Raw genomic sequence first — 142186 nt, 5'->3', positions numbered from 1 at the left:
TATTTTTACTATCTTTGCATTAGACAATTAGTTATCTTTTGGAGCAATTAAAACAAGAAACAATCCAGATTTTATCTTAATTTATTCTGCTAAAGATGCTCTTCTTTTTCTTCTTCTTTTTTTTAGTGTAGATGCACCTTCCTCATCTCTATAGGTTATTCAGTTCAAACATTAAATATTTCTTACATATTAATAAACTGGTAAGGAAAAGAAAACCTCTCTTCTTTTTAAATTTGAGAATGTATCCCTCCTTCATTTAACTAGTTTCCCTCTTGGGGAACATCTGTCTTTTGCACAGACTCCCACCATGTGATGCTTTCTACCACAAGTTTCTCCACGGAGCTGAAAAGATGCTGGTGCTATATTCTTGGGCCTACAGAACTGTTAGATAAACAAATCTCCTTTTCTTTTTACAAATAGCCCAACCTCAGGCATTTTGTTATAGCAACTTAAATGTTTTAAGAAACCCTTCAAAACTAGAAGGTTTTATCCCTGTTCCTCTCTACCAGTTTCAGTGGGTTTACACAAGTGCCCAGAGGCTAAATTTTTGTTGATCTTCCCTGTCATGTTAAGCTTTCAGCTTTGGGGAAGATGAATGTATATAGGGTGGATTTTAAATAATATTTTGTATCTAGTTATGAAACTGGTAACAATATATTCCTAATTTTTTCCCTCCAATCAGCAACAGGAGAAAAGTTGGTCAGAATGTTCCTAGCTGAGTTCCTGAAGTAAAGAACTGCAAAAGAACACTTATATTTGCTCTCCCCAAAGTTTCTAATACTCATTCATTAGCATACATTCAAACTCTAACAATTTGTTTAAAGGTTCTAAGTGAATCTTATTGTGGGTTTATGTGACATCCTTCAGACTCTTTCCAAAGTTAGCAAATCTTAAGTTGTGTTTTATCTTGCAGTCACTTTTCTTTCCCAACTTCACATTAAGCATTTGCCCTTAACATTACTTCTCTTATGAGTTGAGAAAAGTCATCAATTTGCAGTTTGTCCAGTTTGTTTCTTATGTAATGATGCAAGTGCTGCTTGTTCTAACACTCAGCCACTCAATCAGAAAACCACTTCCGTATTTTTAAAGTGCAAGTTTGACCACTAAATTTTACTAGTTAAATTTTCCTGTTTCATTTGTTAGAAGTAACATATAGAATTTTTAACAAACCAAACTTAGTTTCAGCTGTTCAAACTCATGAATCCCTAAACACTCTTCTTATGTTATCATGCACATTTTGGCTCCTGTGCCTTTGTGATTCCCATATTCATTCCCTCTCTTGATCAGAACAATGTGGGGGAACATGGTTATTTTATTGAGCACTGAGAAAGGTCGATTTGTAAGAGGAAAGAGTCTGAGGTCATCCCTCTTTATAATCTTGATTAAATCTTATATATTCATGCAATCTCTACATTATATCTCACAATTTGTGACCTTATTCCAGTATTTTTTCCAGATATGATGGATCCTACATCCTCCTACTTTTTTGGATACTGTATGTGCTTGATTCTCTTGCATATGATGACATTAACTTCAGGTAAGAACATCTACTTCTTCCACATCAGTCTCAGCTGTAGAAAAAAAATCTAGTGTCCTATTAACTTTTGGGGGGAGCTTAAAGTTAACACTTCATTGTAATATCAAGAGAAAGACTGATAAACAAATGAAAATCAGCAACTCTTCTTAGATCCATGAAAAGTGAGATGACAGGGCAAACCACTGATCTCCAAATCGGAGGGAGAGACAGGTGCAGGAATCCACTAGAGCAGAAATCCGTAAGCAGAAACCTCTGGGGAAATCAGTACCAGGATAGGAAAATCTGAACTGTAATTCTTCAGTTGCTAGAGGTTAGGTGTGGGCCTGTCTGAGCCAGAGTCTAGAGAAGCCCAGGGCAGGCAGGACACTTGTGCCCTTTACCTCCAGGGTTTCCACTAGGTTCTTACAGTAAATGATTGGAGAAAATTTATTTGTGCTTCTAGTAGGAAGAAGAGAAAAGTAATCATTCTGGTACATACTTGTCTTAAATAAGCACTGTCCTTAAGAGAAACTATTTTGCCAGAGCCCAACCTTTTGGAGTTCCATAACCTAAATAACTTGGGGGAAAGGAAATATCTAACTCCAGGCTCCTCTATCCATCTTGTCCCACTTAAGAGGGGGCAGCATGCAGAGAAGCACTCAGGAAGCCCACTGCCCAAGAGCACAGGCTGACCCAAACTGAAATCTAACCAGAGAACCACAGAATGCCTCTCCTCCCCCCAGACTCTGTCACCTCATCACTAAAAGCCTTCACCAGAATTTCTCTTACTCATACACTATATTTGGCTTTCCACAAAAGAATTGCAAGATATACTAAAAGGCAAATTCATAATTTGAAGAGAGAGAGAGAGCAAACCAGATTCAGATATGATGGGGATGTGGGAATTATCAGACCACGACTTTAGAACAACTCTAATTAATATGCTATGGGGCCTAATGAAAAAAGAGTAGATAAAATTTAAGAACAGTTGAATAATGTAAGTAGAGTGATATGAATTCTAAGAAAGAATAAAAAAGAAATCTTAAAAATTTATATATAAATTTATATATTTATATATATTTATACATATAAATTTATATTAAAAATTATATATATATATAAATTACCCCCAAGAAACTCTGTTAGGTCAGTTTTGGAGTTGTGTTATTAACTCTATTGAATATATACTTCTCTTTCTATTTAAACTTTTTCATACTATTACAAATTTAGAAAAAATAACCAATTTTTGTAACAAAATCTTGAGGTCAAAGTAACAAAGATAGCCCAATAAAATAACTTTCTAAAATGATGTGTTTTATGGTTGGAGATTCAAAAATGATTTGTAAATATTGAAAAATCATTAGGCTTTATATCAAGAATGTACCAATGGCTTAGAGCTATCAAATGACCTAGTTGTGACCTCAAGTTGAGAGAGGAACACTGTCATGGGCTTCAGTGAAAGAACTATCTCCATGGTAGCAGATGCAAAATTACACTAAACAGAGTTATTTGTGGTCAAAATTGCCTAAAGGAATTTACTTGGAAAAGATGGGAGGAGATTATAATGAAAATAGAGAGGGAGAAAAAAAGAGTTTGACTTCTGTGAGATGGTTAATGGAGCATATGCGCCCAAGGATGTGTCTGGTTGTCACTGACTCCTTGCTCTCACACTACCTCTTAGATCCATACCCACAGGGCATCTCTGCACTGAAGGCACCACACACTGAAAGCAGTTCTGAGAGTTTTCTGGGCTCTGTGTGGATTTGCATAGGGCAATGAAAGTCTAGTCAGGCGGTTATTCAGGTTGTTGTTTCTCCTTGGACAAATGAGGTTCTGCTGGAATCCGGTTCTACTAGATTTGCTCATTGAAAAGTTATACTAAAATCTCATTTTTTTAAGTTTTATAAAGCAATTCTTGTATTTTTGAGGGTGTTATACATTTAACTATAATTTTGGTGAAATCTTATTCATTCATTGACGGACACATGGGTTTCTCCATTTAAGTGTGAATGATGTCACTATGAACATGGATGTACAAATATCTCTGAGACCCTGCCATTAATTCAATTTGGTGTGACATTTCTTTTTTAATTAATTTTTAAAATTTGTATATGACAGAGGAATGCATTACAATTCTTATTAAACATATAGAGCACACTTTTTCATATGTCTGGTTGTATTCAAAGTGTATTCACACCAATTTGTGACTTCATACCCTGTACTTTGGATAATAATGTCTATCACATTCCACCATCAATTCGGTGTAACATTTCAATGCATGCATATAGCATGCACTGACCAAATCTGTCCTCCCTTTTTCTGCTCCCTATCCTTCCCAACCTCTTCTGATCACTATTCTGCATTCAAACAACCTTTTTTTTTTTAACCTTTTAGATATAAGAGAGAACATATGGTATTTTTCTGTGTCTGGTTCATTGTACTCAACAGTATGTCCAGTTTCATCTATTTGGCTGAAAATGATGAAATTTTATTTATGTTTATAACTGAACAATATTCTATTTAAATAACTTCCATACTGTTCACAATAATGGCTCTACTAATTTAAATTCATAGCAGCAATGTGTGAGAGTTCCTTTTTCTCTACATCCTCACTAGCACTTATTTTTTATTTTAGAAAACAGTTATTTTAATTGGACTGAGATGATGTCTCATTGTAGTTTTGATTTATATTTTACTCATGGATAATGATATTGAGCATTTTTAAAATTACCTGTGGGCCACTTTTGTTTCTTCTTTTTGAAATATTCCTGAAACAATCATGGCTGAAAACTTCCTAAATTTGATGAAAGACATTATCTGAGATGCTCCTCCCTTTTCACTCTCTGTTCTCTTTCTGGAAATCCTACAATACATCATGTGTTGGTCTGATAAATGATGTCCCACATGTCCCTTGAGCTTTGTTAACTTTTCTTCAACACTTTTATCTTTCCTCAAGGAATTGCATGTTTTTGAATCATATTTGTTTAATGCTTTGGGCTTTTTGCTTCTTATAAATTATTTTTGTGATAAGGTTCACCCTAAAGTATAGGCTTAAGTTTTCCTTGGGTCTTTTATGAGTCTGTGCCTTTCTTTAGGCATGTGCCTACACTTTATAATTCTTCCCAATTGCTTTTGAATGTCCCAGTCTTGACTGTCTGGTACCAACGCCCCCTGTCCCCCCCACCCCCCACCCCCCCAGAAAAAGAGAAAAATGAAGAGAAAAGAGGCTTTTAAATACCCCGGATGTCACCTTGGTTGGAAAAGGAGGGGGCTTGCAACCAGAGGGGAAGTCATGATGACCTACTACTACTTCATTGTCTGCACTTCTGTGATCAGAAGCAGTAATTAGATTAGAGCACAGTCACCCCAATGCTTGGAAGATAAAGGTTTTTTTTTTTTTTTTTTTTTTTGCCCACCTTACTCCCACAAGCTATGTTCAGACTGCTTTATAAACACATGAACAACTGACTACCAAGGGACTGAGGATAGGAGCAGATAGCTGGACTAAAAGTTGAATTTAACTGAAATCAACCACAATTTACCACCCAAGTCTTTTACTGGAAGTTGTGAGACGTAAATAGGCTTCAGAGTTTCCAAATAGTTACACAAGATAGATGCTGCCCATATAATTATTGGGATGGGGAGTCAGTTTGCTGTTGCTTCCTATTCCACCATGTCCCAGGATCTTCCAAAAGAATATACTTTTGAAAGTCTAATGAAGTATCATTGTGTTTTCCAAACAATAAAATATTGGTTTAAGTTGAAGAGAATGATCAGAGATGGACATTTAGATGAGCTTAGGTCTGCTGGGAAGAATCTTGTAGTATCTAGCAACAGGGTTATTACTGGTTTATGACTTATTTTGGTTTTCTTTCTTCTGCACAGAGAAACTGATGGTGACTGTTCCCAAGGGGCACTTTGTGGCTAGAGTAGGAGGACAGGCTGCTCTCAGCTGCCAGTTGTCCCCACCACAAAGTGCAGAGCACATGGAGGTGTGCTGGTTCAAGGGTGACAATTCCCAGCTTGTTTACCTATACAGAAGTGGTCATGAAGTAAATGGAGAAGCTGCCCCTGAATATATAAATCGCACAGAGTTTGTGAAAGAGGCCATGGGGGAGGGTAAAGTGACCCTCAAAATTCATAATGTCAGCATTTCTGATAATGGACCATACAGGTGTTCATTTAAAGGCACTGACTTCAGTGATGCAGCCGGCATGAACTTACATGTGGCAGGTAAGTGTGCTTGTGGAACATTGTTTAACAAAGCTGTTTTGACATAATAAGTTGAAATATGAGGAAAATTATCTCAATGCTTCTTATTTTTTTCATATTCTAAAAAAATAGTTATTATAAGTACTCATATCTACTGCAAAAATAAACTCTTCAGTAAATAGACATTACAGAGTGACCAATTGGTCTAATTTATAAATTAAATATGGATTTCATTCATGAATTTTAAATTGCAGATCACATGATTGATATTTTTTCCTTTCCACTTGCCAATCCAACCTCAATACAATCACTATCGTGATGGCTCTTTCTCATTTCCATCAGCACTTGGCTTGGAGACACAGATTCATGTCCAGGTTCCTGTTAGTGATGGACTCGTGGTGGAGTGTAACTCAGGAGGGTGGTTTCCACAGCCCCAAATGGAGTGGAGAAACAGCAGGGGAGAGGTCGTTCCATATTCATCAAAATCATACTCCCAGGATGGAGCCAGATTGTTCCACATGAAGATGACTCTTCTCCTCAGAAACCGGTCAGAGAGCATTATGTGCTATGTTTCCAGCACTGTAACAGGTGAAGAGAAGCGCACAAGTATCATCCTAGCAAGTGAGTGCTCCATCTTTAGGGTTTGGTTGTCAGCGAAACATAAAGATAAAACTAATGGGATAGTTAATGTTAAGTAGCTTACTACATTCCCAAACACCCTTTGAATGTGACCCTTTATCATTGTTTTGGGTTTTGATGATACAGATATTGTCAGATGCTAAGAAGAAGGATTTAGAAAAAAAAATATTACAAGAACAATGACAATTCACAATTGAAACATACACTGCAGCTTTAAAGGCTTTTAATGTTTATTATTTCATTAGACCTTCACAATATTGATGTGTAAGTTTAACAGAATTCTAGCTCAGTAACTTAAAGGATGTCATTGATCTTTCTGATCTACAGTGTTTTTACATCTTAGAAATGAATATAATCATACTTCAAGGTTTTTGTGAATCTTAAATGATTAGCAGCAGCAAAAACCTTTGTCATGCAATATTCAGCATGAGTACTACTATTTAAAAATTCCTGAAAATTCAACAAAGGGGAATTATTTTGGCTATTGATAATTAGATGTTGACGGACATCAGTAGAACCAGGAGTAAGTAAAATGTGGATCTAAAGCACAGGTTTCCTGGTTATTTGTTCATTTCTCACTCCTTGGAGTCATTGTAGAAGGATGTGTCCTGTGTGCAACAAAGGCACCCTTAGGTGAGATTTCTCTGTGGAGAAATCAGGGTTGATTATAGGAGCACAGTGGTAAGTGAGGCAAATGAGCTTTTAGATGTCACTTCATATGTCACTTCTGTCCTCTCTTTCAGGTGCCCTCTTTAATAAGGACTACCTTAGAGTGAATGTTTTATTTTCAGTTCCATGTATAATATTACTTTTGAAGTCAATGTACATGTGCCTTTCCTATTACTCCAAAAAAGGTAACTGATGCAATAAGGGGGGGAATTGTTAAGGGCTTTAACTTGATGGCTAAATCATATGTAGGCAAAGGTGAATGACGTTTGTCTTCCAATGCCATGTGTCACATGGAAAGATTCATGGCTTATTTCCCAATTTAGAAATGTTGAACTTGACACCTCTGAACTATGGTCTTCCCAAGACAAGGATGCTTTGGGGGATGATGACGTTAGTATAGATGTCTCCTGAACTTTTCAGACCCATAGTTATTTCTGTAACCCATGAGGGTGATAAAGAAGTAAAAAAAATAAACATTGAAAATTGAAGGAGTCCTTCCCCCTTTTAAGAAACAGTCCATAGTTTTTTCCAAAAAAGAAGTAAGAGTTCTATTATTCTAAGCATTCACAATATTTACGAGAGTTGTTTTACTAGAGTGGGAAATTAGGAGGACAAAATCAACATAAAAAGAGCAAACAACAAAAAAGCATGAAAGGAATCATGTATGTGCAGCTTGAATGTGTCCGGCTGTCTCTCCATCCTATGTGCTGTGGGTCTCCCAGTTCTGCACATCCACAGCACAGTCTTCCCTACACAGTGATATTAGGTGGCTTAAATTCATCAGGTAACTTCTGCAATGTGGAAAAAAGAGCTGTGCCTGAGTGTTAACAGGACAGATATTAGCAGACCATTTCATGGGCTGAAAATAAATCACAGAAAGAAACAAAATAATATTGCTTCTTTTCTCCACAGAAGTCACATGAAAGTCTTGTGATTCCAGAATTTTCAGAGTAGAAATGAAGTGATGTGAAATGTCAAAGATGCCATTATTTTCTAATGAAAGTACATCAATTTTTGGTAAAGACCTCATTATTTTGTAAAAGAATATTAGAAAATACTCTAATTCCACCAACCTATGAACCACATACTCTCACATCTGCCAGTCACAGTGGGAGCTGTGAGGGCACAGGGTGGCTCTGGCCCTGCACCCTAGAGGAGAGCCCCTGATGATCCACTCACACCAGACACCAATCCCCCATCCTTGTGTGAGAGGCTTTGTCCTCCAGGAAGAACCCCAAGCTTTTATTTGTACTTAAAAGCTAAGTGCAAAGGTCACCCCATGAACACTTTGCACGGGAGTCACCATCTCTGGAACCAAGTCTATCATGGATGGATTTGTTCAACAGTGACTTCCATCTTCAATTAAGGAGTTTAAGGCCATCTAGGTTTGTGTTTTCCATGCCAAGGTGGAGTCCAGCCACAGGACTTCTTACCCACCCAGAGATGCTTTATAAGCATTGGTGAGAGGCACTATCTCCTTTTGACACTAAAAGTTGATGTTTTAAGTTAAGGAAAGCTTCCCAGCCACCAGGTCTGGACCTCTCTTTTCCCTCACAGCTAGTATTGGTGCATCCACACTCAGGGCCTGAGGATGTCTCACCGTCTTCCCTCTTGATCTAGCTCCAGCTGCTCCTCCTGGAACCCTTTCAAACAGGGATCACACATCTCTCAGTGGGATGTGCCATATTTTAGGTGCCACCACTGGTTCTTGGTGTTCTCTGATCAGCTGTCTATACAATTGTATTTCCTTTCCCCACTCATGGCTGTGGAGAAGCTGTGAGCTATTCCAAGAGTCTCAGAAGCAAGTGCCTTGTGCTGAAGCACTGGAAGCCTCTGGGTCACTTTCTGATTTGCAAAGGAAAGTTTCTTTGACCTTCAGAACTAAGTCTCACACTGAGGCTGACTTCCCTATTACAAAACAACAAAATTGAGTAGAAAGAAAACAAGGGGAAGAGAAGTGATTTCTGTGTAGAGATTTGAAAGGTTTAAAAAGGTAGAATCATGAAATTTAATCAAATTAAAAAGTAAAGGAGGGGGGAGGGGGGAGGATGGGAAAGGCAGCGGAGCACAACAGACACTAGTATGGCAATATGTAAATCAATGGATGTGTAACTGATGTGATTCTGCAATCTGTGTATGGGGTGAAGGTGGGAGTTCATAACCCACTTGAATCAAAGTGTGGAATATGATATGTCAAGAAATTTGTAATGTTTTGAACAACCCACAATAAAAAATTAAAAAAAAAATAAATAAAAAAAAGTAAAGGAAATAGTCCAATCAAAATGAAATGGATTCAACTTCTACATTAAACTCTTCAGTGATGAATGAATCTTGTGTGTCTTGCTCTAAGATTTTTTTTTTCTTTTTCTTTTTATACTGGGGATTTAACTCATGGGCACTCAACCACCAAGACACATCCCCAGCCCTAGTTTGTATTTTATTTGGAGACAGGGTCTCACTGAGTTGCTTAGTGCCTCACTTTTGCTGAGGCTGACTTTGAACTTGCAATCCTCCTGCCTCAGCCTTCCAAGCCCCTGGGATTACAGGTGTGTGCCACTGCCCGTGGCTGTTGTTGTACATCTTAATATTTGGGGAGGTCATTGAGTCATGAGACAGTCTAGTTCATAGTGATTGTGTGAAGTTTATTCCCTTTGAATATCAAAATCACTTCCACGACAATATGTGTAATTATAATTCTGAAACCAGCCTTCTTGGTTTTTCCCATGAAAGTCTTTTAGAGACTTGAGTTCTCTGAAACTACTTGTGAACTCTTCAGATAATTAAACTTTACAAAACTATTTTGGAGGCATTCTTTTCTGGAAGGTGATATAAATCAAAGATTAAATGTTTCAGAGATAAATAATTCAGAGGCAATGAGTACTTAGACAGGGCATTTAAGCTAAGAGGTATGAAGTGTGTTTCTTTTATCATTTAAGAAGCCAGACCTTTCCTGCTCCCTGAGTCTGTGGATCCCAGGCAATTCTTTCTTTTTAGTCAGCTCAGTTTTGGCACAGCTACCCTCTCTAAGCCTGAATCTTCAGAATCTCTAGGAATCTGATGAGGATTCCTAGGTCTGCTTTCTAATTTCCCCAGCCAAGTTAATTTTCAGCTGAAGTCGGTGGTACAAATTAGGAAAGAAGATGCCTCCTATCTCTGTGAGATCTGCACACCTAGTCTTACTAGGACTTGCCGGCATCCACAAACTAAACTCACAGACTAATTAAGCCCTACGTTGAGTTGGCATGGGACAATAACTCCTGCTTTTTCAGACAGTTGTCCTCAGGGTGGAGATACCCCAGATTCCCACATTCCTCTTTTTTAATCTAACTCTTTTTTGAAAAAAAAATTGTTTAACTAGTTATACATGATATTAAAATGTATTTATGCATTTTGATATATCATACATAGATGGAGTATAATTTCTCATTTTTCTGATTGTACCAGTTGTAGAATCACATTGGTCATGCAGATATATATATATATATATATATATATATATATATATATATATATATATATATATGATATAGTTATATTGTCTGTTTCATTTTATTATTCTTCCTATCCCCATATCCCCTCCAATTTCATCCCTTCACTCCCGTCTACCTAATATAAGTTAACCCTATTCCTCCCGAGTGTCTCAACCCTATTGTGAATTAGCATCTACATATTATAGAAAATATTGGGTCTTTGGTTTTTTTGGGATTGGCTTATTTCGCTTAGCATGATATTCTCCACCTCCATCCATTTACTGACAAATGACATAAATTTCATTCTTCTTTAAAGCTGAGTAATATTCTCTTGAGAATATATATATATATGTATATATATATATATATATATTTTTTTTTTTTTTCTTTATCCATTTTATTTATCCATTCATCTATTGAAGGACACCTAGATTGGTTCCATAGTTTAGCTATTGTGAACTGAACTGCTACAAACATTGACGTGGTTGCATCAGTGTAGTATGCTGATTTTAAGTCATTTGGGTATAAACCAAGGAGTGGAATAGCTGGGTCAAAAGGTGATTCTGTTCCAAGTTTTCTGAAGAATCTCCATACTTCTTTCTTATAATGATTGAATTAATTTGCAGTCCCATCAGCAATGTATGAGTGTACCTTTTTCCCCACATCCTCACCAACATTCACTATTGTCTGTATTCTTGATAATTGCCATTCTGACTAGAATGAGATGAAATCTTAGTATGGTTTTTATTTTTATTTCTCTAAGTGGGAGAATATCTTTACCCCATGCACCTCAGATAAAGCATTAATCTCTGGGATATATAAAGAACTCAAAACACTTAACAGAAAAAAAAAAAAACAACACAACAACTCACAAATAACCCAATCAACAAATGGGCTAAGGAACTGAACACTTTACAGAAGAATACAATCCATCAACAAATATATAAAAAAAATGTTTAACTCTCTCTCTTCTAGAGCATATACATAGACGTCCACCTCCATTTACTCTTCAATGTCTTCATGGGTTGAACTCAATGCCTGCTCAATTCTTGTTTTGCATAATCTGTTCTGCGACACTTCTTATTGTGTATGTGCCATTCCGAACCAGAGGTAAATGGGGTTAGTAGTGATGAACTCTCTCTTGGTTGCTCTTATTTTCCTAGAAATCTGTTGGGGTTGTTCAGCCAAGTTCTTGTGACGCTTTCATCAGCACCAGGAGGATCTGCTGTTTAGGTGGCATCTCAGAGGATCAAATTGCAACACTGAAATTGTTTTGGGTGTCAAGCACAAAAGCTGCTCTCACTGTTGCCAGTGTTTCCAACAGTACAGGTGGCAAATCACCATCTGCTACATATTGGCTTCAGAAAATATGGCTGAATCTAGTCACTCTTTAGGTATATTCTGGATCCACTTACTTGTTGGTGTACATACATGACTCTATGTCAAAATTTCTTATCTATTTGGGCCTTAGAATCTACAGTAAAATACAATGTCAAATATAAATATTCTCCTTTCAGTTCCAATACTAACATATACCCCAAATCTGAATGCAATTTCTGGAAGTTTATGAAACTTTGAAATCCTTCTGTGGACCAATTATTTATGAAATATGGTCATTATTTATAGTAAAGTTAATAAAGTAACATAATTATATTTAAAAAATGTGATTTTGACACAATTTTTCATCATTTAGAGGCTAAGGGAAATGTATAGGCAGGATACTTGAAGCATTGCTTCCAAATCATAAAGGAGAATTTTAGAGTTAGCCTGGTCACCAGCAGGGGGTCCTCTGTTGCCGCATTTTTCATCGTCTTCTTAGGTAGGCCTTTGGACCACAACACGCATAGACCTGTATTTTGAAATTATAAAGTCTTCCCTCAGAACTTTTGAAACCAATGAATAAAAGGCCCTATACCTTAGTGTCAAATAAAAATAAATAAATTTATAGAAAATAAATAGATTTATATTAAAAATACAAGCACCCATATACAATGTGGGGGAAAATATGGAGCAGCTAAACCATATTTTAAGTTCCCTGGACATCTTTATTTTAATTGTGAATTCGTACTCCTGAAATTTCTGTAGGAGGAAATGTGAGGAGCTGAGAGACCAGGGCCCAGAATGCCTTCACCATTCTATTTTTTTCTTCCCAATTTGGATGCATTTTATTTCTTTTAATGCCTTATTGCATTTACGAGGACTAGTATAAATAAAAGTCATGAAAGTACTATAGAATTACTATCTTTCAGTAAAATGCTAAATAGAAGTGTCAAGAATGGCATCTTTGCCTAATTTCAGTTCTTAAACAAAAAGCTTTCAATTTCTCACCATTGAGTACCTTGTTACTTGTAGGTTTTTTTTCTATGTGTGGTATTATCTTCATTTCCTTTTTAGTTACTTAGTATATGGAAATGTAACTGATTTTTGTATTGTTGTTTTTATGTTAAGAATTTTCTGAATTGTGTGTGTGTGTGTGTGTGTGTGTGTGTGTTGGAAGGGGTGTGTGAGTGTGTGTAGTCTACATATTGTTGGATCATGCCATCTGCAAACAGAAAGAGTTTTACTTCTTTCAGCACATTTATTTTGAAATGAGTTCCTTCTATGTCTAATTTGTTGACAAGTTTAGTTGCGAAAGGATGTTGAATTTTGTCAAATCCTTTTTGTGCACATAATAGGATGTTGTGGTGATGATTATTAATTTTATTAATGCTCTATATCATACTTATTGATTTATGTATGTTGACCCATTCTTGATACCCAGGTTAAATCCTACTTGGTCAAAGTGTTTTAGTGTACTGTTGAATTTACTTTGCCAATTTTTTATTGAGGACTTTTGCAAATGTGTTCATCAGTAACATTGGCCTGTAACTTTTTTATGTGTGTGTGGTATTTTTTTCTGCCTTTAATATCTGGTGGTGCTGGCTTCAATAAAAAACCTTGGTAGTGCTCCCTTTTCTTCCATCTTTTGGGAGAATTTAAGAAGAATGGGTTGCACCCCACCTATTTATGATATGTTAAAATACACCCTACTGTCATGTGTATCTAAAAACAATAAATAAAAAAGAGAAGGATTAGTATTAATTCTTTAACTATGTGGCATAATTCACTTGTGAACCAATTGGACTTGAAATTCTCTTTTTGGGACATTTCTGATTACTGATTTAATCTGCTTACTTATTCATGATCTGTTTGGCTAGAGTCAGTCTTGGTAGGTTATGTGTTCCCTCTAATTTATTTATTTCTTCTAGGTTTTCCAATTTGTTGTTATATAGTTATAGTATGTGCCTCAAATCCATTCTACTCATCCCAATATTCCCCAGATTTTCATCCACTTACAAACTCAAAGTTGATGATAAAAAGGATAGTAACAAATGAATATTTAAAATTCATTTTATGTAGCTATTTCAAGGATCAATTGAATCCATCTCTTTTAAGTGGTAAAACAATGAATCTAAAGGACAAATTCTAAGTACAAGTAAAGTAATATTAAATGTTATTCCTGTACATTCCTTCCCTCTAGTACATTCTCACAAATTTCCTAATTTTTGCATCTTTCTCAGTCTTTATTTCAGATCCTTTCTTTTCCTTGTACAATAGCTGGATGAAGGACGTAATATTTGTGATAGTTGTTTTGGCGGTATTTTTCACTATCCTAATTGGATGCCTAATATGGAATCTAAAAAGTAAGTTAACAGGAGGACTCATGACTCTGAGACTTTCTTCTCGTACAAATTTATTTTACATTGCCTTCTAAGGCCCCACTTTATATCTTGTTTTTAGCCAAGGTTTAACTATTTCCCAAGAGAATGAAAGGTTAAGTCTCAAAATGTATTTATTGAAGTTATTCGTTAATATTCTTTGGATAAATTGTAGTCTGCCCCTCTCTGAGTGAGCTTATTTCTATCCTGTCTATAATAAAAGAGTGACTCAGCTTCTTTTGCCCAGTCCTTCAGCTAATAAGACACAGAATCCTAATTCTGCTTCTCAATTTTTTCATTCTCCTCCTATCATGTAGACAGAGTTGACATCTCTTATCTCTGGCACCCTCCCCAAAAGAATAAAATTCGGTTTTCTCCAAGCACGTTTTGTGACCCTGTTTCCCAAATAGATCAACTTAACCTCCTTTTACTTATTTAATTCATTGAAAAATTGCTAAGATTTAATCCTACTTGACTGTCCTTTACCTCCTTTACTCCAACCTTCTTGAAGGATGCTCATTATTCTATACTTTTGTTCAGAGAATCCCAGGAGATAGGTATTAAGGTGGAAATGACTCCTTTTATTTCCAAAATATTGTTTCTGATATAAATGAGAGTTAACATGTCCATATATATAAGATTCCCCCAGCACCTCTTATAATAAAACTGCGATTCATAAGGCCATAAGCAATTTCCATTGTTTTCTTGATAAATTTTCCCTAAGGTCCAAGTCTTAAATCAACATTGACCATATTATGTGTATCACTAGATGTTAGAAGAAAAAAATAAGTATATAGAATAATGAGAGGAAAAATATCTTGAGCTCACAGTTTTACCTATTTCAAATAATTTCTCATAAATAAAAGCAACAAATAGTTAAGGATTTATAAAATGCACTATGACTGTTAAGTCTATAAAAATTGAGAAAAATTCTTCCCAAATGGAAAAATAAGAATATTAAAAATATATTAATAGTATATAAGAAATAAGTAAAAGAATTCAGTTAGAACTCAAATGTTAATTTAAAATAAAGGTCATGTTACAGTTACATAGTAAAGCTACTTGAAGAAAATAATTTGAAAATATAGCTAGCCATCTGTAACTACAGGTACACAGATTAAACCAAATGCAGATCAAAAGCATATTTTTAAAATTGTTCCTGTGTTGAACATGTAGAGACATTTTTGTCATTAGTCCATAAATGATATAGTATAATAACTATCTTCTTAGTATTTATATTACTAAATGATTTTATATAAGGGATTTCCTCAGATTTTGGTATTTATAGGGTGGAGCGGGAGCTAACTGGAAATAACTCATCATGGGAACCAAGTGATTACCATGTATTCATAATCTAGTCACTGAATATTAATGACTTTTAATATTACAGAAAGAGTGATAAGAGATTATAGTTTTATAGATGTAAAAAAAAAACATTACCTGTTGGGGCTGGGTTGTGGCTCAGTGGTAGAGCACTTGCCTACCATGTATAAGGTTCTGGGTTCAAACCTCAGCACTACATAAAATAAATGAATAAAAATAAACTGGGTCTAGAGTTGTGGCTCAGTGGTAGAGCACTTGCCTAGCATGTGTGAGGCACTGGGTTCAATTCTCACCACCACATATAAATAAATAATAAAATAAAGGTCCATCAACAACCAAAAAATATTAACAAAAAACATGCATATCAGCTGCTATGGTTTGGATCTTAATTCTCTTCCACCCCCACCAAAGGTTCTTTGTGGTAAAGCCTGGCATTATTGGGAGGTAGTGGAAGGTATTAGTGGGAGGTAGTGTTTGGGTTATGAGAAATTTAACCTAATCAGTGCTTTAATCCACTGATAACTATTAACTGTGTAGTGATTGTTTTAGTCAGCTTTTTCACTGCTGTCACTAAAAGACCTGACTAGAACAATTTTAGGAAAGGAAAAGTTTATTTGAGGGCTCACAGTTTCACAGGTCTCAGTTGATAGACAGCCAGCTCCATTCCTCGGGGCTCCAAGTGAGGCTGAACATCATGGTGGAAGAGTGTGGCATAGGGAAGCAGCTAACATGGCAATAAGAAAGCAGAGAGAGACTCCACTTGCCAGATATACACCCCAAAGGCATGCCCCCAATAACCCACCTCCTCAGCCACACCCTGCCCACCCTCATCTACCATTCAGTTAATCCTCTCATGGGATTACTTCACTGATTGGGTTAAGGCTCTTATAACCCAATTGTTTCCCCTCTAAACCTTTTTGCACCATCTCACACATTAACTTTTGGGGGATACCTCACATTCAAACCATAATAGTAACTATAGGCATGTGTTCTATAGCTGGAGAAGGTGGGTCATTGGGAGCAGATCAAAAGCATATTGTAAAAATCGTGCCTGTGTTGAACATGTAGAGACAAGGCTTTGGGTTTTGTATTTTGTCATGGTGAGAAGAGCTCTCTCTCGCTGCTTTTTGGTGCAGAGTCACTTTCCTCCACCACACTCTTATATCATAACATTTTGTCTTGCCTTAGGCCCAGAGGAAGGGAATTGGCTGTATATAGAATCAGACCTCTGAAACCATGAGCCCCCAAATAAACATTTCCTTCTCTAAAACTGTTCTTGTTGGGTATTTTGATTGCAGCAACTAAAAAGTTGATGGAAATAAGCAAGCTAGAAAAATGAAGGACTGATATCAAAGCAGAATTTAACAGATAATCCTGGTGGCAGTTCGGAAAGGCAGAATGCTTCTAGGGATGAAGGCAGCAAGGACTATGCTGATGAAGTTTCAGATGGAATTACATTGGAAACTGGATTAGAGGCTGTGCATATCACACTGTGGCAAGTTTGGATACATTTTGCCCATGCCTTGAGGCTTGGAGGGAGGCTGAGTTTAAAGGTGATGGACTTGTTTATCTGGAGGGAGGAAATTTCAAAGCTGCCCATGTCCCACCACAGTTTATCCTCAATGACAAACCTGGAGCTGTAGGATTTAATGTTTCCCTTATTGAGTTTCAATCTTGCTTTGGTCTCCTTCCTTTTTTCCTGTTCTTCCTTTTTGGAATGGGAATGTTTATTCTGTTCCTCCATTGTATATTAGAAGTATATAACTTTCATTTTTACTTTTACAGGGCTCTGAAATGAGTTTGCCTTGAGTCTCAGAGAAGATTTTGGACTTAGATTTTTGACCAATTCTGCAATAGTTCAGACTCTGGAATTCTTGGGAATGGACTGAATCTATCCTACCTTGTGAGATGGGCATGTGCCTTTGGGGCTTGGGAAAAAAATATTATAGTTTGGGTCTTAAATGTTCACCATAGGTCCATGTAGTAAGGCTTGGTCCCATGTGTGTTGCTATTGAGAAGCTTTAGGAGGTGAGGCCTAGTGGAAGTCTTTGGATCATAGAGAGTATATCCTCAAAATGGTTAGTAGGACCTCTTTCTCCATTGTTTCTGGGCCATGAGATATAAATCTTTTCTCCACCACACTCTCCAGCCATAATGTACTTCCTCCCCACCTGAAGCCTAAAAGCAATAGGTTCTTCTGATCACACATAGGAACTTCCAAATATGTGAGCCAAAATATAATTTTTCTCTTTATAAATTGATTAACTCATATTCATGTTATAATAATGGAAAGGTGACGAATATATCAGCCAGTCAAAATCTGTTTATATATTTGGATTTTTAAAAAATAATAAACTATTATATAGTTTTGACAATTTTAGACAATTATAAATATACATATTATCTGTACCTTTGATCATATTAATGAAAAATGAGATATTAATTTTGTTATAATTATGATATGATAGCTATATTGGAGAAAAGCTTGTTCTCTATTGAGATATACTGATAAATTTATAAATGAAATTACAACATTTGGGAATTGCTTTAATATAATATGGAAATCAGTGAAGTGGGTGCAGGTATAGTTAAAACTGAAAATAAGTTAATATTTATTTAAAGTATGTGATGGGAACATGAATTATACATGTTACATTTATGCATTTATATGTTTAAAATTTTGGGTAATAAAAGAAAAAATACAGAGTGCTGTGATAATTCTTGGGAGATGGGGAAATAAGGATTAAAAAACACTTAAGAGGGTGTTTAGGAGAATTTTATAATCACATAAGTTAAATACAAAGTCAGTTGATAAACATCACATCAGGAAGAGTTTCAGAAGGATATAGTAAATTGTGAAAATATAAGGAAAATACAATAGCAAAAATGAGCTATTATTAGAGCCCTTGCTTAACATGTGAAGCCCTGAGTTCAATCCCCAGTACTAAAAAAATAAGAAATAAAAATAATTTTAAAATAAGATATATTCAACAGGGGTGAAGATACACACATAACAGTATGAGAAATACAACACATTCTAATTTAATTTACAAAAAATAACTAATAATCATACACAAAGTGGCAACACCTTTTTTCTGATTTTATTTGTTATTTGTTCTTATTAGTTATACATGACAGTAGAATGTAGTTTTACATATTATACACATACGGATTACAGCGGCCATTCTTCTGGTTGTACATGGTATGGAATTACATTGGTCTTGTATTTATATACGCACAGAGGAAAGCAATGTCCAGTTCATTCTATTACCTTTCCTATTCCCGTTAAGCCACTAATGACATTCCTTTTATTCCCCTTTGACAAAATGGCAACACTTAAAGATTTCATAGCATTTTTTTTCAGAATTGAAAGATTTGTGAAGCTCATCTTAAAAATATAAAAGCAAACAAACAAGGGTGCTCCAGGTGATTTATACTGATTAGATAAAAGTGCATAACCACTTTGGGCAGACTTCAGGGAAACTGCAGAATGAAATATGCAAAGGCAATATGATACATAAGTAGAACATAATGTCATTAAATAAATGGAAAAAAAACAAACATCAGAAGTCAGAACAAAAAGGAAGAATAACTTCATGCTGTGTAGGGAGAAATTATTATGAACCTATGCTGCAGTCTGGCTGGGCAAAGTAACCAGGAGGTGACAAGCAACTTGAAGGTTGAAACGGGAACTGCTTTATTACGGAACAATAACGGTATATATACCTAACTGATTACACACAGCTTGACTCAATTAGCATCATCCAGATACAGCAATCAGCCGATAAGGAATCTCCACCATCTTAATGGCTCTGTGGCGCTGCCTCAAAAACCACTCCTCCTGGCAAACTACCAGGCGCCATCTTGACTTGATTCGCGTCCCTCAACATCTCCCCGCTTTTATTTTATTAAACAACAAGTATGTGATTTAGGGACCATGCCTGTTTTAGGTCCTTACCCATCATTGGATGGTCTGACTTCAAATCGTCAGTCTCCTGGCTTAGGTTGGTACCATTGTAATTGGATCTTACCCATCTTTGACTACCGGCCCAAAACACTTAGCCATACTTGTGGATAACGACCATAGTGGTTTTTACACAAACACCATAAACAACCTGCCACAAGCAGAAATGAGGAGGATACAAAATGCCACGATACCAAGCCATTGACTGCTCCAAGTGAGAAACCCCTGGAAAAACTATACCACAGATGACACAGTCAGCAAAGATACCTTGGTACTATTACAATTTGTTGTCATAATGCATATAAGTGATACACAGTCCAAGTAAGTTCTATAAGCAGCTCAAAGCAGAGGAATCCATTAATATGTCTTGAAGTAAATGTTCATGCAACAGTTTGTACAGTTTGTTGTGATAGTTATCAAAGAAGCTGCAGCAGAAACAGCAAGAGCTGTGATGATGGTAGCTGTAATTCCTTCTTCCTGTAACTTGCATATGGGTTTGAAGGCATTCCCACAAGTGAGCCTCAAGGTTTTTTACATTTGAAATAGGCCTTAATGGTGCTCATTATTCATTAGCCTCCAGGTATGGGAGAACCATTGTCACAGATGTAAGAATAGCCAAGCTGGAGCTCTGGATATCAGCTGTTATAGATTTGAGCCAAATCATCTTCTTTTTGGTCTGTAGAAATCGCTTTAGTTAGTCTCTCTGGAATCCAAATCGGCTGCTGCTCTCCCTGTGGAAACACACAGACAGACCCCCGACTCCAGACAATCACTGGGTCAGGAACTTTAATGATAATAACTGTAATCTGATGCAGTTGTGGTAAAAACTGTAAAATACCAAAGCATCTGAAGGTAAATGCTATCACCATAATTGAAAACTGGAGTTCTGGATATCCTGTGGCAGCACCTGCAGCAAATAGGGAAAAACTGACAACTCATTAGTTATTGGCATTGGAAATGGCCAAACTTCAGGGGTGCCGGGCGCATCCTCTGACGCCAGCCACAGCATCCTGCTCCCCGGGCAGCCCCATGGGGGGGTGCGGGGAAGGGCCGGTGGCCGCCACCGCTGGCTGGAAAGTCCTTGCTGCACAGCGACCGCCGCACCGCGCCGTGCCGCTTCACGCACCCTCTGGTGACGAAAAGTGTTTAGTAGTAGCCTTTTGTTGTAACTCCTTCCCTGATAGTCCTTTCTCCTCTGAACTTTCTTCCTCTTTCTGACTAGAGTTCCTGGGCTTTTACCAACGTATGCCCTAACTGTTCTTGGTTTTACTGGGGTGCCTCCTTCCTTTAGCAATTTACTTAACACCCTTTCGGTTTGGTTCTTACTAACTTCCGATCCCATATTTCCATAACAAAGACAATACAACACACCAAGACAAAACAAGACAAAAACACACTGTATCAATCTTCTCCATTTTCTTGAAATGGCCATTTGTCCTTTCGCCCTATCTACTTCCTCAGGGGAGAGCAGGTTTCCTCCCGTCCTATCTATTTCTAGGGATGGGCAGCTTACCTTGTCTCTTACCCCCGAGTGTCCCGGAGTTCCCCTGTACGGGCCACCATTTGCCACAGTCTGGCTGGGCAAAGTAACCAGGAGGTGAGAAGCAGCTTGAAGGTTGAAGCGGGAACTGCTTTATTATGGAACAACAACTGTATGTATACCTAACTGATTAAACACAGCTTGACTCAATTAGTATCATCCAGATACAGCAATCAGCCAATAAGGAATCTCCACCATCTTAATGGCTCTGTGGTGTTGCCTCACAAACCACTCCTCCTGGCAAACTGCCAGGCGCCATCTTGACTTGATTCACGGCCCTCAACAAACCTAGAATTATATAACTATAATTCAGTAAGAACTGAATCTACCTGCACTGATATTGCTTAATTAAAGAAGTTCTTGAATACTAATTTAAGCAAATAGCTCACCTCTCAGGACAGAAAATTCTTCACTTGAACAAACAGCTTTCTTACAAAAGAAAAAAAATTGCTCATTAAAATTCTTTTAAAAATCATCAATCTAAACTATTGTCATGAACTTTGCTCATATTCATTTTCCTGAGAAGAAAACTTACAAACCACTGCATTCACTCCCCTCAAACCTACAAACCTCTTATCTCTTCCTTCTGAGATGTTACTTAGATTCTGTTGACATGGGCTCTTTCTTATACCAGTATATTTGATAAACATTGTTTGAAGAGTGGATTGTTCTGTTGATTTTTGTGGAAAGTTGGCATTTAACATAACTGACTGGTATTCTGTCCAAGAAACAACATATTTATTTCTCTGATTTTACTTTTCTGCTATTGTCTTAGGTAACACTAAGTTATGGTAGCAAAAGCATAATTATACCTGGGATAACTGCTCTATAGGATGGGGAGTTGGATTTTATGGTTGTAGGAATTGACAGTGAAAATATAGGATAGTTTTAACTCCTTTGGCTCTTTTCAAAAATTTGTTCTAATTAGTTATACATGAAAGTAGAGTGCATTTTGACACATCATACGTAAATGGAGTATAACTTCTCATTTGCTGGTTATACATGATGTAGAGTTACACAGGACATGTAATCATCTATGCACATGGGGTAGTAATGTCTGATTCATTCTATTATCATTCCTACCAACATGCTCCCTCCTCTCCCTTCACTCCCCTATGACTAGTCCAAAATACCTCTATTCTCCCCCCAACCTTATTGTGAATTAGCATTCAGATATCAGAGAAAACATTCTGCTTTTTGTTCTTTGGGATTGGTTTATTTCACTTAGCATAATATTCCCCAATTTCATTCATTTAAGGGCAAATGCTATAATTTCATTCTTCTTTAAGGATGACAAATATTCCATTGTGAATACATATCACAGTTTCTTTATCCATTCACCCATTGAAGGGCATCTATGTTGGTTCCATAGTTTAATTATTGTGAATTGAGCTAACATAGATGTGGCTGTGTCACTGTAGAATGCAGTTTTTAAGTCTGTTGGATATGAACCTAGGAGTAAGATGACTGGGTCAAATGGTGATTCCATTCCAAGTTTTCTTCTTTGGACTCTTTAAATGAAACACATGGGAAATCAGTGAAATTAATTTCTATTTAAAATTATTCAAACACTATATATTTTTTTGGTCTTAGTTTTCTGCTGCTATAAATGGATCCACATACTGGGTAACTTATAAAGAATTAGAGATTTACTAAGTTCACAATTATGGAGGCTGGGAGGTTCCAAGGCCTCTGCTGAGGGCCTTCTTGCCTTGTCATCACATGGTGGAGGGCATTACCTGGTGATGACAAAGAGAGTGTAACAGTTGGTCTTTCTTCTTCTTCTTCTTCTTCTTCTTCTTCTTCTTCTTCTTCTTCTTCTTCTTCTTCTTCTTCTTCTTCTTCTTCTTCTTCTTCTCCTCCTCCTCCTCCTCCTCCTCCTCCTCCTCCTCCTCCTTCTCCTCCTCCTCCTTCTTCTCCTTCTCCACCTTCTCCTTCTCCTTCTTCTCCTTCTCCTCCTCCTCCTCCTCCTCCTCCTCCTTCTCCTTTCTTCTTCTTCTTCTTCTTCTTCTTCTTCTTCTTCTTCTTCTTCTTCTTCCACTAATGAGATCGTGGGGGTCCCATCCTTACAACCCCATCAAATTCTAATTACTTCCCAAAGGTCTTATCTCCAAACACTGTTAACATATGGATTTGGGAAATAAGTTTCCAATGGATTGTAGATCCTCTATGTATAGAATCATGTCACCAGCAAACAGTGATTGTTTGAGTTCTTCTTTTCCTATTTGTATTCCTTTAATTTCTTTTGTCTGTTTAATTGCCCTGGCTAGTTTCAAGAACTATGTTAAATAGAAGTGGTGAAAGAGGGCATCCCTGTCTCACTCCAGTTTTTAGAAGGAATTCTTTCATTTTTCTCCATTTAGAATAATGTTGGCCTTGGGATTAGCCTAGCTAGCTTTTGCAATGTTGAGATATGTTCCTATTATGCCTAGTTTTTCTAGTGTTTTGAACATGGAGGATTGCTGTATTTTGTGTATGCTTTTTCTGCATCTATTGAGATGATCATATAATTCTTATTTTTAAGTTTATTGATGTGATGAATTAGATTTATTGATTTCTGTATGTTGAACCAACTTTACATCCCTAGGATAAACCCCACATGATCTTAGTGCACTATCTTTTTAATATGTTTTTTATACATTTGCCAGAGTTTTACTGAGAATTTTTGCATCTATGTTCATTAGAGATATTGGTTTGAAGCTTTCTTTCTCTGCAGTGTCTTTGTCTGGTTTTGGAATCAGGGTGATATTGGCCTCATAGAATGAGTTTGGAAGTGTTTCCTCTTTTTGTTTTCATGGAATAATTTGAGGAGTATTGGTATTAGTTCTTCTTTGAAGGCCTTGTGGAACTCAGCTGTGAATGCATCTGTAGCTCACTCACCCCCTCCCTTTCTACTTCCCAATCACGAACCTCTTTCTCTGGAGGTCTTTGGGACTGTGCTCTGGGGCTTGTGCACCTTTCACAGAGAGCTTTTTTGTATAGGGCTTTTCAGGACCAGTCTTTGTGAGCTCTGGACCAGCCATGTAATTGCAAGCACTGTGCCGGATTAGTGGCTGCAGAGGAGGGGGGAATTGGGGGACTATAAATACCTTGATATTGCTTCTAGGCCCCAGCCAGTATCCCAAGCTGGAAGTTGCCCCAACTAAAGATGGTGGTGGATAACCCAAGTCGGTGACAAATGTGTCCCAAGATCGAGGCAGATGCTTTCATAGATAGGGTGTTGGGTTGAGCCAGGTGGTGGCATTGTTTGGCGTGTTTGGAGATGCAGCTCTATTATGTGCAGTGCTGTGGCTGGTGGCTGTCTCCAGACCCTGTCCAATGTCCCCAGGTGCAGGTGACTATGGCAGTGTTTTCAGTATCCCAACATGGAGGTGACCAGAGGGAGCCCCATGCTGGTAGATGGAGGTCCACACAGGAGTGGCAGCCCAGTGGGTCCTGCACAGGAGCAGCTGTTGGGGTTGCTTTAATAACTAGTAGAGAAACATTATTTCCACTGCTTGAGTCCTAGGTCATGGAGTGACAGGAAATGCAGCCTCCCTCTAGCCCACCCTTTTGAATCCTCCCTACAATCACTTTAGAGCAAAGTCATATACAACTCAACCTTTTGAAAAGCCAAAAACTTGTCAATAATGTTATCCATAATTCCTCTAATCCAGGAATAAATTTGTAGTACAGTTCTGGAAAAACTTGAAAAATTAATTACTAAATGTAGTAAAATTGCCATAAGCAGTATGTAGTGCTGAAAGGGGGAAGAAGAAAAAAATGTGCAAAAGAAAGAGAAAAGGTAAGATAGAAAAGAATAATACACACCAAGGTAAAAAGAAAAAAAAAGATTGATGTGAGAGGGGGATACTTGAGACAGTAACAGGTAATAAGAGGAAAAAGAGAGGTTAAGAGGAGCAATTGAAAAACCTGAGTTAGGAAAACAAAGAATTATTCCAATTAATACTTTAAGACATTAGAAAAATACAATTCAAATTGATGTGGGAGCTATTTATAGTAAATCATGGAACAAAAATTCTTGTTGACTCTTGGTTTGGATTTCATCAGGATTTGGGACCTTTAGAAGATATTTGTCATTCTTTGGCTTCATATCTCCCCAGAGGTTCTGGGCTACAGAAACCACTCCCCTATCGAACATCTCATGAGATGGTTTTCATTTGTCAGCCCAGGGACATGAGCTTGGATGCTTGGAGGGTGTCGTGCTATGTCAGTTCACTGTTTCTATCGTATACAGGAGCTCAGAATGTAGGGTTTTGGACTATTGTTATGACCAAAATGGATCATTTCACACTGTCAGTCCTCTTCAAAGTGGCATAGAGCCCGAGACTGTCTTCAAGCACAGGACCTGTGGTCATGGGTTCTCTGTGTGCTGTCTGTGTTGCAGAAGCATCCCTCTTGACTAACATCGGTGTCTGTCCTAACATCCACTGCCCAAGGTTGTGAACCATAGGTGCTTCTTTCTTCCAGTGCCTGGGACAGAACAGCTGTCCTGCCTGTGTCCAAGCTTCAACTAGTTTTAGCCGTGAGTCACAGATGCTTTCTCCCTGCACTGCCAAGGACAAAGACTCCCTTCAAGCCTGGTTCTGAGCTCTCATTTCCCACAACAGTGAATCTCAGGTGATCACTCCGTCTCTGTCTAGGCTCCCATAGAGGCGATAAAGAGTGATGCATTAGGCTAGTACTTCCAAGGGCAGGTCTAGCCCACTCCTCTTGTTCTTGGTGAGGGTGGGGGTGGGGGTGGTGTTTCAGCAGCTTTCAACTAGCAACATTCCCTCTACAAGATCCTTCTAGATAGATTATTGAGGTATTTCACAGTAGGGGTACTCCCTCTGGTTATATTTGTGACTATCTGAAGGTGAAGAGATTCCTTTCATTTATTCTAGGCTGTCTGGCCACCTGTGGGCTCCACAAAACAGCTGCCATGCCGAGAATGACTTTTTGTTCTCAATGTGTTAAACTACTTGGTCTCCTTCAGTGACTTAGCTGTTCCTGTTGTCTTTTCATTCGACCTGCTTTTCTTTCCAGCTGTTATTAAGGGAATGAGTGTATATGCTTTTCCTCTCCCTCTTTCTTTCTCTGTTGCCCATCTCCCCACTTCCTAACCTAGTCTGGGTTCAAGGTTAAGAAGCTCTGTCCTTATTTTCTACTTTGATAACCAAACTTCAAGTCTCTGTAGGTCTCAGACTCTCCAATGTTGAGTCTTAAGAGCATTTATTCTGTAACTCAGACCTTTGGTCAGCTGTTCCTCCTTTTGGTGCTGTGGAGGAGTCAGGATTTCTGCCTCATTCCTCTCCACTTCAATCTTCTCTTAATTTTATCAAAATTTTTAACACCAGTCTATAAGATCTCCCTGGAGCCCATTTATCAGAGAGGATCTCCACTGTGATTGTCTTTCCTTTAGCAGGTAGCAACTTGCTATTGATTTTTACCTGATGCTTGCCACCACGATGAAGGTTTTCTGTGGTCCTATTTAGCTCCAGTCTTGTGTGTTTATCTCAGATGTGAGTACTTATCAATCATATTAGTTTTCTCCATTGGGAGTTGGTTCTAATGGTCAAGGCCCAGTACAGTTTTCTAATCCTCCATCAGGGTTAGAGAAACTGGGGGATTTTTTTTTTTTTTAATTAACAATGGGTCCTCATTTGTGTCCTGGGAATGATAGTTTCCTGCTCTCTGCCTGCATCTTAGTACTTTTGTCCTATAAGGGAGAAGGCTCTTACTATAAATTTTGCCTCTCCTGCAGAGCAGGCTCCTATCCTCTTCCTGGCTTGCATAAGAAGGAAAGTTTTCTCCAATTTTCCATCCTACCTTCAATCACTGTCATGAATACGAAGTGAGGTTCATAGGCGGTTTCTCACAGGTGGTTTCAAACTCTTTTTGTGTGTGTACACATTCGAGAAATTACTCTTTCATGTACACTCACATTTGGGCTTAATTTATACATTAAAATTTTATCTGATGTCTTCACACAACTTTGTATGGTGACTAATTTTCTGTGTTTTGCTCCTGGTGTGTCAGTGCTTTTATCCCATCTTCTTGGAAATCCCAGGCTGCATGTTTCCCTGAAATCTCTCCAAGGATCAAGTAAAGCTGTAATTTTGCTGATTATCTAATTTTTCCATATTCTTAAGTTTGTGGCACTTCAGATATTCTGGTGAAAGGCAGAATCCATAACATTATATTCGAATAAGTAGAAAATGTAAGTTTGAATAATGTTTCATTCATATTTTTTTCTTTTATAAATGCTGCCTTATATGAATTCTCTGGGGGGAAAAGAAAACTTTTGAAGTTGATGTAAACACTCCTACTTTGTTAGGTTTTCCCATCTTGACTAGGTAAACAGTGAAAGCATGTATTCTCATTGACTTATATGATAGGTGAAGATAACAACACATGAAATCACTTTTCATTTGCAAGATGAAGCATGCATTTTCATAACATTGCAGTCCCACACACATAATTACAGCATAACCATATTCAGAGAACATCAGAAAAATAGGATTTTAAGTTACTTTCTAAAGACCTAGTTGAAAAAACACCCTTACCCTCTCTCTCATACAAGGCCTGAAAAATCTTAAGGGCAAGTCAGAAGTATGCATTACTATAGAAAGATAGCTTTCAACTTCAGTAGTAAATGCAATCATCTGGGAGAATTTTTTAAAATACCAATGGTATTCCCCACAACAGAGTATTTCTCAAGTGTTTCATAGATGATTTTAAAGTGAGTTGACCAGGTATAAAATCTTATATGAAGGGATACCAAAAATGCATGGTAAACATGTGAGGTAGGAGATGGATACAAGGTGCAACCATTCATAGGAAACTAAATAAAAATTATGTTAAGACTTTTACATCAGAACTAACCCAAGAATTACTCTGGGGTTGATGCTGCTAGAAGAGTGGAGAAACTTCTGGATTGTTCCTCAAGTTATTTCATTGTTAATGTTTTAGTCACAGAATGGGTGACACTGGTGGCTATATCCACAATCTCTCTCCAGATTCTTCTGTGCTTATTTTGGCACCCATTGTTCTATGTGCTGGGAAAGAGCTTAGACAAACTCCAAGTCTCCCGGGAAAAACTAGGCAGGGCTTTGCCATAAATACCTGGAGATAAAAAGCACACTAGATTCAGGAACTCTGTTAGTCAGCTTTCTGTCACTGTGGCCAACATACCTGATGAGAACAATTTAAAAGAGGAAAAGTTTATTTTCCCTCATAGTTTCAGAGGTTCAGTCCATGACCAGCTGACTTCATTGCTCTGGACCTGGGGTGAGGCAGAACATCATGGTGGAAAGACATGGTGAAGGAAAGATATCAGCTCATGGCAGGCTCAGAAGTGAAGAGAGAGAAGAAGGAGCCAGGAGGAAAAGATATAATCGTCAAGGGTATATTTCCAGTGACCCACTTCTTCTACTCATGTCCCACCTGCCTATAGTTACCACCCAACATAGTAGTCCTTTCAAATTATTAATTGAATAAGTGGATTAATCCACTGATTAAATCACAACTCACATAATTAATCATTTTACCTCTGAACATTCCTGCATTAACACAGGAGATCTGACAGGATACCTCATCTCCAAGTCAAAACAAGACCTAAGATAAATGATAAGATGTATGGATTCTGACTCCACTGAAGCCTCATCCTATAGCCATGGTCATCAGATAACCTGACCTTTTATATATTACATAAACTTAAATGTACAATATGCACATAAAACTTAAGTATTTATCAGATGTATTTCTTAAATTTTCATTTTCATAATTATTTCCTCTCTCTTCAGCTCACTTCTCATTATTCCCTCCTATCCTCTCTCCCACTCTGGCTATACTTAATTACCTGAAGTGTTTTGAATTCATTACCTTCTCTTATGTCTACAAAGTCAAGGTGCTTCCTCAGCCTGGAAAACTTACTCTATTCCTTTGAAGTCTTAATTGGCTACTGTTTGCTTTGCTTCAAGACTCTTCTCAGTCATTATCAGCTCTCCAAAACCTTCCTTGAATGGCCAACCTGAATTTTGTGCCTTCAATTTGTGCCTCCACATCTCCATTTCTTTCCTATCTATGTGCAGATTCAGCATTCAGAATCAATTCACCACAGTCCTTTTATTCAGCAGGAATGGTATGAAATTTATAAATGAGATTTTTTTCTTCTTTCCAGAGTGAGGTAAGTCATGTTGGTACTTGAGCAATGCCAGGTGCAATCATTCAGCTGAACAGAGTGCCACCCACAGGTTTGTATAAACAATCATCCCTTGGAATTTCCCATGGAAAGGGACTTAAGTATCAGCCTAGCAGAATCATATGCCCAGAGTTTGACAGCAGGAGTGGGGATCCCCATCTGACTCTGGAATATCTCGCCTTGACTGCAGAAAAACTGCTGAAACACTGTTAGAAATTCAGGTAACTCAACTGGAACTCTTTCTGCAGGGTCAAGAGTGAACTGACTTAGGATTACAGGCTCAAGTTAATGAGGGGATTTACTAGGGTTTAGGTTCATGGTTTTCTATTAATGGATAGTCTACTTATTCTATACTTTCCTCTTCTTGCACCTTCTGAGAGGACTTCTGTCTCTAATTTCTATGGACTTGACTGACCTATATTTGAAGACTAGTGAGATCTGGGAGTGCAGAAGGATGTAATGCATTGGGCAGTCTTCATCATTGTAGAAGAAAAATATTTCTCAATCTTTCTTTATGGATCAGTTGAATGTAGTTTTGTGTCTCAGCAAATATTGGGCTCAATTTCTGGAGATGGCCTGAGAACAAGAAAAGAAAATAGTGTTTCTGTGCATGTTATTCCTCTATCACCTGTTTTTTCACAAAGGGAACTAATTCTTTGCAACCAGAGTACTTCTCCTTTAGTGTTGCTAGTTGTGAATAATAAAAATAGAATGAGAAAGAGAAAAATCTCATAATGAAATGTTTATGATGAGCTTTTTAAAAAATATGATATCTGAATTCTTTCATTTTCTGAAATAAGCACTGAAAAACAAATACTGCATGTTCTCAATCATATATGGATGTTTAGAAAGTTGATTGTATACAAGTAGAGAGTAGATTAGTTGTCAGTAGATTCTAGGTAAGGAAGGGGAAGCAGGAAGAGAGGAAAGTCAGATAGTAGGTACAAAAATACACTTAGGAGGAGTAAGTTCTAGTGTTCCACAGTACCATAGGTTCACTATATTTTACAACAATTCGTTATGTATCTTTCTAAAAAAAACCTAGAAAAGAGGAGTTTAAAGGTTCCCAGCACAAAGAAATGCTAAACGTTTAATGAGAAGGAAATGTTATCCACGATGATTTGAATATTACACATTGAATTATCACATTGTACTCCATAAATATGTACTATTATTAGATGTAAATTTAAAATTTTTTCAAGAAAACTGAACTATTTTTTACTTTCAAAATATTACATGAAAGACTTAGTAAAAATATTTTAAATCATCTACTCTCAATAGTAAAGAATGACATATCAGAAACACTTTGATTCTGCTTAAAATAAATGCATAACAAAAAAGGGATGGGTTGGGCATTGTTTCTGGGTCTTACTGAGTTAAAGACATTCATCTCTTCTTTTATGATCTGATTAACTTTTCTGGCCGGTTGAAGGTGATTTGTAACTTTTATAGTATTTAACTGACATATTTGCTTTCTGTTTGAACATTTGAAAATTTCTTTGATAAAATATGTATACACATGCTGTATGATTTTAAAAATGTTAAGTGTACTTCTCTGTAGCGTTAAGTGTAGTCATGTTGTTGTTATGCAACAATCATCACCATCCCTCCCTAGAAATCTTTCACCTTCCCAAATTAAAACTCTCTATTAAACACTACCTCCCATTGTTCAAATATTTTTTAGAACTCATCCATCTAGTAAGAAACATGTACCTAATTAGGATTATTATTTGAGTGAGATTGGAATTTTGGGGTTCATTATAGCAATATTCCAAAGGACAATGTTTTCTATATTATGATCAATGCTTGGGGCTGGGGTTGTGGCTCAGTGGTAGAGCACTTGCCTAGCATGTGTGAGGTACTGGGTTTGATTCTCAGCACCACATAGAAATAAATAAAATAAAGGTCCAATATATATTTGGCTTTCTTTTTAAATTGTTTTTTTTTTAATTATCTTTGGAGAACTGCAGAGTAGCTGTAGATAGACAAAGTAAGATGAGCATCTCAGTAACCTTTACCTCTTAGCAAGAGTTTTGTCCTCAGTCTAGTCTTGCCCTTCAACTGTGGAATAAGTTTGTATAATTATCATGGGGAAACTTCAATCCTATAAGGTGCCATATCCTGTAATTATTATTAATAGATAATATTAATTTGGTCACACTTCCTGCCTGAAACATAGTCTGTCATCAGCAGTGTCACTCATGTAAAGTAACTTGGAAGAAAAACAGGCAAAAATTTATGATGAAAAAATACAGAATATAGTTGTTATTATTTTTTGTGGTGCTGGGAAAATGTAGTTATTACTAACTCAACTGGTTGCAAAAATATAAACATGGAAGTTGTAGTACCTTCCTCCATTGCTTGCTCTGTATAATACTTGCCTTCAGTCAGCACCTTAGCTAGATGAGGTCCTTCAGAGCTCTATCCACTGTGGATCTGAGCCCTTGAATCCCTACTCTCATTGGGTAACTTCAGGTCTCTATGGACCAGGAATATTGGTCAAGTCACCTCTGTGACCCCTGGATCAGTCTCTCCAGTCGTGCAGTGATGTACTTTTCTGATTCTTGGTTAAATGGTGTGAGAAGCTCCAGGTGGTTAGGGGAAAGTCTCAGCTTCTAATTCATCTCATTCATAATTGTGTCATATAGTGAAAACCTTCCTCTGTGAGATTATGGGACCTCCAAACACACTGCATTGAAGACTATAAGAAGGGAAGTAAACATTTTTTAAGTAGGTTATAAGGTCACATAATGAGAGGATCACCTTCCATATCTACTCCTTGGTTTCCAGGACCTTGCATTCTGCTATAGAATGAAGTCACAATCAGTTATCCACTAGTTTAAACAAATCCCACATGTTCTAGGGCTAGTGTTACACCTCAGCCTTCCTCAGGTTCTATCAAATCAGTTATATCTAGGTCATGGGCACATGGTAAGCCTGGTGAATCCCATGCCCCTGAGCACATTGATGCACTTCCTTTGCTATAAAATGAATTTCCTGGTCAGAGACAATGTTGCATGTGATTTACCAAAAAAAACAAAGGGAATGAAAAGACATTTTTATGTGTATGAATATCTGTGCATGATGAAGTGCGACCAGCTGGGATCTCACATCCAATGGGGAAACTTCAATCCTATAAGGTAGAGTCAGTATCCATCCCTTGAGTATTAATTAATGTTTCCTCTTTGATGGATGCCACCAGCTAGCCACGAGTCTCCTGAAATAATAAGCTGAACATTCAGGGGTGATAGCTAAATAATCCTAAAAGCAAGGACATCCATATTGTTAATCCTATGCATGGCCCTGTCCCTCTGTTCCCAAATCCCCTTGCCCCATGTCTCAGCATTTTAGGCTGCCTTAGAGTGTCTTTAAATTAGCTTAAGAATCTTTATAAATGTAGCATTTAATTATTGCTCCAATTCTGAAACCCTTAAAATTAGACCTTGGATTCAATTCTCATTTCCATCTCTTATAATTAGGGAAAAAATGAGCTTTTCCAGAGTTAGGATGGAGACCTCCTGGTTCTCAACTGTGGATTCATTGCTTTTAATTTTTCCTTTTCATCAGGTCAGTCTTCTAGGACAGTCATAAGAAGGTAGAGAACTTTGTAGTCTTTATAGTTACTTTTTGATCATACCAACCACACTATTTCCTTTCCTTCCTTGTGCCTTCTTCACCACCTGCACTTGATCCTATACCACCAATATTCATAATTTGAATAAATCTGGTGCTGTGGCATGCTATAGATTTCTTTTTCCATTCCTTTTAGTAGGGTCAACTGTGCCTTCCCCCAGTGCATGAGAAACCCAATTTCAGAAACACATGTTGGGAATCTTTTTCTGAGAACTACATTCAACACAAATTCCTGTTACCAGCCAGGATTTCAGCAAGAAATGAAAGACATGCTCAAGTTCAAGGAATATTAATTAAAAAGCTTATTTATAAATGTGCAAATAAGATGTAGAGCAGTTTGGAGGAGCAAAGAAGGACCCTGGAGCTAAGATAAAGAGATTGTGATCACCCATACACCTGAGGAAGTAAAGGCAGGAAGCAGTAACCAAAACTTATAGGCAAAGAGGGCTACAGGGTATGTTTTTTGTTTGTTCAATGTTTGGTTTTGTTTGTTTGCTTGCTTAATGATTGGACAAACAGCTCACACAGCAACCCAGCTGAAAAGTCTGAGAGAGCAAATATTCCAAAGTCATCCTCTTTCATTCCTGTAATCTGCTTATTATTTCACCAGAAGCCACTGAAAAGAGAGCCAATTGCTATTCAATTCTCACAAAATGAAACTAAGGATGTTTCATTTTGTGAGAAACAGAGAAAGGTGGAGAAAATGGAGATTGTATCTGGGGAAGCAAATAGGAGACAGCCAGCACATCTAATATATGCTGGACACACTACAGGATTCTGCAACATATTTTGAAGAGAAGTTATAATTCCTATATTAAAAATCCTGAAAATCTATAGCAAAGTCATGTACCTTAACAATTGTAGCAGAGAATAATATGTGTTCATAATTTACTAGGGTAAATATTAAATTTACCCTAAATAGGTAAATTAAAAATAATTGCATAGAAATCTAAAAGTTGACCTGTTCAAAATTTAATTGCTTTTCTTCCCAAGGGTCTTATCATGACTAGTGACATAATTTAGCCACCCAGTTACACATCCAAGAAGCTCAGAAGTCATGTGAAAATACATCTCTGCTATTCCCTCAATTCAGAGACTAATTTAATCCAGGAGTTGTACAGTTATTCTCTCTTTTATGTGGTGATATTTCGTTCCTTCCCCAGCAATACCTGTTTGGGTTGAAACACTCATCTGTTTGCCATGTGATGTTATTGCCTCCATTCCTTCCTCAGCCTTCAGAATCACACTTCAAATATGTAAATCTCTATATACTGTGCCATGACTATAAATTCTTTATCAATAGCTAAAAATCATATTTTTAAGCAGTTTTTGCTCCAAAACTTTATAAAAACTTAAACACTTATATTTAATTAATTTAGGTATGTGAAATATATACTCTTATGTATTTTTCTGGATAGTAAACAGAGGTACAGAAATTACACAAATAACTCGAGGTAACTGTTAAGTAGTAAAGCCAGGGTGTGAGTCTGATTCCAAGGCTCTCACTTTTCATCTCTCTTAAATATTTCAACAATATTAAAAGTGGTAAGAAAATTAATACTTACAGTCCTTGAGTTCGTTACAGTACTTACACTTTATAGTATAGTAGTGTCAGGTATTATTCTGGTTACTTTAGATATTATACTCCATTAATTCCAACAATAAATACAATGAGAAAGAAATTAATTTTCATCCCCTGTATTTAGCTGAAAAATGGAAACACAAAATTTTAGTAATTTTTCTAAACTCATACAGTTAAATGACAAGGGCAGACTTGGTTGGTCCTTTTCTAAGACCCTGCTTTTAACCCCTATGCACGTGACTGCTTAGACTGTTACAATTCCCTTGCATAGAGGATAAAACTTACATTCATTAACCTGGCATGTGGAGCCTTCGTAATTTGCTCTCTGCCTCACTCATCATTCTTACTAGGTTTTGCTCAAGTCCTCTTGCTCAGCAAGGATTCCTCATATTGAATCTGATGTAGGTCCTTGTTGCCTCATGCTTCATGAGAAAGCCCCTCTCTCTTCACAAGTTTGCACCTCCTCACTAGTAAAGCCTCTGTGGACCTTCTCCCTGTTATTATATTTATGTACTGGAGAGGGAAGTGCTCTCCCAGGTTGCTAGAACTGCCCGTGTACACAGGGTGGTATTTGCACATCATTGTTGCCATCAGCTATTTTTTTCCTCTTGTCTGTAACACTAGCACCTAGGAAGCTGGGTTGTTGTTTTTTTTTTTTTTTTTTTTTTTTGAGGTACCCATTGATAACTATCACATTTATCTGCTGAGTCAAAAATCAAACTATCATATGAATGAACAGCCAATATTCCTTTCTGAAATGGCCACTCGGTTCTCCCCTAATAATAAGCCTAAATCTCTGTCTGTAAAGTTTTCTGTTTAAGTAAATGTAATTATATGTGACAGATGTTTGCAGTACAGAGACTTAGGAGATAAGGTTCTGTTCTCTAGGTCTGTCACTTTGAAAAAGCCGGTCATTCAATGAAGTCTACAAAACCAGAAGACAAATGACATCTAGCTTGGGAAGAACTCGCCCTTGAGTGGGAAAGACAGGTCAGTCTGGGCCTACTCATTATATTGCATATTCTTAAGGGTTGGGTTGCCAGAGTTAGCAAATCAAAATTTGAGGACACTAAATACTACAAAGGAAATGCTTATACTAAAACTTGCTTATTGTTTATCTGAAATTAAAATCTAACTGGATGTCCTACATTTTACCTGGCAAGTTTACTTGAGAGTTAATTACTATGAAAAGATGTGGAGGTGTTTGAATTCTGCAACTTCTTACTCCTGTTATCACTGTTTATGAACTTTCCTCATTCCTTATCACAGGTGCAATGAAAACTACAAGGGTACTTTTCTGCAGACTCTTTGTTGTCCTGTACCTCCTTCAGATGGTTACTCCAAGTTCAGGTATGATCTCTCACTTGTCCTTACAAACATAAGAAAAATGAAGTTTGCCAGGAAAAGCAAGGGTGAACTCAAAAAATAAGTTTTTAATTTACTTTTTGACAATTGCTTCTAAGGTTTAATATGTAGTAATGATATGAAGATGAGCACCATAGGATACAGCTTATATTTAGGAAGAATTAATCATTCCTAATGAGCAAGTTTTCTTTACTCAGATTTGTACTAGGTTCCAGGAAGGAAAAACAAATAAAGATAAATTAAAACTTGCCCTTGAGAACCTTTCATGTTGAGGAGACATGATTTATGTATTACTTTTGCAGAGAGGAAGTGGTGCAAGGAGTGGATCCATCTTGGAATCCCTGTGTGTTTTCAGAACAGTGTAGAATAAGATAAGGAAAGATGAAACAGACTAGAGGGATCTTGATAGAGGATGGGAATCTGCATTTGTCAAGGAATCTAAACAAGGTATTTGTTTAATACAGGTATTTAGAGATCCATAAAATTCTAAGACAACAAATGACATAAAAGTATAGATATTTCTAGTAAAAGCTGCACGTTAGATGAAAAACATCTTACTGATACAACATTAGGTGGGATTCAGTCTTTTGTTAATTAAAATAAAAAATTCCACAAATATCATTGTACCTGTTTTAAGCATAACTGTGAGTGTGAACATACAAAGTATTTCCAGTAGAACTGCTGACCATAGTTTATGCACTATTTTACTGTTATATTGAAAATGTTATTCTGAAGTAGTTGTCAATAACTTCTGCCAAATAGCATATGTGAGTTTGTCAGGTAGATGTTACAGGTATCAAAGTTTTTTTTTTTTTATCTTTTCCAAACTTATTGCTGAAAAATAGGATTTTACACTGATTACTTTCTAGTTTCTTATTAATGAGTATGGTTGAGTATCTTTCCAAAAATTTTGTATTTTCTTATTCTCTGAACTTCCTGTTTATTTTCTAACTTCTTATTTCCTCTTCATTGTTAGGCATTCATAAAAAGCAACAAAGAAAATACTAACCTTTGATTTGATTTTTAATCTGTTTAATCTGTTCCCTATGTTTATGACAAGTTTATAATTTATTAGATTTTTAAATCATATTTTGGATATATAAAATTTATTTTATTTTGAATTTTAATTTTATTTCATTGATTGCAAAATTGCCTGCCAAAGTTGTTATTTATTTTGTCCTCCATTTTTTCCTAATTGACTTTTTATTTTTAACTCACTTAATTTTTATTTTTAATTTTTAGCTATTTTTTTCTAAATCAGTTTCAGGTTCATGAAAAAATTATGCAGGAAGTGTATGGAGTTCCCATATAATCCCACTCCCTTATTGCCATCTGCCTCCCTTCCACAAACACACAGTTTCACTTATTATTAACATTTTCTCTTTTTATGCAAGGCTTGAGAGAGATCCAACATTATTTTTGTCCAAAAATAATTAATCAGTTGTCCTTTCCACTGATTAACTCAACTTTCTCCACTGATTCCAGAAGTCATCTTTGTCATAAACCAAATTTCCAGTGTGTCTGAATTTCTAAACTCTGTTCCATTGAGATATCTTCATGAACTAATTTCAGATTTCAAAAAGATGATTATATTTATGCAATAAACTTTAATATTTTGTAGATATATTCCATACCCAGTAGTTATTTAAAAATAGTGCTCTTATTTAAAAAATTTCCAGAGATTGAAAGATCAAGATGGTGGATCAAAAGCAGGCTATACAAATGCCCGCTCCTCCATTCTGGAGTAAAAGCATTGAGAGATCAGCTACTCGGCAAAGTTAAATATTAATTTTACTTTCTTCAATATCCAACTTTACAACCTAGTATAGTATTATTCCCATTTTCACTTTTGGATGAGTGGAACTACAAAGATCATTTTCTATAAGTTTTTATGGATTATTAGCATATGGTTTACTCTCAAATGGTCACTTACTCAAGATTATTATGTCTTCTCAAAGAAGGGTTAGGAATTGATCACAGTAGTTGAATATGTTGAGAAGTTGCTTTTATGCTGAGATTTACCCACAGTCTAGGGCACATGGTAAACACAAAGTAATTCACTAAAAAATTCTCTGACATAAGAGTAGAAGATATATCTAGCCCAGCGGATATTCAAATATCAAAACAGAAATATGGAAACATGTCTCCAAAATTTTATAACTTTCCAATAGTTTAACCCATAGACAATGAAGTAGAAGAAATGTCAGGAAAAATTTCAAAAAGTTGATTGTCAAAATGATCAAAGTTCTGGGCTGAGGTTGCAACTCAGTGGCAGAATGCTTGCTTAGCATGTGTGAGGCACCGGCATCAAGTTACAGCACCACCTATAAATAAATAAAATACAGATCCAGTGACAACTAAACAATATTGAAAAACAATGATCAAAGTTCCAAGGAATGATCTAAGGGAGAAGATACACACAGAACAGGAAAATAAAAATAACCAAGAGATCAGGGAAAAGAATAAATTCATTAGAAAAAATAGATAAGCAAATGAGAATTAGTCATGATTCAAATATGAAAAATGAAACAAAATGACAGATGGTAGTACATACCCCTATAAGAACAAGTTCAAATGGTCTTAATTTTTTATGAGTTCAAATGGTCTTAATTCTCCAATTAAAAGATATAGAATAGAATACTTGATTGAAAAGCAAGACCCAACAGTATGTTGTACCAAGAAACACATCTCATAGGCAAAGATGTTCAGAGACTGAAAAGTGAAAGGATGCAAAATGATATCCCATGCAAATGGACTCCAAAACTAAGCAGGATTAGCTAATCCCATATACAGACAAAGCAGACTTCATGCCAAAAAATAGAACAGACAAACAATGTCAAAACATTTGATAAAGGAAACAATTGGTAAAGGAAACAATCTAACAAAAATATAATTATTTATTCCCCAAATGTCACTGCACTTAATTTCATAGAGCAAACATTGATACAAAGGGACTGACAGGTCCCAATACAATAATAGTGGAGTACTTCACTACCCCATTCTCACTAACAAGTCATTCTGGCACAAAATCAAGAAAGACACATCAGATTTAAACTCTAATATAGCCCAAATAAATTTAACAAGAATCTACAAAATATTTCATCCAAAAAAAGCTTAATACACATTCTTTTCAGAAACTCATGGAACTTTCTCCAAAAGTGATCATGTATTAAGCCAAAAAGCAAACCTTATCTATTTTAAATGATCTCTTGCATCTTTTCAGATCAGAATGAAATGAAATTAAAAATCAACAATGAAAAAACACAGAAATTATACAAATGTAAGAAAGAGTTTCTTTTGAATGATAAGTGGATCACTGAAGAAACTGTGGAGATGGGTTTAAAAATTCTTGGAATCCGAAATATTAATAAAACATATCAGAATTTATGGGATACAGCAAAGGCAGTTCTAAGAGGGAGGTTTATATATATTAGTGCCTACCTTTAAAAAAATCAGAGAGATCTCAAAAAAAACAAACTAATGATACATTTCAATGACTTATAAAAACAAGAACAACACAATACCAAAACTAGAAATATGAAATAAATCATAAACATCAGAGCTAAACTTAATGAAATAAAAAGTAAAATAAAAATACAAATGATTGGGGCTGGGGATGTGGCTCAAGTGGTAGCGCGCTTGCCTGGCATGCGTGTGGCCCAGGTTCGATCCTCAGCACCACATACAAACAAAGATGTAGTGTCTGCCGAAATCAAAAAATAAATATCAAAAAATTCTCTCTCTCTCTCTCTCTCTCTCTCTCTCTCTCTCTCTCTCTCTCTGTTTAAAAAAAGATTTAAAAAACACAAATGATCAATGAAATAAATAGTTGGGTCTTTTGGGGGGGGAAAATAAACAAATTGGTAAAAACTTAGCCAAACTAACTGAAAGAAAGAAATACTTGCAAACCAAATTCAACCATTATTAAAAAACACATATTACATGATCAAATTGGTTTTATTCCAGAAGTGCAAGGATGGTTCAATGTATACAAATCAATAAATGTAGTATAGAACATACATAGAATCAAGGAAAGAAAACATAATCATTTCAATAGATGCAGAAAAAGCATTTGATGAAATTGAACATTCCTTCATGATAAAGTCCATGAAGAAAGTAGGTATAGAAGGAAAATCCTTCAACATAATAAAGGCTATATATGACAAAACCAAACTCAGCATCATACTGAATGGAGAAAAACAGCATTTTTTTTTCAAATTCAGGATTGAGATAAGGATAGCTGCTGTTTTTGAAGACATCAAGGCTCTTCTTCACTATAGTCCTTGAAATTTGAGCCATAGCAATTAGGCAAGGGAAAGAAATAAAGGGATATAATAGGAAAGGAAGAAGTCAAATTACCCCTATTGGCAGCAGCAATCATATACTTAGAAGACCCTAAACATTGGTTCAAATGACACTTAACTCTGATAAATAAATTCAGAAAAGAAGCAGAATACTGAATTGATGTATAACAACAAATAGTTTTTCTATATACCAATAATGAATCTTTTAAGAAAGAAATTAAAAAATAATTACATCTATAATAGATTAAAAAATACCTAAGACTAAACCTACCAAAGGAGGTGAAAAACCTCTATAAAGAAAATTTTGAAATGCAGAAATTGAAGCAGATATCAGAATATGAGAAACCTCCCATATATTCATGGATAGGGAGAATAATTATTGTTAAAATGGACATATTACCAAGAGTTGATCTATAGAGCAATACCCATAAAAATACCAATGATATTCTTCATAGAACTAGGAAAAGCAATTACAAAATTTTTAAAAGACAAAACACCCAGAATAGCCAAAGCAATCCTGATCAAAAAGAGTAGAGCTGAAGGCATCACAATACAAATAACCAAATCAATAAGTGGGCAAATTAACTGAACTGAAACGTCTCAAAAGAAGTACAAATGGTCAATAATTACATGGAAAATGTTCAACATCTTTGGCCATCAGGAAAATGCAAATCAAAACACTGAGATTCACTCTAGTTAGAATGCCAACCATCAAGAATGCAAATAATAATAAAGACCAATAAGGATGCAGGGGAAAAGGAAATCTTGTCCATTTTTGGTGGGAATATAAATTAGTATAGCCACTATGGAAATCAGTATGGTGGTTTCTCAAAAAATATGATATATCAAGAACTATGTAATGTTTTGAACAACCAACAATAAAAAATTTAAAAAAAATTACCATATGATTCAGCTATACCACCATTGGTATTTATCCAATGAATGAAAGTTTGCATACTTAAGGACACATGAATACCCATGTTTATCACAGCACAATTCACGAAAGTCAAACAATCAGACTTGATGTCTTTCAACAGAATAATGGATAAAGAAAATGTGATACACACTTACACGTACACACATATGCGTACACATACATACATACACACAAAGTTTTATCAACCATAAAGAAGAACTAAGTGAAATCATTTGCTGGAAAATGTATGGAACTGGAGAACATCATGTTAAGCAAAATAAGCCAAACTGAAAATGGAGTACCAGGTGTTATCTCTCATATGTGGAAGTTAGTGAGAACAAAAAGGGGGAGGAAAAAATATTAAAGTAGAAGGAAGACTGATAGAGTATAGGAAGGAAATAAGGGTGATGGAAGAGGGGAAATTAAGAGGAGTTATTGGGGAGTGAACTTGATCAAATTATGTTACATGCATGTACCATATGCCACAATGAAACTCATCAATCTGTGTAATTAACATGCACCAATTTAAAAATAGATAAAAAGAAGTTTATATACATGTTTTCTTTTTGAAATAGTTCAAAGAATTTTATTTTGGCAGCCTCAAATTCTTACACTGAGTTATCCTTTCTGCATTGTTGATTTTAATAGGAAAAGCTCTAATATTTTCTATTTTGAATTTGAGTATTTTCTTCCTTTCTCTGTTGCCTGTGAGATTGTTATAACCTGAAAAATTATAAAATTAAGTATTATACAACTTTAAGAATATATATGTATATATACACTTATATAAGAATATACTCATATATTTTTTTATTCTTATTCTAACACATACACATGCATGTGCACACATATATGTATGTATCTGGTCACAGTGGCACACACTTGTAATCCCAGCAATTTAAGAGGCTGAAGCAAGAAGATAGCAAGTTCAAGCCCAGCTTGAGAAATTTAGTGAGATCCTGTCTCAAAATAAAAAAATTAAAAGGACTAGGGATGTAGTTTGGTGGCAGAAAGCACCCAGGTTCAATCCCCAGTCTTAAAAAAAAAGAACTTATATGTCAAAATACACTCTACTATCATGTGTATCTAAAAAGCAAAAATAAAAATAAATATGTGGATGTTAACCTACAATAAGGGAAGGTAGGGAGGGAAAGAATAGAAGTTCATTGGATTAATCAAAGTGGAATGAAAGGAAGGGAGGGTGAAGGGAATAGAAAAGACAGGAGAATGAATTGAACATAACTGTCCTTTTCTCATCAATGTATACACAACTAGTGTAAGTCCATATTGTGTATGATCACAAGAATGGAATCCTAATTGGAATGTGTTGTGCTCCATGTATGTATAATATATCAAAATACGCCTTACTGTCATGTATATCTAAAAGCAACAAATAAAAAAAATAAAGATGAAAATGTAACAAATTATTTGTCTAGTTATATATAAAAACTAGTAGAGAATAACAATGAAATGATTTAACCCCTCATCATTATTATTTTGAAGTAGATGTGAAGGTAAACATGGCAGCCAATGTATAATCACTCTTTGCAATTATTTTGTCTGTAACACGTGCATTTAAAACACACACAAAATAATCTGTATTTTAGAGATCCAAATAAGAGTTTAATTGTTTAAGGAAAGAAGATTAACTTCACTAGCAATGCTCAAATATATGAAACTATCCCCAAAGATTTGTTATATAGGCATACAATAATTTAGAGATCGAACTATCATCACCTAATGTAGCATTCCTTCACATTTACAAAATAATTTTTAATATAAATGTATTAAATATAAATTGATCAATCACACACTGATACTTGAGACTGTGAAGCCTCCAAGGGTGAAAAAAACCTAAATTGATTTGGCCATTTTGATTAAGTGGTGATATAACAGAAGATATTGAGAGAGGTAAGGTGGCCATCATGTGGGAAGTTGGAGAGTACTGTGAGAACAACTGCTTTTCATTCTCCCTTCAATGAGTGGTGCAAGAGACGAAAATGAGAGAGTCTAAAATGCCCCATATTCTCACATCTTATTCCAGTCAGGGACTAATATCAGCCTTGAGAGTTTCTGAGTCTCTTGCCTGAAAGAACATGTACTATAGCCAAGTTGCACCAAAAAGGGAAAACAAAAAATGAATCTTGGAGGAGAAGGTGGTGGTACTTTAGGATATCTTCCTGGTAATTCCTAGAACAGCCAAGACAGTTACATTATAAAAGAATATAGAGAATAAGAGAAATAAAATTAAACATGCAATGAGTAGAAATTTCTAGAATTGAAAAAAAATAAGAATCTTCCAATTCAAGAAGCCCTATGAAAATTATCTAGAAAAAAGGATACATTCATTATAGTTAAAGTGCAGCAAATATTAAAAGCAGTCTGAGACAGAGGTTTACAAAGGATGAACAAATAGAATGGAATAAGAAGCAACTATTAAACTTTTTCCTAACAAAGACAAACCATTTAGCAGCAATGAAGCCATATTTTCATATTTTTTAAGGTAAATAATTTCATGAACTCTACTCCAGTCAAGGGTTAAGTTAAAATGTCTTCAGGGTGAAAAAAATAATTGACTCTCAATAAAGGATATGTGTGTGTGTGTGTGTGTGTGTGTGTGTGAGAGAGAGAGAGAGAGAGAGAGAGAGAGAGAGAGAGAGAGAGAGAAAGAGAGAGATGATAATGATTTTGAGTAGAAGGTGTGTCCTAACTCATGCTCTCACCTTTTGGTTATTGTTTCCCTTCCCAGAACAATTCATGGTGAAAGGCATAAAGGGGCCAATCCTGGCTCCATTTGGTGGAGAAGTTGAGCTCAGCTGCCAGTTGTCTCCACCGCAGAGTGCACAACACATGGAGATCCGCTGGTTCCGTAACCGCTACACACAACCTATTTACCTGTACAAGGGGGGTAAAGACCTGTATGGAGAAACTACCTCTGGGTATGTGGAGCGGACAGAACTCCTCAAAGATGCCATTGGAGAAGGTAAAGTGACCCTCAGGATCTTTAATGTCAGTGTTGATGACGATGGGCAGTACCACTGCTTCTTCAGAGATGGTGATTTCTCTGAAGAGGACATCACAGAAGTGAAGGTCACAGGTAAGGTGGATCCCTCTGAAGTTTCTCTGCATCTGTGATTCTCAACCCATCTGTGGCTCAGCATCAGAAAAACTCTCAAGTGTTTCAGACTATTTCCTTTTTACATAATTTGGTTAGCAAGTTCAAATTTATGCATTTAGTTTTTTAATTGGAAAGAGTAGATGATCAAGGGTGAAAACTGTGAAGACAACAACTCTATCACCAAATACCTTCTTTTTATGTCCACATACATTGTAGATTTCTAAAAGACCAATAGTTCCATTTTTAAGATTTGTTTATGTTTTCAGTTATTTCTGGTAGCACTTTAGTAAAATGTAATTTTACAAGCTACCTGAAGCTTTACAAAAGTCTCCTTAATGGTAATTTTATTGTCACTTCTCCTAGACTCAATTCACTGACTATTTAGTGCTAAGTTAATTTTCTTAAACCTATTTGAAAAAAAATCTTTATCTACAATCTTCAATGTCCTCAGATATATATGCTATATCTATATGGGATGCAAATTCATAGTATTTAAGTCAAGCTCCTCATCCTTTAAATTATTCCAAATGACAGAGAAATGCAAGAGATATGGAGTAAACTGAAGAATTTCATATATGGGAGCATCCAAATGTAGGACTCTGGCCCACTCATGTTTAACATACTTATTGGGCATTATATACCACCTGACTCTGCAGTCTAGATTTGAGCTATCCAATATGAGGTGATCATCTAAATTTATATTTAAATTTATCAAAATTAAAGAAATAAAAATTACATGTCCAGTTCTAAAATCTCACTGACTCCATCCATTCCAGGTAATATTCTCATGTAGCACATAGCTACTCTATCATAAGCAGAGGTATAGACTATTTCTCTTATTGCAGAAAGTCTTATTGGACAGATCTGCTTTGGGGTTACACTTTAAATCTCTACTAATTCTTCCTTTGTCCACACATTAGTCAAGTCTTATGTCTCAGGCAATACCTTGAAATTCTTCAAAAGTTTTTTTTTTCTCTAAATGAATATGTATTTTGATGTCATCAGTATATTACCTGTTTATGCAAGACATATTATATATAAATACCTGTTATATATAATGAACACATAAAGTTTCAGTTTAAGTTGCAAACTTGGATTCATACTGTAATCAATTATTTATAATTGATTATGGTGGCTCAAAAGTGACTCATGATGAAGATAGAATAAAAGATATTAAGCCATATACCTATGAGGTCTGTAATCTTATAATAGTTATATAATCATAATGTAATCATTTTAGGAATCCAAGGACCCATTTAAGCCTCTAAGATTTAGTAAATAACCAATAAACATTTTTGAATGAATGAATGAATAAATAAATAAAACAAAGAGTCATTTTCTCCCCTAACTTATTTAGAACAAGATGTTCTTTGTATGGTGTAACCCTTTTGCCTGGCTTGTTTGGTTTTCCTTTGGAATTTTGTTTTTCTGCTATGTTCCTCTTCCCTTTACCTATAAATATTGTTTTCCCCCTTCATATCCAACCAGCTACAAGCTCAGACATACAGATTTTTGTGCATCCTCCTAATACCAAAGGTCTTATTATGGAATGTCATTCAGGAGGTTGGTTCCCACAGCCTCAAATGGAATGGAGAGACAGCAGAGGAGACATACTCCTACCTACATCAAAATCTCACTCACAGGATAGAGACAAATTGTTCAACATGAAGATGACCCTTCTTCTCAGGGATGCCCACTCTGGAAATGTTGCTTGCTACCTTAGAAACCCTCTAACTGGCCAAGAGGAAAGAACAAGCATTGTCTTAGCAGGTGAGATCTGTGTATTTGTTCTTCAAATGATAGCCAATGTCACATGACGAATAAACAAAACAGAAAAATTCATTTGCTTTCTTCACTTGGTTTCCAAGGCATTGGTTTCTCTTGGATTTATTCATCATTTTGCTTGTTGTCTTTCTTCTTCTCTTTCCTACATTCACTAGTTTTTACTGTGTTCTTGATATTGGATTTCCCAGGTTTTCAGCCTTTACTCTCTAATGAGTTCATCCTGCCTCCTGGCTCTAAATACCATTGATCTAATTATGGCTTCTTAAATTTTATCTTCAGGCCGGACCTCTTTCCACTCTGTTCTCATCTCCATCTCAGCATCTCAACATAGTCCAGTGGGTACCTCATGCCAAGTAAAAACTATACTCTTGTTTTAGTTTACTACCTTCCCAATCACACTTCATATTTTCAATTTTTCAGAACAAAATCTTTAAACTTATCCTTGACTCCAATTCTTTTCTCATATTCTACATAGTATCTGTCAAGAAATAACACCATGTCTAGCTCTAAAATAAATACCTGGTGTCTCATCACTTCTCACCACCTCACCACTGCCCTCCAAATCAGACCCCATCCCCCACTGAGCGATGCAGTGCCGTAGCATCTGAAAGAGTCCCACCTCTGTTCTTACTCACATGGCTTAGCTCAACATGCAGACAGCAGGACCCATCTCAAACATGAGACATAAAACACTACCCTCTTTCAATACCCTACAATTGTTCCCCATTTTATTCAGAGTAAAATGCCCCACAACGTCATGCGTGACTGTCTGTGTTCCCATTACCTATCTGACCTCAGCTCCTGGTGTCCTCCTTTGTCCACTCTAGAGTCACACAGACTCGTTGCTGCCCCCATCTGTGCAGATGAACTCCTGCTGTGGGGTCTTTGCTCTAGTTGTTCCCCCTTCCTACAATGCAATAAATCTCACTAACCTTCCTTGTCTCCTTAAAGTCTATGCTAAACTCTAATCTTCTTAATAAGAACTTGTTCCACAAACTGACCTGAAAAAAAATGTAACCTGCTTCCTATCACCTGGGGTCTCCTATCTCCTCATACTTCTTTAATTTTTTATTTTTAGTATCATTACTTTTTAACCCACAGCATAGCGTAATTATTTTATTTTCTCTTATCTATTTTCCTCTTCGAAACATAAAGGTAGGAATTTTTGTTGGTTTTATTAACTGAGACACTCCCCCAACTGCTTCAGATATTGTATGGCATATAGTATTTAGACAATCAATAACTTATACTTAAATGATTGAAATAAAACCAAAAAAGTATCTTGTAAACTACTAGTTATATATGTATGTATTAGTGTTTGTATGAGTTCATAAAATTAGTGTTGGAACCAGAAGCTGAGAAGCATATTGTAACTCATGTATATTATAATAAGAATATTAATTCTTCTAACAGTTTTAGCAATTTGCTTTATTCAAACACTTTTACATTTATTTTCTCATTTGGTATTCAAAAACTAAGCTTCATATTATATTGTGTTAGAAACAGAAGGACAAACTGTTATATAAAAATAAAGAAAGATTGATCTATCTACTCTCTGTCCCTATAGTTCATGGCAGATATAGAAGGGAAAATATTTCATTTAATTGCAACTTCCGAAAATAATGAGACATATTTTTTGAGTTAGCACTTGCTTAAAGTAGACAAGTACTTTTCTACAAACTTATATTTTTAAAAAGAATTATAATTAACACAAACTTTGGGAAATAATTTTCAGTTTCAGGAAATATAGACATCTCAGGGAGATCTGATGTTCCATTCATGAATATCAGAACATATGGAAAGAGTCAAAACTTATGTTAAAGAAAATATCATAAGTTTAATCTTACTTGGGACTCTGTCCCTGACTGACTTGTGAGCAGACAAAGGTCTGTTTTGACCTCACTGGGTTGCGGTAGGAGGACAGGATGGCTATCTGGATATAGGATTAGTTACAACACCATGGGTATCTTGATCCGCTCAATATGCACAAGCCAGTAGGCCAAAGTATGTTGTCCATATGACTAGAAGAGAAAATTTTACATAGACTATGTCTTTGGATATATTTGAGAAGAATAATGCCAGACCCAAAAAGTACATTGGCTAATTCAGAACTGCACATATTCTGATAGTTTAGACAAGAGGACTGAAGGAAGGCTTGAGTTGGGAGTGACCTTGTTATAGTCCTGGAAAAACTGCATCTGAGTCTTGGGTGGGAGTTTAAGGGGGAAGAACTTAGCACTACCTCTTTTACCCAAGGAGCTCATGAAACAGAATGCATGGGAAGAAATACAGAGAGTGGGTTTCACTCACATGTGTCAGCCTGACTCAGCCTCATTCTAGACCCAATCCTACTTTTCACCTACCCAATAATAAATGCCTCTCCAAACTGGCTTAGGTTTAATATTCCAGGGAGAAGGGATCTTGAATTGGATTATGCTTTGGATGAATCATCATTTTTAATTGGGTGGGTCCTTCACCCCAAGTTTCCTAGGAGGTAAGATTTGTAACTCTCCATTTCAGATGAACTATTTTCACAGAAGAAAATTTGGATAATAATTATAATTACACTTGTGACAGTGCTGATATCCTCTATTGCATTTCCCAGTGTTGTATTCTATTGCCAACAGGAACAAGGTAAGTAGGTTTGAAGAATGAGAGATGCAAAGTGGAAGAGGGGAAAGAGCTAAAGCTGCTCTTTCTTCCCAAGTCTGTCTACCTGAGACATTCTAAACTCTTGGGTGTTAGATATATATCCTACACCAATTCCTCGGTCCTAGATGTTTTTGTCTTGTTGCTGAGCTGCTTACAGTGTTACTTATCTGGAAACCTGAGCTTCTTGCACCTTATACAAGCCGAAACCTCTTTTTTATGGTAATAGATAGGCAAACAAGCTTGGAAAGATTTTAACAACATCTAACACCATTAATACATATTTCTCTCTTGGAAATGACCTTCTCGGGGACAGAAAATAGAGTATCAAACTGCATATTTCCATGAAAAGGCTTCAGAGAGATCACTCACCACTGAAAAAGTTTTCATTCATTCTAAATTATGCTATAGGGGGAAGTGGAATTGAAGGATTCACAATAAAACTCAGTATACACAATAAATAGCCATTCGGGATTGGAAAGCACCAACTCAATAAAGGTTTACAACATACCAAAACATTCAAAATGGCATAGCAGAATTCTAGAGTGGCTCAAGAGCAGTCTCCTGGATTCATTTCCTCATACAGCATTGCAGGACAGGATGTCATTTCTACGTGGGCTAGGAGTCTTTCCTCTGGGAAGAAAGACATCAGATTTCCAAACAAAATGACAAGGTCATGCCCAATATGCACAAGCCAGTAGGCCAAAGTAGATGATATGCTCGTTCATATGACTAGAAGAGAAATTTTTACATAAACTATGTCTTTGGATGTATTTGAGAAGAATAATTCCAGACTCAATTTAAAAAGCCTCAAGCTCACATACCTACTCTGGTACCCTGTCTTTAACAATCAGATAAGATCCCCTAGGATCTCCTCCCAAACCAAATAGTCAGCTGAGGATATGGGTCTCAGTTCTTCTGCACTTATCCCAACTTGATGGATCTCTCCTTTTCATTTCTACCTGCTCTTCTGGCCTGAACTCTGTTATTTGATTCAAATGGCTGCCATTTTCCATTACTATGTCCATGGGGCTAGGGAAGAACCCACATACCAGAAAGCCACAAATCCACAACTTTAGCTCCTGCCAGTTGCTGTTTCAATAAAGTAAATTTTTATTTTGTAGCTTATCTGCTTATTGACAGCATCCAAGTTTCAAGGATTTTTTTAAAATTTTCCTCTCCTTCATTACACCTTTTAATGCACTTCCTTTTTTTATTGCATACTTCCTTCTAGTATTTTGTGCTTTATTGAGATTTCTAAGGCAACATGTGTGGTTCTAGATAACTCTTTAGAGATTATAGTAAAAGATCTTTCTACATTGATCTTTACAAATCAGACTGCCTCCAGTTATTCAACTATTCCCTTCTGGCATAATTTTAACTCCTAACATTTATTCATCGTTATCTAGAAGGTGTTCTTGAATCATTTGAAATGAATCATTTTCAAGGTGGCAGAGTTCATTCTGTGGTAGGAATTATAACCATGAGAGGCTAACACTTTATTGAGTTTTTACTATTAACAAGCCATATTCCAGTAACTTTATAATTATTAAGGAATTTGACCTCTATAATGCACTTTGAACTAGATGTTATTACTATCCCCATTTTAGCATATGATGAAAATTATGTATTTCAAAGTGGTGTTGCACCTAAAATCACAAAGGTGATAATGGTAGGAAATAAGTTTGAATATAAACTATATGGACACTCATATCCTATATTTTAATCACTAAGTTGAACTGATCATTTAACCCTCTAGCAGAAGAATGGGCAAACCCATAGTAGTAAGCCTTCATAGTATGAAATAACTCCATGAAGAGACAGCCAAATGATACTACCATGATTTGAGTAAAGAATATTTTAAATAATGTGTTATCTGAAGGTCATTTCACTTGTGATATTCTTGTATTTAAAGACCTTAAAACCCCATATCCTGCTCTCTAATGAGGCCCATTGAATGATGGGCTAGGTAGAGTAAGATTTGTTTCTTTCCTCCAGGCCTGTTTAGCCTCAGCCCAACACATGTCCCATCCCTTTTACCTGTCAACAACAGCTTTCTGATATTTAAGTCCTAATCCTTAGTCCTGTTCTTAATCAATACTGGAGATGGCATCAAAATATAGCTGTTGTTTTCTTTTGTGCTTTCCCCCAAATCCAAAGTGCCTCCCACCAGTAACCAGTGATTATTAACATTTCGTTTTCTTCAGATAGATGCTGCAGCTGGAATTCTCCTCTGTTAGTGGGTTCAGTAATAATTATTTCTTCAGTGGTTGTAGATGTCATACTCAGTGTCTGTTTGTATCAGCGTCAAAGAGGTATGTACGATCAAGAGGATGAAAATTTCTTTTCCCCAAATGCCCAGTAGCTCTTAAGACACTTAGCCAAAGAAAGAGGAGGGATACTTGTGTGAACTATAGGAACAATAGACCCTTGGGCCACATGTCATAGAGTTTGAATTCCAGCCTCCTGAATTTTATGGGATTAATGATACATTAAAAATTACTGATGTTTCTGCTTCTAGAGAAAATATTTCTTCAATTTAATAGTCTCATTTTTGCTCCTAAATCTAGCCATCAGCATTTTGCTTTATAAGTTACTCTAATTATTCCCATACTTTAACCTAGAGATAATGATTCACTGTATCTTAATGTTTGTAGGTCATAGATATCTTTCAGAGATTGATGCAAAGAAAGGGACCCTCTTTCAAAATTATCCATCAGTACATAAGAATTTTGCTTAATGTCATGGTGTGTGTGGACACCTGAAATTGATCCTTCTTTTTTGGCTCTCATTGAAGGTGAAATTAAAATAGTAATTACAAAAGTTTGGGATAGTTGAACTGAGCATTTAAAATGTGCCATCCACAGTATATTTGAGGTCCCTAAGAAAATTGTATGTACAAGGTAATGATCATTAAGATAAAGTAATTTTTTAATAATATGTCAGCGTCATAGACAAAACCACAATGCAGAAACCATAAAGTAGGACTGGACTCTTCAGATGATTTTTTTTTCATTAACTTTTTCTGATAAAATGAAGACACTAATGGTCTTAAACCAAAAGAGATGAAAGTAGAAATTCTGCAGCATCTTACAATATGTTCAGCTTAAAGCATGAATGAACTTTGAGGATATTATTCTAAATGAAATAAACTACCCACAAAAAAATACTATATGGTTTCACTTGTATAAGGCACTAGGAGTAATCAAAACCAAGCAGACAAAAAATAGAGTGGTGGCTGGCAGGGGCTGGATGTAGAAGATAGGGAATTGTTAGATGATTACAGAATTTCAATTTGGAATATAAAAAAATTTCTGGAGATGAATGGAGGTGATAGCTGCAAAACAATATGAACTTAACTTTCCTATGTACATATATGAACACACCACAGTGAATCTACATCACGTACAACCACAAGACAGGGATCCCAGTTAGAATAAGATGTACTCCATGTTTGTATAAATATGTCTGATTATACTCTACTGTCATGTATAACTAAAAAGAACAAAAAACGAATTAAAAAATAAAATGAAAGTGAAAAGTGGAAAATATATTAAAAATAGTATGAAAGCACATGATATAACTGAACTGTAGAGTTAAAAATTGTTAAAGATGGTAAAGTTCATGTTATGTACATTTTACTATGATTAAAAAATAAAATTTTCTACTTTTCAAGGGACACTGTTACAACAAAGAAAAGGCACTATAGAGTGGAATAAAAGATTTGTAAAATACACATACTGACAAATAATTGAATCTAGAATACATTATTTCATTTTACACAAGACAGCTACTACTAAGCATCCCTTTCTTTTATAGTATTTTCAGTTTTTCATTGAAGAAATGTACACTATAATTATTGAAACGGCTAGAGTCTAAGTGCATATTGTGCACTGGCACATTATTTTGCATAACACTGCTATGAACACAGGTCTACCTCTTCTAGACCCTGAATTTAATTATTTTAGATATAAATACAGAAATGGAACTTGGTCCAATTTTCTTTTTAATTTTTGAAGGCACTGTCATATTGTTTTCCACAGTGTCTTCACCATTTTTTTTTATCCTTACAGATAGTACACAAGAATTCCTATTACTTCCTGTGAACACCAACACTGTCTTTTTTTCCATATATGGTAACCAACTAGAAAAGTAACATGGTATCTCATTATAGTTTCAAATTATATTTTCCTAATTGTTTATGATGTTAAACATCTTCTTGTGTTCTTATTGACCATTAGTATGTCTTTTTTTTTGGAGAATTTTTATTGGTGCATCATAGTTATACATAATGATGGGATTCATCATGCTGTAATCATACATACATAGGACATAATTTGATCAATCTCATTCCCCAGTACTTTTCCTACCCCCCCAACCCCTCATCTTCTTGCTGTACTTTACTAGTTTCTCTATTACTATTATTGTTATTTTAATTATTGGAACACATATATATTAGTGCATGTATATTTGTGTGTATACACACATATGATTCATTGTGGTATTCATACATAGACATAGCATAACTAAGTGGATTTTACTCCCTAGTAATTCCCCATGCCCAACCCTCCTGCCTCCCTCTTGATCCACTCCCTCTATTCTGTTGGTCTCCCTTCTATTTTTGTGAGATGAAGATATGGTTGTTCAAGTCATTTTCCCAGTTTTGAATAATATTGTTTGTTTTTCATTTTGACTTTCAGGAGTTCTCTATATGCTCTGTATGTTGATCTTTATCAAATAAAAGATTTACAAATATTTTCTCTGATTCTTTAGGCTGATATTTTTATTCTATTAATGGTGCATTTAATTTTTTTTAGTTGTACATGGTCACAATACCTTTATTTAATTTATATATGTGGTGCTGAGGATTGAACCCGGTGCCTCACACATGCTAGGCATGTACTCTACCACTGAGCTACAACTCCAGCCTGTGATGATGCATTTTAATGCACAATTTTTAAAAAGTTTTATGCACTCAGTTCAGTTTGTGTATGATTTCTTTGATACAATATCCAAGAACCTATTGCTAAGTCCAATGTCAAGAAGCCCTTGGCCTGTTTTTCTCTAAGAGTTACACAATATCAGATTTTACATTTATGCTTTTTATACATAATGATATACCAATTTAGGGTTAATCTTTGGATACAGCATTAGATAAAGACCCAACCTCAGTCTTTTACATGTGAATAGTCAGTATTTCTCAGCACCATTTATTGAAGAGAGTCCTTTCCCCACTGAATGGTATTGGCACCTTGTTCAAGATCACTTTTTTTAATATGTAAGGACGTAGGATGCATTCTATTCCATTGGTCCACATGCATGTCTGTATGCCAGGTCCACACTGTTTTAAGTGCTGTAAGCTTTGTAGTAGGTTTTGAAAGCAGGTGAAGAGTCCTCCAGCTTTTTTCTTTTTAAAAAAAAAATTGAGGGGGGGTGATATCTGGGGCTCCTTGAGATTCTCTATGAGTTTTAGAATGGGCTTTTCTATTCCTGCAACAAATGCCACTGAATTTTTGTACGAGTTGCATTAAAGCTGTGGATAATGAAAGAAAAGAGAAAAACAAAGCAGTGGTGGGGGTAAGTCCCCTGGATGTTATCTCAATTGGAGAGAGAGATACATGCAATAAGAGGGGAAATTGTAACAATGATGGCCACCCATGCATCTGGTGATCAGAAGCAGCAAGTGATCACAGAATAGCCCCCTCATATTTCCTTATATTTGAAGGACAGAAATTAATTTTGCCCACTCTGGCTCCTACTGGAGATGTGCAGGATGCTCCAAGAACTCAACAACTGCCAACCACAGGGAAGGTAGATGCATAGCTGTTACCCAACACTATTTTTTCTATGAAAAGAAATGCAAATGATATAATAAGGTATAGATAGTCATAGGTGCCTTGTAAAAAATGAAAGATAAAATGTTCTAAACTCATATAATTAGTCAATATATATTTTACAAATATTTTCTCCCTGTCTGGCTCGCTTTTTCATTTTCATAACATTGTTCCTTGAAAAGCAGAAACAATAATTTTTTATTATGGTAAAGTGTACACAACATAATATTTACCATTTTAATCATTTTTAACTCCACCATTTAGTGATATTAAGTACATTCATATTGTTGTGCAACCATCACCACAATCCATCTCCAAAAAACTTATCTTCCCAAATTTAAATTCTATATTCATCAAACCATAACTCACTATCTTCACCTCCAGCCCCTGGCAACCATCACTCTATTTTCTCTCTTTATGTTTTTGTCTATTTTAAGTACCTCACATATGTGCAATCATATAGTATTTGTCATTTTTTGATGGGCATATTTCACTTAGCATAATGTCCCCAACGATTATTCATGTTGTAATATATTGCAAAATATTTTTCATTTTTAAGGTTAAGCAACATTCCTTTGTATTGATATAAGATGTTTATCCATGCATCCTCTGAGAGATGCTGGGTTGCTTTCTGTTTTAGCTCTTACACCAAATGCTACTGTAAATGTGGGTATACCAACATCTCTTCTAGTCCCTGCTTTCAATTCCTTTGGGTGTATACACAGACATGAAACTTTTGGATCACATTATTATTCTATTTTTCTTAGGAACTTTTATACTAATAAATGGGATACTAGCTATCTATAGTTTATATAGGAAAGTAATTTCTTTTTTTTGTTTTTTTGAGGAGTACCAGGGATTGAACTCAAGGGCACTCAACCACTGAGCCACATCCCCAGCCCTATTTTATATTTTATTTAGAGACAGGGTCTCACTGAGTTGCTTAGTGCCTCACCATTGCTGAGGCTGGCTTTGAACTTGCAACCCTCCTACCTCAGCTTCCTGAGCTGCTGGGATTATAGGCATGTGCCACTGTGCCTGGCAGAAAGTAATTTCTAATTGGCATTGTTACACAGTAATACAATTTCTAATTGGCATAATTTTAGCAATGGTGCTACCATCACAAGACACAGGAACCAATATCATGAGCTGTGGACTTTTGTTTTCACTATAGAATTACCAAGAAAAAAAACACTTTAAGGGAAATTTCTGCTCCAGATGACAGTATGACTATTAGGAATTGTAGTTTTTCAGAACCTTCAGCACTAGATAAAGCCAACAAAGGCATAACATATCCATATTTCCTTCAGACTCTGGCCAGCCAGAGCAAGCACCAAGGTATTGAATAGAAGAATGGATATCACCACCTCACAGCCCTCCTCCAACTTTAGCCCAAACTTGCTCATGTCCAGGATTGTCCATGTAACCCAACCTCCTTCTCTCCCATTCTCACAAATTCAGAAAGTATGGAATAATAGTAATCTGAAAAACAAATATATCATAAATCTTTAATACAGCACTCCTTTCTGAGTGGCAGCTCCTTAATTCCTTCATGTCTCCCAGTTCCTGATTCAGATCCACTATTTGCATTGGATGCCATCTGGGCAGAAGATATGATTGTGGCCCTCTGGGTGCTGATGGTCTTCATCACCATGCTCATTTCCCTTATTTACTTCAAAATGAGAGGTAAATGGAATGGGAAATTCAGAATGCATGGTTACTCTGACTGATGGCTGGATTCCAGAAGGGTAACTTTCTGCTCCTTCTGTCTTAATAATTGGAGGAAGGAATGAGGAACTGTGTCCTATGTAAGGATTTGTAGATTGTAGCTTTCTTGAGGTTCCTGGGATTTCTACTAGTGCCAATGTTAGTGGCTCAAAATCTACTAACAGTCACAACTGTGATTACACAGTTATAACAACTCTCCCTGGTACATGTGGAAGGGTGAGCTTTGTTTTATCTACAGTCTCTGAAACTTCTGTATATACAGCTCTTTAAAAAACACACATGATTTCTTCTCAAATGATCTCAAAGGCAGAATTGAACATTTAACATCATAGTTTTCTCTTTCAGAAACATGTGAGTGTCTAAGGGGCAGAACCAGGAACATTTCTGAACCTATATTGATAAAGGACATGTCTTTGAAATATTCCCTTACTCAAGTCAATTCTTGTAAAAATAGAAGGGAAGATAGAACTAGTGACCCAGGAAGGAATTTTTACATTTAATTTCTGTGTTCTACCAATAACCTACAATCTTAAAGCGTTCTACTTTTAAAAATGTACATGATTAACCAAATGTACATAGTGTTTATTCTCTTCAGCTTTTCCCCTCAAACAAAATGCAAATCCATGCACAATACAAAGAAATTATTTTTGCTTAAGTAAAAAAGGCTCAGAAACTGGAACACAGAACTCTCTACTGTTTTCATCTTTTGATTCTTGGCTTAATCTAGACCACCCACTGAGAGCAGACAGGTGTTGAGTTGTTCAACTAAGACAAGACAAAATGACAACCCAGTCAAGCCTTTATCCACTTATTGCAGGAGTATAAGAAAGAGGTCAGAGGAAGAGTAATACTGGCTCTCCACTTGTTATGGTTTGAATCTGGAATGTCACCAAAAGATCAGGTGTTGGGAGCATGGTCTCCAATACAAGAAGGTTCAGAAGTGGGGCTTTTCAGCAATTATTAGGGCTCAGACTTTATCAATAGATTAATCGATTTGACAGATTAATCATTTGAATGTTCTGCTAGGTGACAACTGTAGGCAGATGGGCATGGCTGAGGGAGGCAGGTTACTAAGTGTATATATTGAGGAATATATTTTGTCACTAGAGATTCTCTCTCTCTCTCTCTCTCTCTCTCTCTCTCTCTCTCTCTCTCTCTCTCTTTCCCAGCTACCATGAACTAAGAAGCTTTCTTCTGTCACAGATTCCCACCGTGATGCTCGGCCTAACGTTGGACCTGAAGCAATGGAGTTGGCTGACCATAGACTGAATTCCTGAAATCATGAACCTGAAATAAACTATTCCTCCTCTAAGTTGTTCTTATTAGGTATTTTGACTACAAGGATGAAAAGTTGACTAACACAGTGCCGTTCCTTTTCCCACCTGGAACAATACTTTAGCAAGGCTAAATTATACTACATGTCACCTGAGACATGTGGTGCATGTGAAGGAAAGCCTCACTACAGAGGGCTCCTGCCCTTTTGTGGATTAGGAGGAGTAATGAGGGTATACAGGGAAGGATTAGGAATGGAAATGTATTGAGTCAGAAGAGAGAAGAATTTTTATAGTCAAGATATTCTATAAAATAGACTCAGCAGAGATGATTGAAAATTGTCTTAGCTGAGGATCTCAATAAAGAGGCCTCTAAAAGAAAGTTCCTGGACCACATATGCCAAGAGCATGACTACCTGAGAGCTGGGGATTGATTCCTTGCCTGCAACTCCCTGCAGACACTTTAAGGCACTGGCTGTGTGCAGTATGTGGTGTAGGAAAACAGCTTTCTCCATGAGGCTTGCTAGGCAAAGTCTTTGTAATTTCCTATGGCGGGACATAAAGGATCACACACAGGATATTGGGCAGGAGACAAATTTCCCTCATTACATTCTTAATGTTCAGATACCGTCCACCACTGAAATGAAACAAATGCAGGGGATAAGTGTATTTGCAAAGTACAAATTTGTACTCCTTATACTAGTTTCTGCCAACAAGAAAATCAGCCCAGTCATTTGCATTTATAAGAATGGATTAATGATAAAGGGAAGTAGTATGGATCCTATAGTCAATACTCTTCAGCTTAAGTCACATTTACCTACTGACTCAATGAGACCAACTGCTGTGACCTGCACAGCCAAACCCTAGAAACTGGCAAGGGGCAACGGGGAATTAAGAAAGACACATAAATATTTAAAGAGAAAGCTGGGATCAGGTGATACATTGATCTGTGATGGAGAAGCAGTGACCCACAGTTAGCACAGCACATTTATTATATAGGGTTTCATAATCAGGAAGTTAATGTTCTTTGTGCACTAAAAAGTTACAGGACCAAAAATATTTTTGTAGCTATTCTACTGTTGCAATGTCAGGAGCATCCTGTTGTGCTCAGGAATCCCATTGTCCAGAGTTCCTAGTAAGAGGGCAGGGTTGGAGGTCAGATCACTGGTCAGACATTGTGGTTATCTTGTCAAGCTCAGAATTCTCTTTTCCTTGGAATTGGTGCCTGAGCTCAAAGTCAAGACTGATATAGCTCTGTGTTTTTGCCCAGAGCCTTATCAGGCAGGCTGTCCATAGCAACTGGGCAATCTTGACCTGCACCTTGCTTGCCCAAGAAGTTCCCAATGCAAGTGTACCACAACCACGAGGCAGAGACCATGATCCAAATCACTGCTCTCCATAACTAACAAGAAAGAGTGAAGGAGAAGTTTTACTTTCTGTAATGCAGAAGACCAAAGGAACTGAAATATACCCTCTTCAGCTACATGGAGCTCCAAGGCCATTGATTGATGGTGCTTCTCTGTGTCCTACTAAGAACAATGATAGAGGTGATTGAACCGCTCAAATATCTTGTCAATGTGTCTTTTGTTTTTTCCAAAAGTATCTGTGTAAAAGAGGTTAAAAACAATGTATCTGAGCTAGAGATTACACAATACAATGAACCGAGAAAGCCAAATCATTGCATTTCTCATCACTTAGGCCCTATTAATGTGTCTCAAATTGGTAATATTATAGAACTTCTTAGTAAGAACTTCATGATAGCACAGTCAAAATTTAAAATGATCAAAACTGACTGCATTTTTGAATGCCCTTTAAATAACTGCATTTCTTGAGTAAATAAACAGATAACTGCAATAATTAGATCAATTTTACTTTTGAACGATTTTTTTTTTCAGCTGCATCTCTGTACCATCTCACTGGATGAATTTAGCTCTTTTCATATGTTGAAAAGTTGATCATTTATATTCCATGTGTCTCATGTTTCACAATTTTCCAAGTTTCAAAAGTATGCATGAAGCTGGTACAGTGGCACACGCCTACCAGCAGTTTGGGAGGCTGAGGAAGGAGGATTGCAAGTTCAAAGCCAGCCTCAGCAATGGCAAGGCACTAAGCAACTCAGTGAGGCCCTGTCTCTAAATAAAATACAAAATAGTGCTGAAGATGTGGCTGGCTGACTGAGTGCTGCTGAGTTCAATTCCTGGTAATCCTCCCCAAAAATGTTATGGATGAAGATATTTAGAAAAAATGAAAAAAAGCATAACCCAAGATAAATTCTGATGTGTCTTGTTCAATAATTTTATTTTTTAAATGACTGATCCTGAGTGAAACACAACATATATTTATTTTATTTGAGTTACAAGGATATAAGGTGAGAGGAGATAAGCACACAAAGGCAGGCAGGAAGGTATCTTTTGATTACAATTTCAACAGTGTATATGTTTATTTCAGTTATGAAGAAATAATATGAAAATTAGGCCAGGCTCTTTTCTTAGGCACATTTATTATTTACAGGGCTTCTCCCAGGAGATATTTTAAGCTAAGGAATTCAAGTTAAGCCATGTCTAAATAAAAGTTGTTTCTTGTAGCTTTTCCAAGTATCTCTGGCATCTCAGAGGAAGTTAATATGTTCTCAAACATGTTCTCATCTCAACTGTTTGCCTTCAGTAAAATGTGAATTCACTACCTTCAGTAAATTTATTTCTTTGACAGATCACATGTAAAACTGAAGGGACTGAACAGAAATAAATTGTCTCGTCTGCAACTGTGAATAGAGAGACCACAGTGAAACAAGATGCTAACCCCTCAGAAGGAAGTAATTATGACTGTGTAAATGTCTACATGTGCCAATTACTATGTAGAGGTAAAGAAAGATACATTTGGGTACTCAGATTTGATTTATGTTGATTCAAAAAAGTGGTGAAAATACAATAAGATGAGCTAAAGGAAAACAACAATAAAACCATTATTCTACATGGCAAAATGTAAATAATTCCCTGAAAGTAGAAATAATTGTATTTCAGTATTAAAGAAAACTATTCTTAAGCCAGACACAAAAAGACAAATATTACATGTTTTTACTCATTTGTGGAAACTAGTAAGTTAATCTTGTAGAAGAACAGAATGTAATAGTAATCAATAGAGACTGGGAGGATATGGAAAGAAGTTCAATAAGGGGCACCAACGCAAGAAAGGGAGGAATGTTAGCACCTTAGGGTAACTATGGCTTAAAATAATCTATAGTATATTTCAAAACAGCTGGAAGAGTACACAATTCTCAACCTATAAAAATGATGATTATTTAGTGATTATTTAGAGAAGTAGAAATTAATACATTTATGATGTAAAATTAGCATAGACAACTTGAAGAGAACCTGTCAGTAAGAACAAATTGAAATTGAATTTTTATCATCTTCCTTTTTTTTTTTTGGTAGTAGTGGGTATTTAACCCAGGGGCACTCTATCACTGAGCTACATCCCTTGCCTGCCCTTATTTTTATTTTGAGACTGGGTCTCACTAAATTGCCTAGTCTGGCCTCAAATTTGCCATCCTCCTGCCTCAGTCTCGACAGTAGCTGGGAATACAAGCATGTATCACTATACCCAGTCTATCCCACTTTTTACTAGGTGTCTATTGCAGATCTGAATAAAATTTAAAAAGATAGGGAGGGTAAGAGAGGAAGGAGGAAGACAAAGAGAACTATTACTTTTAAAGAAGCAAATGAAATTCAATAAATACAATAAGTTTTCTTATATTGCCATAAATATAATTTAAACAGATAATGTTAGGTAAACACAAGTATGTGTTAAAAGGAAAAATTAAAGCTTAATAACAGTGATATAAATTTGAAATAATCAAAAGCGCACACACATACACACACACATTAAAAAAATTACAAAACCATCCACACCAAATTACAGGTGTCTGAGGGAGTAAATAAGGAGCAGAAATTGTTGTTTGATATTTCACTGAATTGAAAAATTTTTTTAATACTTTAAACAAAGATACGGGAAGAAAATTGTAATCTCTGCTTAATTTTTGTTAAATAGTTGAATGTTACAAACTGGAGAGTATTCAAAAACATTTACTTAATTTTGATAAGAACAGCAGGAGTCTATGGAATTTTGGCCAGAGGTATTCCCATCTCCTGTTCTGGCCTTAAATTTCATGACACAAAATTTTACCCTAGAAGAGATACATAGGCCTTAAAGATTGGTACCTCTGGTGGTTTGCCAGAAAAGAGCACATTATTTGGAGCAGAATATGGGAAAACACAGAGTGTTTTAGAATCAGTAGAGATCTCAGGAGAAAACAATTAGGGAAAGCTAACAATCTGAGCTATATTACTCTGAAGAAGCAGGAAAAAAAACATGGCAGACCAACCGAAAATTAGCAGAGATTCATGGAAAATGACATCCAACTTGCTAGGATGACTCTTACTCCTGGTAGTAAATATGACTGTATATTGGGACAGATCAGAATTTATGTTTTGCAAAATATTATGTTTAAAAATCCAGTTTCAACAACTACAGTGAGGCATGCAAAGCAATAGAGAGGTGTGAACTGTACATAGAAATAAATGCAGGCAATGAACAATGTCTTTGGGGTGGTCTAGATGTTGCAACTATCAAATAACAACTTTAAAGCATTTATTATAAGTGTGTTCAAAGAATTGGAAAATGTTTAAAATTTGTAAATAACTGTATTTCAACCTCAATTACAGACAATCAATAAAGAGAAATTATAGGGGCTAGGGTTGTGGCTCAGTCGTAGAGTGGTCACCTAGCATGCACGAGGCACTGGGTTCGATCCTCAGCACCACATAAATGTAAAATATATTGTGTCCACCTAAAACTTAAGAATAAACATTAAAAAAAATGTATGTCCCAATGTATCATCTCTTTACATGATAAATAAACCCAATAAAGATTTTTTAAAAAGAGAAATTATATTTATTATAATAATTGTACTATTATTAAATAATATAATAAGTTCTATTTATAATTTTAGAAGATGATTCTGATGGTGAAAAGAAAATAACTGAAAGGAAAATTTTACTGGAATAATTCAGTACATATTTGACACAAAAGGAAGAATCGGTAGACTTGAAGCTATCTCAATAGACATTATACTATCTGAAGCACAGAAATTTGATGGAAGACATTGATCTGTCTTCCATCTGTCTAGGATAAACACAAAATGACACACTCTCCATAGTTAAGCAGTTGAAAGATAAAGATTAAAACAGAAAGAAAATGAAAGACTCATCACATAAAATGAAACTACACTGTTACCATTGCTTAGTTATAGAAAATAATGGACAACAGAAGGTAATGAGAAGATGTATTCAAAATGCTAATAGAAATACAAAGAACATGTATATGCTCCTTTCATTCTCTTTTTAATATCTAGAGAGTGCATAGAACCATTTTATATTATTTTCTTTTCTTTTTATCCTTTGTACAAATTTATTGAGGTTTGATTGATGTGCAACATATTACATAAATTTAAGGTGAAAAATTTGATGCTGCTTGACATAGCCATATATCCTCTAAACTATAACTACAATAGACATACCTTAATTCCATTTTTTTTCTAAATACTCCTTGATAACTCATCCTCACCATTTTCCTACCACTATCCTCAGGCAAACATTTGATATGCTTTTTGATATTAGAGATTAATATATATTTTGTAGAATTTTATATGAATGAAATCACAAAGTACATATTTGTTTTTATTTGACTTCCTCCACCTAGAATAATTATTTTGGAGTTCATCTTTGCTGTTATATGTATACAGCAGAATAGTAGTCCAGTGTATTGATATGCCACACAATATGATGAATTTGTTGAATTATTCAACTGTTAATGTACTTTGGAGTAATTTCCAGTGTTTCCACTCTATTACAAATAGAGTGGTATGAACATTCATGTGCAAGTCTTTCTGTGGACTGTCCTCATTATCTTTCATTATGTAGACATGGAATATCAGCATCAACATATGATATATGTATGCTTAACTGTTTATGAAACTACTAAATTATACTACAACATGCTTGTGCCAGCAGTGTATGACAGTTTTCACTGTTTCATGTTCTGGTCAATATTTGTTATGTCAATCTTTGTACTTTTAGCTACTGTAGTGTGTGTAAACTAGTATCTCATTGGAGTTTTAATTTACATTTATTTAAGGATTAATGATACTAAAGATTTTTCATGTGCCTCAACTTAATCTATTTCTAGTTATAAAAGTAACACTATATTTAATGGTCAATTCCAGTAATCAGAGTCCTCAGAAAAAACCCTTTGAAACAATATTCCTCTTATTATTCCACACTTATATATGTTGGTCTTAACTTTCACATTCCAAAATCATTTGTCTGGTTATAATTCTTTGATTCAAACCATCGATGCTGCTGCCACCACACAGAGGTCCATTGATAGGGTGCCTTTAGATTTGTTTGCATGTGGCCACCTCCATCTTGGGACACTGGCCAGGGCCAGGAAGTCTAGGGACAGGTACCTGCAGGTTTAGCTGCCCCTGAGGTCTTCCTGCTAGGAGTGCTGTTGGCCACCATCTTGCTGCTTCTTCACAGGGTCTCTCCTTTCTGTGAGTTCATCCCTGGTGGTATCACTGAATGAATGTTAGAATGGCATTGAGATCTTGAGACTGCAACATGGCTGAGCCTGGGATATCTGAAGCCCAGATCTGCCAGATAGTAGCTGGGTTTACATGGGCCACTCTGTGCCTGGCAATTTTGTGAAAAATCAGAGACTGGGAGCATTTTATTGGCAGGAGCACAGGTCAGAAAGGTTAGAAAGAGCTGGGATCTCCCAAGCTCCTTGAGTCCTGAAATGCTTATAGACAGATGGGGCTGACTACATCTGGTCAGAAGGTTGAAAGAGGGTGTGAGGGCAGCTTACTCAGCCAATAAGTCTGGCATCCACCGGACTAAAGATAACATCAAACTGTAGACAACCCCACTTATCAACCCCACCCAAGAAGGGAAGCTGAGAAACTTTTGAATTCTAAAGGAAACAATTATTTAATTTTTCATTGTTCCCCCCCCCTCAAATCTGTGCCATATTTGAAACCAAGTATTTTTCATGCATCAGTTTATTATGGACTGGGATGTCTGAATAGTTGTTTTTTTTTTTTTTTTTTTTTTTTTTTTTACAATTCTGTTGTGTATCTTTTTTTTTTTTTTCACTTCGTATAGTTTTTTTTCTCACACTTATCTGTTTCCCTGGATTTTCTTTCTCTCTTTTCTTCTGCTAATATCCAACCTCACTCAATTCCTCTTTCACTCTTTCTATAAATTTTTACATCTATCTTCTCTCTGCATCCCTAATAAATATCACATCATACACCATTCTGTTATCTTTTTATCTACCATTTAAAATTGTAAACTCTTTTAACAAATTTACTGTTTATATTGTAGACAATAATTAAACACATCATTTCTGTTTATTGCAACAAATCAGTAGGCATCTTAATAGGAGCTATTAGGTTTAAGGCCATATGTTGTTTGCATTGGATGCTGTTAATATCAGTCTTCCTTTTAAAGGCAAGACACTGGAAACCTTCAGGGACATGATAAGTCTACAAGGTAGAAACTGTATTGCCTCCGATCCATACTGCTAGATGGAAAGAAAATAAAAAAACTGGAAAAAACAAGGGAACAAAGGGCCCCAAACAAACCAAGATGCTCCAATAATAGAATCCATTGACAACACTGGTGAAGAAATGTAAGAATAGGGCTTTAGGATGTACATAGTTAAACTTATCTGTGAAGTAAATGATGGTATAAGGAGTGAAATCAGACAGAAAATACAGGAAATGAAAGATCACTTTAATAAAGAAGCAGAGATTCTGGAAAAAAAAGCAGAAATCGTGGAAATGAAGGACTCAATAAATCAAATTAAAAAATTCAGTGGAAAGCATCACCAATAGACTAGACCATTTGGAAGACAGAACCACAGGCAATGCAAGCAACATATTTATATAAGGAATAGTCAATCAAAGTAGAAACTAAGTCAAGTTAAAAACCAGAAATATGTTGAGGGCCATGGACAAGTCAAGATGGTGCCTGGCACTGTGCCAGGAGGAGTGGTTTGAGAAGTAACACCAGCGAGCCATTAAGATGATGAGGATTCCTTAATGGCTGACTGCTGATCTAGATGATGTTAATTAAGTTAAGCTGTGTGTAATTATTAAGATGATGAGGATTCCTTAATGACTAATTTCTGTATCTAGATGATGTTAATTGAAACAAGCTATGTATAATGAGTTAGGTATAAATACCTCTGCTGTCCTAGAATAAAGGGGCTCCTGCTGTTTCAACCTTCACAAGTTGCTTGACACCCCCCGGTTATTTTGCCCAGCCAGACTGCGGCAGATGGTGGCCTGTACGGGGAGCCCCAGGATGCTCAGGGGTGAGTGACAAGGTAGGCTGCCTGTCCCTGGAGATAGATGGGACAGGAGCAAAGCTGCTTGTCCCTGGAAGCAGATAGGGCAAGAGGAAGGATGGCCATCTCAGGAAAATGGAGAGGATTGATACAGTATGTTTGTGTCTTGTTTTGTCTTGGTGTGTTGTATTGTCTTTGTTACGAAAATATGGAAGGGGTGTTAAGTAAATTGCTAAGGGAAGGAGGCACCCCAGTGGAACCAAGAACAGTTAGGGCATACGTTGATAAAAGCCCAGGAATTCTAGTCAGAAAGAGGAAGAAAGTTCAGAGGAGAAAGGAGTATCAGGGGAAAAGTTGCAACAAAAGGCTACTACTAAATACTTTTCATCACCAGAGGGTGCATGAAGCAGTGCCATGTGTGCAATGCAAGCCAGTCACCGGCGCAGGGGGGACTTTCCAGCAGGTGGCCCTCCCCACCCATAGGACTGCCCGAGGACACTGCAGCTGGTGGCAGAGGACGCGCCTGGCGCCCCTGAAGTTTGGTCATTTCCAATGTCAATAACTAAGATGGTTCTCCCACACCTGGAGGCTAATGAATAATGAGCACCATTAAGGCCTATTTCAAATGTAAAAAACCTTGAGATAATGTATTAAATTGTTTGGAAGGTTGTTTTCTTGGTGCCTGCTGGAATGCTACAGGATTTTCTTTAGCCATCATTGCCGGAGATTTGTGCAATAAAAATAATCATACAGTTTAAAACATTTTATACCCCCCAGATTCTCTTGCACCTATTTGAAGTCCATCCCCATGCTCAACCTTGATACCAATCCCACAGTGGGATTGATGGGTCATGTGGTAAATCTACTTATAATTTTTTGAGAGGCCTTCATATAGTGTTCCGTTATGGCTGCATTTAAATTTCCAATTACAGTGGACAAGGTCTCCCTTTGCTTCACAATCTCACCAGCACTCATTAACTTTTGTTGTAATCAGGGAAATGCAAATCAAGGTTATGTTGAGATTTCATCCCACTTCAACTAAAATCGCAATCGTCAAGGACACAAATAATAGTAAATTATGGCAAGTATATGGAGGAGCAGATACACTCATATTTGTTGATGGTACTACAAATTATCTGGAAAGCACTATGGTAATTCTGAAAAGATTAGAAATGAAATCAATATGTCCCAGCTATTCCACTCTTTGGTATCCAAAAGAAATAAAATCAGAATCCTATATGATACATTTATATCAATGTTTATATCAGCACAATTTATACTAATGAAGTTATGGAACCAGCCCAGGTATCTATCAATAGATGAAAGGATAAAGGAAATGTCCTATATATGATAATGGAGTTTTACTTAATCATAAAGATGAAATTATGTTATTTGCTGGTAAGTGGATGGAGCTGGAGAACATCATGCTATAAGATAAGACAGACTCAGAAATAAGACAGACTCAGAAATTCAATGGTCCAATGTTTTCTCTCATATGCAGAATCTAGAGAGAAATTATTTTTAAAAGGAAGGAGTTCCAAGAAGATAGAAGGGAGAACAGTAGATGAGATGAAGGAGATCAAAATGGAGAATGAATATATTATAATGAATTACACTTTTAAGTGTATCATTAAAGCACCAATTAAAAAATGATGAATAAGCCAAAGGAAGACCACTAGAATTAAGGAAACAGAGCAGGGATGGGAAGGAGGGGTGGGAAAGTGGAAGTACTACAGATTGAAATGGAGCAAATATTACATGCATGTATAAAAATGTCAAAATGAAGCCCATTATTATTTAAAACTATACTCCACTCACAAAACCTTTTTAAAAACCCAACGTACTGAGTGGTATATAGTAGATGCTCTACTAAAGCCACCCAGGGCCCCCTTCAGTTCTGAGGCATCCATCCCCTATATTGCAGGAGAATTGGTAGTTACAATTTCTCAGCTAAGTGTCTTTCTGGGAGTTGTCTTCAGCCAAGGCAAGCTGCCTCATCATAATTCATGCACCCTCATCATGTGCAAAGGCAGCTTATACCAATGAGTGATAACTGTGGTGGAAGAAAGGCCTGGCACACTTGCCTCAAGGCCCAACAATCCTGAATAACAATTTTAACTTCTTGCAGGATCAATCTTTGTTGTGACTCCATTACAATTCAAGTATACTTCCTTTTAAATCCTACTTCTTTCACTTGACCATTGGTGCTAATCTTGATGGTATGCCCCCAACAAACAAACCCTATACACATCTTAGAATCAGTTTCCCAGGGCCCTCAACTGAGACAAATGTTTATTATGTTATCTTCAGAAAGGGATATCCTTAATGTCTAACAAGAACTTATTATCCTTATAAGTAATCAGGTAAATTGAAATAAGTTAAATAAACTGATCAGCACTTATGTTTGTGGGCTGAAGTCTCAATATGTTGCTTTCCTTCAATAAAAACCCTAGCAGGTTTATTTAGCTGGAAACTCTTTAAGTAATTTGAAAGTTTACATGAATAAAAGCATAGCGACTTTGGATATCTGTGAAGCCAATTATCCTGATCCAAGAATAATTTAGTCCTACTCAATTCCAAGGGGGAGTGATAGAACTCTGTCAGCCTTAAATGGTTCCATCCTCGAACGTGGTTAGGGCCCTGAGGCATGGAGTAAGGAACTCTTTTTCTTGTCACAAATATGGAGACTTGGCCCAAATAATATTTCAGTCTTCCCCCAGGTAGTGACTAATAATGGAAAGAAAAATGTATAAATCCCTCAAGTGCCAGTTTCATAAGGAAAAAGTAGGTGTGGCTCTGTTTTCTAGGCTCTTTTCAGTTAGTTTAGCAGAGAGATGGCTCAGTAGGTCTGAGTTAGCTCAACAGAACAGGCTGTGACCAACAGTGGAGTTATCTTTGTTTTAGAGTCACCTAAGTGTTTCCTTCTTTTGATCCCCTAAATACACAGTGCATTATGGTAACAGGGGGCCCTCTCTACAGAACACTGACCACCGTGAACAGCCCAGGTGTATCTGTTACTAAGCTCAGTGTTCTATGAGATAAGGAGAGTTCAGGAATTTTCCGTGGTCCTTTCCATCTTGGCTTATACATTTTAACCTGCATTTTATAACTGTATTTTATGGTAGTTGGGGCCTATATCCATTCCTCTTACATTCCTTAAAACTTCCCTTCGGATAAGTAATTGCCAAAAAGAGGCCTCCCTAAGCCTTGACTAGATTCCTCTGGTTAAAAAAAAAATCCATTGTCTAGTTAATAAGAAAGCTTTAAAAATTGTTTTCCAAGTGCCTTCCCTGTGCCTTTCCCTAAATTGAATGTAGCTTAACTTTCAGGAAGAAAACAGAACTGATAAGGGAAGCTTAAAATAGATGATATCCAGTAGGGTTTGGAGTGAAAAAAGAGAATTTTGAATGTTATTTACATAGGTAATTTTCAGGGTATGACTATTAATAAGAACAAGAATTCCTCTAAATCTTCCCCAGCAGAAGCATGATGTCCGGGAAAGATACAAGTAGGAAATATATGAAGGAACACACCTTGGCTCAGATATCACTTCAGTTCCAGGCATATCATGTTGGAACAGGTTTACTGCAATCAGAACACAGAGACCTTTCAAGTAATGCCAATGTAACCTGCAATTGTACTTGAGCATAAAGCAGAAGCTTTGCTGTTTTCTCCATGAAAAGCGATTAATTTTTTGATTGGTAGGAAGAAAAGTTTAGTTGGCACATAATGTAAGCTCAGGTGAACAATGTGCTGGCTTGGACTTTCGTGGAGGTCTATACTATTGTAGCAGCATTGCTGAACTATCTGCAGACACCAAGGCAATTATTTGAAAGACCTAGAAAGAAATTTTCTCTGTATTCTGGAGCTCAAGTAAGTGATCAGAATGCTGATGGTGGTTGGAGGCAAGGATATTTCTTCCTCCCTAAGTCTAGCCTTTGGATTTCTTTTAGCTCTACCTCTGTAATATCTCAACAATCTTTTTTTATCATAGGATAATGATATCTGGGAACTTAGAAAGCTAACAGTCAATAAACTGCTTTAAAAAAGAGATCTGCTTTCAAATTCCTTATTCAGCTTGCTAATCATGTTTTCCCATTCCCTGAATTCTAGAAGTCGTGCCATTTACCTAGTTTCTTCTTTTAAGATCTCAGAGTAAAAAGAGTAGAATCAATGTTTTACACTTGGCAGTGACCATGGTGGATGTTCCAGTTACCAAGACTTCTCTCTTGAAGTACAGATGGTTCAGTTAATAAATTTAAATGTTCACTAAAAAGTTGCTACTAATATTTTAAATGGCATTTTAAAAAATAGACTTTAAAAACTGATTTATTATTGAGGCATAATTTACATAAAGTAAACTGCATTATATTTAAGAATAAGTTTTATTTATGTATATATCCACAAAATTATCCCTATAGTCAATATAATGAACACATTCATGATTGAATGAGTGTTTTCATGTACTTTTGTAAATGCTCCTTTCTTTTATTCCTCCTGTCCCCAGATAACTACTGACTTGTTTCCATAAAGATTATTTACATTTTCTAGAATTTTATATACATGAAATCATACCATGTACATCATACAATTTTTTGTCTGACTCCTTTAATTTAGTGATCCTGTTGAGATCCATGTGTGTTGTATATAAAAATAGTACAGTTCTTTTTATTGCTATACATATTATATTGTATGGATAACCACAGCTTTTTCATCCATCTGCCTGTTAAGGAAGTTCTGAGTTATTTCCAATTATTGTTTTTTTGTAAATAAGGCCACAATGAATGTAAATGTGCAAGCCTTCTTGTACTTTTATCACCCTTACAGTTTGTTTGCAAAGATAAATATCTTTCATAGATTCAAGATTTGAGTGAAAGATTTTGAATACATGCAGATGGCAATGGAGGGAGATATCAGAAAACCTATTATTTGAGATTATATCTCTTTAGAAAACTTAACCTGCTTTTCTATGATATGCAAACTTACCTACATCCATGTGAATCCTCTAATGGGGAAGTATTGCTGATATTTGTTGTATTTGTCAGGTATGTAAAGTAATAATATACAAAGCACCATTTTAAAAAATATTTTTATTTTGGCTGTATAAGTGCCAAATAGCCTATCATTTTTATTCAATAGTAGAGAGATTTTGTTAGTGTCCAGGATCATAGAAATTTCTTTCTTCAAATCTTGACTCATTTTTCTAGCACACATGGTTATGATTTAAATAAAGCCCTACATTTCCCTTTAAGATGTGTATTGTTTGAAACACTTTGGTGGTTGTGTGTGTTAGTGGGTTTATTTGACTTACAGACCCTGTGAACCAACTCACGTGTTTCTGACTTTAACACAGTTACTAGACAAAATATAGGATGCCCAGTTAAATTTGGATTTCAAATAAACAATGAGTAATTTATGAGATCCATTTTTTTTCAAAATGTTATGGATTATTCTTTTAGTGTTAATGTCTAAGAACTTTTTACCTTATAAGGTTATGATGATTTTCTTGTTTTCATCCTGAAATTTTATAGATATCTATAAAATATCTATATAATCTGTGATTCATTTTGAGATGTTTTTTGTTATAAGTTGCAAAACTTATATTATTATTTTTTTGCATATGAATGCTTAAATTTTTCCAGTATCAGATTTTCAAAAGATAGTCCTCTTCCCATTGAATTCCTGCTGCACTAAACAAAAATAAGTTATCTTGGTCCATGTGGATCCATTTCTCTGTTCTTATTCTGTTCCATTTAGGTATTTATCTATTCTTCTGCCAATTCCATATTATCTTGATTAATGTAAGTCTTGAAATTGGGTTTTAGATTTCCTCCAACTTCATTCTGCTTTGTCAGAATTTTTATGGCTATTCTAGTCTTGTATTCACATACAGATTTTTAAATAAACTTGATATTGACCAAAAACTGTTCTGTGATCTTCAACCATCCTGTGCTGCTGTAACAAATTAAACAGTCTAGGTAATTTGTTTATAAATTACCAAGACTGTTTGTTTGGGTAATTTATAAGCAAAATTTGTTACTGGAAGCTGTAAAGTCCAAGATCAATGTCTGTCAAGAGCTTGTGTGGTGTCATCCCATGGCAGAAGGCAAGAGAGAGAGGCCAAAAAACAGGCCAATTTTGTCCTTTTATAAGAAATTCACTCCCGTGATAATAAACCCACTCCAATAATAATGGCCTGAATTCATGACAGTAGAGCCCTCAAGGTCTAATCACATTTTTAAGGTCCCTCTTAACATTGTCACAATAGAAATTAAATTTCAAGAATTCGAGAGACCACATTCACATCATAGCAACTGGGAACATGGTTTAGCTCTCCAACTTAGGCTTTATTTTCTTTTCTAACAGTTTTGTAGTTTTCAGCATATAGAACTTGCATATATTTTGTTAAATTTTTATCTCATTGCTTCATTTTTGATACCATTATAAATAGCATTTAAAAAATTTCAAACTCCAGATGGTCATGGCTTATATAGAGAACCACAATTGGCTTTTGAATATTGACCTATAAATTTCAACCTTGGTAGCTAACTAATTAATTCTAAGAGATTTATTTTTTATTTTTATGTATGTACACCAGTGCTGCAGTCTGGCTGGGCACAAATCAGGAGCCACTCAAGCAGGAACAAACTTTATTTCTGAACTCCACCAGCACACTCCACACACGCTCCCCAGGAACTCTCCCGAACGCCACACGGCTCCTCCAGGAACCACCAACCAGAAATCCCTCCTCCAGCACTTCCCCAACCAATGTGAACTCTCCAGGAATCCCCGCGAGAACTCTAAAGTAGCGGGCCAGAGGTGGACAGTAAAGGTCTAATATACAATTGAATCAATCCAGCATCATCTTAATGGCTCGCCTCTCAACCAATAATATTGGCAAAATGGCCAGGGGCCATTCCGACTCAGCTGTGGCTCTCAGCACACTGGGATGTTCTACATTGACAACCATGTCATATGTGGACAGAGATGGCTCTCTTTCTCCCTTTCTGGTCTGTGTCATTTTGCACTGGCTAGTACTTTCAAGAAAATGTTGCTTTGGCGAAATGGGATAGGATGTTCTCTCTTCATCCATCAAGGGAACAAGTTTTCAATTACTCATGTTTAAAAATATGTTAGGAGTGTGTGTGTGAGTGTGTGTGTGTGTGTGTGTGTGTGTGTGTTTGCCTATTGCCTCTATGAGGTCAAAGAAATTTTCCTGTGTTTCTAGTTTGCTGAGATTTGATCATAAATAGATACTAAATTTGTTGAATGCCTTTACTGTTCGTATTGAGCTGATTATCTGTTATTATGTTATCATGAATTATATTTAATTTGATTTTCAACCAGCCTGAATTCACTTTTTCACAATATAGTATTATTTTGATATATTTCTAGAGTTATTTTGGCGATGTTTAGTTTTTACATCTATCTTCATTTGGGATATCACTCTGTTGCCTTATTTTTCTTTTAAATTATCATTGTGTGTTAATATCAGGGTAATTTAGATCTTTTATAAAGTGATCTGTGAAATCTTCCCTATATTTCATTTATCCTGCAAATATTCTGTAGAGTTAGTTTTATTTAATCTACAATTTTTTTTTCAGTCCATGTGTATAACTACTCTGGGCCTGGAGACTTTTTTTTCTCACATTATCAGCTACAAATTTCCTCAATACATGTAGGGCTGCTCAGGATGTCTGTGTCTTCTTGATGGAGATTTGGTAGTTTATTCATGAAAACAATTGGTTCAATTCATAAGTTGCCTATCTTATATTCATAGAGTTGTTTATCATTTCCCATTATTTTCTACTTAGTTTCTGTGGAATTAGTGATGATATCCTCTCTTTCATTTCTGAAATAGTTGATTTGTATCATATAATTTGCTTAGCATGGCTTGAGGCTAATCAATTTTAACTGCTCTTTAAGAGAGAATTTCATTTCATTTTTTATATTGCTTTCCTATTGTCAACTTTATTAATTCTTCTTAATTTTTTAAAATTATTTTGTTCTGTCTTTAGGACATATGCTGTGTAATTCCAAATATTGGGGGATTATCCAGATATCTTTCTACTGCTGATTTCTAGCTGAGCACCATATGGTTTCAGACCATACTTTTAATAATTTCAAATATTTGAAATGATTTAAGGATTGTTTTTTTTTTAATTTTTTATTGTTGGCTGTTCAAAACATTACATAATTCTTGATATATCATATTTCACACTTTGATTCAAGTGGGTTATGAACTCCCATTTTTACCCCATATACAGATTGCAGAATCACATCAGTTACACATCCATTGATTTACATATTGCCATACTAGTGTCTGTTGTGTTCTGCTGCCTTTCCTATCCTCTACTATCCCCCCTCCCCTCCCCTCCCCTCACCTCTTCTCTCTCTGCCCCCTCTACTGACATTCATTTGTCCCCCTTGTATTATTTTTCCCTTTCCCCTCACTTCCTCTTGTATGTACTTTTGTATAACTCTGAGGGTGGATTGTTTTGTTTTATAGTTTAGAATTAATCCACCTTGGTTTACATTTTATATATGCTTGTGAAGAATGTGGAATACATTATACGGGTTGGAGTGTATTCCACATCTTTCAATTTGGTTAATTTAATTGATATACATCACCTGCTTCCGTATTGATATTCTGCCTATTTGTTCTATCGGTTACCAAAATAGAGTGTTAAAGTCATCAGTACTGATTGTCAATATAACTAATTCCCCTTTTGGATCTATCATTACTTACTTTATATATTGTTGAAGCTCTCTGTCTTGCACATATGCATTTATGATTGTTCTTGGACTACTAGCCCCATTATCATTATGTGATGTGCCTGTCTCTAATCATCTTTCCTGATCCCAAAACGATTTCATCTGGAACTAATATAAGGACTCCAGTTTTCTTTTTCTTTAGAGTTTTCATGGCATATGTTCCTCAGTTTTTTTATTTTAATCCCTCTTTGCCTTTATATTTAATTAGTTTTCTGGTAGCTAGCATCAAATTGGTCTTGCTTTATTCAATTTGATAACCTGTACTTTTAACTTGTCTTTTTAGACCATTTCAATTTTAAATGTTTGTTGACAGAGTTGGATTGAAACCCATCCTGATCCCTGTTTATATTTGTGCATTTTTTATTTGTTTCTTTAGTTTGCATTTCACCCTTTATGGGATTTAATTGAGAAATTTTAATATTTCACTTTATTTTCTTTACTGATTTAGTTTTTACCTTTTAAAACAGGAGGATTGAGATTTCAAAGCCAGCCTTAGCAAAGCAAGGTGCTGTGCAACTCAGTGAGACCCTGTCTCTAAATATAAAAAAATAAAAATTGAGCTGGGGATGTGGCTCAGTGGTTGATGCCCCTAAATTCAATCTCCTGAGCCCCTCCCCCCAAAAAAGTATTTCAGTGGTTTTTGTCCTACAGTTTAGAATACACATTTTGAATTATCTGAATCCATCTTCACATAGTACTTTAATATTTTGTATCTAGTTATGAAACTGGTAATAATATATTCCTAATTTTTCTCTATCCCTTGTGCCTTTAATCCTCAATTAGATTGCTTTCACATAAGCTATATCTGTATTTTTACTATCTTTGCATTAGCCAATTAGTTATATTTTGGAGCAGTTAAAACAAGAAGCAATCCAGATTTTATCTTAATTTATTCTGCTAAAGATGCTCTTCATTTTCTTTTTCTTTTTCCTTTTTTTTTTTTTTTTTTTTGGTGTAGATGTACTTTCCTCATCTCTATAGGTTATTCTGTTCAAACATTAAATATTTCTTACATATTAATAAACTGGTAAGGAAAAGAAAACCTCTCTTCTTTTTAAATTTGAGAATGTGTCCTTCTTTCATTTAACTAGTTTCCTTCTTGGGGAAACATCTGTCTTTTGCACAGATTCCCACCATGTGATGCTTTCGACCATAAGTTTCTCCATGGAGCTGAAAAGATGCTGGTGCCATGTTCTTGGACCTACAGACCTGTTAGATAAACAGTTCTACTTTTTTTTTTTTTTTACAAATAGCCCAACATCAGGCATTTTGTTATAACAAATTAAATGTTTTAAAACATCATTCAAAACTAGAAGGTTTTATCCCTGTTCTGTACACCAGTTTCAGTGGTTTTACACAAGTGCCCAGAGGCTACATTTTTGCTGATCTTCCCTGCCATAGTAAGCTTTCCATTTTGTAGGGAAGCTGAATATATAGTGTGGATTTTAAATAGTGGTTCCTGTTGTTTTCCTCCAATCAGTAACAGGAGAAAGTTGGTCAGAATTTTCGTAGCTGAGTTCCTGAAGTAAGGAACTGCAAAAGAACACTTATATTTGCTCTCCCCAAAGTTTCTAATACTCATACATTAGCATATATTCAAACTCTAGCAATTTGTTTAAAGGTTCTAGGTAAATCTTATTGTGGGTTTATGTGACATCCTTCAGACTCTTTCCAAAGTTAGCAAATCTTAAGTTGTGTTTTATCTTGCAGTCACTTTTCTTTCCCAACTTCACATTAAGCATTTGCCCTTAACATTACTTCTCTTATGAGTTGAGAAAAGTCATCAATTTGCAGTTTGTCCAGTTTGTTTCTTATGTAATGATGCAAGTGCTGCTTGTTCTAACACTCAGCCACTCAATCAGAAAACCACTTCCGTATTTTTAAAGTGCAAGTTTGACCATTAAATTTTACTAGTTAAAACCTTTTAGCCACATTTCATTTGTTAGAAGTAACATATAGAACTTTTAACAAGGTGTTCTAGTTCAACCAAACTTGGTTTCAGCTGTTCAAGCTCATGAATCCCTAAACACTCTTCTTACGTTATCATGCACGTTTTGGCTCCTGTGCCTTTGTGATTCCCATATTCATTCCCTCTCTTGATCAGAACAGTGTGAGGGAACATGGTTATTTTACTGAACACTGAGAAAGGTCGATTTGTAAGAGGAAAGAGTCTGAGGTCATCCCTGTTTATAATCTTGATTAAATCTTTTGTATTCATGCAATCTCTACATTGTATCTCACAATTTGTGACTTTATTCCAGTCTTTTTTTCCAGATATGATGGAGCCTACATCCTCCTACCTTTCTGGATACTGTATGTGCTTGATTCTCTTGCATATGATGACATTAACTTCAGGTAAGAACATCTACTTCTTCCACATCAGTCTCAACTGTAGAAAAAATCTAGTGTCCTGTTAACTTTTGGGGGAGCTTAAAGTTAACACTTCATTGTAATATCAAGAGAAATATTGATAAACAAATGAAAATCAGCAAATTAGATCCATGAAAAGTGAGATGACAGGGCAAACCATTGATCCCCAAATCAGAGAGACAAACATGTGCAGAAATCTACTAGAGCAGAAATCCGTAAGCAGAAACCTCTGGGGAAATCAGTACCAGGATAGGAAAATCTGAACTGTAATTCTTCAATTGCTAGAGGTTAGGTGTGGGCCTGTTCGAGCCAAAGACTCCAGAGAAGCCCAGGGCAGGCAGGACACTTGTGCCTTTTACCTCCGGGGTTTCCACTAGGTTCTTACAGTAAATGATTGGAGAAAATTTATTTGTGCTTCTAGTAAGGAGAAGAGAAAAGTAATCATTCTGATACATACTTGTCTTAAATAAGTACTGTCTTTAAGAGAAACTATTTTGCCAGAGCCCAACCTTTTGGAGTTCCATAACCTAAATAACTTGGGGGAAAGGAAATATCTAACTCCAGGCTCCTCTATCCATCTTGTCCCACTTAAGAGGGGGCAGCATGCAGAGAAGCACTCAGGAAGCCCACTGCCCAAGAGCACAGGCTGACCCAAACTGAAATCTAACCAGAGAACCACAGAATGCCTCTCCTCCCCCCAGACTCTGTCACCTCATCACTAAAAGCTTTCACCAGAATTTCTCTTACTCATACACTATATTTGGCTTTCCACAAAAAAATTGCAAGATATACTAAAAGGCAAATCCATAGTTTGAAGAGAGGGAACAAACCAGATTCAGATATGATGGGGATGTGGGAATTATCAGACCACAACTTTAGAACAACTGTAATTAATATGCTATGGGGCCTAATGAAAAAAGAGTAGATAAAATTTACGAACAGTTGAATAATGTAAGTAGAGTGATATGAATTCTAAGAAAGAATAAAAAAGAAATGTTAAAAATTTATATATAAATTTATATATATTTATACACATAAATATATATAAATTTATATTAAAAATTATATATATATATATATATATATATATATATATATATTAAAAAATATGTGTGTGTGTGTGTGTATAAACTACCCCCAAGAAACTCTGTTAGGTCAGTTTTAGAGTTGTGTTATTAACTCTATTGAATATATACTTCTCTTTCTATTTAAACTTTTTCATACTATTACAAATTTCGAAAAAATAACCAATTTTTGTAACAAAATCTTGAGGTCAAAGTAACAAAGATAGCCCAATAAAATAACTTTCTAAAATGATGTGTTTTATGGTTGGAGATTCAAAAATGATTTGTAAATATTGAAAAATCATTAGGCTTTATATCAAGAATGTACCAATGGCTTAGACTTATCAAATGACCTAGTTGTGACCTCAAGTTGAGAGGGGAACACTGTCGTGAGCTTCAGTGAAAGAACTGTCTCCATGGTAGCAGATGCAAAAATATATAAACAGAGTTATATGTGGTCAAAATTGCCTAAAGGAATTTACTTGGAAAAGATGGGAGGAGATTGTAATGAAAATAGAGAGGGAAGAAAAAAGACAGAGTTTGACTTCTGTGAGATGGTTAATGGAGCATATGCGACCGAAGATTCGTCTGGTTGTCACTGACTCCTTGCTCTCACAGTACCTCTTAGATCCATACCCACAGGGCATCGCTGCACTGAAGGCACCACCCACTGAAAGCAGTTCTGAGAGTCTCTCTGGCGCTCTGTGTGGATTTGCACAGGGCAGTGAAAGTCTAGTTAGGCGGTTATTCAGGTTGTTCTCCTTGGACAAATAAGGTTCTGCTGGAATGCGGTTCTACTAGATTTTCTCATTGAAAAGTTATACTAAAATCTCCATTTTTTAGTTTTGTAAAGCAATTCTTGTATTTTTGAGGGTATTATACATTTATATTTATTCATTCATTGATGGACACATGGGTTTCTCCATTTAAGTGTGAATGATGTCACTATGAACATGGATGTACAAATATCTCTGAGACCCTGCTATTAATTCAATTTGGTGTGACATTTCTTTTTTTAATTAATTTTTAAAATTTGTATATGACAGAGGAATGCATTACAATTCTTATTTTAAACATATAGAGCACACTTTTTCATATCTCTGGTTGTATACAAAGTATATTCACACCAATTTGTGACTTCATACCCTGTACTTTGGATAATAATGTCTATCACATTCCACCATCAATTTGGTGTGACATTTCAATGCACGCTTATAGCATGCACTGACTAAATCTGTCCTCCCTTATTCTTCTACCTACCCTTCCCAACCTCTACTTATCACTATTCTGCGTTCAAACAAACATTTTTTTTAACCTTTTAGATATAAGAGAGAGCATATGGTATTTTTCTGTGTCTGGTTTATTGTACTCAACAGTATGTCCAGTTTCATCTATTTGGCTGAAAAATGATGAAATTTCATTTATGTTTATAACTGAACAATATTCTATTTAAGGAACTTCCATACTGTTCATAATAATGGCTCTACTAATTTAAATTCATAGCAGCAATGTGTGAGAGTTCCTTTTCCTCTCCATCCTCACTAGCTCTTATTTTTTATTTTACAAAACAGCTATTTTAATTGGACTGAGATGATGTCTCATTGTAGTTTTGATTTATATTTTACTCATGGATAATGATATAGAACATTTTTAAAATTACCTGTGGGCCACTTTTGTTTCTTCTTTTCGGAATATTCCTGAAACAATCATGGCTGAAAACTTCCTAAATTTGATGAAAGACATTATCTGAGATGCTCTTCCCTTTTCACTCTCTGTTCTCTTTCTGGAAATCCTACAATGCATCATGTGTTGGTCTGATAAATGATGTCCCACATGTCCCTTGAGCTTTGTTAACTTCAACACTTTTGTCTTTCCTCAAGGAATTGCATGTTTTTGAACCATATTTGTTTAATGCTTTGGGCTTTTTGCTTCTTATAAATTATTTTTGTGATAAGGTTCACCCTAAAGTATAAGCTTAAGGTTTCCTTGGGTCTTTTATGAGTCTGTGCCTTTCTTTAGGCATGTGCCTACACTGTATAATTCTTCCCAATTGCTTTTGAATGTCCCAGTCTTGACTGTCTGGTACCAACACCCCCATCCCCCCCACAAAAAGAGAAAAATGAAGAGAAAAGAGGCTTTTAAATACCCTGGATGTCACCTTGGTTGGAAAAGGAGGGGCCTTGCAACCAGACGGAAAATCATGATGACCAACTACTTCATTGTCTGCACTTCTGTGATCAGAGGCAGTAATCAGATTATAGCACAGACACCCCAATGCTTGGAAGATAAAGTTTTTTTTTTTTTTTTGCCCACTTGACTCCCACAAGTTATGTTCAGACTGCTTTAGAAACACATGAACAACTGACTACCAAGGGACTGAGGATAGGGGCAGATAGCTGGACTGTGATAAAAGTTGAATTTTACTGAAATCAATTATAATTTACCACCCAAGCCTTTTCCTGGAAGTTGTGAGACAAATAGGCTTCAGAGTTTCCAAATAGTTATACAAGATAGATGCTGCCCATACAATTATTGGGGTGGGGAGTCAGTTTGCTGTTGCTTCCTATTCCACCATGTCCCAGAATCTTCCAAAAGAATATACTTTTGAAAGTCTAATGAAGTATCATTGGGTTTACCAAACAATAAAATATTGGTTTAAGTTGAAGAGAATGTAATTAGAGATGGACATTTAGATCAGCTTAGGTCTGCTGGGAAGAATTTTGTAGTATCTAGCAACAGGGTTGTTACTGATTATGACTTATTTTGGTTTTCTTTCTTCTTGCACAGAGAAACTGATGGTGACTGTTCCCAAGGGGCACTTGGTGGCTAGAATAGGAGGACAGGCTGCTCTCAGCTGCCAGTTGTCCCCACAACAAAGCGCAGAGCACATGGAGGTGTGCTGGTTCAGGGGTGACAATTTCAGGCTTGTTCATTTATACAGAGGCGGTCATGAAGTAAATGGAGAAGTTGCCCCTGAATATGTAAATCACACAGAGTTTGTGAAAGAGGCCATGGGGGAGAGTAAAGTGACCCTCAAAATTCATAGTGTCAGCATTTCTGATAATGGACCATACAGGTGTTCATTTAAAGGCACTGACTTCAGTGATGCAGCCGGCATGAACCTACATGTGGCAGGTCAGTGTGCTTGTGGAACATTGTTTAACAAAGCTGTTTTGACATAATAAGTTGAAATATGAGGAAAATTATCTCAATGCTTCTTATTTTTTCATATTCTAAAAAAAATTTAGGAATTATAAGTACTCATAGCTACTGCAAAAATACACTCTGCAGTAAATAGTCATTACAGAGTTCAGCCATGTGACCAGCATGCTAGCTTCATAATAGAGGTTTGAAAGCATAAAAATTAACTAGTGAGTTTAAAATTAAAGAGACATGACTCTAGTTACCTTATTTGCCAAGCTCAGAGACAGCTCCTCCTAGCTCCTGCCTCCAGCCACCTAATGAGGTAGTGAGGTTAACAAGAGAGGCCAGCGAGAGAGAGAACATGCCAGGGAGTGAGCTTTTATTGGGGAACAAAAAATTCAGTGGAAAATTTCATCCAATGAAGGTCGAGGGGGGCAGCATTCCAAGGTCAGGATCAGTGATTGGTCTTCAGGTCAGTGGTCAGGCACACCACCACATAGACAAGCCCTCGCACCTGAGACAGGGTGGGGAAGGCTCTGACAAAGCTTGCCTGAGCGTCTCTCACCCAACCAGGGAGATAAATCACTTGCGAGAAAGTCTTCCCATACAGAGTTACCAATTGGTCTAACTTATAAATTAAATATGGATTTAATTCATGAATTTCAAATTTCAGATCACATGATTGAGATATTTTTCCTTTCCACTTGCCAATCCAACCCCAATACAATCACTGTCTTGATGGTTCTTTCTCATTTCCATCAGCACTTGGCTTGGAGACACAGATTCATGTCCAGGTTCCTGTTAGTGATGGACTCGTGGTGGAGTGTAACTCAGGAGGGTGGTTTCCACAGCCCCAAATGGAGTGGAGAAACAGCAGGGGAGAGGTCGTTCCATATTCATCAAAATCATACTCCCAGGATGGAGCCAGATTGTTCCACATGAAGATGACTCTTTTCCTCAGAAACCGGTCAGAGAGCATTATGTGCTGTTTCCAACCCTGTAACAGGGGAAGAGAAATTAACAAGTATCATCCTAGCAAGTGAGTGCTCCATCTTTAAGGTTTGGTGTCAGTGAAACATAAAGAGAATAGTTAATGTTAAGTATTAACTATTATCCAATAATGGGATAGTTAATGTTAAGTAGCTTACTACATTCCCAAACACCCTTTGAATGTGACCCTTTATCATTGTTTTGGGTTTTGATGATACAGATATTGTCAGATGCTAAGAAGAAGGATTTAGAAAAAAAAATATTACAAGAACAATGACAATTCACAATTGAAACATATACTGCAGCTTTAAAGGCTTTTAATGTTTATTATTTCATTAGACCTTCACAATATTGATGTGTAAGTTTAACAGAATTCTAGCTCAGTAACTTAAAGGATGTCATTGATCTTTCTGATCTACAGTGTCTTTACATCTTAGAAATGAATATAATCATACTTCAAGGTTTTTGTGAATCTTAAATGATTAGCAGCAGCAAAAACCTTTGCCTACTGTCATGAAATATTCAGCATGAGTACTACTATTTAAAAATTCCTGAAAATTCAACAAAGGGGAATTATTTTGGTTATTGATAATTAGATGTTGACGGACATCAGTAGAACCAGGAGTAAGTAAAATGTGGATCTAAAACACAGGTTTCCTGGTTATTTGTTCATTGCTCACTCCTTTGGAGTCATTGTAGAAGGATGTGTCCTGTGTGCAACAAAGGCACCCTTAGGTGAGATTTCTCTGTGGAGAAATCAGGGTTGATTATAGGAGCACAGTGGTAAGTGAGGCAAATGAGCTTTTAGATGTCACTTCATATGTCACTTCTGTCCTCTCTTTCAGGTGCCCTCTTTAATAAGGACTACCTTAGAGTGAATGTTTTATTTTCAGTTCCATGTGTAATATTACTTTTGAAGTCAATGTACATGTGCCTTTCCTATTACTCCCAAAAAGGTAACTGATGCAATAAGGGGGGGAATTGTTAAGGGCTTTAACTTGATGGCTAAGTCATATGTAGGCAAAGGTGAAAGACGTTTGTCTTCCAATGCCATATGTCACATGGGAAGATTCATGGCTTATTTCCCAATTTAGAAATGTTGAACTTGACACCTCTGAACTATGGTCTTCCCAAGACAAGGATGTTTTGGGAGATGATGACGTTAGTATAGATGTCTCCTGAAATTTTCAGACCCATGGTTACTTCTGTACATTGAAAATTGAAGGAGTCCTTCCTTCTTTTAAGAAACAGTCCATAGTCTTTCCAAAAGAAGAAGTAAGAGGTCTATTATTCTAAGCATTCACAATATTTAGGAGAGTTGCTTTACTAGAGTGGGAAATTAGGAGGACAAAATCAACATAAAAAAGCAAACAACAAAAAAGCATGAAAGGAATCATGTATGTGCAGTTTGAATGTGTCCGGCTGTCTCTCCATCCTATGTGCTGTGGGTCTCCCAGTTCTGCACATCCATAGCACAGTCTTCCCTACACAGTGATATTAGGAGGCTTAAATTCATCAGGTAACTGCTAAAATGTGGAAAAAGGAGCTGTGCCTGAGTGTCAACAGGACAGATATTAGCAGATCATTTCATGGACTGAAAACAAACCACAGAAAGAAACAAAATAATGTTGCTTCTTTCCCCCACAGAAGTCACATGAAAGTCTTGTGATTCTAGAATTTTCAGAGTAGAAATGAAGTGATGTGAAATGTCAAAGATGCCATTATTTTCTAATGAAAGTACATCGTTTTTGGTAAAGAACTCATTATTTTGTAAAAGAATATTAGAAAATACTCTAATTCCACCAACCTATGAACCACATACTCTCACATCTGCCAGTCACAGTGGAGCTGTGAGGGCACAGGGTGGCTCTGGCCCTGCACCCTAGAGGAGAGCCCCTGATGATCCACTCACACCAGATACAATGTCCCATCCTTGTGCGAGAGGCTTTGTCCTCCAGGAAGAACCCCAAGCTTTTATTCGTACTTAAAAGCTAAGTGCAAAGGTCACCCCATGAACACTTTGCACGGGAGTCACCATCTCTGGAACAGTCTATCATGGATGGATTTGTTCAACAGTGACTTCCATCTTTAAGTTAAGGAGTTTAAGGCCATCTAGGTTTGCGTTTTCCATGCCAAGGTGAAATCCAGCCACAGGACTTCTTACCCACCCAGAGATGCTTTATAAGCATTGGTGAGAGGCACTGTTTCCTTTTGACACTCAAAAATTGATGTTTTAAGTAAGGAAAGCTTCCCAGCCACTAGGTCTGGACCCCTCTTTTCCCTCACAGCTAGTATTGGTGCATCCACACTCAGGGCCTGAGGATGTCTCACCGTCTTCCCTCTTGATCTAGCTCCAGCTGCTCCTCCTGGAACCCTTTCAAACAGGGATCACACATCTCTCAGTGGGATGTGCCATATTTTAGGTGCCACCACTGGTTCTTGGTGTTCTCTGATCAGCTGTCTATACAATTGTATTTCCTTTCCCCACTCATGGCTGTGGAGAAGCTGTGAGCTATTCCAAGAGTCTCAGAAGCAAGTGCCTTCTGCTGAAGCACTGGAAGCCTCTGGGTCACTTTCTGATTTGCAAAGGAAAGTTTCTTTGACCTTCAGAACTAAGTCTCACACTGAGGCTGACTTCCCTATTACAAAACAACAAAATAGAGTAGAAAGAAAACAAGGGGAAGAGAAGTGATTTCTGTGTAGAGATTTGAAAGGTTTAAAAAGGTAGAATCATGAAATTTAATCAAATTAAAAAGTAAAGGAAATAGTCCAATCAAAATGAAATGGATTCAACTTCTACATTTAACTCTTCAGTGATGAATGAATCTTGTGTGTCTTGCTCTAAGATTTTTTTTCTTTTTTTTTTTTGTACTGGGGATTTAACTCAGGGGCACTCAACCACCAAGCCACATCCGCAGCCCTAGTTTGTATTTTATTTAGAGACAGGGTCTCATTGAGTTGCTTAGTGCCTCACTTTTACTGAGGCTGGCTTTGAACTCACAATCCTCCTGCCTCAGGAGGATTGCCTCCTCCTGCCTGAGGAGCTGAGAGACAAGGGCCCAGAATGCCTTCAACATTCTATTTTTTTTCTTCCCAATTTGGATGCATTTTATTTCTTTTAATGCCTTATTGCATTTACGAGGACTAATATAAATAAAAGTCATGAAATTACTATTGAATTACTATCTTTGAGTAAAATGCCAAATAGAAGTGTCAAGAATGGCCTAATTTCAGTTCTTAAACAAAAAGCTTTCAATTTCTCACCATTGAGTACGTTGTTACTTGTGGGTTTTTTCTATGTGTGGTATTATCTTCATTTCCTTTTGAGTTACTTAGTATATGGAAATGTAACTGATTTTTGTATTGTTATTTTTATGTTGAGAATTTTCTGAATTTATGTGTGTGTGTGTGTGTGTGTGTTGGAAGGGGTGTGTGAGTGTGTGTAGTCTACCTATTGTTGGATCATGCCATCTGCAAACAGAAAGAGTTTTACTTCTTTCAGCACATTTATTTTAAAATGAGTCCCTTCTATGCCTATTATTGACAGGTTTAGTTGTGAAAGGATGCTGAATTTTGTCAAATCCTTTTTGTGCACATAATAGGATGTTGTGGTGATGATTAATAATTTTATTAATGCTCTATATCATACTTATTGATTTATGTATGTTGACCCATTCTTGATACCCAGGTTAAATCCTACTTGGTCAAAGTGTTTTAGTGTACTGTTGAATTTACTTTGCCAATTTTTTATTGAGGACTTTTTCAAATGTGTTCATCAGTAACATTGGTCTGTACCATTTTTTTGTGTGTGTGGTATTTTTTTCTGCCTCTAATATATGGTGATGCTGGCTTCAATAAAAAACTTTGGTAGTGCTCCCTTTTCTTCCATCTTTTGTGAGAATTTAAGAAGAATGGGTTGCACTCCATCTATTTATGATATGTCAAAATACACCCTACTGTCATGAGTATCTAAAAACAATACATAAAAAGAGAAGGATTAGTATTAATTCTTTAACTATGTGGCATAATTCACTTGTGAACCAATTGGTCTTGAAATTCTCTTTTGGGGACTGTTTTATAACCATACGATTTATTTTTATTTTTTTTTTAGACATACATGACAGCAGAATGTATTTTGACATATAATATATACATGGAATGTACATACATCAATCATATTGTCTATTCTATTCTGTTGCCCTTCCTATCCTCCCTACTCCTCCCCTCCTTTCTCTCTATCCAATCTAATGTGACACACTTATTTTCTTTATCTCATCACAACATCATATATGTATTCTGTATAACAATGAGGTTCTCCTTCCATCTTCCGTGCAACTCCCCTTCTCCCTCTTTTTCCCTCCCACCTCTCTTCCCTATTTAGTGGTAGTCTTCTTCTCATGCTCTTCCTCCCTATCCCATTTTGAGTCACCCCCCGTTATATCAGAGAAGATATTCACCATTGTTTTTTAGGGATTGGCTAACTTCACTTAGCATAATCTGCTCTAATGCCATCCATTTGTCTGCAAATGCCATGATCTTGTTATTTTTTAATGCTGCGTAATATTCCATTGTGTATAAATGCCACATTTTTAAAATCCATTCATCTATTGAAGGGCATCTAGGTTGGGTCCACATTCTAGCTATTGTGAATTGTGCTTCTATAAACATTGATGTGGCTGTGTCCCTGTAGTATGCTCTTTTTAGGTCATTTGGGTATAGTCCGAGAAGGGGAATAGCTGGGTCAAAAGGTGGTTCCATTCCCAGCTTTCCAAGGAATCTCCATACTGCTTTCCAAATTGGCTGCACCAATTTGCAGTCCCACCAGCAATGTATGAGTGTACCTTTTTCCCCGCATCCTCGCCAGCACTTATTGTTGTTTGACTTCATAAAGGCTGCCATTCTTATTGGAGTGAGATGGTATCTTAGAGTAGTCTTAATTTGCATTTCTCTGATTGCTAGAGATGGTGAGCATTTTTTCATGTATTTGTTGATTGATTGTATATCCTCTTCTGAGAAGTTTCTGTTCAAGTCCTTGGCCCATTTGTTGATTGAGTTATTTGCTTTTTTGTTGTTTAACTTTTCGAGTTCTTTGTATACTCTAGAGATTAGAGCTCTATCTGATGTTTGAGGGGTAAAAATTTGTTCCCAGGATGTAGGCTCCCTATTCACCTCACATATTATTTCTCTTGCTGAGAAAAAACATTTTAGTTTGAATTCGTCCCATTCGTTGATTCTTGGTTTTAACTCTTGTGCTATAGGTGTCTTATTAAGAAATTTGAGGCCTGTCCCCAAATGATGATTAGGGCCAACTTTATCTTCTATTAGTCACAGAGTCTCTGGTCTGATTCCTAGCTCCTTGATTCATTTTGAGTTGACTTTTGTGCATAATGAGAGAAAGGGATTCAATTTCATTTTGTTGCATATGGATTTCCAGTTCTCCCAGCACCATTTGTTGAAGATGCTATCCTTTCTCCATTGCATGGTTTTAGCACCTTTGTCTAATATAAGGTAGTTGTAATTTTGTGGATTTTGTAAATTGACATGATTTTGTCTCTGTGTCCTCTATTCTGTACCATTGGTCTACCAGCCTGTTTTGGTGCCAGTACCATGCTGTTTTTCTTACTATAACTCTATAGTATAGTTTAAAATCTAGAATCGTGATACCACCAATTTCACGCTTCCTGCTTAGAATTACTTTACCTATTCTGGGTCTCTTATTTTTTCCAGATGAATTTCATGATTGCTTTTTCTATTTCTGCAAGGAATGTCATTGGGATTTTGATGGGAATGGCATTGGATCTGTAAAGTGCTTTTGGTAGTATGGCCATCTTAATAATATTAATTCTACCAATCCATGAGCAAGGTAAATCCTTCCATCTTCTAAGGTCTTCTTCTATTTCTTTCTTCAGGGTTCTGTAGTTTTTATTGTATAGATCTTTCACCTCTTTTTTAAAGTTGATTCCCAGGTATTTTATTTTTTTTTTGAGGATATTGTGAATGGAGTAGTTGTTCTCATTTCCATTTCAGAGAATTTGTCACTGATATACAGGAATGCCTTTGATTTATTGGAATTGATTTTATATCCTGCCACTTTGCTGAATTCATTTATTAGTTCTAGAAGTTTCTTGGTTGAACTTTTTGGGTCTGCTAGGTATAGGATCATGTCATCGGCAAAAGTGCTAATTTAAGTTCTTCTTTTCCTATATTTATGCCTTTAATTTCTTTCGTCTGTCTAATTGCTCTGGCTGGTGTTTCAAGAATTATGTTGAATAGAAGTGGTGAGAGAGGGCATCCCTGTCTTGTTCCATATTTTAAAGGGAATGCCTTCAATTTTTCTCCATTTAGAATGATGCTGGCCTGAGACTTAGCGTATATAGCTTTTACCATATTGAGGTAATTTCCTGTTATGCCTAATTTTTCTAGAGTTTTGAACATAAAGGGATGCTGTATTTTGTCAAATGCTTTTTCAGCATCTATCCATATGATCACATGGTTCTTATATTTAAGTCTATTGATGTGATGAATTACATTTATTGATTTCCGTATATTGAACCAGCCTTGCATCCCAGGGATGAATCCCACTTGGTCATAATGCACAATCTTTTAAATATGTTTTTGTATCCGATTTGCCAGAATTTTATTGAGGATTTTTGCGTCTATATTCATTAGGGATATTGGTCTGAAGTTTTCTTTCTTTGAAGTGTCTTTATCTGGTTTTGGAATCAGGGTGATGTTGGCCTCATAGAATGAATTTGGAAGTACTCCCTCTTTTTCTATCTCCTGAAATAGATTGAAGAGTATTGGTATTAGTTCTTCTTTAAAGTTCTTGTAAAACTCTGCTATATATCCATCCGGTCCTGGGCTTTTCTTGGTTGGTAGTCTTTTGATGGCTTCTTCTATTTCCTCAATTGATATTGGTCTGTTTATGTTGTTTATATTATCCTGACTCAATCTAGGTGGCTCATATGCCTTAAGGAATTTATTGATGCCTTCACTATCCTCTATTTTATTAGAGTATAGGGTTTCAAAATAATTTCTAATTATCTTCTGTATTTCTGAAGTGTCTGTTGTGATGTTGCCTTTTTCATCCCGTAAGCTAGTAATTTGGGTTCTCTCTCTTTGTTAGCATGGCTAGTGGTCTATCAATCTTATTTAGTTTTTCAAAGAACCAACTTTTAGTTTTGTCAATTTTTTCAATTGTTTCTTTTGTTTCGATTTCATCTCTGATTTTAATTATTTCTTACCTTCTACTCTATTTGCTGCTGATTTGTTCTTCTTTTTCTAAGGCTTTGAGGTGTAGTGTGAGGTCATATATTTGTTGGCTTTTCCTTCTTTTAAGGAATGAACTCCATGAAATGAATTTTCCTCTTAGTACTGCTTTCATAGTGTCCCAGAGATTTCGATATGTTGTGTCTGAGTTTTCATTTACCTCTAAGAATTTTTTAATTTCCTCTTTGATATCTTCTGTAACCCTTTGTTCATTCAGTAGCATATTGTTTATTCACCATGTGATGTAGGAATTTTTTCTTTCTTATTTTATTATTGATTTCCAGACATTTTTGATTACTGATTTAATCTGCTTACTTGTTCATGATCTGTTTGACTAGAGTCAGTCTTGGTAAGTTATGTGTTCCCTCTAATTTATTTATTTCTTCTAGGTTTCCAATTTGTTGTTATATAGTTATAGTATGTGCCCCAAATCCATTCTACTCATCCCAATATTCCCAAATTTTTCATCCACTTACAAACTCAAAGTTGATGATAAAGAGGATAGTAACAAAAGAATATTTAAAATTCATTTTATGTAGCTATTTCAAGGATTAATTTAATTAGTCCATTGTAAGTCGTAAAACAATGATTCTAAAGGACAAATTCTAAGTACAAGTAAAGTAATATTACATGTTATTCCTGTACATTCCTTCCCTCTAGTTCATTCTCACAAATTTCCTAATTTTTGCACCTTTCTCAGTCTTTATTTCAGATCCTTTCTTTTCCTTGTACAAAAGCTGGATGAAGGATGTAATATTTATGATAGTTGTTTTGGCAGCATTTTTCACCATCCTAAATGGATGCCTAATATGGAATCTAAAAAGTAAGTGAACAGGAGGAGTCATGACTCTGAGACTTTCTTCTCTTACAAATTTATTTTACATTGCCTTCTAAGGTCCCACTTTATATCTTGTTTTTAGCCAAGGTTCACCTATTTCCCAAGAGAATGAAAGGTTAAGTCTCAAAATGTATTTATTGAAGCTATTTGTTAATATTCTTTGTATAAATTGTACTCTGCCCCTCTCTGAGTGAGCTTATTTCTATCCTGTCTATAATAAAAGAGTGACTCAGCTTCTTTTGCCTAGTCCTTCAGCTAATAAGACAGAGAATCATAATTCTGCTTCCCAAGTTTTTAATTCTCCTCCTATTATGTAGACAGAGTTGACATCTCTTATCTCTGGCACCCTCCCCAAAAGAATGCAATTCGATTTTCTCCAAGCATGTTTTGTGACCCTGTTTCCCAGATAGATCAACTTAACCTCCTTTTACTTATTTAATTCACTGAAAAAAAATGCTAAATTTAATCCTACTTTGCTGTTCTTTACCTCCTTTACTGCAACCTTCTTGAAGGAAGTTCATTATTCTATACTTTTGTTCAGCCAGAGAATCCCAGGTGATAGGTATTAAGGTGGAAATGACTCCTTTTATTTCAAAAATATTGTTTCTGATATAAATGAGAGTTAACATGTCCATATTTATAAGGTTCCTCCAGCACCTCTTATAATAAAACTGCGATTCATAAGGCCATAAGCAGTTTTCATGATAAATTTTCCTTAAGGTCCAAGTTTTACATCAACATTGACCATATTATGTATATCACTAGATGTTAGAAGAAAAAAAATAAGTATATGGAATAATGAGAGGAAAAGTATCTTGAGCTCACAGTTTTACCTATTTCAAATAACTTCTCATAAATGAAAGCAACAAATAGTTAAGGATTTATAAAATGCACTATGGCTGTTAAGTCTGTAAAAATTGAGAAAAATTCTTCCCAAGTGGAAAAATAAGAAAATTAAAAATATATTAATACTATATAAGAAATAAGTAAAAGAATTCAGTTAGAACTCAAATGTAAATTTAAAGTAAAGGTCATATTACAGTTACATAGTAAAGCTACTTGAAGAAAAGAATTTGAAAATATAGCTAGCCATCTGTAACTACAGGTGCACAGATTAAACCAAATGCAGATCAAAAGCATATTTTTAAAATTGTGCCTGTGTTGAACATGTAGAGACATTTTTGTCATTAGTCCATAAATGATATAGTATAATAACTATCTTCTTAGTATTTATATTACTAAATGATTTTATATAAGGGATTTCCTCAGATTTTGGTATTTATAGGGTGGAGCGGGAGCTAACTGGAAATAACTCATCATGGGAACCAAGTGATTACCATGTATTCATAATCTAGTCACTGAATATTAATGACTTTTAATATTACAGAAAGAGTGATAAGAGATTATAGTTTTATAGATATAAAAAAAACCACTATCTGTTGGGGCTGGGTTGTGGCTCAGTAGTAGAGCACCTGCCTACCATGTATAAGGTTCTGGGTTCAAACCTCAGCACTACATAAAATAAATGAATAAAAATAAACTGGGTCTAGAGTTGTGGCTCAGTGGTAGAGCACTTGCCTAGCATGTGTGAGGCACTGGGTTCAATTCTCACCACCACATATAAATGAATAATAAAATAAAGGTCCATCAACAACCAAAAAATATTAACAAAAAACATGCATATCAGCTGCTATGGTTTGGATCTTAATTCTCTTCCACCCCCACCAAAGATTCTTTGTGGTAAAGCCTGGCATTATTGGGAGGTAGTGGGAGGTATTAGTGGGAGGTAGTGTTTGGGTTATGAGAACTTTAACCTAATCAGTGCTTTAATCCACTGATAACTATTAACTGTGTAGTAATTGTTTTAGTCAGCTTTTTCACTGCTGTCACTAAAAGACCTGACTAGAACAATTTTAGGAAAGGAAAAGTTTATTTGAGGGCTCACAGTTTCACAGGTCTCAGTTGATAGACAGCCAGCTCCATTCCTCGGGGCTCCAAGTGAGGCTGAACATCATGGTGGAAGAGTGTGGCATAGGGAATCAGCTAACATGGCAATCAGAAAGCAGAGAGAGACTCCACTTGCCAGATACAAAATATACACCCCAAAGGCATGCCCCCAATAACCCACCTCCTCAGCCACACCCTGTGCACCCTCATCTACCACTCAGTTAATCCTCTCATGGGATTACTTCACTGATTGGGTTAAGGCTCTTATAACCCAATTGTTTCCCCTCTAAACCTTCTTGCACCATCTCATACATTAACTTTTGGGGGATACCTCACATTCAAACCATAACAGTAACTATAGGCATATGGTCTATAGCTGGAGAAGGTGGGTCATTGGGAGCAGATCAAAAGCATATTTTAAAAATTGTGCCTGTGTTGAATATGTAGAAACAAAGCTTTGGGTTTTGTATTTTGTCATGGTGAGAAGATCTCTCTCTCTCTCTCTCTCTCTCTCTCTCTCTCTGCTTCTTGGTGCAGAGTCACTTTCCTCCACCACACTCTTATATCATAACATTTTGTCTTGCCTTGGGCCCAGAGCAAGGGAGTTGGCTGTATATAGAATCAGACCTCTGAAACCATGAGCCCCCAAATAAACATTTCCTTCTCTAAAACTGTTCTTATTGGGTATTTTGATTGCAGCAACTAAAAAGTTGATGGAAATAAGCAAGCTAGAAAAATGAAGGACTGATATCAAAGCAGAATTTAACAGATAATCCTGGTGGCAGTTCAGAAAGGCTGAATGCTTCTAGGGATGAAGGCAGCAAAGACTATGCTGATGAAGTTTCAGATGGAATTACATTGGAAACTGGATTAGAGGCTGTGCATATCACACTGTGGCAAGTTTGGATACATTTTGCCCATGCCTTAAGGCTTGGAGGGAGGCTGAGTTTAAAGGTGATGGACTTGTTTATCTGGAGGGAGGAAATATCAAAGCTGCCCATGTCCCACCACAGTTCATCCTCAATGACAAACCTGGAGCTGTAGGATTTAATGTTTCCCTTATTGAGTTTCAATCTTGCTTTGGTCTCCTTCCTTTTTTCCTGTTCTTCCTTTTTGGAATGGGAATGTTTATTCTGTTCCTCCATTGTATATTAGAAGTATATAACTTTCATTTTTACTTTTACAGGGCTCTGAAATGAGTTTGCCTTGAGTCTCAGAGAAGATTTTGGACTTAGATTTTTGACCAATTCTGCAATAGTTCAGACTCTGGAATTCTTGGGAATGGACTGAATCTATCCTACCTTGTGAGATGGGCATGTGCCTTTGGGGCTTGGGAAAAAATATTATAGTTTGGGTCTTAAATGTTCACCATAGGTCCATGTAGTAAGGCTTGGTCCCAAGTCTGTTGCTATTGAGAAGCTTTAGGAGGTGAGGCCTAGTGGAAGTCTTTGGATCATAGAGAGTATATCCTCAAAATGGGTAGTAGGACCTCTTTCTCCATTGTTTCTGGGCCATGAGATATAAATCTTTTCTCCACCACCCTCTCCAGCCATAATGTGCTTCCTCCCCAATGTTCAAGCCTTAAAGCAATAGGTTCTTCTGATCACACATAGTAACTTCCAAATATGTGAGCCAAAATATGATTTTTCTCTTTATAAATTGATTAACTCATATTAATGTTATAATAATGGAAAGGTGACTAATAGCCAGTCAAAATCTGTTTATATATTTGGAATTTTAAAAAATAATAAACCATTATAGTTTTGACAATTTTAGGCAATTATAAATATACATATTTTCTGTACCTTTGATCATATTAATGAAATATTAATTTTGTTATAATTATGATATGATAGCTATATTGGAAAAAAGCTTGTTCTCTATTGAGATATACTGATAAATTTATAAATGAAATTACAACATTTGGGAATTGCTTTAATATAATATGGAAATCAGTGAAGTGGGTGCAGGTATAGTTAAAACTGAAAATAAGTTAATATTTATTTAAAGTATGTGATGGGAACATGAATTATACATGTTACATTTATGCATTTATATGTTTAAAATTTTGGGTAATAAAAGATAAAATACAGAGTGCTGTGATAATTCTTGGGAGATGGGGAAATAAGGATTAAAAAACACTTAAGAGGGTGTTTAGGAGAATTTTATAATCACATAAGTTATATACAAAGTCAGTTGATAAACATCACATCAGGAAGAGTTTCAGAAGGATATAGTAAATTGTGAAAATATAAGGAAAATACAATAGCAAAAATGAGCTATTATTAGAGCCCTTGCCTAACATGTGAAGCCATGAGTTCAATCCCCAGTACTAAAAAAATAAGAAATAAAAATAATTTTAAAATAAGATATATTCAACAGGGGTGAAGATACACACATAACAGTATGAGAAATACAACACATTCTAATTTAATTTACAAAAAATAAGTAATAATGAAACACAAAGTGGCAACACCTTTTTTTCTGATTTTATCTGTTATTTGTTCTTATTAGTTATACATGACTGTAGAATGTAGTTTTACATATTATACATATACGGACTACAGTGGCCATTCTTCTGGTTGTACATGGTATGGAATTACATTGGTCTTGTATTTATATACGCACAGAGGAAAGCAATGTCCAGTTCATTCTATTATCTTTCCTATTCCTATTAAGCCACTAATGACATTCCTTTTATTCCCCTTTGACAAAATGGCAACACTTAAAGATATCATAGCATATTTTTTCAGAATTGAAAAATTTGTGAAGCTCATCTTAAAAATATAAAAGCAAACAAACAAGGGTGCTCCAGGTGATTTATACTGATTAGATAAAAGTGCATAACCACTTTGGGCAGACTTCAGGGAAACTGAAGAATGAAATATGGAAAGGCAATGTGATACATAAGTATAGAACATAATGTCATTAAATAAATGAAAAAAAAAACCAAACATCAGAAGTCAGAACAAAAAGGAAGAATAACTTCATGCTGTGTAGGGAGAAATTATTATGAACCTATGCCGCAGTCTGGCTGGGCAAAGTAACCGGGAGGTGACAGGCAACTTGAAGGTTGAAATGGGAACTGCTTTATTATGGAACAACAGCAGTATATAAACCTAACTGATTACACACAGCTTGACTCAATTAGCATCATCCAGATACAGCAATCAGCCAATAAGGAATCTCTACCATCTTAATGGCTCTGTGGCGTTGCCTCACAATCCACTCCTCCTGGCAAACTGCCAGGCACCATCTTGACTTGATTCATGGTCCCTTTTATTTTATTAAACAACAAGTTGTGGTTTAGGGACCGTGCCTGTTTTAGGTTGTCCAATACTACATATGGTCCTTACCCGTCATTGGATGGTCTGACCTCAAATCGTCAGCCTCCTGGCTTAGGTTGGTACCATTGTAATTGGATCTTACGCATCTTTGACTACTGGCCCAACACACTTAGCCATACTTGTGGATAACGACCATAGTGGTTTTTACACAAACACCATAAACAACCTGCCACAAGCAGAAAGGAGGAGGATATAAAATGCCATGATACCAAGCCATTGACTGCTCCAAGTGAGAAACCCCTGAAAAAAACTGTACCACAGATGACACCGTCAGCAAAAATACCTTGGTACTATTACAATTTGTTGTCATAATGCATATAAGTGATACACAGTCCAGGTAAGTTCTATAAGCAGCTTAAAGCAGAGGAATCCATTAATATGTCTTGAAGTAAATATTGATGCAACAGTTTGTACAGTTTGTTGTGATAGCTATCATAGAAGCTGCAGCAGCAGAAACTGCAACAGCTGTGATGATGGTAGCTGTAATTCCTTCTTCCTGTAACTTGCATATGGGTTTGAAGGCATTCCCACAAGTAAGCCTCAAGGTTTTTTACATTTGAAATAGGCCTTAATGGTGCTCATTATTCATTAGCCTCCGGGTGTGGGAGAACCATTGTCGCAGATGTAAGGATAGCTAAACTGGAGTTCTGGATATCAGCTATTATAGATTTGAGCCAAATCATCTTCTTTTTGGTCTGTAGAAATTGCTTTGGTTAGTCTCTCTGGAATCCAAATCTGCTGCTGTTCTCCCTGTGGAAACACACAAACAGACCTCCGACTCCAGACAATCACTGGGTCAGGACCTTTAATGTTAATAACTGTAATCTGATGCAGTTGTGGTAAAAGCTGTAAAATACCAAAGCATCTGAAGGTAAATGCTGTCACCATAATTGAAAACTGGAGTTCTGAATATCCTGTGGCAGCACCTGCAGCAAATAGGGAAAAACTGACGACTCATTAGTTATTGGCATTGGAAATGGCCAAACTTCAGGGGTGCCGGGTGCGTCCCCCACCACCACCTGCAGCATCCTGCTCCACAAGCAGCCTCATGGCGGGGGGCGGGGAAGGGCCGTCTGGAAAGTCCTTGCTGCGCAGTGACCAGCTTGCACACTCGGCAGCTGCCACGCCGTGCCGCTTCATGCACCCTCTGGTGACGAAAAGTGTTTAGTAGTAGCCTTTTGTTGTAACTCCTTCCCTGATAGTCCTTTCTCCTCTGAACTTTCTTTCCTCTTTCTGACTAGAGTTCCTGGGCTTTTATCAACGTATGCCCTAACTGTTCTTGGTTTTATTGGAGTGCCTACTTCCTTTAGCAATTTACTTAACACCCTTTCGGTTTTGTTCTTACTAACTTCTGATCCCATATATCCATAACAAAGACAATACCACACACCAAGACAAAACAAGACAAAAACACACTGTATCAATCTTCTCCATTTTCATGAAATGGCCATTTGTCCTCTCGCCCTATCTACTTCCTCAGAGGTGAGCAGGTTTCCTCCTCTCCTATCTATTTCTAGGGACAGGCAGTTTTCCTCCCATTCTATCTATTTCTAGGGATGGGCAGCTTACCTTGTCATTTACCCCCAAGCATCCCAGAGTTCCCCTGTACGAGCCACCATTTGCTGCAGTCTGGCTGGGCAAAGTAACCGGGAGGTGACAAGCAACTTGAAGGTTGAAACGGGAACTGCTTTATTACAGAACAACAGCGGTATATATACCTAACTGTTTACACACAGCTTGACTCAATTAGCATCATCCAGACACAGCAATCAACCAATAATCCCCACCATCTTAATGGCTCTGTGGCATTGCCTCACAAACCACTCCTCCTGGCAAACTGCCAGGCGCCATCTTGACTTGATTCACGGCCCTCAACAAACCTAGAATTATATAACTATAATTCAGTAAGAACTGAATCTACCTGCACTGATATTGCTTAATTAAAGAAGTTCTTGAATACTAATTTAACAAATAGCTCACCTCTCAGGACAGAAAATTCTTCACTTGAACAAACAGCTTTCTTACAAAAGAAAAAAAATTGCTTATTAAAATTCTTTTAAAAATCATCAATCTAAACTATTGTCATGAACTTTGCTCATATTCATTTTCCTGACTGAGAAGAACACTTACAAACCACTGCATTCACTCCCCTCAAACCCTACAAACCTCTTATCTCTTCCTTCTCAGATGGTACTTAGATTCGGTTGAGATGGGCTCTTTCTTATACCAGTATATTTGATAAACATTGTTTGAAGTGTGAATTGTTCTGTTGGTTTTTGTGGACAGTTGGCATTTAACATAACTAACTGGTATTCTGTCCAAGAAATAACATTTATTTTTCTGATTTTACTTTTCTGCTATTGTCTTAGGTAACACTAAGTTATGGTAGCAAAAGCATAATTGTACCTGGGATAACTGCTCTATAGGATGGGGAGTTGGATTTTATGGTTGTAGGAATTGACAGTGATAATATAGGATAGTTTTAACTCCTTTGGCTCTTTTCAAAAATTTGTTCTAATTAGTTATACATGATAGTAGAGTGTATTTTGACACATCATACATAAATGGAGTATAACTTCTCATTTGCTGGTTATACATGATGTAGAGTTACACAGGTCATGTAATCATCTATGCACATGGGGTAATAATGTCTGATTCATTCTATTATCATTCCTACCAACATGCTCCCTCCTCTCCCTTCACTCCCCTATGACTAGTCCAAAATACCTCTATTCTCCCCCCAACCTTATTGTGAATTAGCATTCAGATATCAGAGAAAACATTCTGCTTTTTGTTCTTTGGGATTGGTTTATTTCACTTAGCATAATATTCTCCAATTTCATTCATTTAAGGGCAAATGCTATAATTTCATTCTTCTTTAAGGATGACATATATTCCATTGTGAATACATATCACAGTTTCTTTATCCATGTTGGTTCCATAGTTTAATTATTGTGAATTGAGCTAACATTGATGTGGCTGTGTCACTGTAGAATGCAGCTTTTAAATCTGTTGGATATGAACCTAGGAGTAAGATGACTGGGTCAAATAGTGGTTCCATTCCAAGTTTTCGTCTTTGAACTCTTTAAACAAATCACATGGGAAATCAGTGAAACTAGTTTCTATTTAAAATCATTCAAACACTATATATTTTTTTGGTCTTAGGTTTCTGCTGCTATAAATGGATCCACATACTGGGCAACTTATAAAGAATTAGAGATTTACTAAGCTCACAATTATGGAAGCTCAGAGGTTCCATGTCCTCTGCTGAGGGCCTTCTTGCCTTGTCATCACATAGTGGAGGGCATTACCTGGTGATGACAAAGAGAGTGTGACAGTTGGTCTTTCTTCTTCTTCTTCTTCTTCTTCTTCTTCTTCTTCTTCTTCTTCTTCTTCTTCTTCTTCTTCTTCTTCTTCTTCTTCTTCTTCTTCTTTCCTCCTCCTCCTCCTCCTCCTCGTTTCTTCTTCTTCTTCTTCTTCTTCTTCTTCTTCTTCTTCTTCTTCTTCTTCTTCTTCTTCTTCTTCTTCTTCCTCCTCCTCCTCCTCCTCCTCCTCCTCCTCCTCCTCCTCTTCTTCTTCTTCTTCTTCTTCTTCTTCCACTAATGAGATCATGGGGGTCCCATCCTTACAATCCCATCAAATTCTAATTACTTCCCAAAGGTTTTATCTCCAAACACTGTTAATATATGGATTTGGGAAATAAGTTTCCAATGGATTTTAGATCCTCTATGTACAGAATGATGTCACCAGCAAACAGTGATTGTTTGAGTTCTTCTTTTCCTATTTGTATTCCTTTAATTTCTTTTGTCTGTCTAATTGCCCTGGTTAGTTTCAAGAACTATGTTAAATAGAAGTGGTGAAAGAGGTCATCCTTGTCTCACTCCAGTTTTTAGAAGGAATGCTTTCTTTTTTCTCCTTTCAGAATAATGTTGGCCTTGGGATTAGCCTAGCTAGCTTTTGCAATGTTGAGATATGTTCCTATTATCCCTAGTTTTTCCTAGTGTTTTGAACATGAAGGATTGCTATATTTTGTGTATGCTTTTTCTGCATCTATTGAGATGATCATATAATTCTTATTTTTAAGTCTATTGATGTGATGAATTAGATTTATTGATTTCTGTATGTTGAACCAACTTTACATCCCTAGGATAAACCCCACTTGATCTTGGTGCACTATCTTTTTAATATTTTTTTATACATTTGCCAAAGTTTTACTGAGAATTTTTGCATCTATGTTCATTAGAGATATTGATTTGAAGCTTTCTTTCTCTGCAGTGTCTTTGTTTGGTTTTGGAATCAGGGTGATATTGGCCTCATAGAATGGGTTTGGAAGTGTTTCCTCTTTTTGTTTTCATGGAATAATTTGAGGAGTATTGGTATTAGTTCTTCTTTGAAGGCCTTGTAGAACTCAGCTGAGAATGCATCTGTAGCTCACTCACCCCCTTTCTTTCTACTTCCCAATCAGGAACCTCTTTCTCTGGAGGACTTTGGGACTGAGCTCTGGGGCTTGTGCACCTATTACAGAAAGCTTTTTTGTATGGGGCTTTTCAGGACCAGTCTTTGTGAGCTCTGGACCAGCCATGTAATTGCAAGCACTGTGCTGGTTTAGTGGCTGCAGAGGCGGGGGGAATTGGGGGACTATAAATACCTTGATATTGCTTCTAGGCACCAGCCGGTGTCCCAAGATGTAAGTTGCTCCAACTAAAGATGGTGATTGATAACCCAAGGTGGTGACAAAAGTGTCCCAAGATCGAGGCAGATGCTTTCATACATAGGGTGTTGGGTTGAGACAGGTGGTGGCATTGTTTGCTGTGTTTGGAGATGCAGCTCTATTATGTGCAGTATTGTGGCTGGTGGCTGTCTCCAGACCCTGTCCAATGTCCCCAGGTACAGGTGACTATGGCAGTGTTTGCAGTATTCCAAGATGGAAGTGACCAGAGGGAGCCCCATGCTGGAAGATGGGGATCCACACAGGGTCCTGCACAGGAGCAGCTGTCGGGGTTGCTTTAATAACTTGTAGAGAAACAGTATTCCCACTGCTTGAGTCCTAGGTCATGGAGTGACAGGAAATGCAGCCTCCCTCTAGCCCACCCTTTTGAATCCTCCCTACAATCACTTTAGAGCAAAGTCATATACAATTCAACCTTTTGAAAAGCCAAAAACTTGTCAATAATGTTATCCATAATTCCTCTAATCCAGGAATAATTTGTAGTAAAGTTCTGGAAAAGCTTGAAAAATTAATTACTAAATGTAGTAAAATTGCCATAGCAGTATACAGTGCTGAAAGGGGGAAGAAGAAAAAAATGTGCAAAAGAAAAGATAAAATAAAAAAGAAAGATAAGATAGAAAAGAATAATACACACCAAGGTAAAAAGAAAAAAAAAGATTGATGTGAGAGAAGGGGATATTTGAAGACTTGAGACAGTAACAGGGAATAAGAGGAAAAAGAGAGGTTAAGAGGAGCAATTGAAAACTTGAGTTAGGAAAACAAAGAATTATTCCAATTAATACTTTAAGACATTAGAAAAATACAATTCAAGTTGATGTGGGAGCTATTTATAGTAAATCATGAAAACCTAACAAAAATTCTTGTTGACTCTTGGTTTGGATTTCATCAGGATTTGGGACCTTTAGAAGATATTTGTCATTCTTTGGCTTCATATCTCCCCAGAGGTTCTGGGCTACAGAAACCACTCCCCTATTGAACATCTCATCAGATGGTTTTCATTTGTCAGCCCAGGGACATGAGCTTGGATGCTTGGAGAGTGTCGTGCTATGTCGGTTCACTGTTTCTATTGTATACAGGAGCTCAGAATGTAGGGCTCTGGACTATTTTTATGACCAACATGGGTCATTTCACACTGTCAGTCCTCTTCAAAGTGGCATAAAGGCTGAGACTGTCTTCAAGCATAGGACCTGTGGTCATGGGTTCTCTGTGTGCTGTCTGTGTTGCAGAAGCATCCCTCTTGACTAACATCGGTGTCTGTCCTAACATCCACTGCCCAAGGTTGTGAACCATAGGTGCTTCTTTCTTCCAGTGCCTGGGACAGAACAGCTTTCCTGCCTGTTTCCAAGTTTCAACCAGTTTTAGCCGTGAGTCACAGATGCTTTCTCCCTCCACTTTCAAGGACAAAGATTTCCTTCAAACCTGGTTCTGAGCTCTCATTTCCCACAACAATGAATCTCAGGTGATCACTCCGTTTCTGTCTGGGCTCCCATAGAGGCGATAAAGAGTGATGCATTAGGCTAGTACTTCCAAGGGCAGGTCCAGCCCACTCCTCTTGTTCTTGGTGAGGGTGGGGTTGGGGGTGATGTTTCAGCAGCTTTCAACTAGCAGCATTCCCTCTACAAAATCCTTCTAGATAGATTACTGAGCTATTTCACTGTAGGGGTACTCCCTCTGGTTATATTTGTGGCTATCTGAAGGTGAAGAGATTCCTTTAATTTATTCTAGGCTTTCTGGCGACTTGTGGGCTCCACAAACAGCTGCCATGCCGAGAATGACTTTGTGTTCCATTTTGTGTTAAACTATTTGGTCTCCTTCAGTGACTCAGCTCTTTCTGTTGTCTTTTCATTCGACCTGCTTTCTTTCCAGGTGTTATTAAGGGAATGAGTGTACATGCTTTTCCTCTCCTTCTTTCTTTCTCTGTTGCCCATCTCCCCATTTCCTAACCTAGTCTGGGTTCAAGTTAAGGAGTTCTGTTCTTATTTTCTACTTTGATAACCAAACTTCAAGTCTCTGTAGGTCTCAGACTGTCCAATGTTGAGTCTTAGAGCATTTATTCTGTAACCAAGATCTTTGGTAAGCTGTTCCTCCTTTGGGTGCTGTGAAAGAGTCAGGATTTCTGCCTTGTTCCACTCCACTTCAATCTTCTCTTAATTTTATCAAAAATTTTAACACCAGTCTATAAGATCTCCCTGGAGCCCATTTATCAGAGAGGGTCTCCACTGTGCTTGTCTTTCCTTTAGCAGGTAGCAACCTGCTATTGATTTTTACCTGATGCTTGCTACCATGATGAAGGTTTTCTGTGGTCCTATTTAGCTCCAGTCTTGTGTGTTTATCTCAGATGTGAGTACTTATCAATCATATTAGTTTTCTCCATTGGGAGTTGGTTCTAATGGTCAAGGCCCAGTACAGTTTCCTAATCCTCCATCAGGGTTAGAGAAACTGGGGGATTTTTTTTTAATTAACAATGGGTCCTCATTTGTGTCCTGGGAATGACAGTTTCCTGCTCTCTGCCTGCATCTTAGTACTTAGAGTAGAGGATAGAGGAGAAGGGATGGGAAAGGGGAAGTTTCGGTGACTGAATTGGAACAAACTATATTCTATGCTTGTATAATTATGTCAAAATGAACCTCAACATTATGTATACACATAATGAATTAATAAAGAAAAGTGGAGGGAGATTCAAGATGGCAAGCTGGAAGAAGGCTGCAGCTCTGTAGCTTGGGATTCAAGCAGCAGGAGTACTGCTCCTCTGCAAGGTGGATGGAAGAGAGATTTCACTAAAATTCAATATTGGACAGTCAGAGTGTCTTGGAGACTCAGAAATTTGTGTACATTAAACAAACACAAAACTGTAACAAAACTAGTTGCAGCAGCAGTGGTAGCAGCTCCTAAACACAATTGTTAATTTTCCTTAGTATGCTTATCTGACATTGTCACTAAAGGCACTATTAAGGGAATTTGTTTTTTAAATTTAGAAAATAAGATGGAGTTCAAGTGAGCAAGCTTTAATTTTGAGGAATAAAATTCTGAAAGAATTTTAAGCCATAAGTAATTCAATTAAAAAGAAAAAATAATGATTTTTTGCTCACATCATGAATAAATAAGGATTCATTTGTTAATTTTATGCAGTGTTTACAGTCAAACATCTCAGGGCAAATGTTCAATTAAATTCATAATGTCTCCATTGGCCTTTCATCCCAAGAGAAATGTACTTTCAAAGCTTTCTTTGTTTATTAACTATGACTTAGACTTTTATACCCTATCATATTTGAAATGAGTTTTTAAGGATATCATACAACGTTTCTTAAAGATTTATGTAAGATATACACTTTGAAATAAGATGTTTTTCATATGAGGTAACTGTATCAGTAGAGAAGATAAAAACTATTAGATTTTCTTTCTCACTTCAAATTGTCAGTCAGAAAGAGAAATAAATTACAATTTTCCCCTACAATTCTCAAAATTCTTCTGCATTAAATGTGATACAAGAAGAAAAATTTAGATAAAAGCAAGACATAATTCTAAGAAACCTTCAACATAGGGAATCTCAAAATAAAGAAGCATTATACCATGTGTACATATATCAAAACATCACATAGTACCCCATGCATATGTACAAATTTATGTTCTACAAATGAGTTAAAAAATAAATTTCATTTAAATTTAAAAATTCAGCAAGAATTCTTTAAAATATTGAGTAAGTGGACACCTGAATTTTAGTATATGATCTTCTGTTAATTCATACCTATAATCTTTGGTAACAGATCAATGGATATTTCTTAATGTCAACAAAATTTCCTTTTGTCCAATTTTCTGCAAGTGCCTATGGTTTTCACAATATTCAGAGTCTAGTTGCAACTCTCCTGTAATTTCAAGAAGGAGGAGGAGGAGAAGGAGGAGCAGAAAAAAGGAGGAAGTGGAGGAAGAAGCAGAAATGTTTTGTTGTTTTGTAAGGATGGAGTCTTCTAGGCTGACAAATTAAGCTAATTCATGTAACAATTATGTCAAGCATTTAAAATTCACTTCAAAAATATTGAAATGTATAGTAAATAATTACTAGATATATACACCAAGCTCCTGTAATAAACTAAAAATAATAAAACTAACTAAGGCTTTGTACCCTTTCACTGTCATCTCTCCTTTTCCTTTGCCCTACAACTCTGGTAACCTCCAAGGAAATTCTATGCTGCTTCTACGAGTTCAATTTCTAAAATTTTACCTTTGGATAAGAGCATGCAGTATTTGTCTATAATTGTTTGCCCTATTTCACTTAACATAATTTACTTTAATTCCAAACAGATTGTCACAAATGACAGAATTCTTCATTTTAAATACACTCAATAGTATTCCATTATGTACCTATACCACATTTTCTTTATCCATTCATCCTTTGAGGGACACTCAGGTGATTCCATAACTTGATTATTGTGAATAGTGCTGTAATGGATATGGGACTGTACATATCTCTTAGACATACTGTTTTCAAATATTTTGGATGAATACCTAGAACTAGGATTGCTGGATTATATGGTAATTCTTTTAATTAAAGAGATTTAGCCAAGATGTCCAGATAAAATTGCCAAAACTAAAACTTTATCCCAATGATTAGGAAATTGAATTGAATAATATTGGTAGATTGGGGTTAATGAAATTTGGCAGAAACATATGCATGGAACACTTTAAAATAGTTCTAAAGTATGAAAATATTCATGCTTCATGTAAATAACCACTAAGGGTTTTTTGTTTGTTTGTTTGGGGGGGGGGGTTTTGCAGGTGAGACTTGCAAGTATATGGTGAACAAAATGACCCATTTTGTGTATATAAATTGTGCTCTCTCCCGCTTGACCTACTGCTCTCTCAAAGAGCTCATGAATAAAGGAGTAACATGTGACTGGGTACCATAGAATTCCACTTACCATGCTGATTTGGTTAGTAATCAATGTAAAGTTTCAATATGGCACCAATGATTAAAGATAACAGCAAGCTGGCAGGTTATTTACATCATATGCTGATTTTTATGGAAGATATTAGTGATTTGGTCTCACAAACTTAGACATTTATAGTGAATACTATTAGACTGAAAAGTGAAAATGAGGGGCATGCTTCTTTATTTAATATAATGCTCATAGTTTTCTCATAAAACATTAATTTTGGCCAAATAATTGCTTTTAAGGGAAAGTAAGTAAAACAATAGTCTGAAGTTTACTATTCATACTTGTTTTATTCATTTGCTGTCCAAATAGTTATTGAACACTTGGGAAATGCCATGCAAAACCCAATGTGCTGGAACACAACAGGGTGAAGTAAGAGTTGTAAATAAACTTCTGACCACAGAAAGTTTATAGTGTTGGCAGCCGGGAGACAGAGCGGCGTGGCGCTGAGCGCAGCAGCTTTGCTTGCAGGACACCAGACTGAGATCTGGACAAAGCACAAGTCACCCCAGCACCCCTCACCTCACCAAACACCCTACGTGGGAAACAGACAGAATCCATCTTGGAAAACCTTACTCACCATCTATTGGTGGGTGTGCTACCAGCGCAGTTCTGTGGCTAATCAGGTACCCAGTTTCCAACTCCCCCACCCCCAGATGTGATAACTCAAAATTTTTCTCACATACTTTTGGGGGGCATAGCTATCAACGTGGAACAAAACTGTACAGGCATCTGGTTTCCAACTCAGAGACTAAGAGTAGGGAGGCTCCAGGTAGAAGCTCAAGCCCTCTCACACTGGCTACCTCTAACACTCTGAATGCAGAGACTCAAGCTTGGAATAGACAACTCCACATACTGGAAGAAAAGAGAAAAGAGTTCTGAGATACTTTTTTTTGTTTTCTTTTCTCTCTCTTCTCATCCATTTTCCTCTACTCTTCCCCTTCTGGTCCTCACAACCTCAACATTTGTGAAACCAAGAACTTTGCATGAAATACGACTTTAAGAACTGAATCACCAAAATAATATAATATAGAGGAATTGCATATGCCCCACATCCCACCTTTTTTTTCTTATTTCTCCTTCTCTCTTTCTTTATTTCTTTCCTTGTTATTTTTTCTTCTTTTATCCTTCCCTCTATCCCACTTTCAGCCTCCTAACTTTTACTATTTATATGCAGGGTAATTTTCTAAATACAGGTAGGAGTTTGAATTTATGCATTCTCCATAAATTACTCCTGTCTATTCATTAGAGTTCTCCTCCAAAGTTGCTAAGTTAGATTAACCCCATAAACTCACTCCTTTCCCCCTTAACATAACATCCACGCCTGACCCTCAGTTCTTTATATGCCACCAGAAATGGTATGCCTTTTATAAAACTAATGACTATAATAATTGAAGCCAACATCTGTAGACATAGAGTCTAACTATAAATGTATTAATAATGAAAACTTGCTCATAGATGATGTACTATTGATATTGGGAACTGGTAACATTGTCTTTCTCCACAAGAGAGAGATTTTGGGACTATACAAGAGCAATATAAAAATACAGGGGGAAAACATTAATGCAACAGTTACACAGAGCTGGAAAGAAACATGAGCGGTATGAAAAGACAAGGAAAGAAAGGACCACAAACAATGCAGGACAGTTCAACATTAGAAGAGGTAACATCTGCAGCAGAAGGAATGTCAGATAAAGATTTCAGGATATACATGCTCAGATAATCTGCAGTCTCAAGGAAGAAATTATACAGCAAATGCAGACAATGAAAGAACACTTTGACAATGAATTACATAAACAAATCCAAGAAGCAAAAAATCAACTCTAAAGGGAGATAGAGGTTATACAAAAAAACCCAAAAAAACAAAAACCAGAAATCTTGGAAATGAAGGAAATAATAAACCAAATTAAAAACCCAAATGAGAGTATCACCAGCAGAGTAGAACACTTAGAAGATAGAACATCAGACAACGAAGATAAAGTATATCATCTCAAAAAGAGTGTAGACAGCACAGCGAGACTGATAAGAAACCAGGAGCAGAACATCTAAGATATATGGGATAGCATAAAGAGATCAAATTTAAGAGTTATTGGGATACAGGGAAGGTATAGAGATCCAAACCAAAGGAATGAGCAATCTGTTCAATGAAATAATATTAGAAAACTTCCCAGACATGAAGAATGAAACAGAAATCCAAATCCTAGAAGCCTACAGGATGCCAAATGTGAAAAATCACAACAGATCCACACCAAGACACATTATAATGAAGATGCCCAACATACAAAACAAGGAGAGAATATTAAAAGCCACAAGAGAAAGGAAACAGATTACATTTAGGGGTAAACCAATTAGGTTAACAGCTGATCTTTCAACACAGACTCTGAAAGCTAGAAGATCCTGGAACAACAAATTTCAAACGCTGAAAGATAATGGGTTCCAACCAAGAATCTTGTATCCAGCAAAATTAAGCTTCAAGTTTAAAGATTAAATAAAAACCTTACACAATAAAGAAAAGTTAAAAGAATTTTCAGCTAGAAAACCGATGCTTCAAAACATCCTTGGAAAAACATTACATAAAGAGGAAATGAAAAATAACAATGAAAACCAACAGTGGGAGGTATTACAGTAAAGGAAAAACTAATCAAAGAGGAAAAACAAATCAAGTTACATAACAAAAATAAACAAATATGGCTGGAAATACAAATCATATCTCAATAGTAACCCTAAATGTTAATGGCTTAAACTCACCAATCAAAAGACATAGGCTAGTAAACTGGATTAAAAAAAGATCCAACAATATGCTGCCTACAGGAGACTCATCTGATAGAAAAAGACATGCATAGACTGAAGGTGAAAGGTTGGGAAAAATCATACCACGCACAGGGACCTTGGAAGCAAGCAGGGGTTTCCATACTCATTAAATAAAATAGACTTAAAGCCAAAGTTAATCAAAAGGGATAAAGAAGGACACTACATATTGCTCAAGGGAACCATTCACCAACAAGACATAAAAATCATTAATATATATGCTACAAACAATGGTGCAGCTATGTTCATCAAACAAACTCTTCTCAAGGTCAAGAGACAAATAGACCACAACACAATAATCAAGGGTGATTTTAACACACCTGTCTCACCACTGGACAGATCTTCCAAACAAAAGTTGAATTAAAAAACTATAGAGAATGCCAACCGAGCCTTCATAGGCAGTGGCCACAGGATTGACACGGGGCTTGGGAGAGCCAGTCAGCACCCACCCGTTGCATTGCTCACCCGGCAAAAAGAACGAACTGTCGCCATTTGCATGGGATACCACCATGGCAGAGAACTGACGTCACCAGAATGCGGCGGAGGAGATAACTTCATTGAAACCAGCAGCGACAGCATAAAATAAATTTATAGTAGTATACAGTAACTCAGCAGTCAAACAGAACAAGAAGTAACATGAGCAGCATGAAAACGCAAGGAAGAAAAGGAGTACAAACAATGCAGGACAGCTTAAATATTCAGGAGGACCTAGAGGCATCAGAAAAATGGTCAAATAAAGAACTCAAGGAATACCTTAGACAGATGGAATGGAACCTTAAAGAGGATATGAGACAGCAAATTCAAACAGTGAAAGAACACATTCAAAATGAATTATATAAACAGATAAAAGAAGAAATTAAGCATCTTTATCAGGAGATAGATATTATTAAAAAATCAAACAATAATTCTAGAAATGAAGGAAACTATAAACCAAATTAAAAACTCAAATGAGAGTATCACTAACAGAGTGGAGCAAGTAGAAGCCAGAACTTCAGATAATGAAGACAAATATATCATCTTGAAAAGAGTCTAGCCAACTCAGAAAGCCTGGTAAAAAATCACAAGAAAAACATCCAAGAGGTATGGGATAACATAAAAAAACCAAACTTAAGAGTCATCGGGATAGAGGAAGGTACAGAGGTTCAAACCAAGGGAATGAGCAACCTGCTGAATTAAATAATTATAGAAAACTTTCCAGAAATAAAAAAGGAAACGGATATACAAATTGTAGATGCATACAGGACACCGAGCATACAAAATCACAGTAGACCAACACCAAGACACATTGTTATGAAGATATCCAATATACAGAACAAAGAGAAAATATTAAAAGCTACAAGAGAAAGGAGGCAGATTACATTCAGGGGTAAACCAATAAGGTTAACAAAAGATTTTTCATCACAGACACTGAAAGCGAGAAGATCCTGGAACAACGTATTTCAAACACTGAAAGACAATGGATGCCAACCAAGACTTTTGTATCTAGCAAAATTAAGCTTCAGGTATGACAACGAAATAAAAATCTTTCATGATAAACAAAAGTTAAAAGAATTTGCAGCCAGAAAACCAGCATTGCAAACCATCTTGAGCAAAACACTACACTAGGAAAAAATGAAAAACAATAACCAAAATAAACAGTGGGAAGTTGCCGCTGTCTGGCTGGGCACAAATCACGAGCCACTGAAGCAGGAACAAACTTTATTTTTGAACTGCAAGAAAAAACCTCACACACACTCCTGGGGAATTCTACCGAATGCCTCGCGGCTCATCCAGGAACCCCCAGCCGGAAAATCTCTCCCAGAAATCCCTCCTCCTTCACTTCCCCAACCAATGGGAACTCTCGGGGAATCCCCGGAAATCCCCATGAGAATTCCAAAATAGTGCAAGAACTCAAAAGTAAAGGCAGAGGCGGATAGTAATGCCTCGCCTGTCAATCAATACTGTTGGCAAAATGCCAGGGGCCATACAGACTCGGCCGTGGCTCTCAGCATCTCCCCTCTTCTGTTTAATTAAACAACAAGCAATGTGGCTTAGGGACCGTGCCTGTTAGGTTGTCCAATTCAACATATGGTCCTTACCCGTCATCGGATGAACTGACCTCTAGGCGTCAGCCTCCTGTCTTAGGTTGGTACCACTGCAATTGGATCATACCCATCACTGACTACCGGTCCAGCATACAGCCATAATTGTGGATAGGCCTTTGCACCAGTGGGGGGGGGTGAGGGTCTTTGCCTCACCTCTGTTGGCCCCCAAATTTGGCCTTGGTGCCAGTGGGGGGGTGAGGTTCTTTGCCTCACCTCTGTTGGCCCCCAAATTTTAGACCATCACTAGTAGAAGGGAGGAGGATGCAAAATGCCATGACACTAAGCCAATTGAGGGCTCCTTTGAAAAATTGTACCACCGGTGACACCATCAGCAAAAATACTCCAGCACTACCACAATTCGCTGCACCAACAGATAGTTCACAATGCATACAAGTGATACATAGTCCAGGCAAGTTCTGCAAGCAGTTCAAAGCAGAGGAATCTGTCAATATGTCCATTTCCTCCCAAAGTAAATCGACTCCTTGATTCAGCATTACTTGTTGAGTTATTATTCATTGATGCATCAGTTTATACAGTTTGTTGTGATAACTATCGAAGAAGCTGTAGTTTGGTTTTCTCTTTGTCTTCACCGGCACTGGGATGAAGATAGGAATTCTGGCAATGATGCTAAGAAAAAAATTATGTAACATTCCAACAGGCACTAAGAAAACAATTTTTTGAACAATTTACATTATCCTGAACAGAATTATTAAATATAATGAAAAGGAAAGGTGAAAGTAAACAAACAGATCTGTTAACCTCCTTATTTGTTCACATATTAAAACAATTTTCAACAGCTGTTTACCCAATCTAAATTAAACCATTAAAATCACGTGAATAAAAAAACATTCGGATCCATTTATTCATGAGCGCTCCTCATATATGATATATGGACATACGCACATACAGACATACAAAACAAAACAGAAATGTGCACACATAACATACAACACATAAGACAATAGTAAAAGCCTTGTAGCTTTACCTAGGTGAAATCTCCATTGCAATGTTTAAAAACTCCACAGTCAAAAAATAAAACTGATCAGAAAAACATTAACCTAGGTGTGTATGAGCTCAAAAATAAAATAGAACTTTATGATGTGGGAAAAGGCAAATAATAAAATAAATATTGAAAAAAGCATCCTGGTTAATCACTGTCGCAAATGTAAGAATAGCCAAACTGGAGCTCTGGATATCAGCTGTTATGGATTTGAGTCAAATCACCTTTTTTTTGGTCCATAGAATTTGCTTTGGTTAGTTTCTCTGGAATCCAAATAGGCTGTTGTTCTCCCTGTGGAAACACACAAACAGACCCCCGATTCCAGACAATCACTGGGTCAGGACCTTTCCATTGTCCTGTTAGAATATCCTTCCAAAGTACCTTAGGCTTATGTACATTTTTTGGACACATATGCCTTTCCGCAGCACTAAGTCCTGAAGAATCCAAATTTCAAAAGTTTAGAGTAAAAAGGGTTATTTTAAGTTTATCTTTGGGGAATATATACCCCTTTCCAATTCCTTCTTTTTGCTTTAATAAGTACATTGTAATAGTTTGATGAGCTCTTTCAACTATGCCTTGTCCCTGAGGATTGTATGGGATTCCTGTTATTTGAGTAATGCCAAATGATGAGCAAAATTGTTTAAAAGAGGTAGAAGTATAACCAGGGGCATTATCTGTTTTTAACTGTTTTGGAACACCCACAGTGGCAAAATTTTGTAAGCAATGAGCTATAACATCTTTAGTTTTTTCTCCGGCGTGAAGGGAGCCCATCAAAAATCCAGAAGAAGTATCAACTGTAACATGCAAATATTTTAATTTTCCAAATTCTGGCAAGTGTTCTGACGTCCATCTGCCAAATATGGTTAGGTATCAGTCCTCTAGGATTGACTCCAAAATTAACTTGTGGTAAAAAGGTCACACAATTTTGACATTGTTTTATTATTTGTCTAGCTTGTTCCGTAGTTATTTTAAAGTGCTTTTGTAAAGTATTAGCTTTGACATGGAACCTTTTATGAAAATGTGTAGTTTCTTCTAGTGTATAGAAAATACGTATGTCATGTGTAGTTTTATCTGCTAAATCGTTGCCCAAACTAAGGGCTACAGGCAATCCTGTATGTGCTCTGATATGTCCTATAAAGTGTTGAGAGCCACAGCCGAAGGGGCCCCAGCAAACTTCCAGCTGCCAGCAAACTTCCAGCTGCTGGCTGATGATTGGCTCACAGCGGCCCCAGCAACATCTAGCTGATTGGCTCCTCTGTGGTGATGCTCATTGGGCTGTTTCCCTGCCCTTTCAGACCACGGAGCTGCTCATTGGGGGACTTTTTTGGCTCCGCCCACGTGACCCAGCCAATCGGCCTCAAGAGCAGGAGGATTGTGGGAGGTGGAGAGAGGCTTGTGTTGGAGAGAGAGGCTTGTGGGAAGCTGGTGGTGGCAGTTGAGGCTCTGAGGGTTTTTCCTGAGAGGCTGTTTTGTTTGGCGTGTGTGGTTCTAAAAATAAAGTTAGTTTCTTTTGACAAGTGGCTCCTGATTGTGCCCAGCCAGACTGCGGCATTTGGTGGCTCGCACGGGGAGCGACTGAGGGTAAGTGAAACTGCTCGCCCCTGAGGGCAGGGCAAGAGGATGGGTAGCCATTTTAAGATTCCTCTTTTGTTATTTTGTTTCACTTTTGTTTTAAGTTGCCTGTCCCTGGAGATGTGTAAGATGGAAGAAAAACTGCTCACATCTGAGGAACAGATAGGGAGAAAGGACGGATGGACATTTCAGGAGGCTATTATAATGATTTTGTGTTGTTCCAATTTTGTTTCACTCTGTTTCAGTTTTGTTAGGTGATATCTTGTTGGGTTGTATTACAGTAGAAATATGGGATCAGAAATTAGTAAAAAACAAACTGAAAGAGTGTTAAGTAAATTGTTAGAGGAAGGAGGCATCTCAGTAAAATCAAGAACAGTCAGGGCATACGTTGATACAATACAAAAATGTAGCCAATGGCTTTTTAAGGAGGAGTTGTTAAATATATCACAATGGAACCATCATGGTGAAGATTTAAAAAGAATAGAAAAGAAAAGCCCAGGGACTCTGCCAGTTGGCACATTGCCATTGTGGACGTTGGTATCTTGTTTGCTTAGTCCAAAACCTTCAGTTCAGACAAAGGTAGAGGAAGGAGAAGATATATTTATTCAAGTAAAAGAGAAGGTCTCTCAAGTTAGTCAGAAAGAGGAAAAAATTCAAGTAAAAGAGAAGGCCTCTCAAGCTAGTCAGACAGAGAAAGAAAGTGTAAGCAGAAAAAGCCATCAGGGGGAAAATTAAAACAGGAGACTGCTACTAATACTTTTCTATCACCAGAGGACGTAAGTGTCCAACTAACAAGGCCACCTCCATATGCTGGGAGGCCCCCAACCCCCGCAGTTGATAGTTGGGATCCTGAGACAAGATCTCAAATATTAACATGCCCTGTATTTGAGGCAGGAGGGCAGCGAGTTTACCATGTTTTAAATTTCAAAACAGTGAAGCAGCTAAAAGAGGCTGTAACAACCTATGGTCCTCAAGCACCATTCACTGTAAGCATGGTCGAATCCATTAACAACTTGAACATGACGCCAGCAGATTGGGCTAATATGTGTAAAGCTGTGCTAAATGGAGGACAATAGCTGTTATGGAAGGTTGCCAATGAGGAATTTTGCAAGGAGACGGCTAGGTGAAATGCAGCAGCTGGTTATCCTCAGAGAAATCCAGATATGTTGTTAGGAAAGGGACCTTATGAGGATCAGCAGCAACAAATTGCATATGATCCTGGTGTATATGCACAAATTGCTGTAGATGCAATTAAGGCATGGAAGACTTTACAAGGACATGGAGGTTTACAAGGTCAATTATCTAAGGTAATACAAGGAACTAATGAACCTTATGCTGAATTTGTAGATAGGCTTATTCAAACAGCTACCAGAGTTTTTGGGAATACAGAACAAGCAATGCCATTACTAAAACAACTGGCTTATGAGCAAGCGAATCGTTGGTGCAGAGATATCATTAGACCATGGAAACATGAAGATTTAAACACATATATTAAATTATGTAGAGACATTAATGAACAAGAGCAAGTCGTGGCAGCTGCAGTAAAACAGGCTTTAGATGCCAGAGACATTAATGAACAAGGGCAAATTGTGGCAGCTGCAGTAAAACAGGCTTTAGATGCCAGGCCAAGAACATGCTACAATTGTGAACAAACAGGACATTTTAAAAGGAATTGCCCCATAGGAGGAGGGTTTAACAAAACTAGGTATCAAAGGAGTAGAATACCAGGTATTTGCCCACGATGCCGTAGAGGGAGACATTGGGCTAATGAATGCCATTCTCAAACCACCATAGAAGGTACTCCATTATCAAAAAATGAAAAAGGACCAGGTGTTTATCCACGATATCATGGAGAAAGGCATTGGGCTCCATTGCCAAAAAATCGACAGGGGGGCCCAATGCTCCGGGGCCCAAAAACACAAATATACGGAGCACTGGAGGAACCCAGCAACCCCATCAGGGTAGTGCCCAGGACACATTGTCCATCAGATCCCTCATCAGACAAACCAGAGGGAGCGGAGGGTTGGACATCTGCGCCTCTGCCAGAGCAGTACTAACTCCAGAAATGGGAGTTCAAATCATTCCCACAGGGGTAAAAGGACTTCTTCCCAAAGGAACAGTAGGCTTATTATTGGGACACAGCTCTTCTACTCTAAAAGGAATTATGATAAGTCCTGGGGTAATTGATCCCGATTATGAAGGTGAAATAAAAATTATAGCCAGTTCTCCAAAGGGTATATCAGTAATTTCACCAGGAGATAGAATAGCACAGTTACTAATAATACCCAGCCTACATGATAAATTTTCCAGTCATGCTGTAGACAGAGGTTCCAAGGGATTAGGCTCCACAGGTGTAGAATGGGCTATGCTTTCTTTAAATTATATTCTCGCCCCATGCTAAAACTAAATATTCAAGGACATGAATTTAATAGACTACTGGATACAGGCGCAGACCTTAGCATCATCTCTCATCAAGAGTGGCCAAAACATTGGCCATTACAACAAGCCACTCAAACTCTTCGAGGCCTAGGAGTGGCAACTAATCCCCATAGAAGTGCAATGGTATTAGATTGGAAGGATCCTGAAGGATGTGAAGGAACTATACAGCCATATGTATTGGATCATCTTCCCGTAAATTTATGGGGACGAGATGTCCTAGATCAATTAGGTTTGATATTAACAAATAACATCAATCAAAATGCACCCACTATTATGGCTAGACAAGATTTTAGGAAAGGAAAAAGGTTAGAAAAACAAGAACAAGGTATATCAGCACCAATACAAATAGATCAAGGAACAGACAGACATGGGTTGGATTTTCAGACAGGGCCACTGAGACAATAAAAATTACTTGGAAATCAGAAAGACCAGTATGGGTTCCTCAGTGGCCCCTGCCTAAAGAAAAGATACAAGCAGCCCATGACCTGGTCAAACAACAATTAGTGGAAGGACATATACAACCTTCTGTATTTCCCCATAATACTCCCATATTTGTCATCAAAAAGAAATCTGGTAAATGGAGATTACTGCAAGATTTAAGAGCCATTAATAATGAGATGGTTATTATGGGACCTGCTCAATCAGGGATTCCTCAATTGTCTGCTTTGCCAAAAACCTGGTATGTTTTAGTTATAGATATTAAAGATTGTTTTTTTTCAATTCCAATTCATCCTGAGGATAGTCCACGTTTTGCATTTACTATCCCTGCACTGAATCATGAAGGTCCTGATCAGAGATATGAATGGAAAGTACTCCCTCAAGGGATGGTTAACAGCCCAACTATGTGTCAAATTTATGTTAACGAAGCAATCCAGCCACTTAGAAATCAAAATCCTGAACTACAAATATTTCACTATATGGATGATGTATTATTAGCACACAAAGATAAAAACACATTGCTAGAATGTTATGCCACACTTACAAACTTATTAAAAAATTATAATCTAGAGATAGCAATAGATAAAGTACAATTAAATTTTCCATATAATTATTTAGGAGTTCTATTATCCTCAACCATGGTCCGTCCACCAAAAATTCAAATACGAGTAGATCAACTCAAATCACTTAATGACTTTCAAAAGTTATTAGGAGACATAAATTGGATAAGGCCTTATCTAGGTATACCAACAGGAGATTTGGGACCTTTATGTGATATCCTAAAAGGTCCATCAGATCCAAATTCACCCCGAATGTTAACGCCTGAAGCAAGAAAGGCATTAAAAATCATTGAAACATATATGGAAAATATGCATTTGGATAGAATTGATATAAGTTTGACTTTATTATTTATTGTACTACCAACAAAAAATATTCCTACAGGAGTATTTTGGCAAGAAGGTCCATTATTATGGACACATTTATCTTATTCTCCTAACACTATTCTTACTAGGTATCCTGAGGCTGTAGGACAATTAATACTCAAAGGAATAAAAGCAGCAAAGGGAGTGTTTGGAATTTCTCCCAATAAAATTATTACTCCATATACTATGAATCAAATTGATGAGTTAGCTAATGAGTTAAATACTTGGGCAATAATCATGTGCAAATCTAATGTTTCATTTGATAACCACTTACCATCTAATCCTTTATTGTCTTTTTGGTCATCGCATCCTGTAATTTTTCCAAAAATGACAAGAAAAACACCTATCATGAATGCTCCAAATATATTCACTGATGGATCAAATAATGGTACAGCAGCAATAGTTACACCTGATCAAACTTTTACATTTTTAGTACCCAAACAATCAGCTCAAAAGGTAGAGCTTAATGCAGTATTACAAGCTTTTGTGATGTTTAAAGATTCTGTATTTAATTTATTTTCCGATGGTCAGTATATAGTTAACGCTATAGTATCCCTTGAAGATGCTGGTAGGATTTCCCCTTCCTCTACTGTTATCTCTTTGCTTTCCACTATACAAAGTCTAATCTGGGACAGAAAAGATCCATTCTTTATAGGACATATCAGGGCACATACAGGATTGCCTGAAGCCTTTAGTTTGTGCAATGATTTAGCAGATAAAACTACACATGACATACATATTTTCTCTACACTAGAAGAAGCTATAAATTTTCATAAAAAGTTCCATGTAAATGCTAATACTTTACAAAAGCGTTTTAAAATAACTAAGGAACAAGCTAGACAAATAATAAAACAATGTCAAAATTGTGTGACCTTTTACCACAAGTTAATCTTGGAGTCAATCCTAGAGGATTGATACCTAACCATATTTGGCAGATGGACGTCACACACTTGCCAGAATTTGGAAAATTAAAATATTTGCATGTTACAGTTGATACTTCTTCTGGATTTTTGATGGGCTCCCTTCACGCCGGAGAAAAAACTAAAGATGTTATAGCTCATTGCTTTCAAAATTTTGCCACTGTGGGTGTTCCAAAACAGTTAAAAACAGATAATGCCCCTGGTTATACTTCTACCTCTTTTAAACAATTTTGCTCAACATTTGGCATTACTCATATAACAGGAATCCCATACAATCCTCAGGGACAAGGCATAGTTGAAAGAGCTCATCAAACTATTAAAATGTTCTTATTAAAGCAAAAAGAAGGAATTGGAAAGGGGTATATATTCCCCAAAGATAAACTTAAAATAACCCTTTTTACTCTAAACTTTTGAAATTTGGATTCTTCAGGACTTAGTGCTGCAGAAAGGCATATGTGTCCAAAAAATGTGCATAAGCCCAAGGTACTTTGGAAGGATATTCTAACAGGATAACGGAAAGGTCCTGGCCCAGTAATTGTCTGGAATCGGGGGTCTGTTTGTGTATTTCTACAGGGAGAACAGCAGCCGATTTGGATTCCAGAGAGATTAACCAAGGTCGTGACCCAGTGATTGTCTGGAGTCGGGGGTCTGTTTATGTGTTTCCACAGGGAGAACAGCAGCCGATTTGGATTCCAGAAAGATTAACTAAAGCGATTTCTACAGACCAAAAAGAAGATGATTTGGCTCAAATCCATAACAACTGATATCCAAAACTCCAGTTTGGCTATTCTTACATCTGCAACAGAACCAGGATGCTTTTTTCAATATCTATTTTATTATTGCCCTTTGCCATATCATGAAGTTCTATTTTGTTTTTTGAGCTCATACAGACCTAGGTTAATGTTTTGCTGATCAGTTCTATTTTTTGACTATAGAGTTTTTAAACTTTGCAATGGAGATTTCACCTGTAAAAAGTTATAAGGCCTTTACTATAATGTTATGTGTTGTATGTATTATATTATGTGTGCACACTTGTGTTTTGTGTTATATGTTTGAATGTACGTATGTCCATATATCATATATGATGAGCGCTCATGATAAAATGGATCCAAATATTTTTTTTCACGTGATATATATGGTTTAATTTAAATTGGGTAAACAACTGTTGAGGATTGTTTTAATATGTAAACAAAAAAGGAGGTTAACAGATCTGTTTGTTTACTTTCACCTTTCCTTTTCATTATATTTAATAATTCTCTTAAAGACAATGTAAATTGTTAAGAAAATTGTTTTCTTTTAGTGCCTTCTGTAATGTTACATAATTTTTTCTTTAGCCATTATTGCCAGAATTCCTATCTTCATCCCAGTGCTGGTGAAGTCAAAGATAAAACCAATCTACAGCTTCTGCAATAGCCATCACTGAACTGCTTGCAGAACTTGCCTGGACACATTGTGAACTCACCTGTATGCATTGTGAACTATCTGTTGGTGCAGCGACTTGTCGTAGTGTTGGGGTATTTTTGCTTATGATGTCATCGGTGGTACAATTTTTCCAAAAGGAGCCGTCAATTGGCTTGGTGTATCTTCCTCCCTTCTGCTTGTCACGATCGTCCAGCTAAAATTTGGGGCCAACAGAGGTGAGGCAAAGAACCTCACCCCCCCACTGGTACAAAGACCTCTCCACAGGTGTGGCTGTATATTGGACCGGTAGTCAGTGACGGGTAAGATCCAATTGCAATGGTACCAACCTAATGGGTAAGGACCATATGTACTATTGGACAACCTAAGGCAGGCACGGTCCCTAAGCCACATGCTTGTTGTTTAAACAGAGAGGGGGATAAAGAATGGATCTTTTCTGTCCCAGATTATACTTTGTATAGCAGAAAACAAAGAGAAAACAGTAGAGGAAGGGGAAATCCTACCAGCATCTTCAAGGGATACTATAGCATTAACTATATACTGACTATCAGAAAATAAATTAAATACAGAATCTTTAAACATCACAAAAGCTTGTAAAACTGCATTAAGCTCTACCTTTTGAGCTGATTGTTTGGGTACTAAAAATGTAAAAGTTTGATTGGGGTAACTACTGCTGCTGTACCATTATTTGACCCATCAGTGAATATATTTGGAGCATTCATGATAGGGGTTTTTCTTGTCATTTTTGGAAAAACTACAGGATGTGAAGACCAAAAAGACAACAAAGGATTAGAAGGTAAGTGATTATCAAATGAAACATTAGATATACACATGATTATTACCCAAGTATTTAACTCATTAGCTAACTCATCAATTTGATTCATAGTATATGGAGTAATAATTTTATTGGGAGAAATTCCAAACACTCCCTTTGCTGCTTTTATTCCTTTGAGTATTAATTGTCCTACAGCCTCAGGATACCTAGTAAGAATAGTGTTAGGAGAATAAGATAAATGTGTCCATAATAATGGACCTTCTTGCCAAAATACTCCTGTAGGAATATTTTTTGTTGGTAGTGCAATAAATAATAAAGTCAAACTTATATCAATTCTATCCAAATGCATATTTTCCATATATGTTTCAATGATTTTTTAATGCCTTTCTTGCTTCAGGAGTTAACATTCGGGGTGAATTTGGATCTGATGGACCTTTTAGGATATCAAATAAAGGTCCCAAATCTCCTGTTGGTATACCTAGATAAGGCCTTATCCAATTTATGTCTCCTAATAACTTTTGAAAGTCATTAAGTGATTTGAGTTGATCTACTCGTATTTTAATTTTTGGTGGACAGACCATGGTTGAGGATAATAGAACTCCTAAATAATTAATTGGAAAATTTAATTGTACTTTTATCTATTGCTATCTCTACATTATAATTTTTTTAATAAATTTGTAAGTGTGGCATAACATTCTAGCAATGTGTTTTTATCTTTGTGTGCTAACAATACATCATCCATATAGTGAAATATTTGTAGTTCAGGATTTTGATTTCTAAGTGGCTGGATTGCTTTGTTAACATAAATTTGACACATAGTTGGGCTGTTAGCCATCCCTTGAGGGAGTACTTTCCATTCATATCTCTGATCAGGACCTTCATGATTCAGTGCAGGGATAGTAAATGCAAAACGTGGACTATCCTCAGGATGAATTGGATTGAAAAAAAAAAAACAATCTTTAATATCTATAGCTAAAACGTACCAGGTTTTTGGCAAAGCAGACAATTGAGGAATCCCTGATTGAGCAGGTCCCATAATAACCATCTCATTATTAATGGCTCTTAAATCTTGCAATAATCTCCATTTACCAGATTTCTTTTTAATGACAAAAATGGGAGTATTATAAGGAGATACGGAAGGTTGTATATGTCCCTCCGCTAATTGTTGTTTGACCAGGTCATGGGCTGCTTGTATCTTTTCTTTGGTCAGGGGCCACTGAGGAACCCATACTGGTCTTTCTGATTTCCAAGTAATTTTTAATGCCTCAGTGACCCCTTCTGAAAACCCAGTCCATGTCTATTTATTCCTTGATCTATTTGAATTGGTGCTGCTATACCTTGTTCTCCTAATCTTTTTTCTTTCCTGAAACCTTGTCTAGCCCTAATAGTGGGCGCATTTGGATTGATGTTATTTGTTAATGTCAAACCTAATTGATCTAGGACATCTCGTCCCCATAAATTTACGGGAAGATGATCCAATACATATGGCTGTATAGTTCCTTCACATCCTTCAGGATCCTTCCAATCTAATACCATTGCACTTCTATGGGGATTAGTTGCCACTCCTAGGCCTCGAAGCATTTGAGTGGCTTGTTGTAATGGCCAATGTTTTGGCCATTCTTGACGAGATATGATGCTAAGGTCTGCAACTGTATCCAGTAGCCCATTAAATTCATGTCCTTGAATATTTAGTTTTAGCATTGGGTGAGAATCTAAATTCAAAGACAGCATAGCCCAATCTACACCTGTGGAGCCTAATCCCCTGGAACCTCTTTCTATACTACTACTGGAAAATTTATCATGTAGGCTGGGTATTATTAATAACTGTGCTATTCTATCTCCTGGTGAAATTACTGATATACCCTTTGGAGAACTAGCTATAATTTTTATTTCACCTTCATAATTGGGATCAATTACCCCGGGACTTATCATAAGTCCTTTTAGCGTAGAAGAACTGTGTCCTAACAATAAGCCTACTGTTCCTTGGGGAAGAGGTCCTTTTACTCCTGTGGGAATGATTTGAACTCCCGTCTCTGGAGTTAGTACTGCTCTGGCGGAGGCGCAGATGTCCAACCCTGCACTCCCTCTGGTTCATCTCACGAGAGATCTGATGGATAATGTGTCCTGGGCACTACCCTGATGGTGTTGCTGGGTTCCTCCATGGAGTTTCTGGGTTCGTCCAGTGCCCCATACATTTGTGGTCATGGGCCCCGGAGCATTGGGCCCCCCTACCTGTCCGTTTTTTGGCAATGGAGCCTGATGCCTTTCTTCATGATATCGTGGGTAAACACCTGGTCCTTGTCCATTTTTTGATAAGGGAGTACCCTCTATGGTGGTTTGAGGACCGCATTCATTAGCCCAATGTCTCCCTCTACGGTATCGTGGGCAAATACCCGGTATTCTATTCCTTTGATACCTAGCTTTGTTAAACCCTCCTCCTATGGGGCAACTCCTTTTAAAATGTCTTGTTTGTTCACAATTGTAGCATGTTTTTTGCCTGGCATCTAAAGCCTGTTGTACTGCTGCCAAGACTTGTCCTTGTTCATTAATGTCTCTACATAATTTAATATATGTGTTTAAATCTTCATGTCTCCATGGTCTAATGACCTCTCTGCAGCAACGATTTGCTTGGGCATAAGCCAGTTGTTTCATAAATGGCATTGCTTGTTCTGTATCCCCAAAAATTTTGGAAGCTGCTTGAATAAGCCTATCTACAAATTCAGCATAAGGTTCATTAGTTCCTTGTATTACCTTAGATAATTGACCTTGTAAATCTCCATGCCCCTTTAAAGTTTTCCATGCACTAACCGCATCTACAGCAATTTGTGTGTATACGCCAGGATCATATTCAATTTGTTGCCGTTGACCCTCATAAGGTCCTTTTCCTAACAACATATCTAGATTTCTTTGAGGGTAACCGGCTGCTGCATTTCGCCTAGCTGTCTGTGTGCAAAATTACTCATTGGCAACCTTCCATAACAAATATTGTCCTCCATTTAGCACAGATTTACACATACTAGCCCAATCTGCTGGCGTCATGTTCAAGTTGGTAATGGATTCGACCATGCTTACAGTGAAGGGTGCTTGAGGACCATAGGTTGTTACAGCCTCCTTTAACTGCTTCACTGTTTTGAAATCTAAAGCAAGGTGAATTCGCTGCCCTCCTGCCTGCTCAAGTACAGGGCATGCTAATCTTTGAGGTCCTGTCTCAGGATCCCATCTATCAACTACGGGGGTTGAGGGCCACTCAGCTATCTCCATAGGTGGAACTGTTGGTTGAATTATGCCCTCTGGTGATAGAACGGTGTTAGTAGCAGCCTCCTGTTATAGCTTTTTCCCTAATAGCTGTTTCTCCTCTAAGCTTTCTTCCTTTAAATTTTCTTCCTCTCTCTGACTAGCTTGAGAGACCTTCTCTTTTGTTTGATCTAAAATGTCTTTCTCTATGGTCTGAACCTCTAACAATTTACTTAACACTCTTTCAGTTTGTTTTTTACTAATTTCTAATCTGTTATAAAGATAACGCAACCCAATAAGATAACACAAAACAAAACCAAAACAGAATGAAACAAAAACAGAACAAAAAATCGTTGTATCAAATTTCCTATTTTCTTGACATGTGCATTTGTGGTCTATTTCTATCTCTTCCTCAGGGGCGAACAACTTCAAACCTTGAGCCAACCATTTTTCCCAGTCTGCCTGAGAAAATTCTAGGGATAGGCAGCTTGAAACAAACACAAAACAAATCAAAACAGGAACACATTGCTTTTTAAAATGGTCACCCATTCTCTCGCCTTCCCTTAGGGGCAAGCAATTTCACTTACCCTGAAGCTTCAGACGTTCCCCGTACGGGCCGCCAATTGCCGCTGTCTGTCTGGGCACAAATCACGAGCCACTGAAGCAGGAACAAACTTTATTTTTGAACTGCAAGAAAAAACCTCACACACACTCCTGGGGAATTCTACAGAATGCCTCGCGGCTCATCCAGGAACCCCCAGCCGGAAAATCTCTCCCAGAAATCCCTCCTCCTGCACTTCCCCAACCAATGGGAACTCTCGGGGAATCCCCGGAAATCCCCACGAGAATTCCAAAATAGTGCAAGAACTCAAAAGTAAAGGCAGAGGCGGATAGTAATGCCTCGCCTGTCAATCAATACTGTTGGCAAAATGCCAGGGGCCATACAGACTCGGCTGTGGCTCTCAGCAGGAAGTGCCTCAGTAAAGACAGAGGGCGGGGGGAAAGCTAATCATGGAGAAACAAACTTAATTTTAAAATAAGGATAAATAATCAAACATGGCTGGAATTACAAACCATATATCAATAGTAACTCTAAACATTAATGGCTTAAACTCTCCAATAAAGCGACATAGGCTGGTAACATGGATTAAAAAAACAAATCCAACAATATGCTGCCTCCAGGAGACACATCTGATTGGAAAAGACATACACAGGCTGAAGGTGAAAGGTTGGGAAAAAATATACCACGCACACGGTCCTCGTAAGCAAGCAGGGGTGGCCATCCTCATATCAAAAGAAATCAACTTCAAGACTAAGTTAATGAAAAGGGATAAGGAAGGACATTATATACTGTTAAAAGGAACCATTCACCAACAAGACATAACAATTATCAATATTTATGCACCAAATAATGGTGCTGCGACGTTCATAAAAAAAACTCTCCTCAAGTTCAAAAATCAAATAGACCACAACACAATAATTATGGGTGACTTCAACACACTTCTCTCACCATTGGACAGATCCTCCAAACAAAAGTTGAATAAAGAAACTATAGAACTCAATATCACAATCAATAACCTAGACTTAACTGACATATATAGAATATATCAACCATCATCAAGTGGATATACTTTTTTCTCAGCAGCACATGGATCCTTCTCAAAAATAGACCATATATTATGCCATAGGGCAACCCTCAGTAAATATAAAGGGGTGGAGATAATACCATGCATTTTATCTGATCATAATGGAATGAAACTGGAAATCAGTGATAAAAGAAGGAAGGAAAAATCCTATATCACATGGAAAATGAACAATATGTTACTGAATGATCAATGGGTTACAGAAGACATAAAGGAGGAAATCATCAAATTCTTAGAGATAAATGAAAATACAGACACAACATATCGGAATCTATGGGACACAATGAAAGCAGTCTTAAGAGGGAAATTCATCGCCTGGAGCTCATTCCTCAAAAAAAGAAAAAAACAACAAATAAATGAGCTCACACTTCATCTAAAAGCCCTAGAAAAGGAAGAGCAAAACAACAGCAAATGTAGCAGAAGGCAAGAAATAATTAAAATCAGAGTGGAAATCAACGAAATGGAAACAAAAGAAACTATTGAAAAAATTGACAAAACTAAAAGTTGGTTCTTCAAAAAAATAAATAAGATCGACAGACCCTTAGCCATACTAATGAAGAGAAGAAGAGAGAGAAGTCAAATTACAAACATATGGGATGAAAAAGGCAACATCACAACAGATACTACAGAAATACAGAAGATAATTAGGAATTATTTTGAAAACCTATATTCCAATAAAATAGAAGATAGTGAAGACATCGATAAATTTCTTAAGTCATATGATTTGCCCAGACTGAGTCAGGAGGATACACACAGTTTGAACAGACCAATATCAATGGATGAAATAGAAGAAGCAATCAAAAGACTACCAACCAAGAAAAGCCCAGGACCGAATGGGTATACAGTGGAGTTTTACAAAACCTTTAAAGAAGAATTAATACCAATACTTTTCAAGTTATTTCAGGAAATAGAAAAAGAGGGAGCTCTTCCAAATTCATTCTATGAGGCCAACATCACCCTGATTCTGAAACCAGACAAAGACACCTCAAAGAAAGAAAACTACAGACCAATATCTCTAATGAACCTAGATGCAAAAATCCTCAATAAAATTCTGGCGAATCGAATACAAAAACACATCAAAAAAATTGTGCATCATGATCAAGTAGGATTCATCCCTGGGATGCAAGGACGGTTCAATATACGGAAATCAATAAATGTTATTCACCACATCAATAGACTAAAAGATAAGAACCATATAATCATCTCAATAGACACAGAAAAAGCATTCGACAAAGTACAGCATCCCTTTATGTTCAAAACATTAGAAAAACTAGGGATAACAGGAACTTACCTCAACATTGTAAAATACGCTAAGCCTCAGGCTAGCATCATTCTGAATGGAGAAAAATTGAAGGCATTCCCTCTAAAATCTGGAACAAGACATGGATGCCCTCTATCACCACTTCTATTCAATACAGTTCTCGAAACACTGGCCAGAGCGATTAGACAGATGAAAGAAATTAAAGGCATAAAAATAGGAAAAGAAGAACTTAAATTATCACTATTTGCAGAAGACATGATTCTATACCTAGCAGACCCAAAAGGGTCTACAAAAAAACTACTAGAACTAATAAATGAATTCAGCAAAGTGGCAGGATATAAAATCAACACGCATAAATCAAAGGCATTTCTGTATATCAGCAACAAAACTTCTGAAATGGAAATGAGGAAAAACACCCCATTCACAATATCCTCAAATAAAATAAAATACTTGGGAATCAACCTAATAAAAGAGGTGAACGATTTATACAATGAAAACTACAGAACCCTAAAGAGAGAAATAGAAGATCTTAGAAGATGGAAAAATATACTCTGTTCATGGATAGGCAGAACTAACATCATCAAAATGGGGATATTACCAAAAGTTCTCTATAGGTTCAATGCAATGCCAATCAAAACCCCAACGGCATTTCTTGTAGAAATAGATAAAGCAATCATGAAATTCATATGGAAAAATAAAAGACCCAGAATAGCAAAAGCAACTCTAAGAAGGAAGTGTGAATCAGGCGGTATAGCGATACCAGATTTCAAACTATACTACAGAGCAATAGTAACAAAAACAGCATGGTACTGGTACCAAAACAGGCAGGTGGACCAATAGTACAGAATAGAGGACACAGAGACCAATCCACAAAATTACAACTATCTTATATTTGATAAAGGGGCTAAAAGCATGCAATGGAGGAAGGATAGCATGTTCAACAAATGGTGCTGGGAAAACTAGAAATCCATATGCAACAAAATGAAACTGAATCCCCTCCTCTATCCATGCACAAAAGTTAACTCAAAATGGATCAAGGAGCTTGATATCAAATCAGAGACTCTGTATCTAATAGAAGCAAAAGTTGGCTCCGATCTACATATTGTGGTGTTGGGCTCCAAATTCCTCAGTAGGACACCCATAGCACAAGAGTCAATAACAAGAATCAACAAATGGGATTTACTTAAACTAAAAAGTTTTTTCTCAGCAAGAGAAACAATAAGAGATGTAAATAGGGAGCCTACATCATGGGAACAAATTTTTACTCCTCACACTTCAGATAGAGCCCTAATATCCAGAGTATACAAAGAACTCAAAAAAATTAAACAATAAGATAAAAAATAACCCAATCAACAAATGGGCCAAGGACCTGAACAGACACTTCTCAGAGGAGGACATACAATCAATCAACAAGTACATGAAAAAATGCTCACCATCTCTAGCAGTCAGAGAAATGCAAATCAAAACCTCCCTAAGATACCATCTCACTCCAGTAAGATTGGCAGCCATTATGAAGTCAAACAACAACAAGGGCTGGCGAGGATGTGGGGAAAAGGGTACTCTTCTACATTCTGGTGGGACTGCAAATTGGTGAGGCCAATTTGGAAAGCAGTATGGAGATTCCTGGGAAAGCTGGGAATGGAACCACCATTTGATCCAGCTATTGCCCTTCTTGGACTATTCCCTGAAGACCTTAAAAGAGCGTACTACAGGGATACTGCCACACCGATGTTCATAGCAGCACAATTCACAATAGCTAGACTGTGGAACCAACCCAGATGCCCTTCAATAGATGAATGGATAAAAAAAAATGTGGCATTTATACACATTGGAGTATTACTCTGCATTAAAAAATGACAAAATCATGGAATTTTCAGGGAAATGGATGGCATTAGAGCAGATTATGCTAAGTGAAGCTAGCCAATCCCTAAAAAACAAATGCCACATGTCTTCTTTGATATAATGAGAGCAACTAAGAACAGAGCAGGGAGGAAGAGCAGGAAGAAAAGATTAACATTAAACAGAGACATGAGGTAGGAGGGAAAGGGAGAGAAAAGGGAAATTGCATGAAAATGGAAGGAGACCCTCATTGTTATACTAAATTACATATAAGTGGTTGTGAGGGGAATGGGAAAAAAACAAGGAGAGAAATGAATTACAGTAGATGGGGTAGAGAGACAAGATGGTAGGGGAGGGGCGGGGGATAGTAGAGGATAGGAAAGGTAGTAGAATACAACAGTTACTAATATGGCATTATGTAAAAATGTGGATGTGTAACTGATGTGATTCTGCAATCTGTATTTGGGGTAAAAATGGGAGTTCATAACCCACTTGAATCTAATGTCAAGAGCTCTGTAATGTTTTGAACAACCAGTAAAAAAATAAAAATAAAAATATAACTATAGAACTCAATAACACAACTAATAACTTAGACTTAATTGATATATATATTATATATAATATATATATATATATTATATATATAATATATATATATATATATTATATATAATATATCAACCTACATATATATAATATATCAACCAACATCAAGTGAATACACTTTTTTCTCAGCAGCACATGGATCCTTCTCAAAAATAGAACATATATTACATCACAGGGCAACTCTTAGCAAATACAAAGGAGTAGAGATACTACCATGCATTTTACCTGATCATAATGGAATGAAATTGGAAATCAATAATAAAATAAGGAAGAAAAATTCCTACATCACATGGAGAATGAACAATATGCTACTGAATGAACAATGGGTTACAGAAGACATCAAGGAGGAAATTAAAAAATTCTTAGAGGTAAATGAAAACTCAGACACAACATATTGAAATTTCTGGGACACTATGAAAGTAGTACTAAGAGGAAATTTCATTTCATGGAGTTCTTTCCCTAAAAGAAGAAAAAGCCAACAAATAAATGACCTCACACTACATCTCAAAGCCCTATAAAAAGAGGAACCAATCAGCAGCAAATGCAGTAGAAGTCAAGAAATAGTTAAAAACAGAGCTGAAATAAATGAAATCTATACAAAAGAAACAATTGAAAAAATTGACAAAACTAAAAGTTGGTTCTTTGAAAAAATAAATTAGATTGACAGACCCTTAGCCATGCTAATGAAGAGAAGAAGATAGAGAACCCAAATTACTAACATACGGGATGAAAAAGGCAATATCACAACAGACACTACAGAAGATAATTAGAAATTATTCTGAAACCTTATACTCTATTAAAACAGAAGATAGTGAAGGCATCAATAAATTCCTTAAGTCATATGATCTGCCCAGATTGAGTCAGGAAGATATACACAACTTAAACAGACCAATATCAAGTGAGGAAATAGAAGAAGCCATCAAAAGATTACCAACCAAGAAAAGCCCAGGACCGGATGGGTATACAGCAGAGTTTTACAAGACCATTAAAGAGGAACTAATTCCAATATTCCACAATCTATTTCAGGAAATAGAAAAAGAGGGAGTACTTCCAAATTCATTCTAAGAGGCCAATATCACCCTGATTCCAACACCAGACAAAGACACCTCGAAGAAAGAAAACTTCAGACCAATATCTCTAATGAATACAGATAAAAAAAATCCTCAATAAAATTCTGGCAAATCAGATACAAAAACATATCAAAAAGATCATGCACCATGATCAAGTGGGATTCATCCACGGGATGCAATGTTGGTTCAACATAGGGAAATCAATAAATGTAATTCATCACATCCATAGACTTAAAGATAAGAGTCATATGATCATATCAATAGATTCAGAAAAAGCATTTGAAAAAAATACAGCATTCCTTTATGTTCAAAACACTAGAAAACTAGGGATATCAGGAACTTACCTCAACATTGTAAAAGCTATTTATGCTAAGCCTCAGGCTAGCATCATTCTAAATGGAGAAAAACTGAAGGCATTCCCTCTAAAATCTGGAACAAGATAAGGATGCCCTCTCTTACCACTTCTATTCAACATAGTTCTTGAAACACTGGCCAGAGCAATTAGACAAAAGTAATTAAAGGAATAACTATAGGAAAGAAGAACTTAAACTAGCTTTATTTGCTGATGATATGATTCTTTACCTAGAAGACCCCAAAAACTCTGCCAAAAAACTTCTAGAACTAGTAAATGAATTCAGAAAAATGGCAGGATATAAAATCAACACTCATAAATCAAAGGCATTTCTGTATATCAGTGACCAATCCTCTGAAAATGAAATGAGGAAAACTACCCCATTCACAATATTCTCAATAAAATAAAATAAAATAAAATACTTGGGAATCAACCTAATAAAGAGGTGAAAGATCTTTATAATGAAAACTATAGAACCCTTAAGAGAGAAATAGAAGAAGACCTTAGAAAATGGAAAGATCTACCTTGCTCATGGATAGGTAGAATTAATATTATTAAAATTACCATACTACCAAAAGCACTATACAAGTTTAATACAATTCTGATCAAAATCCCAATGGCATTCTTCATAGAAATAGAAAAAGCAATCATCTGGAAAAATAAGAGACCTAGAATAGCTAAAGCAATTCTAAGCAGTGAGAGTGAAACAGGTGGTATGGCTATACGAGACCTTAAACTATACTATAGAGCAATAGTAACAAAAAACAGCATGACACTGGCACCAAAACAGGCTAGTAGACCAATGGTACAGAATAGAGGACACAGAGACTAACTCACAAATATACATCTATCTTAGATAAAGGTGTCAAAAGCATACACTGATGAAAGGATAGCATCTTCAACAAATGGTGCTGGGAAAACAAGAAATCCATATGCAATAAAATGAAATTGAATCCCTATCTCTCACCATGCACAAAATTAACTCAAAATGGATCAAGGATCTAGGGATTAAAACAGAGACTCTGCATCTAATAGAAGAAAAAGTAGGCCCTAATCTCCATCACGTGGGGCTAGGCCCCAACTTCCTTAATAAGATGCCTGTAGCACAAGAATTAAAACAAACAATCAACAAAAGGAATGGATTCAAACTAAAAAGTTTTTTTCTCAGCAAAAGAAATAATATGTGAGGTGAATAGGGAGCCTACATCTTGGGAACAAATTTTTACCCCTCACACATCAGATAGAGCTCTAATCTCTAGGATATATAAAGAGCTCAACAAGACAAGCACCAAAAAAATAAATAATCCGATCAATAAATGGGCCAAGGACCTGAACAGACACTTCTTAGAAGAGGATATATAATCAATCAACAAATATATGAAAAAATGCTCATCATCTCTAGCAATCAGAGAAATGCAAATTAAAACTACTCTAAGATACCATCTCACTCCAGTAAGAGTGGCAGCCATTATGAATACAAACAACAAGTGCTGGTGAGGATGCGGGGGAAAGGCACACTCATACACTGCTGGTGGGACTGCAAATTGGTGCAGCCAATTTGAGAAGCAGTATGGAGATTCCTTGGAAAACTGGGAGTGGAACCACCATTTGACTCAGCTATTCCCCTTCTCGAACTACACCCAAAGGACCTAAAAACAGCATATTACAGGGACACAGCCACATCAATGTTTATAGCAGCACAATTCACAATAGCTAAACTGTGGAGCCAACCCAGATGTCCTTCAGTGGATGAATGGATAAAAAAAATGTGGCATTTATACACACAATGGAATATTACTCAGCACTAAAAAATAACAAGATCATGATATTTGTAGGGAAATGGATGGCATTAGAGAAGATTATGCTAAGTGAAGTTAGCCAATCCCCCCCCAAAAAATACCTCTAGATAGGGAATAGGAGTGGGAGGGAAAGAGAAGGAGAAGGGGAATAGCATGGATAGTGAAGGGAGACCCTCTTTTCTATACAAAATACATGTATAAAGATGTGAATTTGGTGTCAACATACCTATGTATAATCAGAGATATGATAAATTATGATGTAATGGTGTATTAAGAATTGTAATGAAAAAATAAATAAATAAATATTTTTAAAAAAGAAAATTTATAGTGTTATTGAAGGGGAAGGCAATCAACAAACAAATATATATTAGTAATAATAAAAGCTTGAATAAGCAACCAATATATAGAAGAGTCTTTTTATAGTTAGAACATAAGAATCTGAGAATTTAGAGTTTATGGGTGTCATTTTACAATTATAACTTTAAATTAGTCACAAACATGTGGTTTCCCATCCTTCAACAGTGAAATATAGTAATTTTTAAGTCAGTACCCTAGAGTAGATTTTTTGATCAAGAAACACAATGATGGCTCTATTGAATTAAAAGTTAAAACTGCTACTTGACCATTTGTGGAGAGTCATGCCACTAAAATAAGACATTAACAAGAGTTTCTTTGACTCATTAAATTAGTAAAAGGAAATTACATTTACAATAAACATTAACAAGTTATACTAAAACTCAGGAATTTCTCTGATGTGCCTTCTAATTCTGCTAATCTTTCTTTATTTTTTATTGGAACATTAAGATTGCACATAATAGTGGGATTCATTGTGACATATGTGTACATGTACATAACATAATTTGATCAATTTCATTACTGAGTACCCTCCTCCCCTCCTCCTGAACTCCTTCCTTAACTCTACTTGTATCTGTTCTACTTTCATGATAACCCCTCCCCATCTTATTTTAAACTTTTTTTCTGTAGCTTATACATAATAAGAAAATACATGTGATCCTTGACTTTCTGGATATGACTTATTTTGCTGAAACCAATGCCATCTACTTCCATCTATTTTTCTGAAAATGACACAATTTTGTTCTTCTTTATGTCTGAATAAAACTTCATTGTGTTTAATACCACATTCTGTTTATCCATTCATCTGCTGATTGACATTGAGCTGGATCCACAACTTAGCCTCTGTGAACTGTGCTGCTTTAAACATAATTATGCATGTATCACTGGTGTGCTGACTTGAATTCTTTTAGAAAAATACCGAGGAGTGGTATAGCCAGGTCATATGAACTTCCATTCCTAATCTTTTGAGAATCCCCATTGATTTCCATTGTTAATTTACAAATCCAACAAAAGTGTATAAGTGTTCTTTTGTTCCTCACATTTTTACCTGTGTCTATTATTACATGTATTCTTCAAGATTGCCATTGTAATTGGAGTGAGATGAACTCTCAATGTATTTTTTTGTAAGATGACATCCTCTGCCTTCTTTTTTAAAATACCTTTATTTTATTCTTTATTTTATATGGTGTTGAGGATCAAACCCAGTACCTTGCACCTGCTAAGCAAGTGCTCTTCTGCTGAACCACAACTCCAGCCCCTCAATGTAGTTTTGATTTGCATTTCCTTGATTACTAAATATGTTAAAAAATTTTTTTCATATATTTGTTAGACATTTGAATTTTTTGAGATGTCTTCTTAGTTCATTTACCCATTTGTTGACAGTGTTATTGTTATTTTTCATTTTTTTGGTGGTAAGTTTTTGAGTTCTTCATATATTCTGGATATTAATCCTCTGTCAGAAGACTAGCTGTCAAAGATTTTCTCCCATTCTATAGGTTATTTCTTCAAACTCTTAATTTTTCCTTTGCTGTTAAGAAACTTTTTAGTTTGATGTCATTGTATTTATTATTTTTCAGTGTTATTTCTTGTTCTTTAGAAGTTGTCTACATCTATATGTTGGAGTGCTGCCCCTAGGTTTTCTTCTAGAAGTTGCAATTTCTGGTCTAATTCCTATCTAGGTCTCTAATCCACTTTGAGTTGACTTTTGTGCAAGATAAAAGATAGGGACCTACTTTCATTTTTCTCCTTATGGACATCCAGTTTTCCCAGAACCACCTGTTAAAGAGCTGTCTTCTTTCTAATCCATGATTTTTGCACCTTTGTCAAAGATCAGATATCTGTGTTAATGTAAGTTTGTGTCTGTTGTCTCCTATTCTATTCTGTTAGTCTATATATCTGTTCTTATGCCAGTACTATGCTGATAATCTTTTGTTACCATAGCCTATAGTATAACTTGAAATCCAGTATTGTGATGCCTCAGTGTTGCTCTTTTTGCTCAGAATTGCTTTGGCTATTTTAGGGTGTTATATTTTTCCATATGAAATTTAGGGTTTTTCTTCTAGTTCTGTGAAGAAAGTCATTGGTATTTTGGTGTTTATTTCATTGAATTTATTGATCATTTTTGGTAATATGACCATTTTTATAATATCTATTCTACCCATCTTCTAGTGTTTAATTCTTTCTTTGGGGTTCTATAAATTTTACTGTAGAGGTCTTGAACCTCTTCAGTTTGATTTATTCCTAGGTATTTATTTTTTGTGACTATTGTGAATGGAATTATTTTCCTGATTGTTTTTCAGCAGATTCATTATTGGTGCATATTATATCTATTGACTTTTGTATGTTGATTTTATATCCTGCTACTTTGATGTTAATAAGATTTAGAAACTTTCTGGTAGAGATTTTTGGATTTCTAAGTATAGGATGATAGCATCGGCAAACAGTGATAATTTGAACTTCTTTTTTATTTCCCTTTTATTTCCTTCTCTTGCTAAAATGTTAAGTAGTATATTGGACAGGAGTGGTAAGAGTGAACATCCTTGTCTTGTTCCTTATTTTAGAGGAAATGCTTTCTCCCATTCAATATAATGTTGGCTCTATGTTTAAAATTTATGATGTTTAAGTAAGTTCCTTCCTCCTCTAATTTCTTCAGGGTTTCTAACAGGAATGGGTGTTGGATTTTTCTGCATCTAATGAGATGAGATGATCATATGATTTTTGTCCTTACTTATATTTAAGTGAAAAATCATGGTTATTGTTTCATGTATGTTGAACCATCCTTTTATCCCTGGAATGAAATCAATTTGATCAGGTTTACTATCCTCTTAATTTGTTTTAAAATCCAAATTCTTAATCTTTTACTGAAGATTTTTGCATCTATATTTATCAGGGATATTGGTTTGTAGTTTTCTTTCCTTGAAATGTTCTTATCTGGTATTCATATTGGGGTGATACTGAATTCTAGAATGAATTTTGGAGTATTCCCCCTCTTTCTAGTTCATAAAATAATTTAAGGGGTATTGGAATTATGTCTTTTTTAAAATTCTGGTATAATTCACCTGTGAATCTCTTGGGTCCTGGAATTTTATTTGTTGGAATGCATTTTATGGTTGATTCAATCTCATTGATTTTTACTGGTCTGTTTTTTTCTTTACATGTCTTCTTGGTTTAATTTTGGTAGAACGTGTGTCTAGAAATCTTTCTATTTGTTCTAGATTTTCTAATTTTTTTGGAAAGTTTCAAAGTAGTCCCTATAATCTTTTGGATTTCAGAGATGTTTGTGTTAATATAGTCTTTTTCATCTTTGATTTTATTAACTTGTGCCTTCCTATTTTTATTTTGGTTAGTTTGGATAAAGGCTTGTCAATCTTTTCAAAGAACCAACTTTTTCTTTCATTGATCTTTATACTGTTATTAATTTTCTAATTAATTTTAGCTATTATCTTAATTATTTCCTTTCTTGTACTGATTTTGGAAATGTTTTGTGTTTGTTTTTCTAGAATCTTAATATGTATCATTAGGTTAATTATTTGGGATCTATTTAATTTTTAATATAGGTACTTATAGCTATAAATTTACATATTGGAACTGCCTTCACTATGTCCCAGAGATTTTGGTATGTTGTACCTCTACTCTTTTTTGATTCAAAGATTTTTAAAAAATTTCTTCTTTAATTTTTGCTAATAGTCATTACTTGTTCAAAAGTGTATTGTTCAGACTCTGTTTATTTATGCAACTCCTACAGTTTTCTTTGCTATTGATTTCTAACTTCATGCCATCATGATCTGATAAAATTCTAGGAATTATGTCAATTTTGTTTTGTATTTACTAAGACTTACTTTGTGTCATAAATAATGGTCTATTTTGGAGAAGTTTACATGAGCAGCTGAAAACAAAGTGAATTAAGCTCTTGGGTAAAATATTGCAAGGATGTCTGGTAAATCCATTCGATTTTCAGTATTCTTTAGGTTTGAAGAGTCTCTACTGATTTTTGCTTGGACGACCTATCTATTGGTGAGAGAGGCATGCTAACATATCCCAGTATCATTGAATTGGGGTCTGTGTTTTAGTTAGCTTTTTTTTTTCTGCTGTGACCAAAAGACCTGACAAGAACAATTTTAGAGGAGAAAATGTTACTTGGGACTCAGGATTTCATAGTCTCAGTCAAAATATTGCCAGTTCCATTTGTTCTGGGCCTGAGGTGTGGCATAACAGCATGGTGGAAGGGTGTGGTGGAGGAAAGTAGCTCAGGCCATGGCACAGAAGAGAGAGAGAGAGAGAGAGAGAGAGAGAGAGAGAGAGAGAGAGAGAGATCTCCACTCATCAGGAACAGAATATATACTCTAAAGGCACATCTCCCCAATGACCTACCTTTTCCAGTCACATCCTGCCTGCTTATGGTTACCATTCCGTTAATCTCTATTAGGGGTTTAATGCATGGATTAGGTTAAAACTCTCACAACCAGGTCATTTTACCTCTAAGCTTTCTTGCATTGTCTAACATATGAGTTTTTTGGGGGCACCTAATATCTAAACCTCCACTGAGACTTTATATTGAGTAGTATTTGCTTTCTATAATTTGGTGCAATAATTGTGTTTGATTATTTATTATCATTATTTTCTTGCTGTTTTATTGTACCTTTTAACCATATGAAGTGACCTTCTTTGATTCTTCTGATTAATTTTTGGCTTGAAATATGCTTTATCAACCTCTTGCTTTTGATCTCAATTTTTATAGAACATCTTTCCCCATCATTTTGCTTTCAGCCTTACCACCTCTGTTGCAGCACATTTTTCCCAAAAAACTTCAGTCCATGTGTTTGGGGGAAGTGGCTTATAAGTCTATCCCTCAGTGCCTTCTTGGCTGGGGAGAGGTGGCTCAGGGGTCACTGTATTCTATCTGACCCTGATTGGTCCTAGTTCCCACTTCCCCTGCATCAGCCAGGCTTTTTATCCCTGAGTTCCAATATCCAATGTCAACTGAAGGTGTTCTTTATTCTTCTCCGCTTTGAAGGCTCAGTATGCTGCTCCTGAACTGCTATTTTTATTTACTGTCTGGGAGCTGCTACAATATTGTTGGTTCCTCTAATCTTCTCTCCTCTATTTTCCAGAGAGCTAACCTAAGTAAATTTAAAAGATGTTAAAATATAGTTCATTGAAAGAAAATGTAATGGCATAGGAAAGCAAAAGAAAGATTAGAACATTCAAAGGTGGGGAGAAACAAAGCAGAAGAGAGCTAATTGAAATGCATTCTGCTGTCATATATAACAAATTAGAATTTTTTAAAAGGCCATAAACAAGACCCCCCAAAAATTCAAAAACAAACTACCACTACCCTCTTAAAAACAAAGTAAAACAAAATATCAAAAGGATAATAAAAAGTGACAAAAAGGAAAAAGGAAGAAATGTGTGTGCAGATGCGCACATGAATCAATAAACAAATATAAGGGCAGCAAAAACTTTTTAATAAAAAATGAAAGACTTTTCTCCAGTGATGGTCAAAATTTTGGACAAGGCTGGATATTTACTACCTATGCCAGCCTGTCTTCTTTCCATTTCTTGTTGGCCTATATGCTCCTTCGGGAGAACTGAGGGTTATTAAACCCTTTCTTCTATTCATGTTGTCCATCAAGCTGCCAGCAGAAGTGTCCTGAAACCAAAACTGGTTGAAATGGCCCTCAGCGTCTCTGTTCACCAGTACAAGGTGGGATGGAATGGCAAGAACTGTGGGCTGGAATTTTGTCTAGATGGCCTAGAATGATGCACTTCCAGTGCTTGCATATGAAGATATCTATAGGTGGAGTTCCAGTGGCTGGCATCTAGCATTGATAGAAACTTCAGAACTTGTGGGTGGTATCTACTATAAAGATTATAACATTCACACACTCTTAGAGCTAGGGAGATGCCAATGTCTTGTGCATATGCATCATGGGTCTCTCCCTTCAGAAGATTCTACACGTAGTGCAGGATAACCAACTGCCCTGAGTAGAGACTGCACAGCAGGTTTCACACTCCACTGTCCGTGAATGTGACCTTCCAAGGTTCAGTACATGAATGTAATCTTGCCTACCAGTTCAGATCCGTGGCTCTTTTCTGCTGGTCCTGTGAACCATTAAACTCAAAAGAGATGTGAGTTGCCCTCCCCTCCATATCTCGGCCCTGAATACCCCTGGATGTAATCTTTAATGTGGTTGTTTTGATTGTATTCTACCAGGTGCACCCTTTTCCACATGGTAGGTGCTGACTGATATAATGTGACAAAATTTGTTATGATCTCATGGATTCCTACAACAGCAAGCCATAATGTGACCCCCACAAAATGGATTTCTGCTTCAGTGGAGCAGCCAGAAAGTCCAACTTTTCTCTACTTCACCCTTTGTTCCCCCCAAATTCTGTTCTTCTGTCATTAATTTGCATTTCCAGTGTTCCTCATGGTGGCAAAAAAATAGTCCAAGAGCTGAAAACATTTGTCTTTCTGGTTTCCCTAAGAAAATAGCCATTTGTTTCTCCAAAATATCTTGTGCAACGTTCTGCAGTTATATTGAATGACTGTCAGGTTCTGAAAGTTTCGGTCTCCCCAAACTCATATGCAAATATCTGAACCACAAAGATAGAGTGATATATAGTTGGAGTTGAGGCTTTTGGGAAGATGATTAGGTTTGGATGATGGAGAACTCAGGAATGGAATTAGCATTGTTATTAAAGAGGCCCAGTGGAGCTAGTCTGTCCTTCTATCATGTGCGTGTAAAGTGAAAAGTCGAGAAAGTGGGCTTGCGTCAAATAACAAACTTTCTGGAGCATTGTTCTTGGATTTTCCAGTCTTCAGAACTATGAAAGTAAATTTATTTGTTTATAATCTACTCAGCTTATCATATTTTATTATAGCAGCACAAAAAATACTAAGATAATCATTATACAAAGACGTGATAAGAATAATGTGAGCAACATAGAAATAAAAATGATAATAGATGCCCATTATCAAGTTTTCTGGGAGAAATAAAATAAAAGTTATGATTAGATTTTTTGTAGGTTTAAAAGTGCTTTTTAGATATTTATAAGAATAAAAATTTTAAATTTTTTTATCTTGCTGATATGATTTTAAAATGGTCTGTGTACCCCTAAAAGTTCATGTGTAGAGCACTTAGTTTCTAGTGTGGCAGTATTGAGAGGTGGTATGGACTTTTAAGAGGTAGAGCCTAGTAGGAAGTCCTTAGGTCTTTGGGAGTGTGAGGTAAGTCCTCTTGTGCCCATTGGTAGTTTTCACTAGAAGGGTGTTTATCCTAAGCATAATTACGTTTCTACGAAAAATAACTTAACATTATCTAAGACTTTAGCAGAAAAGTAGAATCAGACAGAAAAACAACATTTTTTTTTCTTGGACAGGATACCAGTCATTTTAATTATGTTACATGTCAACTTCTCACAAAAACCACCCAATGACCTGTTTTTCAAATGATGCTCATTAAACCTGATATAAGAAAGAACCCATCTGGACAGTCTAAGCAGCATCTCAGAAGAAAGAGATAAGAGGATGTTTATAGGGTTGTAAAGGTATGAATACAGTGGTTTGAAGTATTTTTTATCAGTCAGGAAACTTAAAATGGGCAAAGTTCTTGACAATGATTTAAAATTTGTGAGGTTTTTAAAAACAATTTTGATTAATAAATTATTTTGTTTTTGTAAGCAATCTAGGAGGTCTTGGCCAACAGGGTGCCCTGGGATCTATTCTCAAAAAGACTCTACCTTGAAAAATCTTTGAAACAAATTTGTATCTCTGCATCTCTGAGCCTCATAGTCTTGATGATTACTGAGATGCCTTCAAGTTATCTTTCCAATTGTCCCAATTGGAAACTTGGTTTATTATCTGCACTATTCTTCTCCAAAACTTTATGCAAAAGCCTTTTATGACCAAGGTGTTAATTTTCTAAAATATTTTTGTTCTGCTATTTTTTCTCCTGATTCTAAGTTTCATTAAATTGCTTGGTTATGCCATGTCACCTCCTGAATTACTTGTTGCCTTGAAATTTCCTCCCGAGATAAACAAAACTATTACCTTTAAATTAATCCTCCCTTGAAGCCTCAAGGCATGGACAAAATGTATCCTAATTCTTGCCACAATATGATATGCATACTCCTCAATCCATTTCCAATGTGATCATCATTTCCATCTGAAATCTCATAGGCATAGTTTTTACTGTCTGCATTCCTTTTAGCATTCTGCTTAATAGCAGTCCTTGATTTTTCTAGTTTGCTTATCTAAGCTTTTCCAGATTCCTTCCACTGTCCCATTCCAAAGTCTCTTCCACATCATCAGGTCTATAGCAATGGCAATGACTCCATTTCTTGGTACCAAATTACTATTAGTCAGGTTTCCATTACTGTTAAAAATATTTGAATAAATCAACTTATAAAGAGAAACAGTTCATTTTGGTTTGCAGTTTGGGAGGTTTTACTCCCTGATTGGGTAGGTGCATTGTTCTTAAGTGTCTTAGGGAAGGTAGCACATTATGATATCAGTGAGCAAAACTGCTCATCTTATGGGCAGAAAGGAAAATAGAGAAAGAAGGGGCTGGTGTCCCTTGAATACACAATGACCCCAAGACCTCCCACTAGGCTCCATCTTATAAAGGTTCCACCATCTCCCAATAGCACCAGGCTTTACCACAAGAAGAATTTTTAGGGGGAACTTAAGACCTGAACTATAGCATTCATTGGTTTTTCCATCTCCCTTTAACTATTAGCTTTTCTTCATGTTCCATTTCATTATCTTTTTCATTTTTCTGCATAAGATTTATTGAAGAATTCAAGGCATTTGCTGGGTTATTTTCTATGTATCTGTGTTGTTTATGCTTCTCTGTCATAATTCATGGGGTGTCCTATAAATTAGAATTTTCAATAGAGGTTTAATCACATTTGGGTTTTCTTTTTTAAAAATTATTTTTATTTTATTTTATTTTTTAACAAGAATGCCTAACAGTTTTTCTTACATATATGAAACAATAATCTCTGGGTATCTCTCATTGTGTGATATTAACAGCCAGCAATACTAAATGATGAGGTTATGACTATACAGTGATCCCTTGGTATACATGATTAGGTGGTTCCGTATTCTAACCTGCTCCAGGAATGCCAAAATCTGCTGAAACTCAAGTTATTTATTTAAAATCATATAGCATTTGCATATAATTTACCAAGATTCTCCACATTCTTTAAAAAATCTCCAGATCATTTCTAATACATAATACAATAAAAATCTAAGTAAATAGTTTTAAAATTTTTTTAAATTCGTTTTAATTAGTTATACATGACAGTAGAATGCATTTATGCACTTTGATATATCATACATAGGTGGGATATAATTTCTCATTTTTCTGAGTGTACATGTTGCAGAATCATATTCATCATGTAGTCACATATATACATACAGTAATAATGTCTGTTTCATTCTACTATCTTTCCTATCCCTACATCCCCTCCCCTCCCCTACCATCACTTCCCTCTACCTAATGTAAGGTAATGATATTCTCCCCTAGTGCCATCCTGCCTTATTGTGAATTACCATCCACGTTTTAGGGAAAACATTTGGCCTTTGGTTTTGTGGTATTGCCTTATTTCACTTTGCATGATATTATCCAACCCCAACCATATACTGGCAAATGCCATAATTTTACTCTTTTTTAAAGCTGAGTAATATTCCATTAGGTATATATACCATATTTTCTTTATCCATTAATCCATTGAGGGACACCTAGGTTGATTCCATAGTCTAGCTATTGTGAATTGATCTGCTATAAATATTGATGTGGTTGTGTCACTATAGTGTGCTGATTTTAAGTCTTTTGGATATAAACCAGAGTGGAATAGCTGGGTCAAATGGTGGTTCCATTTCCAGTTTTCTGAGGAATCTCCATACTGCTTTCTGTAATGGTCGCACCAATTTGCAGTCCCACCAGGAATGCATGAGTGTGCCTTTTTCACCACATCTTCACCAATGCTTATTGTTGTTTGTATTCTTAATGACTGCCATTCTGACAGGAGTGAGATGAAATCTTAAAAGTAGTTTTGATTTGCATTTCTCTGAATGCTAGAGATGTTGAACACTTTTTCATACATTTGTTGATCAACTGTATTTATTCTTCTGTAAAGTGTCTGTTCACTTCCTTAGCCCATTTATAGATTGGATCATTTGCTTTTTTTTTTTTAGTTCTTTATATATCCTAGAGATTAATTCTTTATCAGAGGTGCATGTGATAAAAATTTTCTCCAAATCTGTAGGTTCTCTCCTCACATTATTAATTGAGAAGAAGCTTTTTAATTTGAATCCACCCCATTTATTGAATTCTTGATTTTACTTCTTGTGCTTTAGGAGTCTTGTTAAGGAAGTCAGATCCTAGGCCGACATGTGAAGATTTAGGCCTATTTTTTCTTCTATTAGG

General features: G+C 36.3%; 3 protein-coding genes across 3 annotated transcripts; all 3 read left to right on the top strand.

Annotated features, from left to right (window-relative positions):
* Positions 1 to 1458: 1458 nt before the first annotated feature.
* On the top strand, positions 1459 to 20627 carry LOC114083708 (selection and upkeep of intraepithelial T-cells protein 8-like). The gene is made up of 5 exons (XM_071618597.1): positions 1459 to 1537; positions 5402 to 5749; positions 6071 to 6349; positions 7111 to 7221; positions 20434 to 20627. Exons 1-5 carry the CDS (start codon positions 1459 to 1461, stop codon positions 20625 to 20627), a joined length of 1011 nt encoding a protein of 336 aa, XP_071474698.1.
* A 15078-nt stretch (positions 20628 to 35705) lies between these two features.
* On the top strand, positions 35706 to 45951 carry LOC114083709 (selection and upkeep of intraepithelial T-cells protein 1-like). Its single transcript, XM_071618596.1, has 3 exons — positions 35706 to 35781; positions 43766 to 44113; positions 45623 to 45951. Exons 1-3 carry the CDS (start codon positions 35706 to 35708, stop codon positions 45949 to 45951), a joined length of 753 nt encoding a protein of 250 aa, XP_071474697.1.
* Positions 45952 to 76861: 30910 nt separating this feature from the next.
* LOC139707373 (selection and upkeep of intraepithelial T-cells protein 8-like) lies at positions 76862 to 96722 on the top strand. Its single transcript, XM_071618595.1, is given in 7 exon segments — positions 76862 to 76940; positions 80807 to 81154; positions 81926 to 82151; positions 82153 to 82202; positions 82999 to 83054; positions 95962 to 96087; positions 96546 to 96722. Coding segments are annotated over 7 exon segments (1062 nt in total).
* The last annotated feature ends 45464 nt before the right edge of the window (positions 96723 to 142186 follow it).

Source organism: Marmota flaviventris, chromosome 10, assembly GCF_047511675.1.
Source record: "Marmota flaviventris isolate mMarFla1 chromosome 10, mMarFla1.hap1, whole genome shotgun sequence".
Taxonomy (NCBI): domain Eukaryota; kingdom Metazoa; phylum Chordata; class Mammalia; order Rodentia; family Sciuridae; genus Marmota; species Marmota flaviventris.
Note: the sequence above shows the minus strand (reverse complement) of the source record. Positions and strands in the feature narration are given on the sequence as shown.

Excerpts from the sequence above, each read along its gene's own strand:
- LOC114083708 (XM_071618597.1), top strand. The coding sequence starts at position 1,459 with ATGATGGATCCTACATCCTCCTACTTTTTTGGATACTGTATGTGCTTG. Across the intron at positions 1,538-5,401 it reads TATGATGACATTAACTTCAG|AGAAACTGATGGTGACTGTT; the intron begins GTAAGAACATCT and ends TCTTCTGCACAG. Across the intron at positions 5,750-6,070 it reads CATGAACTTACATGTGGCAG|CACTTGGCTTGGAGACACAG; the intron begins GTAAGTGTGCTT and ends CATTTCCATCAG.
- LOC114083709 (XM_071618596.1), top strand. The coding sequence starts at position 35,706 with ATGAAAACTACAAGGGTACTTTTCTGCAGACTCTTTGTTGTCCTGTAC. Across the intron at positions 35,782-43,765 it reads GATGGTTACTCCAAGTTCAG|AACAATTCATGGTGAAAGGC; the intron begins GTATGATCTCTC and ends TTCCCTTCCCAG. Across the intron at positions 44,114-45,622 it reads CACAGAAGTGAAGGTCACAG|CTACAAGCTCAGACATACAG; the intron begins GTAAGGTGGATC and ends ATATCCAACCAG.